Source organism: Drosophila albomicans, chromosome 2R, assembly GCF_009650485.2.
Source record: "Drosophila albomicans strain 15112-1751.03 chromosome 2R, ASM965048v2, whole genome shotgun sequence".
NCBI lineage: Eukaryota > Metazoa > Arthropoda > Insecta > Diptera > Drosophilidae > Drosophila > Drosophila albomicans.
This window is the reverse complement of record NC_047631.2, coordinates 18314535-18426432: the sequence shown is the minus strand read 5'-3', so window position 1 is coordinate 18426432 and position 111898 is coordinate 18314535. Positions and strand designations below refer to the sequence as shown.

The 111898-nt window shown below is 40.7% G+C and overlaps 3 protein-coding genes and 3 long non-coding RNA genes across 10 annotated transcripts; 2 read left to right on the top strand and 4 right to left on the bottom strand.

Moving 5' to 3' along the window:
- Window positions 1-8311: 8311 nt before the first annotated feature.
- Window positions 8312-66500, bottom strand: LOC117574787 (uncharacterized). Of its 3 annotated transcripts, XM_034258743.2 has the most exons (7): window positions 65796-66500; window positions 40200-40247; window positions 19517-19701; window positions 18272-18363; window positions 17918-18028; window positions 8837-9106; window positions 8312-8768 (listed from the first exon to the last, which is right to left on the bottom strand). In XM_034258743.2, the coding sequence occupies exons 3-7, from the start codon at window positions 19668-19670 to the stop codon at window positions 8391-8393; spliced, it is 1005 nt and encodes a 334-aa protein (XP_034114634.2). In that variant the 5' UTR covers window positions 19671-19701; window positions 40200-40247; window positions 65796-66500; the 3' UTR covers window positions 8312-8390. The 3 variants fall into 3 exon arrangements, with proteins under 3 accessions (XP_034114634.2, XP_051862650.1, XP_051862651.1); XM_052006690.1 differs by lacking the exon at window positions 40200-40247; XM_052006691.1 differs by lacking the exon at window positions 40200-40247 and having other exon boundaries at window positions 66415-66429.
- A 5773-nt stretch (window positions 66501-72273) lies between these two features.
- On the bottom strand, window positions 72274-73784 carry LOC127565878 (uncharacterized). The gene is made up of 3 exons (XR_007955274.1): window positions 73694-73784; window positions 73527-73615; window positions 72274-73457 (listed from the first exon to the last, which is right to left on the bottom strand). It is a non-coding gene; the product is annotated as an uncharacterized LOC127565878 (long non-coding RNA).
- A 4612-nt stretch (window positions 73785-78396) lies between these two features.
- On the bottom strand, window positions 78397-79895 carry LOC117575332 (uncharacterized). The gene is made up of 3 exons (XR_004572859.2): window positions 79817-79895; window positions 79650-79738; window positions 78397-79580 (listed from the first exon to the last, which is right to left on the bottom strand). It is a non-coding gene; the product is annotated as an uncharacterized LOC117575332 (long non-coding RNA).
- Window positions 79896-98087: 18192 nt separating this feature from the next.
- Window positions 98088-100119, bottom strand: LOC117575543 (probable cytochrome P450 6d5). The gene is made up of 5 exons (XM_034259797.2): window positions 99542-100119; window positions 99328-99480; window positions 98837-99267; window positions 98524-98772; window positions 98088-98452 (listed from the first exon to the last, which is right to left on the bottom strand). Exons 1-5 carry the CDS (start codon window positions 100069-100071, stop codon window positions 98274-98276), a joined length of 1542 nt encoding a protein of 513 aa, XP_034115688.2. The 5' UTR covers window positions 100072-100119; the 3' UTR covers window positions 98088-98273.
- A 3721-nt stretch (window positions 100120-103840) lies between these two features.
- LOC127565830 (uncharacterized) lies at window positions 103841-106342 on the top strand. The gene is made up of 2 exons (XR_007955225.1): window positions 103841-105853; window positions 105907-106342. It is a non-coding gene; the product is annotated as an uncharacterized LOC127565830 (long non-coding RNA).
- A 665-nt stretch (window positions 106343-107007) lies between these two features.
- Window positions 107008-111236, top strand: LOC117574106 (protein argonaute-3-like). 3 transcript variants are annotated; one of them, XM_052006463.1, is made up of 10 exons: window positions 107008-107206; window positions 107417-107501; window positions 107567-108011; window positions 108165-108407; window positions 108585-109996; window positions 110054-110237; window positions 110297-110462; window positions 110570-110702; window positions 110766-111014; window positions 111079-111236. In XM_052006463.1, the coding sequence occupies exons 3-10, from the start codon at window positions 107570-107572 to the stop codon at window positions 111163-111165; spliced, it is 2916 nt and encodes a 971-aa protein (XP_051862423.1). In that variant the 5' UTR covers window positions 107008-107206; window positions 107417-107501; window positions 107567-107569; the 3' UTR covers window positions 111166-111236. The 3 variants fall into 3 exon arrangements, with proteins under 3 accessions (XP_051862423.1, XP_051862424.1, XP_051862425.1); XM_052006464.1 differs by lacking the exon at window positions 107417-107501; XM_052006465.1 differs by lacking the exon at window positions 108165-108407.
- The last annotated feature ends 662 nt before the right edge of the window (window positions 111237-111898 follow it).

Genomic DNA, 111898 nt, shown 5'->3' with positions numbered 1-111898 from the left:
GCGATGGCCACGCCCACTCTGCAAATGTCCGTCAACGCCCACACACACAGACACACTCACATGACTTTCAGGCGAATTTTTCATAATTTGCAACGTTTGGAAGAGTGAAATATTTTGCAATATTTAACAGGGCAAAGCGAGAGCCGCATTGACTGGCACTTGGCTGCATTGCCCAGTTGCTGCTGCAGCTGTCAGTCGTGGCCAGGATCGAGGAATAAACAGACAACGACAACAGACAGTCGGACACCGAACACATTGAGAGCGCATTTATTTGTCACTTATCACACGGCGAAGCCTCTGGCATTGCAGTTGCTGTTGCCGTTGCCGCTGGCTATGCCCGAGGGTAACTTTATAATTTCCATACGCACATACAACAAGCAACAGCAACAGCAGGCTGAAAGGCTCCAAAAAGCCGTTGAAGAATTCAGCTTGATTGTCGGTGGCTCAGCACAGTCGCATATTCGCATATACAAATATCCGACCGTTGTTGCTGCGGTTTTTGGCAACGACAACAGCAATGAACAACGGGCAAGGACAACTTTTTATTAATTACCTGAATGCGGCGCTTGTCGGTCATACGTATATGCGGCGTATGAGTAATATGCACAAGACACTTGCGTCCAACGATGTTTTCATTTAATTTTATATTTCAATTTTCAAGCAATTAACGCATAAAACTCTTTTTGCAAATGATAAAGATGCCCGTCGGCTTCAGTTGTTTTAAAATTATCAACAAAATTCGTTGTGTAATTCTCTGAGGCATCCAAGGGCAAACAATTTAAAGTGTAATGCATTTACGAGTTGAAGAAAGTTGCGCTTGAGTTTTTTTCTTGTTGAGATGGAGGAGGAGAAGAGCCTTTCGCCTTTTGTTTCTAATAAATGAAGTGAAAATGTTTTTAGCAAACAAATTTATGAGGCGTGCTATGCTCAAATTATGATAAAAGATTGAAGCGCACGTAAGTGTGTGTGTATGTGTATGTGAATGTATGTGAAGTGTGTGTGGGTAAAGCAAATATGCGCAATTTCGTGTTTTGGCAGTTGAATAAAACGAAGCGCCGATCCAAAAGTGGCGCGTACTCAAATGTAAAATGTTTGTTTGCGGTTGGCGGCAGCAGCGGAAAGCAATAGCTGGGCTTTACTGGTCCGCCCCCCTCATTACCCTTTGGATGGCTTTGCTTGCGTGCAAACATCAATCACAGAGCGTCGGGTATGAACATGGGAATGGGCCAGAGAGACAGACCGGGTAACAAGTCAGTTTATACAAAGCATGAAATAAGTATGTACATTCCAACAATTTTCAAACTCAAAAGATGCGCAATGAATGTAGGCATGTGCCAATATGTGTGAGTTCTTCTCTCTCTCTTACTCTTCTTCCTCTCTTTCATTGTGTGTGTACAATCATAACTGCAGCACTGTGGAAAAATAAATATGGCGCCAAGTCAGACACACACACACACACAGTCGAACACTGAGTCACAGTCACATCACATACCACGCTAATTTCCGTCACGTTGAGCACACAAAGGAGCGGCAGGGCACGTGAGGCAGGCAAAGCCAACCAAAAATGTATGACTATATGTATGTATGTGTGGAAACATAAAACTTGCCACATTCCGCATTGCAAGACGAAGCAGCAGCAGGAGCAGAAAATATAAGTGAGGCGCAAAAGGCAACAACGGATTCGAATGTTCCTCAAACTGTGTTGCATGCGATTGGTTGCTACTCTCTTCTCTCTCCCTTCCTTCAGTCAGCTTTGCTCCTTAACGATTTTTCTTTTTTCTGAAAATTATTTCCAGTGTTCGCTTCTCAAAATGTTGCTCTTCAATAATTATTTTATTTTCTCTGCTAGTATAAATAGTCTTGTCTATACAAATTCTGATACATAAAACTACAATCAAAGGACTTAAAGCGTAGCAACTTGCAAGTAGTCAACAATTTAAATACGTATTTTACAACTTCGAATTCGGCTTAAATTTTTAATAATAGAAAAGTTTGATTGAAAAGAGATTTCCAGTTGCAATTATAGCTTAAAATAATTATAAAGTAAAGACTTGAATATTAATTCCAGTACTTAAGCTGACCACAAAATAACTGTGTCAAGTGCCAATTGACTCTCTGAATATTTGATGTTGTTTGTTTCAATTTACTTAAAGTAGTTATTAAATATGTACAAGGATTTTGGAGCATTTCATTATATTTGGGCACTCATCGTGATGATGCCTCGAAGGCTAAACTAAAGTTGAATTTCAATTTCAAACAAGAAAACCGCAAGACAAATGAAGTTAAGCGACCCCAAATAGAATTCAACACAAAATTTCCAAAATCATTGCTCAAAGCTGCCACAGACGTTGCGTCTGTGTGTGAGGCATGTTAAACAATAAGTGGGTGGCAGTTTCACCAAGGTGGAGAGGGGGTAAAAGCGAAGTGAACCGAACGCACTTGTAGTTGTTGAAGCGTATCAAACGGGCGTGTAAGAGGGGTAAGTTCCAGTGACTTTTAGCCGCGATTTTCAACTTAATTAATTAAAAGCAAATTAAAAGTTTTAATCTATGCTCTGCAAATTGTTGCTACAAAAGGATTTTCAGTTAGCCCAAAACAACAGCTGAAGAGCCAAACGAGGTAGCTGGGGGAATAATGTGTCTACAACATTCTATGGGCATGAAGAAGAAGGCTCAGACTCAGCTGATGAACAAAAATAATAAACTGTAGCAAAACATTGAAAACTGGGTTTTGCTGTTGGCTGTGTTGCCTGATTTGAAAACAATCTTGGCGATGCCCTTGGCAACAACAGCAAGAGAGAGAGAGAAAACAACAGCAATTTGTAAAAGAGTTGTGTAAAAGGGTTGGCTGATTTCTGAGCTTGGCTGCTTAGTTTTTATAAGCCCGTGTAAGCAGATTTGATCTTAATACAATGCAAAATTAACAACAATTTTCAAAGCTAAACAGCGGCTGACACAACAAGCAAAGTCAATTTGTTAAGAGTACGATAATTGACACTGTGAAGTGGAAAGCTTCGTTTACCTGGAGTAGACAATACCTTTGATTTTCAGAATATGCACGAGGCAGTTGCGATTAAAATGATTAGCACAAAGTTTGCTTTTATTTGATACAAATTGCATTAAAAAGTTTGCTTAAAAACGTTTTCTTTATTTCAGACAGATTAAATTAGTTTAAGAATATATTTTTTGTTACAAGTGAATTAAGCTTGAGAATGTTTTATTTTTTAGACGGGCTATTTGAACAAAAAACTTTAGCCTTTGTAATCAGAGAATTCCAGCTTAAGAATATATTTTTTAATTGAGATAGATTACTTAAAATATTTAATTAGATTCAGTTTCAAAATGTGTTTTTTATTATAAAATTTATTTAGGACTCATTAAATAATAGTTTTAACAGTTTATTTGTTCTATGAGATTTTCAACTTTAAGATTTTGCTATAGTTCCATGCCACATTACCAAGTGCTGCCTTCAAAGCGCATATTGATATGCAGCACACCCGATCTCCGGCATCGAAATCAAAGTCTGCAGTGTGTGCACGTAGAGTCATCATCACATCTTCGAGCCAATCCTTGTTCCCGTCCTGCTTAACATCGTATTCGGAATTTATGGTCTGCTGTCATCGCTGTCGCTATGCGTTGCATTCATCACGTGGCCGTCAGTTGCATGTCCAAGGCGTCGTGCTGCTGCTGGGGTGTCATAAAGCACGCTCATCAACAGTTTTGGCGCATCTCCGACAGCTAAAGGGGCTGTAAAGCGTTTACGCGAGTTGGCTTCGCAGAGCCATCTTAGTTGCATACATAGTATATTTTTAGAAATGGTTTCTCTTACTAATTGCATAGCTTAGTGGAGAGAAATTTGTAAAATTTATAGGCTGTCTTGGCTGTTGTGGGCGTGGCCAGCAGCGTCTTGTTTTGCATTTACAAATTGAAAATATGCTAGCCAAAAGCCGCCGCAGCCTGCCAAGTGACGACGACGACGACAATGGCGCCGCATTTAGTTGCAACATTTTATTGGTGACTTTTTGGCAAAGTTTGCCTCGATGTTGTTGTTGCTTTCGATGTTGTCGTTGTCGTTGTCGTTGCCTGTTGTGCTGCGCTGCTGTACTGTCAGTGACTGCTGTACTCGTAAATGTCAGGCCATGCATTTGCATTTCAATTTCCATTACAATTTACAATTTGGAACGGCATTCGCAACGACTGCCGCCCACCTAAAATGTCACGCCCCTCCTCAGCCCCCATTTGGTGTTGTTGGCCGCGATTAGCGCGCTATAAATCTACAAATGTTGCTGCATTTTAACAATGTTTTTAGATTCGCGAGTCCTGCCAGCCAATATACTGCTCAACTCCAGCAACAACAATCGTACTACATATACTGCTGTTGTTGTTAAATGCATGCAACGACCATAAACCAAATCATTCAACGCAGCCACGCCCCATTGAGAGCCGTAAAACAAACATAAACATTCCTAGTCCCAGATCAAAATACTCCCAAAAATATGCAACTCATTTTGCTTTTGCTCTCTCTCTCTCTCACTCTGTGGCGTATTTGCATTATTTGTAGCCCGATACGCATTTAATTATAAGCGCTACATTTTTGAATTCATCCAGGGATTGATATTAGGATTTGTGGCCCCCCAATTCCCCGAAGCGGATGGTGTTGTGTTGTAATCAATAATAGCAAAGCACCGCCAGCGCAGCATTAAAAACAACAACTCGACAGCTTAAACATACGCGCATGCATACATATTAAATTATGCTGCTTTTGGGCAAAAATATATATTTGCAGTTTTTTTTCGGTTGTTGTAAATTATAAAATTAATCGTTTATTTAAGAAATTTAGTCTTTTTATCCCTTTTTCGAGCACCCTTGAAAATCATCAAAACTTCACGCTTAACAAAAAACAGGAGACCAAGAGTGCGAAAAAAAGGGACAAATTTAAATGGTCAAGTAAAAGCACTTGAAATTTTTTCTCTGTTGCTGTTATCAAGGATTTTTCACTCGTTTGCTTAGTCCTTGCTCAAGAGCCTATTGCGTATACGCTCAGTTAGCCGTTGTTGTCAGCAGCGACCCGGGATAAGAATTTTTTCGCTGTGTCAGCAAAGTTCACAGACTTCACAGCGTGCCGTTTAGATGTGGCACATGTTCTTTAATCCCAGAGTGTGTGAGTGTCTGTATGTGTGAGGCAACATTTTGCCTTTTCATTTCACGCACACGCGTACATCGAATGTGTGTGTGACTGTATGTGTGTTGTTGCTGTGTCGCTCTCATCGAAATATGCGTACGTGGAAAACTTTAAGTAGCGCTGTGAGAATGACTGCACAATTATGGACCAGCGCATGGGATGTGGGAAATGGTTGGAAAAGTTGCCGCCGCTTTTTGCCTGCAACCAATGGATCGTAAATATAAGGTGCAGGTAAGCCATATGGGGTTGTGTGTTAGTGTGTCTATAACTGATGGCTGCGCTCCACCAGGACTCTCTGTGGCTGTGTGCAACTGCAGCGACTGTTTCGAATCTGGAGCACGGGCTGCGGCAACGGCAATGGCAGCTAATTAAGACAAACTAACATGCTGTGCTCTGCTCTCCTCTGTGCTGCGCTGTGCTCTGATCTGGTTCGTTCATTGGGGTCCCCTCGGCAACAGTGTCCTTGGGCGCTGTGGGAGGCAAAGCTTCTCAAGGGCGACCCTCTTGTTGTGAGTGAGTGTGAGAGCGTTTTGATATACGGCTTTGTTACAATCACAATGTGTTTACACGGAGCGCAACAGCAAGAGTCCCGTGTATGAGACCCGTGCGCCAAGTGCACTTAATTTGTTTGCTTAATTTACAAAACATGAGACGACGACGAAGGCGACGTTAGCATGGAGTTGGAGGTGGCCACAGGAGGTGGCAAATACTCTGACTGAGAGCAGATGCCTTAGCAACGACTTGCTGTGCGTTCGTTCCTTCTGTTCTGTTCTGTGCTGTTTCGCTCGTGTTAAGACTGCTTCCTGCATGTTTGTTTAGCACTTGCTGCCGCCTGCGTCAGCAGATGCCACTGCATGTTGAAGCACGTGTTGGCCCATGCCGACACTGGGCTATCTTTACTTTCAGTTGCTTGAGCTTCAGGCCCGGCTTATTGCCCAAATTATACCATGTACATAAATGGCCATAATACTCCTCGGCTGTGTGATATGACAGCTTGTTTGGTCTCCTGCACTGCTAGCTCTTGGCCAAGATATTATTCTGTGCTAATTGAGCGACTCGAGTGGATTGTGGTTGACCCAAGCTTTAAATATTGCAAAACACATTTTCTATATTTAATTTTATTTTATTTCTTTATTTCATCATATAATTTTTGCCATTATCGTTATAATTTTGAGCTAAGTTCCTTACGCTGTTGGCGTGTTTTTTTTGTTTGTTTGTTTGATGGCGTGCTTTGATTTTCTGAAATCTTTTGTTTTGGCATTTCTTACATGTCGTAAATTTATTTATAATTATGCATATTTTTTCTTTTTTATTTGTTATTAATATATATTCTTGTTTTGTTTTATTTTGTATTCATGTTCTCGTTCAAGTTTAAGTTTCCATTTTAAATCTTTATTTATTACGTTTGTTTACCTGTAGTTAAGTTTGATTTTACATTTTTCTATTAGTTTTCATTTTCCATTTTAATGTGGCCTTGCAAGACTGCATTTTGTAATTTGATTTTATGTTTTGATTTACAACTGGGTTTTGCCTGCTTTTGATTCGATTCCTTCTCTGTAACGCTAAGTATGTAAAGACATATATCTATTTGAGGTTTATGCGTAGTGCAGAGTTTAAAGCTTTCAAAACTCTGAAAATGTTTTGTATAAATGCTTTATTTATCTTCTCATACTGTAGAAGAAGTTTCCACTGCGCATAAACCTCTGTATATTTAATCCTATTTATAGTTTATCCTGCTTTTGAATTATCTTTTGTAATGCCCGTATTATTATTCAACTAACATTTACTCACTAAATTCATTAGCTTTGAGTTATTTTAAACATTTGTGTTATCGTTTTATTCTTATAGCTTAATCGTACATTAAGTTTTAGTCTAAAAACAGAGGTCTTCTTATGCAGCTAACAAAGAGATTTCACAATTTCACAACAAACCAAAAAAAAGGCAAAACGACGTACCGCAAATAAACCACAATGCGAACAGCTTCAATTCAATTAAAATAACTTTACTCACATCAAAAATTATTCATTGGCTTTTATTGTTTGTGTACTATAAGTGTTACGAGTATGTCATAAGTGGGGCTCTCATTCCAACATTAATTAATTGTTGTTTAATTTATTTAATGTGCGACATATTATAGCACGTAATTATTGTTGTTGTTGCCTTCGTCTTGTTTATGCTTTTGGGGTTTTTGTTTTGATTTTGTTTTTGTTTTGTGTTGTGTGTGTATGTTTTTTTTTACAATTATTATTTACATAGCTTATGTTTCTAGGCTGCGGTCGTTGGAGGGTAGGGTGTACTTAGTATATAATTATTTTTTGACTTACGATAATTAATTGTTGTTATGTAAATTAGTTTGCAATTCGTTTTTTTTTACTTTGCAAGTGCATGAGTTTGTTGATTTTAGTTTATTGATTTTCTCCATTTTTTTTTTGTTTTTTTTTGTGTTTTCAATTTGTATTTTCCTTGCGGTTTTGACATCACACCACGCCCAAAACAACCCTCTCGTTACGTCTGCAACTACGCATTGAGTATTTTTTTTAATATTTATTTAAACACATTTATTTTTTTTGTATAGTTTCGACCTGATTTCTGTGTTCTGAGCGCAATTTATTTATCGTCGGGCTTACATAATCATTTTTTGCATTCTGCATATAGCATTTTTTGTTTGTTGCAATTTGTAATAGGTTATTTAAAATAATTTTATTTTAATCATAATCTGAACAATTTTTCGTTTGTGTGTGTGTGGCAAATATTAATTTGAAATACTCGACCATGGCCTCCTTGTTTGTTAAGCATACAATAACAACAGAAATGAAAAGGGTTACCCACAAGGACATGCCTTTTTTCCGCGTTCACAACGCAAACCACGCCAACGTTTTGAAAACATTTTTTTTTATGTATGTGTGTGTGCTTTTTTTAATTTTTATTTGTAGTTTTCTCTTTTTTTTGCGTTCTTTTTGTTTTGCAATTTGCGTTTTTTATTATAATTTTGCTTGCCGCACATTTGTTCATTATTTGCATTTGTTATTTTTTAATTACACTTTAAGGGCAGACCGCTTCGAGCTGATGTTGTTATTGTTGTTGTTGTTGTTGCCTTTCACCCTGGCAATGACAGTAGCAATGGCTGTGTATGTGTGAATGTGTGTGTGTGTTTTCCCGACAACTCGACCATTGGCTTATGTGGCGCCTCCTGCTGTGTGTTGTCCTGGTCACAGCTGAGCTGCTGCCAGAGTGGCCACCGCCAGGACGAGCACTCCGACAGCACTACAACTGCACTGGGCGGCACCTGTAAGCGCTGAATTATCCGGATCGCCATTAGCATATCGCTTCGAGCCTTCCAGGCCCAGCAGATTGGGTGAAATTGTCGTCGGCGGCGCACTGCTCAGCCCGATGCGCTGTTGCACGTTCTTGTGGAACACATGCAGTATGGAGACCTCGCAGAGCAACAGTATACTGGTCTGATACTTGGGCATGGCCTGGAAGAAGCCCTGCAACACCTGGCTATGTGGATAGATTTCCAGCGAGGAGTATGTGGTCGAACCCTCAAATGCGTCCTGTGTAATGCGTTGCAGCGGCGTTTTGTATACCTGTCAGGGCGTGGCAAGGCGTAATGAGCACCTGGTGACCACACAAAATTTGCAACACTTTTACTTACCTTTCGTCCGTTGATGTACCATGTGATGTTCGCTGGCGGATACGATGGACCCACTGTGCACACTGCTTTGAAGTTGTCATTGACGCCAATTACTTTCTTGTCCACTTGCATCGCTGGATCGTCTTTGGGCAGCTCAATCACTTGCATGTGCGAAGACCGAATGTCCGTGTGGAAGAGTGGCGCATCTTCTGACACCTCACACTGATAGCTGCCAGTTAGTTCCCGGGTGACTCCTTTCAGAGTCACAGACGTCGCATCCGAGTTGGCGAGCTGCAAAATGCAATCAGAAATTGCTTCAATTAAAAAACAAAACTCCGACTCAAGTCTCTGTTGTTTAATAGTGAATAAAAATTCACTTTGCGGTGGTTGAATGTTAGAGTGTGCTCGACTTAAGCATTTTATTTAACTTTTTGTTGTTAAGCAATTTATATTCTCGTGGAATAAAAGGAATTTTCGGTTTTATGTATTTTAAGAGACTGAATTTTGTGGCTCATAAATGGAGTATTTTTATACTAGCTAGCCATGGGATAGAAGGGTATTTTAACTTTGTGCTTCCAGCAAATTTGTGTAATAGGCAAACAACATGACCGAAACTATAAAGTATAAGGTATTCTTTATCAACGTCAACAGCCGATACGATGTATGAACCTCTGAGGCTATATAAATTGTAGAAGTAATTTCAAAAATTTTTTTTTTGAGGGCTAACGGTTGTTTGACAATATTTTTTACTCTAAACGTAAAAATATATTCAAATACCAAAAATAGTATTTGGTATTCTTTAGAATTGTTTTCAAAATATTAATTTATGAATTCGGTATATTGTAATAGTATATTCATATACCAACAACATCAAGTATACTTTAGTATTTTTCAGCATAACAGTGAGTTATTTTCTAAGAATAATATCCCATTGATTTGGACTTCTTAAAAATAGGTAGCGAGTATCTTAAAGTCTACCACACTCGACTGTTCCCTTCTCACTTGTTTCGTTAAATCTAATTGTATAGAGCATGCAATATTCGCTGAAGCGTTCTGATTTGTTCAACCTCAATTTCTTTTCATTTTTTTTTTTTTTTTTTTTGGTTGTAGCTGTTTTGCATTTGTGCTGATAATTGGCAGCAAACGTTGGGCCACTCGAGCCAAACTCGAGCGCCGTATGCTGCTCAAAATCCACTTGAATACACCCCCACAACGAGAAAGGGGAGAAGAGAGAGAGTTGCGGCTGCAGTAGCCACGATTAACATGTGTGTTGTTTCGCTGTGTTGCGGATCTGAGGGCCTTGCATTTAAGTGCAGACAACCCTTTTATGCTTTGCATATGCCGCCCGACGCTGCAGTTGCTTTGTTCATTTGCATCCATACTAATCCGCTGTGCTGTGCTCTTGGCTCTTCTGTGCTCTGTTATTGGCACTGCCAGTTGCCAGTTTGCCGGGTTGCCAATTGCCAGCTGCCAGCTGCCAGTTGCCAGTTACCAGTTGTGCCTGCCGAGTGCGAAGCCAGTCAGCAAGCCTTGCTTTGCCATTGTATTGTGGCCCCGGGCACCCAACTGCTTTTTACGATTGTTTCAACACTTTAGCGAATGCTCTTCTAGCTTTCTATTTAGTTGCCGCGCTGCTGCTGCTGCTGCTGCTCATGGCCGCGGCTCCGGCCATGTGTTGTGTTGTGCTTTTTTTCTTCTTTCTTTACAGTTTTTGTTAGTTCATTCGTAGATAATACTGTCGATAAGGGTGCAACACCCACCCCCCCCACACAGCTGCAATCACCTACGACTCGACTCTGGCATTGCCATTGAAAGAGCCACAGCTGATTTGGCGCTCGCGGCCCCTATTTGGCATATTGGTATTGGCTCTTGGGTCTGGGGCTATCGGTTCTGGATTCAGATTCTGCTCTGGCCTGAGCTCTCGCTTTTGCTCTCTCTTTCTCCCTTGCGGGCTGTGGTTTTAGTGGCTTTTGGATTTGTCGACGTTGATCTCGTTACGCAATCGTAAAATGAAAACAAATGTGAAGCGTATTGATAACGTTTTCTATATGCATGTGCGTGTATGCGTATGTATATGTATACGTATGCGTGTTGTGGTCTGTGAATGTGTGAGTATTTGTTTGCCACAATGTATGCGAAATGCCACAGAATGCAGCTTAGTATTGCAGCAGTTGAGCACAAGTTATGACTGCAACAAATTCGTTGAATACCAAACAGGGGGCGAAACTTCGAAGTGACTGCATGGCCAGAGATTGTATCTACCGTAAAGAGGATTATGCTATCTGATAAGTAAAAAAATAGATGAATAAGGTATTTGGCACAAGCTTATCGGAAATAAAATTGTTTACTATTGATTATTCACAATAGATAAAATTGCCAAAGAGTGAAGCTCGTTCTACATGCGATTAGTTTGCAAAGCTCTGCAACATTTCATTGTAATAAAATGCTTTTCCTCAGAGGATTAAAAGTTTGATTATTGCCACAGTTGCTGCGGGGGACTCGCAACGCATTCAACGAATTATATGACGTTAATTGTGTAATCAAACATACTTCAATAAATACATTTATTTATTTTATTCATTCAACCGTCTGTTGTTCTCCTCCCACACACACACACACACTCTCTAGTGATCTCGCTATTCGCTGCTTTGTCTATTTGTCTGTTGTTGTCATATTTATTTAATTGCATGCGACTTTGTTGTTCCGTGCTCCGTGGCTGGCGGAAACGGAAGTGGCAGCGCCAGGAAGCGCGCCAAACAAACGCAAATGTCTGCCATTTTGAGGAATTATATGGGCGGTCGAATCACAGTCATCCTCACACACATGCGTTTTAGTTACACATATGAAGCGACTGCCGCCAGGCCGTAGGCAACAACAATAACTAACTATATTTTATACTCCATATATATATATATGCCCAACTCGTCTCAACTCAACTCAACTCGACTCGACTCAAGTTGCTTTTGTCGTGAAAAAGTTTTTGTCGTTTCGCCTTTTTTCCTGTTTTCATTTATTTGCTGGCTTTTAATTTCTATTTATATTTTATATTGCTTTAGTTGCCGCAGCTGCAACAATGTGGCATAAAAAATTATGCTACTAAAGCGCAATTTTGCATGACAAGCGCACATACACTGACACACACACACACATGTGCAAGCGTGTGTAAGTGAGTGCGAGAGTAAAGTATTGTTTCAATAATTCTGGCTTTATGAAATAATAACTTTACTGCAAAACCGCTTTGTCGGCTGAGCAGCCAGCGTCGAGTTGTAAGAATACAATGAATTTCATTGCTCTTGCCTCTCCTCTCACCCCTCTTCCCATTCCCCTTTATTTCCTCTTCCTCCTTACTCCGCCACTTTTGCAGCTGCACTTCGCATTTGCTGTTGCTGTTGTCGGCTCCTCGCTGAGTTTCCGCTGTTTGTTGTGCAGCAATTTTAATTTTGCCAACGCTCTGTCGCATGTTACGCACACACACACACATGCACAGCATATAATTGTGGCTGCATGTGTGAGAGTGTGTGTGGCTCAGCTGCAGCCTCGTTTGCATGCAACACTTTATGAATTATTGCTGTATCAACTCAAGTCGCGGTAGCCAGCCAGCCACACACTCTGTATACACACACATACACATACATACACACACATACATACATTTATGCACACATGCACATGGGCACGTATTATGTCATTCCGAATTTCCGTTGCCTCGAGCTTTGCTGGAACTAACAACGCTCGCGTTGGCGGCTTCAATTCCCTCTCCACTCTCTCCCACCCCACAAACATTCACAGTTACCATTCCCCATTTCACGTTCCCTGTTGCCTGTTCCCATTGCCATTCCCCGTTCCCTGTTCCCTGTTCCCGTTTCCCTTTCCTAGCTGCCCGCTGGCATTTCACAACTTCGACTGCCTAACGCGGAGAGCGCTTGGCAAAAACCGACCACAAATTTAGTGAATGAGATGTTTCCGGTGCGGTTGTTCTTCTTTCAGTTGTTGTTGCTGTTGCTCTGGCTGTTGCTGTTTGGTTGAGCTGTTACCCATTGGCATTTGTTGTTGTTGTCGCCGCTGTGAACAATTTTTGGTGTTTGGAAAATGCATGGCTTTTTATTGTGCTCATTGTTGGCGACTACGACGATGGCGGCGGCACACGCCGCATGTGAATGCATTGCCATTCGCCATTCTGCATTCTCCATTTTCCGAAAAGAAGTATTGTGCTGGGATATGGACAGATGGGCAGATGGACAGACTCCCAGCTAGTTACGAACTCGTGTTGTTGTGTGTATGTATGTTTTGTGCTGCTCTCGAATGCATTTCGTATTTTTTATTTATTATGTTTATTTGCTGCCATTTGTCAAAAATATTTGCCAAGGCCGCCAGACAACAGCAGCAACAAATGAACAAATGCAACATGAAGTATGTGGCATGCAACTGTGAGCAACATCTCTCTCTCTCTCTCTCTCTTGCTCTCTGTCTCTGTCTTTGCATCTCTGCATAATGGTAATTGCACTCGACAGTCGGCAAATAAATATAACAGACAGTTTGCCAGCCATAATTTAATGAAGAGCACTGTGGGCTAGCAACAAGATTATCTGAATGCCTACGCTATCATAATATATGATGTTCTTTGGCTCTCCGCAAAATTTAAATTAATAGTTTATTAACCTAATGGATTTCCTTGAGTGCAAACCAACTTTGTGTACATATGTAGGCATGTGGTATCTTTAATTATGCGCCATAAAAGTGAGTTGAAATGGTAATCACGCACATACAAATTGGAATTTGTTTCACCCTTTTTGCATGAATCAGTGTTATAAAGCTGCTTGGCCACATTAAAGGCTTCAATTAATTTACATTTTAGTATAATCTGCAGCGCACACAGAAATGTATCATAGTCCGTCCAGTGCTCAATTAAACTTTCGCGACTTACAAGGCCAACGATGACGACAAAGCCGCCGTGGCGCGCAGTGTGCATCTAATTAACAACAGTCAAAACTGTGGGCCTTCCCTTTGCCCACAAGGACCTCTGCTTTTTCACCCCCACCCCCCCCGGGAGCAGCAGCAGGACAAACTGGCACTCGCAGGTCCGAAAGTTTTTTGGCCACTTCTGTTGCCGGGTTCGAGTTCGAGTTGGAGTTGGAGTCCGTCTTCTTCCTGCAAGCAGCAGCGGCAAGTGCATTAATTTTAAGGGCACATTGCTCTGCATAAATGTGAGGTGGAGGCGTGTCGGGTTATTAACAATGTTAAAAGCAAATGCCAACAATACCAACAACAACAGGAATAACTACGCTGCCAGACAGGACACTATAGCAAAGGACACTTGGTGTGTGACTGCCGCCGCCATTACCACAAACTTAATGCGGAATAATTCCTTCCGTGTTGACAGTGTGCAAAAACTTTTTGGGGCACAAATTTCTGGGCAGGCCGACGACAAGGACACTGAAGGAGCACTAGAAGCAGCAGGATGAGACCCTTCGTTTGTTGGTTGCTCGCTTCAGCATTTTACAGTTCGTTTTTTTTTATTATGTTTTTTGTAAATGGCTGCGGACAATGAATAAGCCGCAAAACTTTTGGAGCACTTGGCATATCCTATTCCTGTAACTGTCCCAGCTTCTCTGCTCATCTTCCCCTCATTACTGCGCTCTTCTCCATCATTCACATCCCGCCTGGTTGGGGTTCAACGCAGCGGGCGGCCCTGGTAATTGTGTGTTTTAATTGAAGATTGTCAACGTGGCTGGCGCTAGCTCTAAATTAAAAATTTAATTACATTTAACATGATGATTATTATTTTTATTACTGCCACCGAGCTGTTTGACTTGTCGTTGTTGTTTTTTTTTTTTTTTTTTTTGTAGCAATTGACATGTGACATACAAAAAAGGGAAGGGAAGTGGAGAAGGAGAAGGAGAGCTCGACTCGTATGTGAATAACTTTTGAAGTTTGTTGACGCGTCGCGGGGGCTGCAAACGCGTCGTGCAGCCGTCCCACACCTTAATATGCATACATTTACATTCCAATAACGCTCAAGTGGACGACAGGAGTGCACTTGGTCGGTCGGCCGGTGCTGCCACGCCTCCCACGCCCCACAAGTGCATCGCATGTCAGCCACAGAGAAGCTGCAGCAGTAGCAGCAGCAAGCAGCTGCCATTCAAGTGCTGTCCCGAGAGCGAGTATGAGTGCGAGCATGAATGCCCGCTCATCCCTTTATGTGGTCCGCCTACATTCACACACACACAAGCACACACACACACACACACACACACATGCATTTATATAAATATTATATACATGTATATAATCATAATGGCGGCCACGGTCTGAACTTTTCTCATTAGGCGTGTTTAGCTGCTTGAAATGATTTAGCAAAAGTAAAACAAGTCAAGTTATAATGTTTTAATCTCAATTACGGCACTTGCCACAGTTTCGCCCACATTACTCTCTTTCCCTCTCTCTCTCTCTCTCTCGCTCACTCGCACACTCACTCTTGGTCTCTTAGAGTGTAGTCTCTCTAGGCTGATGAGTTGTTCCTCTTTATAGTGCACTGTATTTGCCTTGGCATAACTTAAAAATTCCATTTCAATTTGCATTTGTGGTCTGACTGGCCTTTGAATGCTGCCATCGTTAGCAGCAGCAACAGCAGCAGCAACAGCATCAGCAACAGCCACAGCAGCAGCAACAGCAGCTATCAATGTAAATTAGAAAAACGTGGTGCTTCATTTCGATTCGTTGCCTTGGGGCAAGCGTGCGATGATATTTGTTTTTTTTTTTTTGCTTCTTTTCGCAAAAGCAACTTGCCTTTGCCTTTCAATACAACCAGCATTTTGCTGTTTGAAGCGGCGAGTAACCTTCAAACTTAATTGCATAGTGCACGGTTGCTAAATCATTTGCATTATCCAATGGAATGAACCACCTTTTGCCACACTCTTCTCTTCTCTCGCTTTTCTCCATGCCTCTTGTTGTTCCTCTGATCCGTCACTTTTCACCTTTTGCGGTTCATAGCTCATTGCATCTCAAGTAGTTCGCTTCAGTTTCAGAACAGAACAGAACAAAATATATGCACTTGAATAAAGCGCAGAGAGAAGGAGACGGAGAGAGAGCAGAGAATGTCGGCAAGTGAATTTGCTTAAATTAAAATTTAGCATTTCCACTTCTGCCGCCAGGCCCCAATAAGTAGGCAACACAATTTACGCCTTGACTCCAATGCCATTGCAAATGAAGGCATTCTGAATAGTTTCCAATTCGCTGGCCATATGAACCACGATATAAAAATCAACTATACAAGCGAGTGTATATACAACTTACAATACTTGAATATATATAATTAACATGCACCGACAACTCCCCAAAAATGTTCATCCCATAGCCTCATCGTATCGCGCTCTTGTCCTCTCTTTCTGCGCGTAACTGTAATCGAAATATTTAATTAGTGCGAAAATGCTTTTGAATGCCAATTAGTGGGAAATTAACATTTGAGCAGAGCTTCTCGTATTCGCCAATTCGCTACGGTCTTCTTCCTTTTTTAATTCTCTTCCTTTTTCTTTTCTTCTCTGCTCTGCTCTTCTCTTTTTTCGCTACCACATAGAGTGCAAATTAAAGACACAATCAGAGCAAATTAATCAAGTCCGATTGCTACTCTCGTTGATTGATGTGACCAGTTCCCCTTTGTCGAGGCAGTTGGGTTCCATGAGACAAAGAGACTGAGGGAGATAGATGGACTGAGAATGAGACGGAAACTCAGAGAAAATATGGATGTTGGATGGCAAATTATTTTTATAAGCGTGCGTTTTGCTTTTGTTTTCATTCTCATTGCTGCGCTTTGGTATATAAAACAAACATTGCTTCAACATTCGCCAATGACCCCTCTTTATGCGATTATTTATTATTATTTAAGATCGCCCTCTTGTGAATTTGAAAAATGCTGCTCGGAGTGTTGGTAAATGAGTTTGGAAATTTTATGTGCGGACGAATGAGTTTTCAATTTATATTTCGTTTTCAACAACAAAAAATTGTTCATGGCAAATTCAATTTTATTTATTTATGATTATACGACAAGAGATTTTTTTGCGCGCCTGCATCGTTTTATAGGGTACTCGGAGGTATATTTATTCTTATAGCCGAATGATGATAGGTACTAAAGCAATAAATTAATGTTGAACTCTGGCTATGGAGAGGGAAGTAAACATAGTAATTTAACTATATCTCACTAGTAACAAATGCAACACAAATAGTGTTGAACACTTTCATGTTACACTCGGGGCTGAGAAAATATCTGAATGCTGTCCGAAAAATGTTGTCGTTATGCGCTTTGTACACTCAGCCACAAATTTATTGCATACTTTGCGGCTGTTATTTTTATTAATGAGTATCGCACAGAGCAGAACACTCTTGGTGAATTAAAGTAAGCTCGGCTAAAAGTTTCCTAGTATGTGATAATTCTATTTACGGGCAAACAAAATGTAGCTGTTAGTTTGTTTGGATATACCCTGCAGGAATGTAATTTATTGCAGGGTAGAAATGCAAACATGAATGCGCAACGTATTCAACGAGAGGTGGCGTCCTTTCAGTTGCTTCCCAACCGCGCCATAAACTATTTTGCACATTGCGCAATATTTCAGTTAGTTGTAGTCGCACTTTACCAATTGTGCCGGCACACAATACTCAAACAGACGCGCATACAAACGCGACACTTCCCGAAAATTGTAAATAAAAATTGTACATAAATGCTTGTAACAGATAGACAGAGATGAAAAGAAGCAAGAGAGAGAGAGAGAAAGAGCTAGTTGTATATGCTTCTAGTTATTATAGTTATTGTTGTCCGCGTGTTGTTACTGCTCTGGGCAGTATTTGGCGCCGCAGCAGTCGCCATTGTCCATATTTAAATAAATATTTACACAATATTTGAATGTTTTCGCCTTTACATTTTGTAAAAATGCAAACTGGTTCAGAACAATGCTCGTGTGCTCGTGTTTTATACAATCTACGAAATTGCTTTCCTCCGATTTGTTCATTTAATTGCGAAAACGAATGTAAAACGTTGTTGTGTATCGTCGTCAGTCTGACGAATATTTGGACTGGACCCGGCTTAAGGGGCGAATACTTAATTTCACTTACATCAACATTAATGCCCGAGACGAGGAAGACTAATGTGGGCTTCGCCTCGCGTGGCACGTAGCGATAGAACTCCTCCTGGTTGAAATACCAGCGCACCGAATATAACGCCGCCTACAAAGAAGAAGTCGCGTTAATGAAAAGTGTGAATGGATAGCAGCCGCAACGCGCCAAGACGAAGCGAGAAAGAGCAAGACGACAACACTACAACGATGTCAACGACAAGGACAACGAAGACAAAGTGCTAGTAATTATAATAATTAAGCAAGCCATTGACGTTGACAATGTCGTCTCGCTACCATCTCGATCCTTCTTTAGGAATTCCCTCGATTCCTCCGCTAAGGAAGTCTCACTTACCTGCTCCAAATCATATTGACAAGACAATGTCGCTGCATTGCCCATGATGACAGCTTCCGGTACGAATATCTTCAGATCCTTCAGTCCATGGGCTGTACACAATTGCAAATGAAATACACATTAAAGTATGTTGGCAAAGTAAGCAGCTTACGCCATTCTTATTCTCAATTCCATTTCCATTCGCATACGCAATGGCATTGCCAATTCCATTCTCATTCCCCATTTTATATAATGGGCCACTTAATGAACTGCAATACGTTTAAGAGGCTCTGGCTGCTGGCCTACATTGGAGCCGTTGAGCGCTGCAGTTCAAGGAGCAGATGATGCTGCAGCCAACAGTTTGAATTCGATTATGCACGAGTGTAAAAACTTAATTACATACGTTCGGGGATCGGGAATTGTGGGTGTCTGGGCAAAGATCCGTTTGCATGTTAATTTATGACAATGCAACGGCAACGACAATGCCAACGATGCCGACCGTCGACTATCGACTGTGCGCCGTCAATTGTTGTGTATGTATCGAATTTGGCTTGAATTTAATGTAATTTATTTCTTTTTATTTCATATTCATCTGTATTTTTTCTTCGCACCTTTAATTGAAAAATGTGGCGCTGTATTTTAAATATTTAACGAGTCGAATGCGCAACTGAAATGGCGAGTGAGCAATTGAATTGATAGAAATTTAAATTGATTTGTCACTTAGATATTATATTAAAAGTAAAGCAATCAACGACTGTCTTTCGACTTGTAGTTCATTTTATATAATCCTTTATATGTTGCAACAGTGGTCTCAATAATAAACTGCTGCTCGTAGAGTTGAGATACGAGTTCAATTGCTCGGTCGCCATGTGGTAGGCCGAACTATGGCAACTTTAATTGAACAAACCAACATTAATCAAATGTGTTGGTTTGCAGATCAACTGCGTAATATGCAAGGGCTTTTGCATTTTATGTAATATTTTATAAATTGACTGCTTAACGAATGTTCACACACACTCATATGCATGCATAAATTAATGTAATCATTCGTGTGCGGGTGTGGAGCGCAATGCATAATATTAACGCTCATTTGGCAAATTAAATAATCAATTTTAACCACATTTGCGTACGCAGTTGGCATAATAAATTCAATCGGACAATCAAAAGGGGATGAATAGAAATGGAATCGGAAATAGGCAAAGCCCAGTCTGACTGACCATCATGCACACAATACGTTTACGTATATTACGTATACGTAATACTTACCGCTGAGTAATAAATCGGAGATTATAATGCAGCTCAGAGTCAACACATTGAAAAGCGCATGCAAACTAGGTAAGCCCTGTCTCGATCTCAGTATGCAGGCTCGTTTCCGTTTTGCTCCTCCTCCATCGCTTACTTCTCCTTCCAGTTTAGCCATTTTTATTGTGTTGGCTGCTGCTTCAGTTGTGCTGCAAAGAGTTGAAGCAAGTGGAACGCATGTTTAACTAAAAGTTGCAAGTCATATTTGAGTTGATGATATCATGCTTTATTGATAACTGGCCATGCCACTTGTTAAAGTTGCCGCTGCAGCATATTGAATTGCCTCGACTCGCCTTATTCTCTCATTCTTCCACTCGTCCATCCGTTTGGGCTTTTGTGCAACTATGACAACTTTGTAAGGCTTTCAAGTCACACGACTGCTGTGCAAGTTTTTTGCCATTCGACGTGCTTAAAAACTTTGCAGTAAGACAAAAACCTTTAACTAAGCAATACACGAGGAGAGACAGTAATAAGTTCTGTATGTGCGCAAAATGACATTACACATACGCAGCGTGAGCACAAGTTTCAATGCAATGGCAGCTCAATTGACAACGAGTAACAAACGGTGTGTGACATTTGAAATAGATTGAACACACACACACACACATATCTGTATGTGTGTGAGCGTGTGACAGACGAACAGACAGGCAGACAAATGGACAAACACACATATGGCAGAGAGAGAGAAAGCTGACCACAGAACTGGAAAACAATTGTCAAGCTGCTGGTTGCAATTGTAAGTTTGCTGACGACTTTTGCTGATGTTGCTCTGATGTTTTCTTGTATCAATTAGACCTCAAATAACAACAGCAAAGGCAACAGCATACTCTTGTAGCTGCACAGTGCGATCATGGCCACAAAAACAAAAGCTAATGGTCAAAAGTTACAAATGTGGCACATGGCCAACAAGGGAATTTAATAATGATATCAACGCATTAACTCAAAGGGACTTAAGGGCCCAAGCCAATGCCCAGGGCTTACTGTAGTTATTTAGCTCATGCAATTCCAATTTTCCATTTTCTAAGCACAGCATAAACATGTGGCTGGCGAGCGTAGCTTAAATAGCATTTCAGAAAAACACAGCATCATACACACACACGCGCACACACACACCGATACAATACGTAAAGTGCCATTAGACTGGCATCGGCTTGGGTCTCGTTGGCTAAGAAACTCTCCAATCATTTTGTGCTTTTAAGCGAAAGACTTAAAATTATTGTCCCTTTGCCGCAAAAACCGAAAGGCATGAGCAACAGCAACAACAACAATACCAATACCATTAACCCAACTAACATAGAACTTGCTGAGCTTCGAGCTGTGCATTTTGCAAGCCCATCGAGGGAGACCTTTCAGCTTCAAACAGGAAGCAAACACCAACACCGACTACAACCATATCGTTTCGCAAATTGTCCTGCAGATTGAGATACACCACACATCCTTCGATTTGTTTGCTCGCACGCTTGCCTGCTCTCATGTGAGCATTTAAATTAAATTTAAATATTATTGTAGGCAAGTCGATTAAGTTCGGGTCATCATTTCGACTTTAATGTCTCTGCTTTATTGTTAGCCGCCTCACAGTCTCCCATGCATCCATCCAGCATTCATGGAGTCATCTCTACATTATGATGGACCAGCTTTTGTGGTCGGTAACCCGCTTCAGCTTCAGCTTCACGTTTCCAGTTAGTGCCCCCATCTCTAACTTTCAGTTCGGTTGCCGGCATGATTGTTATTGTTGGCTGGCTGCTATTGTTATTGCTCATGCCATGGGAATTTCCGAAATTTCTATTACGCATAAATTTTATAACAACAAAATTCTCAATTATTTCATTATGATTTTAATTAAAATTTTCGATCACAAACATAAACTTCGCCATTGACTGACTGCCGTCCCCGAGCCTTTTGTGGAACTTATAACTCGCTTTCGCTAATTTTGTTCGAATTTTTCAGTGCACTCTCTTTCATATTAAATTCTTTGAGACTGATTTCATAGAGAAAACAATTTGGAACATGGAAAATTTATGAAATTACTAGTTTCAAGAAATTTGGTTCAATCAATTTTTGTACCGTTAAAATATTCATGAAGAATATTAGTGGCAATGTAAAAAGCTGCATAAACTCATTATTTCTCTGGACTTAGCTGGTCACGTATTTGAACCCATTTTATGGCCAACGAAATGGGAACAATATTCGGTGTTTAACAATTCAATAAATCTCGATTTAATTCAATTTGAATATAATTCTATTTTGCCCTCTTTTTAGGCCGAACTCAATGTGAAAATGCGGAAAGTGTAATTAAAAAAAAGTTACAGCTAAGCTCTATAAAAGCAGCTCTCGCAAAGTGTATGTATGTGTATGACTCGGAGTGTGTCTCTGTGTTTGTGTCTGTGTGTGAGCTTAACTTTTTTTAAAGCGTAATAAAACAGTTGATTATGGCGTCATTAACGCAAATCCAAGCACGCTAGGAAAACGACCCAAAAAAAAAAAAATCAAATTAATTTTTTATGTCGAAAGTTTGCATTTTACCAATAAGCGAAGCGAGAACTCATCATAAGCGTTAAGCCAGGCGGCGGAAGTTGTGGAAAGCTTAACGGTGCTGTAGATATGCCCAGGATTTTGAATGCCAGTGACAAGGACAACGATAACGTGGGATATTCAAATGAGAAATTCAATTGAAAGTCAAATCAAAACAAAACAAACGAAATCCCGTGATTGACAACATTTCAACTGATAATGAGGACATTGCTAGTGTGACAGTGTAAGAAGGAGAGAAAAGATTTGAGACAGAGAGAGAGCGAAATGAAGCAACGTGTCAGCATTGGAGTGGGCGATGAATGTACACCCGATATGTGAATGTACAAACTTCTCCAATGTCTAAGAGCATGAAAGTAGCAGCCAAGTCATTTGATAAAGTGAAATGATGCTCTACCCTGTAAAAACCAAAATTCATGAAGAGAGTATATTAAACTATTCATTGTAATCGAAACTATTTTTAAATTACTACAATATATGAAGTAAAGAATCTAGCAATTACGTCTTAATTTAAGTATTTTCTAGTCGAGCACAATAACCTTAAATCTGTTTCACTTGTTGTCCGCTTCAACTGACTGACAGAGAGACAGTGCCAAGTCAGTTGTCAGAGCCGAGCCGAAGCTGAGTAGAGTGGACATTGAACGGTGTCCATTGCGGAAGCCATGACGTGCAACAATGCTGAGCCAGCAGAGTGACAGAAGTGCTTCCCTAGTTGTTGGCTATTGGCTTCACTATTGATTTCGGTCTACGCTCGTTTCGTGCCAATCTCTGGCATTCAAGTCTGCCACGTAGCCAATTTGCAGATAGGTATCGCCTCTATGAGTTGAAATTGGCTTGCTTAGAGATGCCTGGCTTTAGTTAAGACTTAAAGCTGTTGCGTTAGTTAAGAATCTTTTGAGGGGCAGTTGGCAGTGACTGTATGAAATGATAGGGAGGGAGGCGAGGGCAATCATTCACTTATAAGTATGATTCATTTGTTAATCGCCAGCTGTCAGCCAAGCACACACCTACTCGAAAAACAATAATCGCAAGTCAAGAGAAATCGTTTTGCTGACATGTAGTAGTATGTGCATTCTACTCGGTATGTACATTTGTACATACAAATAAATACTTATTTATATAAAGCGCTAAATGCGCGTTTGATTGATGCGACACTCGCTCAAGGGCCTCTCATTAGGTTTAGTGGCACAAACACACACACGCATACACTCAGACTCTCAGTCAGTGTGTGGCTGCCACACACGATATCAGTCCTTTAGTCCCTGAGACTATAGAAGCTTGAGCCTCTAATCAATCAATCAGTGTTTATGCCCCAGCTCCAGTCTCAGCGCACAATGGTTGAATGAAAGAAAAGAGAAAGAGAACGAAAGCGAGAGATGCGCATAATGAATAAAAGCGAATACCAAAAGGAAACTTTGGCGAAACAATTGCTCCAGTTGCTGCGTCGTTTGACGAATGCCCCCAGGCAAATCTCAATCCAAATACGGAATACTATAATCGGTTCCGTGCCACTGGTTAGCCGATCCAAGCAGCAAGCTAGAGCTAAAAAAGAATAAAGCAAAGCAGCCACCAGCAACCAGCAGCCGACAGACGCCAGGCACCAAATATTCCCTCTATGTTTGCTTTGTGCGGCGTTGGCGTTTTTACAACTTCCGTTCTAGGGACACAGTTCATCACAGGTTCTCGTTCTCAAAGGCAAAGGCAAGTACAAGGGCAAGGACGCTTGATTGCCAATGAAGGATTAATGCGCTGGTTGCTGCTGCTGCTCCAGTTTCGACTTCAGCTTCTGCTGTTGCTGTTGCTGCTGCTGCTTCTGGTGATTCGAATCGCTTTGATTGCAGCAGCGTGTCGCTGCAGGCAACAGCTTCGGGATACTGCGGAAGCTTTGTGTAATGACACAAAGGATTGCAAATTGCCAAGGCACTTCCTGTAAGGACATTGATTTCTTTTATGAGTGAGCAGTGTCACTTTTGTTACATTTTGCGTGCGTGTGCTATGCATGCCTGCCCAGCCCATCCACCACAAATCCCATCAGAGTTTCTGGCCCGCTGTTGACTTTCTGGTCACCGCAGCATAAAGCCAAACAAGCATGACCACAAACGGATCTCGTGATGTGCCTTCAATTATCTCCGGTTCACTTCAATTCGACCATAAATATTTGCCATCCATCACAGTTAGACCAAAATGCCGTCTGATCAATATTTAATCAAGTACCAAACGCGGTTTACCATTTCGACCTCGACTTTGTCTGCTAATTGCATTTCTCAAGGCAAAACATTATTGCTGAAAGACCGCAGGCAGAAAGTGTCAAATTATGGGCATTTTATAGTATTCAACGATTATAATTTGATTTTGCAAATGAAGACCTCGAAATTTTATTGGAAAAGTTATTTTGCAACAATTAAGTACTTTTACTCTCAACTTTGTGTCGATGCAATTGTAGATTTACCTTTTCGATTCAGTTACATTTTTATACCCGCTACCAATTGGGTAAAAGGGTATTATAACTTTGTTCGTAGTATGTAATAGGCAGAAGGAGGCATCTCCGAGCACATTAAGTATATATTCCTAATCAGCATCAACAGTCGAGTCAATATAGATGTGCCCTTCTGTTCGTCTTTCTGATTGTTACCTCTCCGTATGAATACCTAGCTCTGAGACTATAAGAGATCAGGTTTATTTCAAATTTTTAAGAAATAATTTTGCATGAGAAAATACGTTGACTTACTATGTGTTGCTCAGGCTGACAATCTGGTATATTTTGCACCCTATGAAATATTTAGAGCGTAGTATATACCAAATCTTGCCTTTGGCGTGTCTTATTCTTTTTGCAGTATATTAGTTTGGTATATTTTCAGAAAAATACCGTACGGTTTTATTACTATTCAAAATGGGTAGCGGGTATCTCAGAGTTGAGCACACTTGAGTTTCCTTTTTGTTTAATTTGTACTCTGTTCATTTAAATATTGTTTGAGCAATTTGTACAATTTTGTATGTTTAGTTAACTACTCGAAATATGCTGCTGAGAATTGCTGAATGCTGAAATTAATCCTGAAATGCTTTCAACAATAATTTTATGTCATTCCCGTTCTTCGCTTAGTATTTCTTGTTAAAAGTGCAGATAGTAAGAAGAGGAATGATTGTTAATGCAATGAATGTGAAAGTACGTAATAGGAGCATTGTTGCATACTCGAATGGACAAAGGATGTTGCTCATTGTGTAGCAAACTGTATCACAAAGTTATTATAACAACGAAGGGTACCACAAAAAAAGAGCTCAAATGAGTTGACATTTTGAAAGCCAAAAAGTTTGCACTCACCCACTCACAGATACGCTGTTGAAGGGACGAAAGCTATTTGAAGTTTGTATTAGTTAGTTGTTGGAATGGCAATATAACCCACGACCCACTCACTGGCTTGCGGCCTGGCTTGGGCTTTGGACTTTTGAGTTCTCCATTCGACTGGGCTGTACTGGACTGGACTGGGGAATGGGGCAAACACGGAAAATGCATTTGCAACTCGAACTGTGAACCTCGAAACCGATAAATCACACAGTGAAAAACGGGCATTAGTACATTGTGAACAAAAGAAACTTAAAGGATTCAAGCTGACTGTCCAATGGCTGCCAGGAGTTTTAGCCAGAAAGACAGAGAGAGAGAGAGCTAGAGAGAAGGCAATGACGAAGTCCAGACGTCGCCGGGCCTGGCCGACTGTGTTTGCATTTGGCGCTGTCCGCTGCTATTTATGAAAATAGTTTTTGGGGCAAGTCTTCCCTTCACTCTCTGACTGTTGGTTCTTCTTTCCCCTTGTCTCCATTAGTCACACTCTTTTTACTCGACTCTTTCTATCTTTTACTGTGTGAAAGTTTTCTAACCACTGAAAAGTTGTGCAAATTGTGGCTCAACAATGGACGGGGCATTGTTGTGATTTCTCGGTTCCAATTTCAATGATTTAAGCAACGTGTTCACTAAAAATGTCTGCCAGATTGTGCGTCGAGCTAATCACGCTTGTTCGCAGATTATCAGCAGGAAATTTAAGCACTCTCTGCTACACGAGCTGGCAGCTTCAAAAGAAAATTCTGTATAAGGAAATGATAGCAAACGCGTGCCGTGCTCCATAATTAACGCTTCTGGCGCAATTTGTACGTGTAGTTTACAGTTTACAGTATTGAGTTTACAGTTTGGCATTGTTATGTGTTGTGCGAGTTCGTTTCATGTGTGTAAATTAAATTCAAATAACTTTTTTGTTGCTGTTGATTTGCTTTTACCAAGTTGTGAGGCCCGCCTGTAAAATTTACAGCACCATCCTTAAAAATCTTAATGTATAAAAAGCAGCCAAAGCAGCAACAGCAGCAGCAGCAGTTGGCAGGTTTTCCACTTTTGTGGATATTTATTTACATCACCGGCAGGGAGGAAACTTTGTGAGTGTGTCGTGACTGGCTCAGCTCAATTTAGTTTAACTTAAATAATTAATTACTTGCCGTTGCCTGAGTTATGAAATGCGCAATTAGGCGTATTTAATATTTAATTAAGGGCTTACAGCAATCCAACAACAGCAACAGCAACAGCTACACCAAACACGGCAACGACGCCAGTGGCAGCATCGAAAAAACGCGTGCCCCGGTGCGCACGCAAACACTCAGGGGATGTGTGGCAAAGTGGCAATGTAGGGGGAGGGGAGGACGAGAGGCGACTGGATTAAGTGGCAGCTTAAGCAAAAACAACGAGTGGGCAGATGGCAACCAAAGTTCGCTAGGGAATAAGTGGATGAAATATTGCTGGACAGTTGGCGTTCGACGGTGCGTATACTTGATTTACGAAGATTCACTCGAAACGAAACGCACGAGACATCTATATTAAAGAAATTTTGTGTCGCTAGACAATAAAAAGGGACACCAGATCGGAAAAACTGTCCGCATTGATAATGCAGTGTATATGCAATGCGAAAGAAAAAGGATGTCCAATTAGATGAATAAATGATAGTGGAAAGACGAAACAAGGAAAATCGCTCTCCTTCTCTCTCTTTACTTTAAGAGTGGTTTGAAACACACTTGAGTGTTGCATAAACATTGGGCGAATGACATCAGAAGTTTAATGAAATCAACTTGAAGTTTGCTGCTCAGTCGAGCTTATTGAATCGGATAAATTTTGTAGTCAAACGTCAAATTCGATTATGATAGAATCTAATGACAGCACTTGACAGTACTTTCTGCTAGTTAAACTCTTGTCATAGATCCCATGTTTGGATATAATATGCGTGTAAGAGACTGTCTAAGAGCCTTGATAATTTGCTGGTGCTTTGAAAGCCTCTTTAGGATGTTTCCCTCTCCTCCCCCACTCCATACTTCAGCGATTTTTATTTTACGCTCATTAAAAGATAAACGAGACAAGCTAATGACATTCAGGCTTAATAGTAAAGGCGCATCTCTATGGTGTAAGTTCGCTTGGACTGGGAAGTGGCAAGCGGCACGCGGCAAGCGGCAAGTGATGAAAGCGATGGCAGCAATGAACTGAAAAGAAAATGGCGGCAGCGTCGCCAAGACAAGCCATAAAATGAAAGAAGCCTTGCCGCAGCAACGAAACGCAGAACGCAAAAACGCAGAAAGCAGCTCAACAAAAAAGCAAAAAAAAAAGTATAGAAACTGAACGAAATGAAACGAAACGAAAAGAAATGAAAGGAGTGTATGCGAAAGAACAGACGACAGACAGGAGATGGGCGGTTTTTGTCGTTGGGGCGTGGCCAAATGATATGAGCATTGCCTAGAAAAGGACGCAGTAGATAAGAGACGTTTATGATGCCAACGTGCCACAAGAAGCATTCGAAAGCATCGTACATCTTTAGCACACACACACACACACACACACACAAGCTTGCATGACTGCTATATGTCTGTGTTTGTGTGTGTGTGTGTGTGTGCATGCCACAAGACAAATGCAAATCCCTGGGTAATTAGGAGTTGTGTTCATGTCGTCGTGGTAATAGTTTTATGTTGCCACATTGTTGGCGACACGATGCGTGGTAACAACAACACCAACAACAACAACAACAACAACAACAACCCACAACAACAATGTCAGCTGAGATTGAAGCGTGCCTCTGCCGTTCCGGGGTTAATGTTTGTCTTTGCCGACGCTTGCGTGACATGCAAAGCTTCAAAGTAGTTAGCAGCAACTGCAATGACATCCTCAAACCGAGGCCCCAACACCAACACCAAAACCCGTAACCGAAACCCATAAGCCCCCAAACTAAAGCTAAAGCTGAAGCTTGAAGCCAACGCCAACCAAACTCTTGTCTATTCATTTTCTTTGTGTTTGCGTTTTGCTTTTGGCTCTCATCAAGTGGCTGCATTTAATTTGATTTGCCAACGATATTCGCACTAATTAGAGCGTTTCTTAATTTAATTTTAGCTAATTTATTGTCGAGTTCTCTCTAGCCCCTACACCCAAGTACATAAAAAGTTTTGTATACTTTTCGGATACATGTGGGAAAAGTCTTTGCCCGTCTTCTTCGTTGTCTGGCTTTGTTTTGCCAAGCTTAAACTGAAGTTATGTTTCTGCATTTGGCATATTTATTGAGCGAAAGTTTTGCGGCGGCTATGTAAGCCAAGGATAAAAGTATTCATATTTATTTTATTAGGAATTTATGATTTTGTTTTTCCACATTACGCTGCCAGTGCTGGTGTGTAGACGCCATAATAGAAAACGGAAGCGGAAGCGTGAAATGAGCTTTTTACATAAACAGCATGGCAAACACACACACACACACACACACACACACAGACATATTATGTATGTATGTACACACTCATACAATCATACATATGCGCTTTTGCAGGTGGCACCGCAGTTGTTGTGGCATTTTATGACACGAAACTCATAACTTTCGGGTGCTGCTTATTTTGCTCACAGTTCGCCACATAAATTCACTGACAAGTCGCTGGCGTCGTTGCCGTCATTGCAATTCATATTCTACGAACCACTCTTTGTTTCTTTTGTTGTTGTTGCGGTGGTTGTTGCCACCCGCTTCTTCTCTCGTTGCACAAAATAAAGTGTAGCAGCATCGCAGGCTGAAACTGAGGCAGCAACAGCGCCCGCAAGATAAAGTGCCATTTGAAACTTCTGCCAGCTATTTTCGTGCGTTTCTATATTTTCCTCCATTTTCTACTTCTTCATTTTTGTTTGCAACTGTTGTACAAGATCAGGCTATGCCCATTTTTTTTAGAGCTTGCTGCGAGTGAGTCATCTCATCTGCACAAAAAAAAAGGCCTAAGTAAAGCGCTTTATGCATTGCATTGCATTTGTTTCAGGTGATTAAAATTGTCAAGCGATGCGAGTCGAGTCGACTTCGTCTTGAATTGGCTAAATGTTAACAGTTCTTAACGGCGGCGGCAGCAACGGCGACGCCTTTGTTATAATTTATAGCATGAAATAATGCGCCATTAAAAGTTTTCGGAGCTAAGCGGAAAGATGCTACGCAGATCCAACGAAGTGGCGCCACAGCGAAAGCTGAGAGCAGACGCAGCTGCCTCTCTCTTAACTTTGCATGCACGTGTTGAAAATGCCAGCGATACACATCTAAGTCAAACTTGTGGCAGGGCGAAGGCAAGGCAAAGCGGCATGCGGCATGCGGCATGTAGGGCAGCTCAAAATGAAATCAACGCTGGCAGATAAAAATCGTTTGCGTTGCAAGCTCGTTAATACATTTTTGATGAGACACAACAAGTGGCAGGCACTTGGGCAGCCAGAGGGCAGCAGCAGGGGGCAGCGGGGCAGTGTGGCAAGTTATGAGCAAACTTCTGACACAGACAAACACACACACACAGACTGACACACTTTTGGTCGCTTGCTTGTTGTTTGCCATTGCTGTTTGCCCGTTGCCCGTTGCCCGTTGCTTTTGAAATGTTTTTGCCGTTGCCTACATAAATCAAAGCAAAAACTAAAAGGCAGCCACAGGCTGCGGAGCGGCAGGTGCAGGTGCTCTCTCTGTGTAAGCGAGCAACTACAGTTAAATATGTTGTAACAAATAAAGTACAGCAGTTGGCCAAAAGGGATCGGTTTAGGGGAAAGGCTACTTCTGCTACTCGTCAGCTCATATTTATGGCATTTTTGCATTCAGCCGCCATCATTTCGTAATGTAATGTGAAGACCAGTTACACAGCTTCCCTTCACCCTCCTTCCTCCTCACCCCGTTTCCATTTCCATTTCATATCCTATCTAATTTTGTGCTTCCCTCTCTCTTTATTTTTTTTGGGCCTCAAGCAGAAGCGAAATCAAGGCAATTGGCACGTTGCTCATACGCAGCATTGGCCCATGTTTGGCCTGCTTATGTGCTACGTACTGTGCAGAGTTGTGCTGGCTTTATGTTTTGGTCATTTATGAAGCTCATAAATTTCACAAAAATTTTGCTCGTTGCCTTCTTTGGCGAAAATTACTCGCAAAAAAGGAATTGTCTAATAAACTTTGCAATAAATTCGAACATAAATTTTGTACACAGCGTCGTCGCAGTCGAACTTCAAGCGTTAAAACTATGCCAACAAAAGCCATTAATTCCAGTCAACAGAAATGAAGTAAAGTGTCAGTTCGGTGGGTTGCTCTTTACTGGCTGGACATGAAGATGGAGAACGAAATGGAGATGGAGAAAGAGGCATGGCAATAGGGTTGTAGCAGCGGAAATTAAATGCTGCTCGCTGTTTTCCTGTTGTTCTTGTTGTTCGCACTTTTGCTCGCTGCTCTCTCTCTCTCTCTCTTTGCTCGCTTGTCCAATGGTTGACTCATAATTAGATGATTTAAAGTTATCGCAAAAGTTGCAGGAGTCTTGCACCTGGCAGTTGGCAGGCAGAGAGCGAAAGAGATGGCACCTTGCTTTTGGCTGCTCACCTTGCCAAATGTCTCCCAGAGCTTAATTGCAAAGTTTGCACTGACTGTGGCCAAATTGATTTTGTTCAACTTTGGCGCATAAATTATGCCATTTTTAAACAGCTTTTGGGTTAGCGGTTCGAGTGGGCCACTCAAACCAGGGCAGGATAACACTGGCTGGCAAAGCGATAGCAGAAGCTTCAAGAAAATAAATACATATAATTTTGCATTAATGAAATTCACTTTGCAGCGCCAGAACTTTGAACAAGCCGCCGGCTCAAAGTACCTCACATCCACCCAAACACATAGCCGTGGACGTGGTGAAGTCAGTCCAGGAGCAACGCCAGGCAGGATAATGAGCACACACGAGCGAGGCTGATGATCCCCTTTTGCGCATCGTGTGTTGGATGTGTTTGGTCTATGTTTGCCTGTATGCAGAATGGATTAAAAAACTTTTGATTAACCTTATCAAAAGCAAAAGCAGTGTAAACATCACACAGGCTCAGCAATCAGGACAGGCGAGACAAGACAAGAAGTTCGTAGATGGTTGATGGGAGCGCAAGGACGCGTTCTGCGTGGAGAGCAAGAGCAAAAAGTCTCATGCAAGTTGTTAAAAGAAAATAAGTAACTTTTTGACAGGCTCTGGTACTCGGCACACACACACAAACTTACACGAGCTAAACTGGTTGCCTAAATGTTTTTGTTGTTATTTTTCGTTGTTGCTGCCGTTTTGCCGTTTGCTGTTGTTGATGTTTTTGCTCTTTGCACAAAGCAAAGCATAGCAAAAAGTTTGCTTTTTGAAAAAGGCAACTCTCTTAGCCTTTTACTTGAATACAGAGAAAAAAAGCAAATAAATTAAAATAAATGCAAGAGGGTCGCTCAATAAGTCGCTTTCAAGCATCTCTGCTCGAAAGTGCGAAGTTGTTTACAAAAGATTTTTCAAGAATTTACGCTTTTGTGCCTTAATATTGATTGATCCAAGCAGAGAAAGATTCGCATAACTATCAGCAGAAGTATCAAATCCAACTGATTAATTGCTACCAAATACGTAGTATATTGTCTATCCAACTATGCAATCGTTAGATTTATTTATTTGTGTTGCCCACAAAAATGAATTTATTCTACAGTATTTTCTCAGCAATTACCTGAGGCAATAAAATATTCATTTTGTGTATTGAATTGCGCATTCAAATTTTAAATTTGCCAGTTTGAATTGCCGAGAATGCTCTGCGGTTTGCCTTTGTTTAATTTGCAGAGCAATAAGACCATAATTTGGCAGCACACATACAAAGACATACACATATACAGGCACACTCACTCACATGTGGATGAGTCTCAAGTGTCGCACCTCTTACGAATTTGTAGGCAGCTACGTTTTTTAATAGGATTTGCGGAAACGAAAAATAAAAGGCAATGTTCGCTGTGTCACGTTTGCACAGTTAAATGTGCTTATCACTGAGGCGTCGCACTTCAATCAGTCGACAGGGGGCGTGGCACTGTTTGCTGTTTGCTCTGCTGGAATTAACATGTCACATTTGACGTTTCTTTCTCTGCCTCTCCCTCTCTCTTCCACGACTTTATCATCTTTGCTCGTATGTTTCCCTTCACTTTGTAGCCTTGATTGCAAAATGAGCATTACTTGATTACCCGCAATGGTTTTTCTTGTTGCTGTTGTCGTCGTTTTGCGGCACTCACACACATATGCAGCGACTGGGCTGAAAGCGGCGGCAAGAACGCCTAATTGCCGCATATGCGGCATAAAATCCCTGATTCTCAGCTCGACGCCGACAGCGCTGCTCACAGCAAGCGAGCACTTGACATTACAGCGACAGCGACTGCAAAAGTTTTAGGTCAAAATGCTACAAAAAAAAATACTTTAAAAATCTGTGCTCTGTGTATGTGGGCACTACACACACACACACACACAAACATAAATGTTGCTACAGCTAGCAGTAGTTATGCCCTGCATTTAATTACAGTCGCCAAGTGTGCGGGCCGCAATCGTGTGGTAACTGGGCTAAAGCATTTGGAAAACTTTTCACTTGTCCTCGACTGCTGCCAGTTGCAAGTCGCAAGACTGCAAGGCGAGTTTCAGCTTTGTATCAGCAGCTAAAAAACCCCGAACGCATTTCATTAACACAGCACAACTTCGGCACAACAATTGCAAGACAAATACACCAAAAATACTCTCACACACACACAACCATATTGTCGAGCATTTAGCGCTGCAAGCAGCAGGCAAACACTTCAGCCCTAAGCCCAGACTTACACACATGCACAGAAGCGTAAATATATAAATATATATTTTTATATATGTACAAATACATACATACTTTTACATATACTTTCGCTCACATACGACGACCTCAATTTCCAGTACAAAAAACATTGGTGCACAAACAAACCAAAAACACTAAAAGAAAAAATTCAGTTTTCATTGTGCGGCGCATTGACCGAAATTTGTTTAAAATATGTCCACAATATATGAAAATTTAAAAATAATAAAAATAGAAACGCAGAACTGTTTGTGAGAAATTGCGGCGACAAACCGAATATAATTTGGAATGATTGCAATTTGAAAATAATTTAATATTCCTTAATTGCCAATCGGCGCTCAAAAGCAGGCAAATGTTCTGTTTTTCATTCATTTATTTTGTATAAAAACACCGCATAAGAATTGTTAGTTTAAAAAATTCGACAAGCACATACACTACTAAAAAAAAAGAGTCGAGAATCTGCAAATAATTCGTCTATAATCTGCTCGCACTTTATGGACAATTTTAATGCCATGAATTTAAGTATTTATATGAATCTACTTAAAGCTACGCCCTCGCCAATCCATATGCTGGCTATATATAGAGTATAAATACTTTTAAGTCGCCCACTCGAACAGTTGCCTCGGGGTGGCAAGAGAGAACAGCAATAACAACATAATCAACAATCTGAATAAACAAGGCTTTTAACTGTTTTTTAAATTTCTGTCTTTCTTTTCAAGTAATCCGAACTGATTATACTCTGAAGAAATGAGAAAAACATTCATTTAAATCTTAATCCTTAACGCAAGGTTTGAATCTTTTATTTGTTAAATATTTATTAAGTATACGTTTCTGACATTCTCTGAGGAAATAAAGAAATAGTGCTATTAAATCAAAGCAAGTTCATTAAGTAATATTGAATCTTTGAATCAAAGCTAGTTTTTTTGTACTTATTTTTATCAAGTATACGCCCCGAATAATTAGCTAAGTAAGTAGTTGTCTACGATAAACGAGAAAGCGCAATGACGTCGTCAGAGCTGTTCACATTATTGTCGTTGTCAAGATAAGAGACAAAATTCGTTGTGAAGCTTGATGTTTTCTGTTTACACAGACACAGAGAAGCAAAAGTACTCGATACACGCACACACACACGCACACAGAACAGAAGCAGCAGCTGACAAGCCAATACGCTGCGTCGCTGTCGCTGTCGTTGGCTTAATTGCCTACAAGTTGTTTTTGTACTTGTCGCCGAGTATGTTTATCGTTTAAAGCGGAAAACTGACCCCAACTGACCCAACAACAACGACAAACAACAACAAGAAATGGCCGAGTGACCAGACTCCGTTCATTCGTTTTTCGGCCCCAGTCTGTCGGCATTGATTTTTATGGAGAACATATACTTGCACATACTTTCGTATATGTGTATAGTAAATAACAGAAAATCAACTCATACTGGCTATTTTATGATTTTTTTAATTACTTATTTTGCTTAAAATTGTGTAGAGTAGGCGAATAAACAAATTTTTGTTACAATCTGAGAATGAGTGGGAGTGTGCCCATAGATTTATAGATACATTTCTCTCTCTTCCTCCTAGGAGTGAAGAATATGGCTTCGTTTATAGGCAAATAAAATAATGAAAATTGCGATACGAAAATGCTCCCCAGCAGCAGTAGTAGCATCGCCCAGAGTCCTTTGTTTGTCTTTTATTAGGACAGTAAAAGTCTTTATTGTTGTTGCTGTTGTGCCTGCTGTTGCTGCTGCCGTTGTTGCTGCTACTCGTGTTCCTATTGTTGTTGTGGTTGCGAATTGTTGTACGGTCAGCAGAAGCGTCTGGCAGTCTGTCGGTTTGCCAGTTCGCCAGTTTTGCCAGGCAGCAGAGCAGAGCAGCCACTTGACCAGACCCAGCACAATGACGACAATGACGATGACGTTGTGTCGACCTTTTGTCCATCAGCCCCAGCCTCAGCCTCGCTCGGGCCGAGGGCCGTTGCCCTAGCAAAATTTTTATATAGTTTACCATATTGCTTTGCTGTTGTTGCTGCCGTTGCTTTTGCTGTTGCTGTTGCCTTTTGCTGCAAATATTTTTAGAGAGAATGAGGCCAAAAGGCAAACTCCATGGCATGGCATCATTTGGAGCACAGTCACGAGGACATTGACTAGCCTGACGATGACGGGGAATGCAGAGGATGGCGGCGAGTACAAACAAGTTCTACTAGCTGGTATAACTCAATTCTCAAGAGTCTGCCTGTTATACTCGTAATGCCAGTGTGTCTAAATAGACATATGCAATTCAGGGTTTGGTCACTTTTTGATTGTCTTCATTTAGTTAAGTTTTATGCTGATTTACTTAGGCCACAGACAGGCTAACACATATAGACAGAGAGCAGCCAAAGGCGAACATTTACGACATTTTAACGCCTCTGTGATAAAATCTGAATCGCGTAATACATAAAGCCATGGTCAGGCCATAAACCAGGCACACAATGAACCACAATATGGCCAAAAATCTTTGAGGATTGCCGATTGATACATGCCACATGCTTCGCAACTTTGAAGTTCTTCCTCTGACAGTAAAAGGAAAAGAAGAAAAAAAAAACAGTTGCAAAGCCTTTTCAATTTACAAAACCCAATCCATTGGCAGAACGTTGTGGCTCACATTTCGGTGATTGAAATTAATTTCAAATGTCGTTTCTCACTCGTCGCAAAAAGCCAGAATGGGCTGCCATGGTGACCCTGACCTGTGTGCTCAAAGGGTTTGTCAGATTGTCTTTTGCCTCTGACTATGTCTGCCTTTCTGCCTGCCAGCCTGTTTGCCACGTTATCCAGCTGGCGCTGCCGTGTGTCTAATGAATATTTAAAATCCTGCACGCCCCACATATATATACACACACACACACACACATAGTCACCCACAGATATTCACAGGCACAGAGAGCACGAACGTTGGGTTAGAGATTCTTATGCTGGTTGCCGGGGAACCGCATTAAATAAAATTTACAAGTATATTGAATGTGAAATTTATTTAAATAACCCAAAATCGTTGGTGCTTAAATAAATCCAGTTCAAATGCGGATGGCTCTCAACATATAAACTGCATATTCAACGTAAGCACGAAGCCTTGAGATAAGAGGACAGACGCACACACAATGCCAATGCTTATACTTAGATCTCAATCAAAATCTCATTTGAATGCTATTTCTGCTTACAGCTAGCGTCCCCATTGTACAATATTCTTTTGCGCTTTAAGATTGTTGAAGACATAACATAACATAATTCTTTGAGGAGTGACCCTGTCTGCTTTTCTTTTTCCTTTAAAGTAATTATGTTTCAATATCACACATACGCCACATGGTATCCCAAAAAGTGTTTAAGGCTAGATCAAGGGCAGAATGGCGTCGCGACAAGTCGCGTCATCTCATCTCCTTTCATTACGCTACGTTTCGTATCAACTTTGTTGCAAAAGTTCCCGGGCACCAGCGAGGCCAACCACAGCGGTTTCAGCATTGAAATAGCAGAAATTTTGATTTTACGACCTTGTTGCCGTCATTAACGTTATTTTATGATGACGCTGATACGACCTCAAAATATTGCGGAATCGCTTCGCTTCCTTTAGCCAAAAGGACTTGCACTGGCTTAGTGGCAGCCCCCAAAGAGCCACCTCCCGTCGTCATCAGCTCTCACTCTCCGCTCCGCACTCATCATGTTATTATGCTTGGAAGTATAAGTAAAAAACCAATAAATGTTAATGAAAATACAAAAGACAAAGTTTAGTTTTGGGCTGCCACCAAAAGCGTCACAGCATGTGTGAGCCTATGTGTGTGTGTGTGTGTGTGTGTGAGTGATAAGCTGATAATATTATTGCGCTATTAATGGTCCACGGTTTTTATGGGACTTTTAATCGCTTTTGTTACAGTTGCCAACGTCGCAACAATAACTTGACAATACTATTTCGTGCAACCCAATAAAAAGAATGTTGCGTGTGACTATCTGCCACCTTCTCTTTCCCGCTCACTCACATACGCTATCTCACTCTATGTCACTTTGAATCGTGCACAAACTATTTTGTGCTCTTTTTCTAAGCAGTCAATGCAACATTTAGTTGCGACCGAAAGCAAAAACTAATTGCAAAGCCAAACGCACAGCCAACTGGTTTTGGCATTTGGTATTTATGTGTGTGTTTTCACGGTATATCAGCATATGTGTTTGCGCGTGCCTGTGTGTGTGTGTGTGTGTGTGCGTGTGCGGCAAGCAGAAAAGCAATTTAGCAAATTCTTTGTCGTTTGGCAAATAGGAAAGCTAACTGCGAGTGGCTGTTGCGTTTCTGCCGCGCTCTTCGCCGCTCTTTGCTGGCGCCCAATTGCCTGCTGCAAAATCAATTTTAATGACACGATTGAGAAGAAGCAGAGCGCCGCTAAATATATAGAAAACCGCTTGAAAAGCCAAAGAAGTAAAGCGACTGAGACGGTGACGGCGACGGCGACGGCGACAAAGCGCAATGGCACGTCTATAAAATGCTTGCTCTCCTGTATCTTTCAGTACTTCTCTCGCCCATGCAGACCAAAAAGCATTTGCAGCTGGCAGTTTGTTGGGAAGCGGTGTGGCGACACATGCAAGCAGCCATTCCCGCTGTTGTGGCTTTATCCAACAACAAATGTCGAAACTAAATCGCATGCATACGCAAGCATTCTAAATACTCTTACCACATATAACAAATTGAAAGAAAGCAAAACCTAATTTAAGGACCACTTTGCTTTACTTAATTTTCGCTTGAAGGCCACATTTTTTATGAATTTAGTGTCATATTTTCATTGCGTAATATTCATAAACATAAAACAATAAAATTATAGAAAGCTGAAAATATTTGGAAGCCATACTTAACTACTATTCACTTAACGGCATATTTTTGCTATTCAATATGATGCCGCTCGGCGAGTTTAAATTATAATTTGCAGCATTTAATATGTGTGAGAGTTTTTGGTCATATTTTATTTGTTTAACTGATTTAAACAAAATAAAAGGGAATATCAGTTTAGCCTTAATAAACTTTTTTCACTTTACAGCTATTTTTTACTATTCCAGTAGAGGCCATTAATCAACTTAAAGTGATCTGCAACATTTAATATTTTTGCGAGTTATGCCAACCGATGGACTCCGTATCCCGTCAGAGTATTGCACAAAAGGTGTAATGAAGGAGCAGTGAGAAGGTATTTCTTTGTCGCTTTGGCTCACTACCGAGTGTTGGCTTGTCGCAATTAACGTTCGCGGAAATTCCTGACAGTCAAGCAGCGGCACAGGCAACAGCAGGCAGGCAAGCCGGCAAAGGCAAGAGTAGTCAGAGTATGCTCAGCATTCTGAGGCAGAGCAGTGAGCCAAGCAACGCGCTGGTGCGTAAATAGCACGGAAGTCGTTGGGCCCACGCGGCGTATACGTGCTTTAAAGTGTGACTTGAGCTGGCAAAGTGACCTTCTTTGTATTTGTGTTGCGTATATATTGCATGCTGCATGCTGCATGTTGCATGTTCCATGAGCAGCTTAGGGCGCCTCAGTCTGAGTTCGTGTTGCATTTAGTTTAGCTTTTTTTTCTGCTGTGACAATTTGGCGGCCTACTTGTCGTTAGCGTGCCATATGCTAGCTGTACACAAAACAATTGCTGTCATTACAGTTTGTAATTTGGTAATCAGCCATACAAATCTGCATAATGGCAATTGGAGCAGCAGAAACAGAAGCATAAGAAGCAGTTGGAAGAGTAAAATCGCTCTAAGCAGGAATGGCAGGCAACAGTCGCTGCCGTTTAGGTAAACCAGGCAAGAAAAGTTGCCAACTTTTAATTGAAGTGAAAACGACGATAACGACAGCATTGTTGGCATTGCTGTAGCTTTGTTACCAGCCAGCCCAAGGGGATCTGAATGAGGACTCCACATGGGGCCTTAACATACATATACACACACTCATACACTCACACAGAGAGTAAGAGAGAACGACACACATGTCGTGATGGCGTACGCCATTGCAAAAACAGTTGCGGAATTGCTTTTTAAGCCCACAGCGCGTCGCATAAAAAAAGCAGTAGAGCCTCACTCTAGGGGCCTGGGATTGAGTTGGGTTGGACTCCGACTCAGCCGAGCTGAGCCAGCCAGGCCGGATGCCTGGTCGGGTTAGGGTTAAGCCTTTAAAACGCAAAACTTTTGAGCTGCTGCGAAGTTGAAGCTATGCGTATTTGCCTTTGTGGTCGTCGTTGATTTTACCATACTACCATACCACATTATATATGGCATAGCGCAGTGGCCAATGTGCAACGTTTAATATTGCATAGCATGGGCGATGGATGTTCGCTGTCGCCCTGGGATCTTGCTTACCTGTTGCCAACTGGGTGGGTGGGCGTAGGTTAACGGCTCAGCTGGCTAACATTGGTATTGGAATGGTTATCAAATTACTCGGCGATAGCGCAACATGCTCGTAAACATGCGGCCTTCCAGCGGTACACTCTGTGTGGCAGTTGGGGCAGCATTGTTTGCATTGCCAAACGCAAATGTGTCGCCTGCCCCAGCTGCGGTCGTGGCACGCGCCATTCGTGCGACATTCGAGACGTCGCCTTCAAGACCCCTATACACATTCCCTCACTCTCTCTCTCGCTTCTCCTGTGTCTGGCAGACTGTCCGCCCAGCTACCGCCAAGCAAGCCGACAGCCAAGCTTTGATTTATTGATTTTGGTCTTGGCACACAGCATACAAAATGAGACAATATTTGCCGGCCTTAGTGCGGGCCACATGTGTCAGACATTGGCCAGAGATGCGAGGAGCAGAGAGATGCCGACGACTTCCATTAGCCGCCTCTAGCCTCTGACTCTGGCATTGCCGGCTGCTGTTTAATAAGCCGCCGCATTTTAAATATATGCCATAGACAAGAAGAGTGCAGCTGCAGGCACGAGAGAGAGGGAAACAGAGACAGCTGCCTGGGAGCAAATGGCGCAAGTTCAATTAAATCACAGCTTCAGCATATTTCTTCTTACCCGTTAGACAGTTCCGGCGCCAGACGCCGTCTGCAACGGCGGCAACGTCTGCAAGTATAAATGGAATGACAAATTAAATTACGTTTAAAGCACAAATAGACCATGAAAAAAACTAGTACATAGCATTATGCTTCACTTTGTAATGGAAAGCTTAAGTAATGAACCAAATAAAATGAAAGTCGCTGAATTGATATGCGGAAACTGACAGAAAAACAAGTTTGAGCAACGTTATGGTAGAGGAAAAAAGTTATAAAAGTTGCTCAGTTTAACAAGAATAGCTAAATTGATGTTCAGATATTCAAGAAGACAATTAAGTAACATTAAATTTGTAAAGTTTGTTTTAAGGAAATTAACTTATAATAGCATATTTTAAAAGATTTAAGTAAAGATTTAATAACGAAAATTCATTTGTCAATTATTATATTATAGGTTTAATATTTCAAATAAGTTTTACTTTCTTTGAAATAAATTTGCTTTTGTTTGAGTTACATTATTGTAAAAATAGTTGAAGGTTTTATTTATAAAAGAACTGAATCTAAGATATTATGAAACAGAACTCATTGCGATTTTCTCGATGTAATTTATTTAAAGGAAATAGATTCGTCAGATTTTTGAAACTCGTAAGGATATACAAAGAATATTGAATAAAGAATATTGTCATAAATAATAGTCTGCTCTTTCTAATTTATAGTTTTTAGAAATAAATTTGTCATCTTATAAAGCTGATGCGTAATCGAAAAATGAATTGTGACTGCAGAATGAATTAGCACGAGTTGATTCAGATCTTAAACTCATAATGGGCATTGGGTTAGCCAATTGTTCGGGCCATCTACTCGAATTGCCTGTCAACATTAGCTGGCACAAATATGCCCATTTTCAGCCATATCATGATTACGAAGCATTCGAATAGAAGAAGCTGCCAAAGTGTGAGAAATGCTGGAGACTAGCGTCTCGTGCAATGAAACGGAATAGAATCAAGGCACCCAAAAGTACAAAAATAAGCATTAGAAAGAATAAGAGGGAAAACGAGCGAGAACGAGAACGAAAACAGCAATATGCACATAAAAGAAATGAAATCCTCCATGTGGGAGGTGGCAAAATTCGGAGGGCGGCTTTGCGCCGTCAGTGGCTGCTCTTGCTGCCCAAAGCCGAGCAAAGAGATAAGTAAAAGAACAAAATTAAATTGGACATTTATCAAGAGATTTTTATTGATGCCCCAAGTGCCAGGCAGAACACACAAACAAGAGGCAGACTCACACACACATACACATACGCGATGGGGCGTCGCGTCGGTCTGGAGACTGGAGACAAAGTCAAGTGGCAAGTGGCAAAGCGGCAAGGACGACAAATGCGGGCAATTATCGTTTTGAGTGAAAAGTTTTATTGGCCCCAAAAAGGAAAGTCGATTTTATTTAAATGTTGCCACTGGCGATGCCAACAAACTGTGGCAAGGCACGCGAGCATAAATTAGATGAAACACTTCATGTCCCGCGGCAAGAGGCATTTCTCCGTGATAGGCAACTAATTACGGCCATTAGTAAAGCAACAGCAACAGCAACAGCAACAAAAACATCGCTGGGGAAAAACAACAAAAACAATTATAGCGCATTTAATCACCTGGTGAAATTGTAATTGCGTTGCATACTTTTTGGCGCTGGCAGCCAAGCGAACTCCTGTCTACAACTAATTACACGGCCAACAAACAACAGACTCATAAAACAAAACTCACTCGAGTGGGCGAGAATGGAGAGCGGTGAGCGGAGAGTGCAAAGTATGCGAGGGGAGAGTTTGAAGTGGCATCAGCATCAGGCGAAGCATGAATTGCTGGCCAAACGCGATTTTGAATTTATTGCACGAAATTAACTTTTACAAAATAATTCACATAACTCGAGGTGTGCCGAAGGGCCAGCCAAAGTGGCTTAATAAAATAATTTATGGTTCGGCAAAATGCCCATTTACCCAGCCCACGATTTCGTTATCCTTCCAGCTGGCTATATCTCTGACTGTCGCACTCTGTGTCCGTCTGTCTGTCTGCCTGACTGTCGACTCTTATGTCCGTCCGGACGCAGTCAAGTGTAAAAAACAAAGCAAATTAATTGCAAGTCAAAGCGAACCTTTGACTCTACTAATACAACGCACCTTTGCACACACACACACACGCACACGCGCACACTTAAATAGCTACTGCGACTGCAGAGACAAACGGACTGACAGACTGACAAAAGCTATGGCAATGCCTTTATCAATATCCTTTAAAGCCCAGGCAAAGCCTAATCAAATGGGACAGCAGCTGTTTTCCGGCCCGCTCTCAAGGCTGCCCAGTGATGCGTGGCTAATACGCCTTTGGCCATAGACACGCCCCCTTTGACCGGATAACTGCGTGACAGAATGGGGCTGGTTTCATGCTTAAAGGGCGTCTCCATTCCTATCCGCACAGTTTCTCTCGATTCTCGAGTCTTTGCTGGTCAGTGAAGCATTGGACGCCTGAATCAACAGCTGCCAAATGTTTGCCATGCAAATTCCTATTTATATATAAAGTATAGTATACAGTATATATATAGCATTCTCTCATCACAATTTTCACGCGTTTTTTGTCAACAAATTTCACATTCCATTAGCCAGAGCGAAGATTGAGAGTATTTTCTTGCCGCATTAATTGTAGGAATGAGATTGCTTTTGCTTTTCCATCCAGTAAATCATAACTGTTGTGTCTGAGTCTCTGATTTGATGTTTGCCGCACAGTAAACGACTCGATGTTTGATGGTGTTTGCGCATTTCGAAGGTTGCTACAATTCTTCATGTCAATGTTCTTGACACGTTTTGACAACTTGGCGGCTGGTTCAGAATGAAAAACTCTCTTGGATGATCAACAACAACCAGCGGGGCTTTGAGACCCATTTGAGAAATTGACAAAGGACCTAGGGCAAAAAGGGCACCAAGCACAGGTGACAAAGACAGTAAGTAGCAGGGGGAGACGGCGACGTCTTCAAGGCTGAAGTTGCAGGCACACATCCAACACTTGAGGTGACAGTGCAACATGTGCGAGTGTCAGCAGCGAACATGCCACAGACAATTCCAGTAAAAGCTTTATGCCGCGGACAGTTCTAGTTGCGGGGGTTGTCTCAAAATTAAACGCCATCTCTCACCTCACTTCCTTAGCTCACCATTAGTCTACACACTTGCCACACTTGGAACTTGAGGAGCTGCACATTTTATCTTTGCAGTTGCAGCGAACCGGCTAAGCATCATAAGTCAAGGCAGTCCGGGTCTTCGGGTCTCGTGGCGAGTTGCGCTGTCACTCGAGAAGCGTGAAAAACCTGCCACAAGATGCTGTTGCGAGAAGTCATCTTTGCCAGCATTATGCAGTTGTCCCCAAGTTGCAGCAGCGGCAGTGGCAGTGGCAGCGGTAAGCAACAGCAACATCTGCCGTTGCATGCACTTAACATGTTGTACCACAAAATCGTCAGCCATATGCGACGCATATTAATTTGATGGCACTCATATTTATGCCAAAGCAAAGCGTTGTCTCTCAGTCTCTCTCTATCTCTTTTTCTATGCTGCTGTAACTTTTGTGGTTGTTGCTGTTGCTGTTGCTCTTGATGCTCTCTGCCTGCGACATTTTTTGACAAGTTGCACTCAGAGCCAGAGTCAGAGCCACAGCCGCAGTTGCAGTCGCAGTTGCAGTCACACTCGCATTTGCAATGCGAACAGGAGTCGCATCAGGCAGATGGACCGACGGACGGTCGGGGAGACAAAGAGCGAGCAGCTGCTGCAGCTGCTTTGCATATGGACAGACAAGTGGGGACGAAGCAGCATCAGCAGCCGCAAAAAGCTGCCAAGCTGGCAATACACAAGCATGACAAGCCAAAGCGCAGCAGAGCACAGAACAGAACAGAACAGACCTCGACCATAACAGCACATCTGAGCACAGGACACCGAAGCGAGGCAAACTGCAACTTCAACTGCTCTCCTCCCGCTGCGATTTTTCATCTTTTTCTCCACTTTAGCACCCCCTTGTCTTTTTTTTTTGCGCTGTTTTTCCTCTTTGCTTTTTGGCCTGGCGCATTCCACTTTAATTATTTCAGCAATGCTGCCGACGCCGCTGGTAACGACATCAAATTTACATACGCAATTTCATTGTTGCCGCAGGATCTGGCCATTGTCGTTCTGCTCGTTGTCGTTGTCTGTCCAAGGCGGCGTCACCGTTGCCATTGCTGTTGTCGTTCCCGTTGCCGTTGCCACTTCCCATCATCCTGGTTAACGCAGTTTGCGTCTTTTACCACATAACGCATTTTATATTCAAATTTTTTCACTGCAGTCTGGCAGCTATTCTGGTAGTAGTTTGCCTTTCTTTCTACATTTTTTTTCTGCACTTGACTTTTGCCACTGTGCTGCCTGCTTATGTGCTCATAATAATCAGTTGCAGTTTGCCACTCCCCCGCTTAAATTTAGTGTCGATTTTACAGGCACTTACACACACTCACACTTATACTAACCCACACCCACACCCACACCCACACTGACAAGCGCAGCCAACTATAACAAGTTTCTATATGACAAAGGGCATATAAGATTTGTGCAAAGCAGTTTCCATTTGCATATTATTATAAAGTCTGCTTCCTCAAGAAACAGCAGTCAACGTTGCATCACATTTAGCGTTATGAATCTTACACTGGGCATAAGGATTCTTGCAAGGCTCAAAAACATATTTTGTAATTCGTGTAGTCATAAAGATTTGTCTAAACATTAAGAACTTGTAGAATAATCAGCATAAAATTTGTATTTCAATTTGATAATTATTTCACAATGTGATTAGTTGCAGCGCATTGAGCAGTCGGCTTTTTCTTTTCCGGCTTTATTTGCATATTAGACTCTGGTAAATTTGTTTATCAGGTTTGAGTTTAGTTTCGTTTTTTTAATGTCCCAACTGTCAACAGCTTTTAGGCCTCTTGCCGATGTTAAATATAGCGCGATGACGAAAGAAAGAATTTGCATTTGCTTTGGAGAGGCAAATGCAATAAACTGGCAAATAAAAGCGAATAAAAAGTAATCAGAATTTTAGATTTGGCCATAAAGAAAAATAAACACACGGGCTAACAGAGCCAAAAGGAATTAAAAAGTGTGCTAAATAATTCATTTTTGAATTAAAATATAAATCACTTTCACACCATTTTGTCGACAGCCGACCAGTCTTCATCCCCCCCCCCCCGCCCCATCCGCTTTGGCGACCGTCTTCTTGTCCTTTTCTTTCCTTTTTTCAGGACACTTGTTTATTTTATTACTTTTCAACGCCGCGCAATGCAAATGAGCGTGCCTGGGTACGCGAAATCTTTTTAATATAAAACTGAATTACTTTTAGCAGCGATTTCCGAGTATGTCCCGAGTGGCCCAGACATTAAAATTGACGAACTGTAAAGGTGGCACGCCCAGCAGTCTCTGCCTAGCTGCCTGCCATATTTGCCGCAGCAGGTCGCCTTGGGTTATTAGCTGGCTTATTAACGTGGCCAACAGCAATAGGATGGCACAGTCGGGGCATCATTATCGAGTGCTTTGCGGGTCCTCGGTCCACTCGGTCCAACGTCCACCCGCTAGCAAAAAAGCAATTTCAACGCGTAGCGATCTTTTTTAATAGGATTGCGTTTTGGGGAATTACTTAGACCTCGTACCTGGGACTTAGGGCAGAGTGTGAAAGTGGAACCTTTAAGCGCGACCACAGGAAGCGGAAAAGGGCAGCGGAAATGAAAACGGCAACGGACACTTTTAATTTCTCAAAATGGCAACTTACTGACATCCGCCTGGCTCCGCATTCGATTCATTGATTTAATGCAGAGTAACAGACCAACAACGACGTTGTGCTCGAGGCCAGGTAGAATGCGGAAAACTGGCTGCTTTTCTTTCATTACCCAGCTTGGCAGCTGGAGAATTATTGAGACTTGTTGCAAAAGTTCATATCGTGCGAAATAATTCAGAAAACGCCACAGACTGCTGGCTGGCTGGCTGGTTGCATGGCCGTAACCAAACCAAAGGAGGGCAACCAACAAAGTTCCAACCATGCCATGCCACCATTCAACCTGGCCAGCTGGGTTACCTGGCTGGTTCGTTGGTTGGCTGACTGGTTGACTGCAAGGGTAACTCTTGCTTGCGAGTGAGTGCAGCTCCTGTGTGGCAACTCCCTTACTTGTCATTTGTGTTTGTGAAATATGCGTTCAATTTTTTACGCTGCATTTTTCGCTTATCTGCCAACTGCCAACTGGCAGCACTTTGCTCTTCTCATCCTCCGCCTTCACCACTGCCTTGCTCGCCGCCAGCAAAAGCAAGAAGCGCAGAGTAGTAGCAACAAAGGGGAGCTCTCGAAAATCAGACAAGCAGCGCAGAGTAATGCTCATATCACGTATACGCAATGTTGTGGCTTCTTGCTTGTTTTCTTTCTTTCGGGAGCATGCGAGCACACTGCAAATTAGCCCGCCAGCTGCAGAGATAAAGAGAGGGAGGGGCGGGACAGCTTCAAGAGTTGCTCTGGTATGTGATAATTTACTCATTTCATGTGCCATTAGCTGTCAAGAGGCACCGTTGCCATTAATAGTGATGCCATTCCCCACAAGCACGCTCTCGCCTTTTCTTTTTCTTAAACATATACCAACTTCCATATCTACCACATATACTATGTATACATATGAGCTTGTGTGGGTTGTGTGTCATTTACTCAGGTCTCAGGTCGTAGTTTTTAGTTTTCATGTCGCTTCATATTTATGTTTTCATCTTAGATTTTCATGTGCTCTCGCTCTCTTCTGTGCCATATTTATCATGGCTCACTTTTGTGGCGGCTTCAGTTGCTCAGTCTTCCAGCCTGTGTCCCGTTTTGGACATTGCATATCTGAGCTATCTAAAAGTTGCTCACTCCTTGACAACAACAACAACAACAGCCAGAGAAAGAGCAAGAGCGAAAAGGATGAAAGGAGAGCAGGACAATAGCTTTAGCACTTGCTGCTGTTGCCGCTTGTCCGTTGTTGCACTTGAGCTCTTCCTGTGGCCTCATACACAGGCTTACTCACACACATACACACACTCACACACAGACAATGCATTGTAATGGCAGCTGCGCTTTTGCAGACGTTTTTGGTGGCGCTTCCAGGCGCTACAGAGTCCCCGGCTGTGACCTAAATTTTTACCAAATTGGATAAATTTTTCGCATTTTCGCTTTACTATATTTTTTTGCGTTCCTTTCTTTTTGCATCGCTACGATGGCGACTTGATGTTGTTGGTGATGCTGTAGCTGCTTCTATGCTGGCGTCGCTCATAGCCATTCAGCTGGTTGTTGTTGCAATTTCTCGCCACATTTGATTTATCTCGCCTTATATACAAGCCAAACAACATATACGATATAAGTAGAAGTATGTACGATATTGTGTCGTATCAAGTATTTTTTTGTATGTGCTGCTGCTGCCTTTGCACGTATCTCAGGCGAATGCTTTTTTGTCTCTCTTTCTACGCTGCGAAATGAGTCACCGCAGTTGTTGGCTATGACTGCTCGACTTTCGCGGCCACGTCTGCGACTGTTTTTGCTTCAGCTCCAGCTCCAGCTTTAGCTTCTGCTTTTGCTTGTTTGCCACTTGTATCTCTAGAATTGAATCTCGCCCAGTCGGCGTCCTCGTCAGTCAACAGCAGCAACAGCAGCAGCAACTGCTAAAACAACAACGAGAAGATTGAGAACTCTGTGCTCGGTTTTGTCGTCTCGCTGGCCACAGCGAGTTTTTGTTTAAAGTTTCGCCTCCAATTCCGTGACTACGTGTTAGGCATAGCAGCAGTTGCTGTAGTTGTTTGTTCCTGGACCAATCCAGTTTCCAGTTATACTGTGTGTCGCCCCGAAGCTTTTAATCATGATTTACGAGCTCTTTTCTCTTGGTGTCTGTCCGTCAGCCAGATAGACGAGAGGTAAATATAAATGGAATTTTAAAATGTGATCTGATTTAATTATGCACGACATCCCCCCAAACAAATATATAGGCCGGCTTGGACGGTTCTTGTCGCTCACTTTCCTTGGTTCAAAGAAGATGCCATTGGCTGATTATTTGTTGACGTAAGTAAAATGTAGATGCTTGACAAACATACAAACAAAGTTATATTTAAAGTTGCTGCCAAGGCATATCGAAATCACTTGCAGTAAATTCTCCATTTATCTACCAAACAATTTCAACGTTTCGTTTTTATATATATGTGTATATAAATGTAAAAGCACATCGCAATTTACTCCCTTTTGATGTCGATGTTTGTTGCTGTTGTCGCTGTTTGTTATTATTGTTCTTTTTTATGCCTGCATGCTTTTTACACCCACGCCCACGTCCACGTCCTTGTCGTACGGGTCGAATCCCTGGGTCTCTGGTCTGGTCTGGTCTAGTCAGCTAGTCTCTCGCCCTCTTGTCCGCCACAAGTTGGTTTTTTTTTGTTTTGTTTTGCTCTCGGCATTCGCTCCGTTGCACTTTGTTATATTGCAGGCAATTGGCCGTGGCATAGGCAGCCAGAACAACGAATTTATGCGCCATGTTGTCTATTAGCCATTGAGGTCAATGTTTTTCCTGTCCTCGCATACCGATTCCGATTCCAATTCCAATGCTCGAATTCACATTGCATGTGTGTGTGTGTGTGTGTGTGTGTGTATGACATCTTTTAGGCGCCTCTTTAAAAATCAAATTCCGAATGCGCGCAGGCGTTTGGCATGCGAAAGCACAATGTTGATGCGGCTGTTGATGTTGATGGTGATGGTGATGTTGATGTGTCCCCATTGTGTTGTGTGCTTAACAAAAAAAAAAAAATGCCATGCAAATTGCAAAGGAACAATTTCAAATGAGACATATTCAAAAAACCGCACAAGTACCCAAACTCGAACCCAAAACGATGGCAAACAAACTCAAATACCAGACGAAAGCGTAGCTACATCCGTATAAGTTTTTCTTGCTCACTGTATCAATGTGTGCGTGTGTGGGTGTGTTGTGTGTGTATGTGGGCAAATATACATGTATTTACAGTACTAACAGTACTAGTCCCGCTACGTCAACGACGTTGTTTTCTTTCGTTGACATCGTCATCGTCATCGCCGTCGCCATCGCCATTGCCAAAGCCATCGACATCGTCATCGTCATCGCATAGTCAATATGTTTTCATTCAATTTGCAAAGCATTTTCATAAAATTTCCCACAAGAAAAACATTGCGAACATATAAATGTGGAATATACACATACACATACACACACTAACTTTTATACATATATTTAGATACTTATTTCGAGGAACAAGTTGATATGCAAGAAGAAAACTTGAGAATGCCAAGCACACAGCTCGGCTCGAGCTTTGGCAATAGGAAATTATGCGAAATGTGCTCGATTTGCGTAAACAAACCGGAAATGATGGCCTGCCTGCTGTCCATTTTCAAAATGAATAGTATAAAGGGACACGCAGGGTTGTCGACTCCCTCCCCATCCCGTTTCCCATTTTATGATTTTTATTTTTCTTCTTTTGACTGCTATTCCCTTTCCACAAGCAGCAAAAGTATTTATGTATTTATTTATTTGCCAAAAGGATCAGTCGCGTCTCCGCGCTCTGACTCATTGTGTGCCTATTATGCTAATTGAACAGTAAAAGAGAAAAAAACCCGAAACGAAAGAGGAACTGAAAAAGTCGAGCAAGTTTATAGGCGCTGCGCGTGCTCTGAGCCCCTAAATAGGCCTAGAAAACGGGCTCATAAAAATTTTACTCGTCGCCGCGCGGACAAAACTGAAAACTGAGAGAGCACAAAAAAAAAAAAACAAAAACAACACCGAAGTATGTAAATGTGCCGAACACTCGGCGAATGAGCAAATATTTTTAATAAAGTTCATGTCCTAAGCTGCTTTGCTGACCAAACGGTCTACGCAACATAATTAGAGCACTTTCAAATTGTTGTTGTCCGTGTTCCTGTCCCCATTCGAGTGCTGTTGTTGTTGTTGTTAGGTCTATGGCTATTCTTGTGGTTATTGCAAATTGAATTAGTAGAGGCAGCAGCAGCAGCTAGTCGACTGCCAGCAAAAATCCTTTTTGTCCATTTGCCTTTGTGCTACGTGCCAGTCAAATCAAAGTCAAGACCCACAGCCAACCATTCAACCATTCCCGGCTAAAACCGGACCAAACCGCAAAATGGAAAATGCAAATTTTTGCCATGGCCCACGCGACCACATTCAAGGAGTCAGGAGTAGTCAGGAGTCAGTAGTCAGTTGGTTGGGCACATCCGTGACCCTAGTTGTACGCTTTTCTGCTAACAGGCCGCGAACCCAATGCAGCAATTTAATTTCTTAAGCAATTTTCATAATCTGCTGCAAATTGTTTCTGAATGCTGGCGGGCCTCGCTTCGGGTCTAACTAACGTTGACTGGCCCGTTACATTTTATGCAGTCGGTTTGTGGCTGCATTTCAGCCACAAGGCAGCTGCCAGCCCAACATTTTCCCCGCTCTTCACCGTAATGTTGCATGCACTAGGCAAAAGTTTTTGCTATTTTATATTAATTTTCACTCGTTGCATGCTGCTGCTGCTGCTGCTGCGCGCAAACCGATGACCAACGACCGACGACCTCGTCGCGCCCTTGAGCCAAGACTCGCTCGCCCATTGACTTCAGCCGCCTGCTGCATAATTAAAATTGTAGTTCAATTCTAAGCACAGTCAGGCAAAGTGAGTTGACGCAGCAGCTGCAGCTGCTGTTGATGTTAGTGTTAGTGTTGCTGCTCCAGTTCCTTAACCGAAACTGCAGCTGCATTAAAGTCGAGTTGAAGTAACTATTAATTGAATTAATATGCTCAAAACTGAATACTAATTACATTTATTACATCAATTTCACAATTTTCTGCTGCTATGCAAATGCTTTTAAATGCCATCAGCTCGTTTGGCAGCAGTGTGTGTGTGTGTGTGTGTGTGGCAGCTTTTGGGACAGCTTTGCCAATGTTTTTTGGCGTTATGCAATTGCCGCACAATCTGGCAGTTAGCTATTTGGCGTGCGGTGTTGCTTGTGGGCACTTAACAGCTTCCCACATCATCTCCTCCAGCTCTCATCCCTCTCTGTCCGAGTGACTGCAGCTAATTGTCGCCCCTTGGGGGTTTGCGCCAGAAATGCGCACACAAAAACCAATTAAGACGCCCGCGGCATGTTATGTTGCCCCTCAAGGGACGTGGAGGAGCGCGCATCGGGTACGGCGCGTGATAAATCAAATTTGGTTGCCTTAACAATATTTGCACATACGGCGCGCTGTACAACACAAATCAAATCAAATTAAAACATAAAGCGTGCCTGTCTTTTCGTGTGTATGTGTGTGTGGCATGTGGCATATGTATTTGTATTCAAGGGGGGTATGGGGGGGTAGAATTGGATATAGTCGTTTATTATTCCGGGCGCATGCAGCCGCCATGTTGAGCCTGGCGACGCGTTTATGACGCTGACAGAATTATGAGGCCTACATGCGTTGATTTCTGATGCCACCGCGCGCGCGAGTCCTTTTAAATATTTTCACGCAAATAAACTAAACTGTAAGCTGGCTGCTATATACGCTGTGTATGCTGTGTAAGCCAAAGGCTCGCCAAATGGATTTTGCAGCGAAAAATCAGAAAATCACAAAACGTGCTTCACATATTTGCAAAATATTCACATTCACTCCCGCTCTCCTGCTCTCCCAAACTCATGTTCATCCGCATCCGCTCATCCCAAATCTCATTCCCATCCTCATCATAAATACATCAGTTTGGAGCGCAGGCCTGCCAGAAACACTTGAAGGCTGCATCACCATCGCAGACGCCGCCTGTCGCTGGCAGCGTGTCACGCGACCTGTCAGCAGGCATAAGCTGACATTTTTATTAAAATGTTTGCGCTGCGAACATTAACTGCGACAACTTAGAGAGCACCAGAGGACCCAGAGGACCACACCACACCCGAGCATGTTCCATTGTCTCCTGCTCTGAGTGCGTGTCTCTGTCTGTCTGCTTTTCTGTCTGTCAGCTTCTTTTGCTCTTGCAGTTTTCTTTGCTCACTTGACAATCATGTTATTTGTCATTTGCCCAGCTCATCATTGATGGTCCTGCTTCCAGACCAGCATGATGAGCTCCGCTACTAAAGCAGCTGAGTAAGTGCTCTTTTGTGCGCATTTTGCAGTTGTCCTTTGTTACCTTTGCTAGCTCACCTTGTCACAATATTCTCTCAATCAGCTTGTTGCTCTCTGTCTCTTAGTTGCAATTTTGCAACACAATTGACCAGCTATTTTTAGATTGTATTGATTTTTCAATTGAGTGAAAAGTGCAATGAAACAATAAAATTGTGTATTAATAATAAAACATTACTTATTATTCACCAAACTAATTTTAGTAAAATAAAAACACAAATTAATGTTACATGTTTTTTATATTTACCACTCAAACTTCACATTTCCTATATTGAGTAAAATCAATTAATAAACCCCTTAAAATATTTGCCTTTATTTATTTCGTTTGCCTAAAATTTCGTATGTGTTACACACGAGTTAACACGACAGCCGGCAAAATATTGAGAGGCTTTCAGTTGAAAGTGCCTAAAAGTAGGCAACATAAAGTGAGCTCACCACACGCACACACTCACACAGCATCGTTTGCAGCCTACGCACACCCATGTGACATATTTGGTTAGCCGGTTTGATGCATAAATAAAAAATCAAGCATGATGTACAAATTCATGCAAAGTACATTTTCATGTAACTGACAGAGCCGCTAAATAAAAAACTGAACCGAAGTAGATTCAAGCACCTAAGCCTATGATATAGTATATATATATTTGTGTACGTAACATCTAGACTCGTATATGGATATGTGTGTGTGAAAATCATCAATTTGAAATGGTAACCGAAATACCCTTTGAAAAGAAAAAGTACTTTACCATAGAAATTTAATTCAATTAATTAAAGCAATTTATTTTGCTAATGAGTGAAATCCGGTTTCTTTACTGTCACATCAATTATTTCAAATTCAAAATAAACATAATATGTATCTTGCTTAGAATTCAAATGACAATTGATGAACAATTTGATTGGCAAACGAAATTGCAGATCATGCTCCGATTCCGTGACGTGAAAAATAATATATATTTGTCATAACTATCTAAAAATAAATTTGGCAATTTAATTTTATGCTTCACAAACCATAAAATTTATGCTCCCAATTAGAGCATTCGCCGGGTCGACCTCAGAATACGCAACACACATACAATTTTTGTTACGTTTTCTCATTTTGTGTGTGTGGGGTTCTACTTTTTTTTAAATTTCAAACAATTTGGCGGTGTACATATTCTTGTTTGTTTTGGCGCCAGTCACTCTCATTTTTTCCCATTTTTCCTATCCACACTCGCGCGCCGCAGCTGACGCGGCTCGAATCAATCAAATCAATGTGGAGCCTGTTTGCCCCAACCAATGTTAGAGGGAGTGGAAAAGGAGGTTGGGTTGGGTTGGTTTCGGTTTTTGTTCTTCTAGTGGCTGCTGTGTGTGGTATTGAAGCAGGCGGTGGCACGAAAATCACAAGAAATGCAATACAATAAAGAGCAAACATGGTCGCAGACAAAAAGCATACTCACATACCCACACACACAGTTGTCTTTGTAGACGCACACAACACTACTACTTTTACACACACACTATAATACAAAGTGGCGTAAACTAACTAAATAACAGTAACAATAACTTAAGTGTGCTTTGTGTATTATCAATGGGATGGGAACTGCTGCTCCGATATATCTGGCTCCAAAAAACTGAAGCTTCATCTCGAGCATGGCATCTATAGCTCCGGGCGTTTGTTGCTAAGTTTTTATTTATACACACGTTTCGTGTGCAACAGCAGCGACAAAGAAGTGAGTTAGAGAGAGAGAGAGGGCGAGGGCGAGAAGCATTGGCTACGTTTCGTTTGTTACGTTACGTTTCGTTCGTTTGTTTGTTTATTTGTCGTTTGCTTTGTTTCGTGTGTTGGCAATCTATGCCATGCTCCTAAATTGACTAGCCAGGCAACTGGAACACACACCACACCACAGCAAAACACACACACTCACACCCGTAGGAAAGAAAGAATCCCTTACGATTGTTAAAGCTCACGTACCGCACACAGCAGCCACAGCAGGAGCAGCAGCAGCCAACGCGTCGGCCACATGTCGTATACGTAACGTCGCATATCTTTACGCCAGGCATTTGCACTGTCCACTAGGCCAATCCTCTAGCTCCTGCTCTCTCTCTCTCTCTCATTCGACATCTTTGTATTTGCAATCAGCCACATAGAGTGGCTGGCCGCGCGCCCATGCGACAAGTGCTCACATTCTCACACACACACACACACACACGCTCGCCACACTCACCACACACACGCACACATTGTGAACTTTCGATACTTTTAATTATTGCGTACATGACCGTAACGCTGTTGCCGGACTTTGGAGGCGACATCAGCAGTAGCATCAGCAGCAACCTGGACAGCTAGAAGCCCCAGTTTAGTGCACGTATGTATTAATCAGAGAGCTGTGAAGTTTTCATTGTGTGCTGTCCTCTCTATGTCCCACTCTATCTCTTTCTTTCGCTTGTACACTTTATCTCTCTCTCTCTCTGGGGTAAAATGACACAACGTTCTGTTGTGTATAGTATATGTATGTGAGCCAGTTTTGTGACTTTATACCTTTGGCCAAAAAAGTTTGCTTCATTAAAAACCAGTAGACGTTTCATATTTTGAAGAACGTGACACAACGTGAGCAAAATCTCAAGATTATTGAACGAAAACTGTGGGGAACAATTACGGAAACCGCATGCTCTGCTCGTATACTATAGTTTGATCGACTGGGCCGGTGGCTACTAACCTGATTGACGCATAAACAGCCAATTAAATGTAAAAAAGCAGTTCCAATTGTTGCAATCACCTAAGGCTTGAAGCGTGTTAAATGAATTTCCACGCACGCGTTTCAAATCAAATTTACGAAAATTTAATTTCAGGCTCGCTTTCATGGTTCGGCAAATGTGCGTGCGTGTTCCGTGTGATACACACACACACACTCAGACACTGTTAGTGAAATGTGTGGGTAGAGGATTTTGGGCTGTGGGTGCGATGTGTCTGTGTCTGTGTTTGAGTTTCAGTTTGAGCCTGGCCGTGCTGCGCTACTTCTGTGACCAGGCCATGGGCACGTTTCTAGATTTGTTTACTTTGTAGCCAGAGCGACGAACAAATAAATTTCTATAAATTCTTGCGCGGCATTTCATTTGCCAAACTCGTTGTCCAAAAATGCCAGCACAGTCAGTCACAGTCACAGACTATGTTTCAAGTACTACAGCATCCCCCCCCGCACACCACTTTCATGTTCCCTCTAAAGTATCTGCAGGACAATATCCAAGGGGGAGCAACATCAGCAGCAGCTGAAACTGAAGCTGAAGCTGAAGAGCAACGGGCTCTGGCTTATTTATTTATTCATTCGCTGCGCTCTCGCAACTCGTGTGTGTTTGTTTGCAATTTTCTGTTTGAAAGGATATTGCAGAGTCTGAAAGCAGACACAAAAGCAACAAAAGCAACCACAGCAGCGGCAGCAGCAGTTGCTTGCCCTCAAACCCAGCTACAGACAACACGCACTCTCAACCAAGCCCATCCTTCTTCTCCAACTCCATCTCCATCTCCAAAGCATATTTAGAAGCATAGCTGGCCATAATGTTGACCCGAATTTTTGCCAAACTGTGTACAAATAAATAAAGCAACAAGAAAATCAAATACACAATCGCAAGTCGCACTTTTAATACCTTATCCTAAGCTTCAATGCGCTCTAATAAAGTTGACAAGGACTTTGAAAAGGATTAATTAAAATAGCATTGAAATTAAAATCGAATTCATTTGCAAACAAAACTAGAAAATTGGATAAGTATCTGTTTATTTGAGAATTTCCAATTAAATGTAGGGTATAGTATTTTGGGGGGAAACTGGCGATTGAAAGAACCGCAAATGATGTGCGGGAGCTCGGGGCTTTTGGGTCAGCAGACGGGTTAAGACCTTCAATATATTTTATCTTTCGCAAGGCAACACTCAGTGTGGAAAAATTGCAAAACCAAAATAAATAAGATTCGATTTATGTCGCAAGCCCCGAAAACGGTTTCCGTGTTTATTTATAGACGCTCAAATAGTTCGTTTAGCATGCTCGGCAATCGGCTACCGAGCACGGCACTTTGCACTCATTGGCATTGGGGACTTCTATCACACACACACACAAACACACACAGATAGCATAGCTAAAGTTTTCAAGTTTCTGTTTCCCTTTGAAAGCCGCAAACATTTTTTTATTTGCTTTGCGGATTTGTGTATTGTGCAGCATGTTTCGCTCTTGTGGCAGCAAATTTTTAATGAATTTACACGTTGTGTGGGGTCCTTTTGAGGGGTCTTTTGGTTCACCCATTTTACGAAATATAAACATAGTAGTAAAGTTGGGAACTGGAAACTGGGAGATGGGAGTTGGGCTCATTTCATATTCAAAACACATTCGGCAAATATTGATACGGCCGCAAATTGTTTAAAATGCGCAATACCCGACGACCAAACTGACGACAGTGCAAGACAAATTGTTAACTAAAAGCGAAAACCCAAAAACCGAATAACGAAAAACGCAAATCACGCGACGCAATCGTCTCTCTCTCTTGCTGTTGGAAAACTTTCGCTTTGGCATCCATGCGGCGTATACTTGATTATTAGCAATCAGCCGCATTTGCTGATTCCCTTTCGTGCGTTGTGCAAAAAGCGAGCTAATTGTATCATTAAGGCTGTCGACAGCCGCCTCTTTCCCCAAAAACTCACTCGATCACACGACGAGCACGACGAGTGTTGCAGGCAAAAGTAAATTAAAATTGATGCTGATGCTGATGCCAATTTTTAGTTAAAACTTTTGCCAGCCAACCACTCCCCCGACCACAAGATGATTAATTATGCGTTCAAAGCCGCACGTCAAAGGAGTGAATTTTGATTTTAATCCACCACCTCCTCCCCATGTAAAGGATATAGAAGTAGTAATAGTCCAATAAAACAGGGGAGGGGGCGGAATAAGTATAATGCATAACCGGATATCGTTGCTGCCACATAAAATTTGTGGCTTTTTGTTGAAAATCATTGCCCCATTGGCGCTTCATTGTGTAAGTGTAAAAGTTTTTCGATTATGCCAAAGTTGATGCTAAGCGCACTATTCAGAGTCAAACAAACACACACACACGCGCTCAAGTGAGAGACAGAGAGAGAGCGATAGAGAGAGCCTTAAGCTAATTTAGCAATTTGAGCTTTGTATGGAAGATAACAAAAGGAGGCAAAAAGGGAATTTTTAATTGGAAATCTTTGACTGCGCACAACATTTCGATTTCGCACATGTGTACGAAGAATACTCTCGTGGCTATCAAAACTTCTACTCAGAATATGGGACGTTGAATATGTAGAATGCAATAAGAAAACAACAAAAAAAAAACTTTGATTGATTTATCTGTCAGTGGATACCAAAGCAGTAAAAAGTTCACAATGCACAAAGCTGCAAAGCTGCACAAGAGAAGAAAACGTGAATTTTAAAATTGCAATTGTTAACTCGACTGACAGTACATGTTGTTTGTTGCTCCCCTTCCTCTCCCCTCCTCTGATTTCTTCCTTACGCAGCACATAGTATTTTTTTTCTTTGTCGATTCTGCACTGTCTATTTTCTGCTTATTTGATGCTGCTGCCTTCATGTCCTTCACTGTCACTTAGTTAGCTTTGTGAGGCCCAGTCAGTGAGTGGACGAGCAAATTTATGCAATATTTTCGTTGGCCCATCTTTTTTGGGCCTGGCCTTTAAGTTGAAAAGAGCGAGAGAGAGAGAGACAGAGACAGGGAGAGCTAGCGTGTAATAATGGTCAAAAGTTCACTTAAAACTCGTAAGGCAGACACAAAACGCAAACGCATACGCAGCGTATAGTACACACAACACAAATACATAACCATAAACTTGCCACATTTGCATAATATGCTGCCCTATGATGCCACAAAAAGCCAAGCAACAACAACAACAACAAAGCCTCTTGGCACGAAACGTATTTCACCAATAAATTGAGGAAATGTTTAGCTGCAAACTCGAGTCGAGTCGTTCTCAGTTCTTCAGTCCACAGTTCGAGTTGCCGTCCCATGTTTGCAATAGTTCAAACCAATGACTTGATTTTTGATTCTGATTTTGATTTTGCCTAACAATCGCTGCTTATATTTGCCTTTTGCTTTTCTATGCACACACACACAACTTGCAACGTATGCGTAATGTTTGTTGGATGCACATTTTGTTCTTCATATTGAAAGCATGTTACATTCCTCTCCCGTTCATTCGCATTCTTATTGCAATTGATGTTGCCTTTGCCTTTGCATTTGCCTTTACCATGTTCAGTTAATATCGACAAAAATGTGTGTGGTCTAGTATCAACATGAATATTTAACAATTTTACCAAAAATGCCTAGCAATGAACTGCAAATGAAAGATAGAAACAAGCTGCTAAAAATTGCACTAAACAAATAGAAAATCAAAGCATTTTGACTTTCATTTACATATTACTCAAGTAAAGTAACACCTGTTTTAGTTAGTATTTCAAAAATGCGTTAAAATAGAGTTCGACTGTATTATGAATGTACCTTTTCAGCATTTTCCAGACACGTGCCATGCCAACGTTAAGGTCTTTAAGAAAAGCCTTTAAATACTTTTTCTTAGTGGCGAAATAAAAACCGGAGATTTGCTGCGAATAGTTAAGTGACACTTCGAGCCGTGCCCCAAATGTAAATGCGTTGCAAGTTGTCGATTAATTCATTATGACTGGCCAGCAGCTTGGACAAGACCGGGCCGGGCCGACAGCTGGGCAAACTGTCAACGTGCGCCAGTTGTCAATGTTGTAGTTAAGGGATTAGTTGTGGCATTAGGCGTCGATTTAACATCACCCTCGGCGCACTTCAAATACACCGAAAACTGGAAGTTTTGTGCGTTAAGAGCGCTTAAAAGCGCTTCGGGCCAGGCTTAGGCCAACTTATGAATGCGCGTGATCACACCCACACTTCAACACACACACGCACACTTACACACATTGAGCAGCAGTGTCAGAACGCTGATAAAATGTGAAGCGGATTAAGAGGCTGATGCTCTGATGCTGCTGCTGCTGCCACTTCTTGCCTACTTTGTGTCGGAGTCTGAGTTTGTCCTTTCGTTGTACAATCAGTAAATGGCACTTGATTCACGGCGCAAGTGGAATTTTTGATAACTTTTTTGGGAGGCAAGAGAGTGAGCCAAAGTTGGTCAAAATGTTGACTTTCTCTCTCTTTAAGGCGCACATGAATACATGGCTCGTTGACTAAAAGAGAGCTGAGGAGCTAAGGAGCGAGTACGCATACTATACTCGACTTCTTCTATATAGATTGTATGTCTAAGTAGGTATGAATCTATGGCGATGGCTCTCAAGCCAAGTTAAATCCAGTGCTGACTTTGGCTTTGCTTTACGTGCCATCTTCTGGCTTTCCTGCCTCTGTCGTCCTCTCAACGTCTTCCTTTTTTCGTATGTTTCATCTTTTCTTTTCTTTTCTTTGGCGCTGTTACCCAAAGTTGACAAAGTTTCCAGCTTGAACATTTGCGCCTCAACGCACACGCAAGCACACTTGCTCACACACACACACACACACACACAGAAACGCACACGCAACGACTTACAGTCGCACACATACATAATTCAACAAGACGATGGCGACACGTCACACAAATGTCACCAAAAGCAACTCTCAATGCGCGCCATCAATCTTGGCGAGCTGCTCTCTTCTCCCCTTCTCTCTCCTTGGTTGCGCGCAATTGAATTATTACTTCGGGTCGAACAGCATTTTGGCCATTGGTCACTTAACCAGCAACAAGAAACAACAACAACAATAACAACATCGCCAACAAGAGCAACAAACAACATGACTTAACAGCAGCAATGTCGGCGACAACAGCGAGAACAGCAACACTCATTTGCAGTCATGTTTGTTTATGTACGCGTAAGTTGCTCCCCCTCTGGGCAGAGATGTCTCAACTGTGAAACATGGCTAAATTTGTAGCAAAGAATGACATACATACATGTTACTGGGAACATAAACAGACATAATTTAGATTATCAGCTAATCAAATAAAACTATATTTGTTCTTATTTGTTGAATTCTAATGTTATGAAGCTTTAATTGGTTTATTTTTATTTTAAGTTTTGAAGCTATTCTTAAAAAATAAAAATAATAGAATGAATAGAGACTATACTGAATGTATTCCTTTGAGTACTTTTTAAATTAATTGTGATGTTAATCCTTTTTTTTTTAGAATATAAATTTTATCAATAGACTGTAAAAAACTCATTTATTGTTATATTTCTCAGTAGTATTTTTCATCTGAAATTGTCTAAATAAGTCTAATTTTGAACAAAAAGTTGAATAACAAAAAACAAAAGAAAATATATACCGAATATATGGATTATACTTCTTTAATTACTATATCGAATAATAGCAATCGGTTTAAATTTTGAAAATGTTTTGTTTTAATCTATTTTATCTGAAAACTTATATGTTGTTAATATTCTATCCATTTATTAGTTTTATTTCCTGTATTTGGCCATAAAAAGGCTGATTGCTCCACACTGTTTATCAGCCGTCTAACCTACGACCTGACTACTGTCAGAGTTGCTTGTTTATTTTCTTGTTGTACGCACAGAAAATTAAAACAATTTTAACAGCTACTCTCGATGTCGTTTGTCGTCTACGTTTGCTCCATAAATAAAACATGTCAACTTGTTATTGCTGTCCCCAGACAGAGTTTGAGCCTGACCCCGAGCCTGCGGAGAGTGTTTGCCCTCCAGCTCCTGATCCTGGCCCTAGCTTTGGCTTTGGCAATGTTATTGTTATTGCCGATTGCTATTGCCATTTGCTGTGCTGGTGTTAGTGTAGGTATTGATGTAGGCATTGGTGTGTGTATTGCTTTTGTTATTGAACTATTTACATTTGTTGCTGCTAGCCGCTAATTTACGACTTCTTCGTCGCATACTCCTGATGCGTAGTTTTCTTCGGAGTCCGCCTTAAAGTAGACGGCAAATTGTTGTTCATAAATAAATATGCGACGCATAAATCGCGTGGCCATAAACAAGCTCGAGACAAGCGTCAAGGCGTCAAGCGATTTATAGGCATTGATTTTCTCAAACACCCAGAATAAAACGTGATACAAACGACTTGAACCTTGTCGAAACTGATGCGGCCGAAAGTGAAACTTTTTTGGTCCAACAATTTGCCAGGTCAGCCACAGCACGTTGTTGCTGTTGAGCCTGGCTGTGGAAGTATTGGCCGTGTTGCGCGTCTTCGCTGTCACGGATGCTGACACTTATTAGATAAGTTTTTAGGCCGCCTCAAGGCTGATGAAGCTGATGATGTTCGAGCTCATCATTTAGCCATTCGCTTGGCCTGAGACTGAGTTTGAGTCTGAGTCTGAGTACGATTTTAATTACATGCTTAGCTAAAAATATGCGAGCAGCAAAGGACTGCTGCACTACTTCAAATCCAGGGGCTTAGGCGTTCTTTCGTTGTCTTAGCCCCAGCATTTAAATTGATCAAAAAATGTGGATGCCAAAGCAATGTGGATGCCCGTTGGCTGATTCGAATGCGAATGCGGATGTGGATGCTGCTGCTGCTACTTGTCTTTCGGCCAGGCCCAGACAATTTCATTCAATCTATAAGTAATTTCGTTGCCGTTTTTATCACTGTGCTGAGTGGAGTGCCGCCTGGGCTCGATGTGCTGAGACCACCCACGTGATTTGAATATTTTTCCAATAAACTTCAACAGCTTTTCACAAGTTTCAGTTTCAGTTGTTTCAGTGTGTGTGTGTGTATGTGTGTTTGGCTGCCCTATGCCCGGCTAGGCCAGGCCGTCTGTCTTTATCTATTGGATTTAAATTCCCAGCCTCACTTTCATGTCCGGCTGAGTGTTTTTCCGTTTTTTTTTTTTTTTTTTTTTTTTTTTGCTTCTCTGGTTGGCATCAATTTGATTTGCTTTGCTTTCGCTTTTGCAATCGTTTGCCTTTGTGCTCGCGAACTTAAGCTTAATCGAATTTGCCGCAAATTGGCAATAAATTTTAATTCTGAATAGAATAGATATCCCACTGCTGATTGAAGTTAATCAAACACAGAGACTTCGTTCTTTAATTCCTGCCTCAACTTCATTTAGTCCATGCCCACAAAATGCTGCACACTGAGTTCATGCCGCTCTATTGTAGGCAGTTGTTCTTGCTCTTGTTGTTCGGCCAATGCACTCTGGCCAAAAGCCCATTCAATTTCCAGGCAAAACCATCGCGGTGGCAACGAAAAACTAAACCAACAACGCAAAAAAAGTGGAGGGAAGAATGCAAACTCAACGTTAAACAAGTTGCAGAAAGGGCGAAAGGCAAAAACAACGCCACAGTTCACCTTAGCCAATGAATAAAAATGTTTTTTTTTTTTGCCTTCGCTGCTGCAGCCACTTCATCAAATTCATTCAGCACTGTGGCACCGTCTTTTATGCCCTGCACTCGCGAAATTCGAGTGGCAACTCTTCGCAACAAGTGCGAAAGAGAGTGAAGAACAGATTCGAGGATATCTGAGCGTCGAGCAAGTCACGGCGGCTAATAAAGCCGTAATCAGCTAAAATTGCTATGGCAACCTAAAGACAACAAATACAACAGCAACAACTATATAGTATTGCGCAGGACTAACGATGGGGACATGGAAAATTGTTGCTGCTGGAAATGCCGACGGCAGTCAGCATAACGAGCTGGGCGATTACGCCCACTCCTAGGTCATTGCTTGGTTGCTTGGCCATCAGTCGGTGTCACCATCATCGTCACAAATATTCAAGAGTTGCGCGTAGCAACGCTGAGAGTGGCAAGTGCTGGGGATTCGAGTGGAAGTGGATTTGATGAGCAGGTCTAGCCAGACAGTTGCAGCGTTGAAGCTGCAACGTTTTGACACTAATTTCATTTTGTTGAAGCATTTTTTGTGGCTGCGCCAAAGTGCAGTAAAGTGCGGCCAAAAACAACGAACCCAAAAAACCAGAGAGAGAGACAGAGAGAATTGACTGACACGCATCTGTTGTAGGCAATGGCACACAGCGCTTGCAATAAGTTGTAATGAAGTTGCACTACATTTAATTTCAATTTGTTCGCTCTTTAGAAAAGAGTTAACAGCTGCCACAGCAGGAACAGAAGCAGAAGCAGATGAGCTGACGAGTGCCTGAAAAGTTGCATCAAGTACGAGTATTTATTTAGTTTGTGCTACGTAATTTTGTTTGCATCTCGAGTTAACTGCGAAACTGTAAACTGTAAACGGTTTTGCGGCACAAAAGCAAATAGACAAATGCAGCAGAAACTCAAGATAGAAATGCAGATAGAGATGGAAGAATGAGATACACATTATTGGCAGCAGCCACTTGTTTCAGTTCGTTTAACCAAGTTCTCAAGTGCGTCAGGGCAAAAGGATTTGCGCGTCAGCCGCAAAGTATGCAATGCGAAAAACCAACTTAATTTACGTCGTTGCCACAGTATGCCAAGTGCCACAACGTTGCACGCTCTACGTGCTTCACTCGACTCTAACGCAACAAAAAAAAAACAGAAAAGAAAAACAAGGAGAAAAAAATCGAAAAATATGTGTACAAGTTAACAATTTATTTTGGAATTGTTTCGGTGAATATTTCATATTGAATTCGAGCTGAATTTTGTTGAATATTCATTTGGTTTTTGCCACATGCGAATGAGAATGTAAATGTGATTGTGAGTGACTCATGACTGTCAGAGTTCTAGATACCAATCGAAGGTATTTAGTGAGTGCTGTGTGTTGCGGTGTTTGTGGCAATCAGCCTACCATTCATTTGTCCCTGACTTTATGCCAGTTGCCCACACAGCAGGATGTCACACACACACACACACACACATACACTCGCACCTACATACGCAAGCACCTTGCCTGTCCCCGACATTGGCAACATTTCGACTCTGTCCCAGCCATGACTGTAATGCGTTTCCTATATCCTTATGTGTTGTTCTGTCATCAATTCGAAATGCCAATGCGTATGTGCTACGCTTTAATGCGAAACTCTGATTGCGCTCAAATGGCTTCATTTATTTTCACCAACGAAAGAACCCAAAAATAAAAGTAAAGAAAAATAAAAAGAAAGTACGCCAGAAAAGCGCACAAAAAAAAAAAAAAAAGAGGCAAGAGAAAACAAACTCGACAGTTGTACATAATATTTCACTTATGCATGTGCGCCCCAAGTGTATGTGCGAGCGTGTGTGTATGTGTGGGTGCACATGTGTAGATAGGAGGTGTGCATGTGTATGAGTAAGTGCAAAGTGAAATGAATGAATGAATGAATGGCATGCGTAACGTTAGAAAATTTGTTATACCAATTTGAACTGTCAACGCGAAACCGAAAAAGTAAATTAAGAAACATTTGAAATTTAATTCACTTGCCAAGCGCTCGAGCTGCCATCTGGGAGTCCTGTGTGTGCACTGTGACTATAAAGTGAGTCTGTGTGTGTGTGTGTGCGTGCGAGTCACAACTGTAACTACGACTCTGCCAGTCTGCCACACTCTGTCTGTGTGTCTGTCTGTCTGGCAGGTGTCAGCTGATGACTGCCATGCGACTGCCATGACACAGAGCCCTTGAGCATAGCAGCAGCAGCAACAGCAACAGAAACAGACATGCAAAATTAGGCGAGTGTCACGAATTTAAAATAACTTTTAATTCATTCTTGATGAGGATGCGGCTGCTGCTGTTTCCATTTCTATGAGTAAGTACCACACGGCGTATGAGTGCGGCTGGCAAATGTGCCCTTGTTGGTTGCTGGTTGCTGCTGCTACTGCTGTTGCCACGCCTCTTAAGTGCCACATAACTCGAGCTTAGCATAAACAACCGCACACGCATAAATGTTCGTTAAACTCAAACCCAACAGAGCAGCGAGTAAGTACCAAGAGATGTGCAGCTGCTAGCCGGGAATGGAACTGGGACTAACATAACATTACAGCACAGTATACAGTATACAGTATACAGTATACTCGTATGTATGGCCTGAGCCATATAATTATTTAGTTTCCAGTTGGTCGGAAATTGCAAGCAGCCACTTGGGTATGTAAATAGCAGGTGGCCAAGCAAACAGCGAACGATGTGAGTGTGTGAGAGTGTGCGAGTGTTTGTTACTCGAGCCTCCTTTCGATTGTCATAAATCAAGATGTTTGGGTCAGGACATGGCAACTGTGGTGTCAACTGATTGTTGCTACTTGTGTGTAGGATTAGTGGTCAGAGATGCTGTGCTACGCTATGCTGCGACCCATTTAACTAGCAAATACTCAATGTAAATACGTTCTATAACTCAGTTTGTGTCTCTCTCTCTGGCCTTATCTCTTTGCTATGCTTCTTCACCTGTCCAGACAAAGCGAAATGCAAAAGTTTTGCTTAAATTATGCGCCAACATTGAATACCGAGGGCAAGGAGGAAAAACTTATAAGTATAAAAAGGCAATATCGAAGTTGCAACCACAAAACCAACCTGATTTGAAGCTGTTGTTCCTGCCGCTGTTGCTGTTGCTGCTGCTGCTGCTTTCCACTGTTGTTATTGTTATTACTGCAATGTTGTTGCTGCCGTTGGCTGGTTATGCTTTCTAATCCATGCACGTTTCGCTTTTAATATTTATTTTGCGCTTTTTCACACTTTTCTCACACACACACAAGCACTGAGAGCACAGCACAAAACACACACACGCACAGCGAGACTACGAGACTACGACTTCAAAGGTCGAACGAGATCTGTCTGGGTCTGTAGTCGTCTATATAGGCTGGCTGTTGTGGTTGGTTACTTTGCTTTGGTTTGGTTTTGGGAAAGGTTTTGAATATCGATGATGCTTATGCTTTCGGATTGGTTTTTATTATGCACGTCGCGCATCGTCCACAGTTCATCAATGCAAATTGCCACTGGGAGATGAGCTGAATCTGCGAGCTGCGAGCTGATTATCAATCGTCGACTTAAACATGGAAGCCGGTAAGCCGGACTCTTAATTCAGTATCACGTGTTTGATTATCAACTTTTGGCATGAATATGTGTTTTCTATATATGTGACTTGAAATGTTATTCAATTATTGCGCACTCTCTCGATTTTGTTGTTGTTTACTTTTTGAACAAAGACGGTTCCCAATGGAACGAACGCGATAAAGGCGCGCATAGACCGTTAGAATAGCCAACCGAACCGCACGAGGAACATTTTCAAACTGATTGCAGACGAACGAGCGCACAAACGAACTCCAAGCCGAAAGCCCAAGACCCAAACAAGTATACGAAACGTGTCGAGCCGAACGAAACCAAAGCGAAATGGAACGAAACGAAACAGCATCAAGAGCCGAAGTGGAATATGATGGTTGTACTCGTTGTGTGGATGCTGAGTGGATGCTGTGTTTCAATGCCAAAACGTAGCAAGCGAGCTGCTGATAAGCGGATAGTGTTGTCCTTTGACTTGCAATTGGTATTGGCCTCTCAGCTTGACAACAATTTATACTTTGCACGTTGCGCGCATTTAAATGTTTTCACTTATTGTCATTCTCTCTAACTTTCCTCCCTCCCCACTCCATACTCTTTCTTGCTCGCTCTCTCTCTCTCTCTCCCTCACTCTATCTCTCGCTCGCTCGCGCTGTCGGTGTGTGTCAGTTTTTTAATCACTTAAAAATGTATGCGAGTTTTTTGTCGACACGTGCGTGTCAAAATGTTAACGCTTGGCCAAAAGGATTAACATCAAGTAATGCACACGGCGCCCGGCAATTTGTTGCCAACTTTATTACAGTGACAAACAGGTCCAAGTCCAAGTCAAAGCAGCATGTGTATATGTGCTCATGTGTATGCAATGCTTAAGTTAATGGAAATAATTCAGACAGCAGCGTCTGCCAGGTGTTGGTAGAGGAGTGCAAAACCGGGGGACAACAGCAGGGATCAAGCAGCAGTTTCTTTTTACGAGCGCGTAATAAGAAAGAGTGAAACGTGCAACCAGCCATGAGCTGGACGTGATGCGTGGCCAATGCCAGACTTAAAGTCAAACTTGAGCTCACCTTAACTAAACACATGTACACACACACACACACACACACACACGGACACACATTGAATGTTTGTCGCTTGTCGGACTTGAAGTTGAGAAAATTAAAAGCTAGCCATAATCCTGGCAAAATTAAAAATACCGACAGCTGCAGCAAAAGAGCAAAAGCTGAAGAGAGCACTTCAACAACATTGAGAGAGAGAGTGAGAGAGAGAGAGTGAGTTGAAGAGAGTGTCAGTTGAGAGTTCATAGTGATAAGTTTCTATGCCGGGCTCAGTTCACTTTTTTTTGTAGGTTAGTGGGACAGTGTAATAGTCAGTTGCCGGCTCTCTCTTTCTCTCGCTCTCGGTCTCATCTGCTGCTGGCGCTGCTGCTTAAGCCAGCAATTAAAATCGAGTCGGGGTTTATTGACTCGGGATATAACGGTTCTGCGTGTGGCAAGGCGTTGCCATGGCATACGTGTGCATTTCACACCTTACTGGCGGGCGGCGTGTCCAAAGTGCACTCAAGCGGCTGCCTCGAACTCGGGGCTGAAGTGTTTGCCATTTGACACTCTCTTGAACTTGAGAAGCAAATTCCAAACTAAAACTCCCAGCAACCAGCAACCTAGCTATAGCTAAAGCGAGCTGACTTTGACTCTCATTCGCAGTCTGACTCTGTGCGACTATGACTGTGACTGTGACTATGACAACGACAACGGCAACGACAAGGACAACTACAAGAGTGCGAACAAGAGTTTGCTAAGTATTTTTCAATTAAAACGTCGGCGAAACTTGCACGCATGATAAGCACAAAAGTTGCTCATTGTCGGCGCCTAAAAGCATGCTACACAATGCCGAGCAGTACTTTAGCCTGGCAAATTGCACACACACATACGCACAGAGTTACAGACTCGACAGACACTCGACGGGCGCCAATCAATCTCCCTTCGCTTTAGCATAACAAAATGTTGCCATTGTGGATTTAGCTTCTTATCCCACTCTTTGTGCTCTCTCTCTCTCTTTTTATTTTTTTTTGCGCACGCGACATATTTAAATCAGTGTGGGGAGTGACTTCCGGCCGTTTAGGCAGTTGAAAAATTAACTTGTCTGACGATGACGAGATGACTATAATGACAACTGGCGCCAGTACTTAAATAAGCCGAGCTATAACTAGCCATAGCTATAGGCAGCTTTTGGTTTGCCCTCAAAAACTCATGCTGGTTAAGTGCTTGCTCGTACCTCTTGCCTTCACTCATGTCACTGACATTTGGTGCCAGTCAAAAGGCGTACGGAAATGACAGTTGTGGGTGGTCCCAAAAACATTTCACTGCCATAAGCACAGTGGACACGGTGCCTGTTGCTCGTGTGTGGATCTGTGTGGATCTCTCTGCCCGGATCTGTTGTGCTGTCGCTTTTGACATGAGCTGCAAAGTGAAGCACGTGTTGGCGTAGCAATTTGCCAGAGGACAACAGCCAAACACTTTTATGTGCCGTAATGAAAAACTGTTATCTGTGTGCGCAATTTGAACGCAATTTGGTAACGCGTTTCGCCACATAAAACTTAAGTGACCCGAAACACACACACACATCCAACTCTCTCTCCGACCACAGGCAAAAGAGCCTTTTTCTTCTTTTGCTGCTCTCATGCGTTTATGGCTCTGCGTGCAGCCTGCAAAACTGTTGACATTTGCACAAAAGTCAACAGCAAACGGCAAACTGAAAACAACAAACACCAAACGGCAAACGGCAACGACAAAAAGACAAAAGACACTGACAATGATGATGCTGGGAGTGTGAGAAATGAAATTGTTTGGTGATTATGCCGCATTAAAGCCAAATGTGCTGTGCATAAAGTGAAAACATCCGTTACCCGTCACAGTTACCGTAACCATCCTCGATCCCATTCCCATCGCTGCTGACAGCAACGTGCAGTCAACGCACTTTAATTTTATTGACATGCCACGTCACGCCCTAGACACTGGCCGAGGGGCTGAATTGCTTGCAACAGATTTGCTGCAGCTGCGTTGGCCTTAGCTACCATTAACATGCTGTTGCAATGTTACCTGTAGCAACAGCAACAGTACACAACAAAAAAAACTTAGATGGAGTCAAGCAAGCTTTGGCTGTATTTTTTTTTACGAGTCAAGGTTTTCCCGCTGCTTGTTTACTACTAAAATTTATTAAATATTTTTGTGGCTCTTGTGCACATTTTTATTTTTATTTTGTTATTTTTCATTTTTTCGTTTGTTGTTGCAGCACCGCCGCAAAATTGCTGGCATGCTTAATCCATAAGCAGCTCTTGGCTCACATTTTTACGGCGTACAGCTCGCTCTCTCTTTTAGCAGCTTTTCGTTCGCTTTTTTTTAATATGCATTTTGCATAATTTTCTTATAAACATCACTCATACGCCATGTGCACGCTGCACAGCAAAATAATAAGCAACACAATTTTGCAAGCTTAACACAAATGAACACTTGTGTTCTGTTGTGTTGGAACCACACACGCCCATCCGCCATCCTTCATCAACATTATTATCATTTCGGTGGGCTTTACAGCAGGTCGTACGTAACTTGTGTTGGCAAACAAAATGAGACGCGCGCTCTCCACTCAAATAAACAAATTTTGTAGCCCACAATAAAGTTTTAATTAGTAAAGCCATGCCCACAATTGTTGAACCTGTATGATCATTCCATTGTAATAAGTGCTAACAGATTTTAGCACATCCATCTACAATGTTTGGTGACTACCCCAATGAATGATTGAAGGAATGAATGGCAGCATCAACATTCTGCCCGCAGCTATTAAAATTTAATTAAAATATAGCAAATAATGAATGCTCATCCAAAGCGAAAATCGCTCAAAATATCTGACATAATAAACTTGCATATTTGCAGCAGCAAAAAACAAAAATAACACAAAATAAAACTATGCAAAGCGACTGAATGAAATTTTTCGTCATATTACGTATACGCAGTGCATGTTTTCATATACACTGTGGATACTGCTCACCAACATACGAGTACAAAGTGCTGAATTTCCATGTATATATACTCGTAAAACAATTAAAGTTCACTTTTACCATATTTTTCTTTTCTTTCGAATATTTTATATTTAACAAATATGCTAAAAAGTGCACTGTGATTTAACTTGAATTTCGTTCTTTATTCACCTTTTAGTCGATCAATCCCTTCGCTTTAATTGCTGTCTTACGAATATTAAACATTATTATTTTTAGTAAATTGCGCCTTTTACAATAACAAAGGGAGAACAATTATAGCGTTTACATATATCGTAAAAGTAGAAAAGGCAGAACCAATAAATTTAATTTAATTTGATTTCATATTATTTTACGTGTTTGTATTATGTTTATTTAAACAGCAAAGATGTAGAGTGGGTAAATAGAAGGTATTAAAAATGCTGCGAAATGGTCTCTAAATTGAAATATAAATACAAAAAAAAATCGAATTTGTTCGACCATCATTATTAGATTATTTAGTTAATTATGTGTGTGAAACACAATACCGAAATAGTTAAATATATAATCCTTGAAATGGTATTGCACACATTTATTAATTGGTTCATTTGGAGCTTTAGATAATTTCTTCTCTGGCGTTTTGCCGAACTATTCGTTTAACTCTTTTTACCTGTACGTACTCGTGTGCTTTGTCGTATTGCTATTCAGGAAAAACTTTCTCTGGCAGATTGCTTGCAGCCAGTTCAAGGAACTTGCCTTTGGTTGCTAGGTAATTAAACGCAGGGAAAGAGAGAGAAAGATAGATGGAAAGATGGAAAAAAAGGAAAATATTTTCCACTCGCTTGGCTTGCAAACCTATTGTTATTGTTATTATTGTTGCTGCTTGTTTGGCTTATAGTTCAGCATAGTTGTGCCTTGTTGCCAAAGCAGAACCAAAGCCAAACCCAAACCCAAAGCCAAGCCACAGCCACAGCCACCAACGGTAGACTGTTGTTGCTGCTTCTGTTCTGTTGTATTGTTTATGTATCTTGAGGATAATGACGCGCTCTTCATTATGCGATTGTGAAAGACTATGGCGTGGCTGCTCCTGCCATTGCCTCAGGCACTTTTGCTTTATTTTCTCTGTTTTTGTGGCGTTCCTATATTTATTTTGGTGTTTTTTTTCGCTTTTGGTTTTTTGTTTTTTTTTTTTTTTTTTAAGTTCCCCCGACCATTGCGTGAAAACTTTTCGACTCCTAGACGTCGCGACGTTTTGCAGAGATAATAGAAACTCGATACGCTGTGCACATTGTAACGAATCACTAGTGTAGTATTCGTCGGGTGCTGGTGTTAGGTTTACTAGTGTGGCGTACGCGCTGGCTTCTCCGGGCTTTGCTCAGATAGCATGGGGTTCAAGGAAAGGGCCAACTAATAGGACGCACCACTTATAACAATAATACATTTAAATTTCGCGTACATATGGGAAAACAGAAAAGAAGGAGTGTAAAGGGGAAGGTTACATTAAACAATAGTGAAAGAGAAGAGAAAGGGAAGGAGAGGAAGGTAGGTTAACAAAGAAGACGGAGCCACTCTCTCACGCAACACAGCTGTTATTGTGTGCAGACGCCCACCCTACCGTGATCCTGCATTCATTGCCAAAAACTAAAAGTTGGCAGGATCCCTAAAAGACAGTGGTTCGGCTAACCTACTCCTGCTTGGTTAGGCATGGTTCCAAATAAAAGTGAACAATTAAGCGGACATACTTAATTTATTAACAGATAACAAAAATACTTGGAATATTAACAACATTATGAAATGACAAGAAAAAAAAATGACAAGAAAAATAAATAAATAAATAATTTAACGGACAAACATATTAAGTGTGTATGAGGCGGGAATTTATAAATAAAGCAAAAAGAAAAAAAATAAATAAAGAAAAACTAAAAATAATTAACCTATAAATATAAAATATGATCTAGCATAATTATAATATAAATAATTATTTTTGCATTTAAATGTTGAATAAATTAAGAGAAGGAAAAAATTAGCTAAAATGAACTAGTTTTGGTTCATTTAGAAATGCAATGTTAGACCATCACACCGAATATAGGCAAACACTAGATGCAAGTAAAAATGAGGATCAGCTGATGGCTGTCACTCAATGAAATGTTTTGCTATTGCCAGTCTCGCAAGGTCACTGACCGCTGGGACTGCAGACAGCTGTAGCAGCGCTATGGTCAGATGGACCACCAGCAAAAGGGAAGCTTTAGCTGTAGCTCATGTATTATTAATTAGTTAGAGTGAAACAGACTTACATACATTAGAGACTCCCACGCAGAAAGATCTTTCCTTGTGTTGGTGCCTGTCTGTGGTGTATCTGTGGGGAATAATAATAATTGCGAGCTTTTGCGCCTGCATGGAAGCTGCTTGCTACGACCGGTAACGTCGATCAAAACAAACATGCATACATACAAATGTATGCAAGTATGGTTTTACATGCTTTCCAGGCAATACAAAAACATTAATTTTTATAACTAAATTCAATTTTACAAAGATATTTTGCCTAGAGGTGTTGCCTTACATGCCTTCTTAAATGATTGCCATTTCTATTTTATACAATAGTACAGTGGTACTTGTATTATGAAGGACCCAGAAAAGTTGTTGGTTCAACTTTCTCGCCACATCATATTACACTTACAACATTGATGGACTATCACTTATTAATGCATACTTAAACAACATAACGTAAATTAACAATAATAAACAAACAAACAAAAAAAAATAAGCTGCCGTTCGCCTTCCTCCTGGGTGACGCAGATACTCGGCCTCGATGCCACCACAAGTGCGGAGCAAATAGCCAATGGAGATCGCAAGGCTGCCGGACGCAGGTGTTTTGCAGTAGAAACACAACCTGCTGGGAAGCAATTCTCCTGTGCTCAATGAGCGTCTGCAGCTAGCAACAGCTCATCTGTTTGCGTTGCCCAGACAGCTGATGTGTCCAGCACAGCTGCGACTTGGAGCTTTTGGTGGTTGGCCGTTAATCAAGCAGTTGTGTGTTTTGACGTTTCATTTTAAATTAATTTAAAATTCTACCACTGGGTTATTATAATTTACACACTGGGTTATTATATAAATTATGGCTGGGTTATTATATAAATTAGGATTGAGTTATTATAATTTATGACGAAGTGCCGAATCTAAAAATAAATAGACAAAACTAAACTTAGAACAACAAAAAACTAAATATACGTATAACAAATATTTACCCTAATCTGGAAAACGGCACTTGGTTTATTTACGCCAGTTGGCAAATTCCTATAGTGGACAAACAGCTACAAGTGGACGGCAAGGTGCACTTTTGTAAAAGAAAAGAAGATGACAAGATTACGACTCAGTATAACAATTATACAATGAAGTATCTTTGTATACTCACAAGTACGTTTTATGCATCTGACTACACCAACCACTTCACTGATGTACTTTTTTTTTTTCTATTAAAGCACATGCACTTTTCCACTATTTTTTTTTTTTTTTCAGGTTCTGCGCATAACCTGCTAACCATTTCTTCCAACCAAAACCAACAACAAAAAACCTTTTTTTTTCGGAAATTTGACAATTAATCCTACTCAAAAAGGTAATCGCTTGTCTATTTTGGTCTGGACTTAACACAATCAGCTGATCTAGCAATTCATGCTTGCATGTATCGTGGTCCACCAATAGATGGCGCTATTTTTGGAGCTTTCAGTCTCATTGCTAAATAAAGCTCCGCTTTTCAGAACAAAACATGACAAGACATTGAGTACCATTTTCTCAGACTACAAATAATTTTATACAACTAAACAAATTAAATAATACAAATTAACTAGGACAATAAACATATAAATAAATAATATAATAAATAATAGATAGAAATATGTAGGTGTAGAGAAAAAGAAGAAAAAAAAATGTTGCATACTTTTAGGCTTAGGGAATTTCAACTTCGACAAGCGGCCTATTACACATCCCCCTGGCAAAATCACACTTAGTCGTTGTAACGACAAAGTGGGATACCCGCTTGGAGGTAGCTTAATTGCAATGATGCGAAGATAAGCGATTATTGCTTAAGGTTCTTCGCATGAAATTTGCCAGTTCTGTTTGTTGCTCCGATGTCAACTCGAGTTGCTGAGAATTATCAAAGGTAATTGATGCAATGCTGTCAGTGTCAGCCGGGTGCATTAAACATATTGGCAATAGCTTGAAATCTCTCCAAAACTCAATACCCAAATATACGTCTTGTGACAAAGTTGGTACGATATAAAATCGTTGTGGTTGTATCTTGCCCTTAAATTGGACAGGAACACTCAACTTCCCACAAATTCGCTGCCTATTTCCATCAGCAGTTTTCACAGATGACAATATTTGCGTATATTCGGTGTTGTTTGCTAGTATTTCCTCAGCTAACTTCCCACCAATGCAGTTAATAGTAGCGCCAGTGTCCATTAACCCAGTTATCGTTTTGCCTAGCATCTGGACTTGGGCATAAGGACGAAGATCACCAGAGATGTCTACTACTGACGCTAATACAGCTGTTTTTTCCTCTTTACTACTTTTTATGTAGTTCCCCTTCCGCTGCTTATTGCGAAGACCTGAACTACAAACATTCTCTACATTCGAACTAATAGATCTGGCCGGGTTTATTTGAATTTCAGAAACTATGTTGGATAAACTATTATCTTCATTTACTCGGGGTTGGTATCCTTTGAGACTTGTTTGCGTGCACTTGTTAACGGTGCACGCACCTACAGGTCTAGTTGGAATTGCACACTTCGTGCAACTGGGTCGATAAGTGTCACGCTTACCACAACCATAACAAAATACTTTACGTACGGTTACACAATCTTGGTATCTATGACCACTTTTCCCACAATTCCAACAAGAAAGTGTTAGAGCATCTACCTCCAGATTCTCTGATTCTTCAACATCATCCTCTTCGTCCATTGTGGCTTGAACCGTGACTTCACTTACATGCCGTCTCGGTAAACCCCTGGGAACGGTTGATGGCATTGAAATAGTTTTCAAAAACCTCTCTCGCGTACGAACAGTGTGACGCAACTGCTCAACGCTGAATATTGGCACATATAATAATTCGTGCTGAATATCCGAGAGCAAATTGGCTCGCAAGACTTCCAGCATGGACTGCTCACTCATTGGGCTGTTCAAACGATCTACTAATGCCACAATGGCTTCGTAGAACTGATCGAACGATTCGTTGGCTCTCTGCTTTCGTTGCGAAATAGCTGCTCGAATCTCCAAATCAGTTCTGCCATCTGTAAACTGATTTTTCAATGCCTTGCATAAGTCTGCCCAACGAACTTCTGTCACACTTTTGTGGTACCTCCAGAAAAATTCACTCCCTCTACCCTCAAACAAGTTACTCGCATATTTGGCTAGCAACTCAAAGTCTCCGTCAAGGGTTTGCCGAGTCAATGCTTCTACGCGATAAAGAAAATCTTCTATCGACATAGACGAATGACCAGAGTAACGCAGCTTCCAATTAGCAATAATCTGGCTAATTCTGTCGGGTCGCAAACTATTACTAAGTTGTGAACCCTGTGGCGAAGAGTTGACACCAACTTGCGGCGCTCTCGGATTTACCAACGGATTCGTATCTAGCCGATTTGGTAATCCAAACAACTCCTCAAAGCTTTGATGCTGTGGACTTGTTGGAGAAGGTCTAGGAATAGATTGGATTGGTTCAGAGTTGACAGCTAGCTGTTGCTGAACTAATCTCTGAAAACCATTTTCCAGCACCTGCGATAGTATCTGCGTCTGCTGCACTAAGGCTGCTGATATCGCAGCCGCAATGGTCTGTTGTATTTCTTGGCCAACAGCACTTGCTGCTGGCTGAGCTATTGGACTCTGAACTACAACTGGTTGCGGGGCTTGTGGAATTGGAGTCGGCTGCCTTGGCTGCGAGCTGGACCTACTACCAATACCAGTAGAATTTCCTACATTGGCATTTGCCGCTGCGACCGTCGCCGTGGCTTTCGCTTGTCCTCTAGTTCTCATAGTGGCACTTGAACTGGCTGCTTCTAATTCTTCAGCAAGATTCGCAGAAGATCTTGTTAACACCGTTCGGCACACTGGACACAAATTCCTATTGTCAGTGCGAGTATTAAAGCAGGCGTGGTGAAAATAATGATTGCACCTTGTAGCTAACAATTGAGCAGGATGTTCGACCTCCTGAGTGCAAACGCAACAAATGGTTTCACCTTGAATTATGGGACCTGGCATGATATGTAAGACCTAATATTCAGAATTTCTGCTAATGAAGGAAAAATTTTTCTACAAACAACTGTATAAATAAATAATAATAATGGGAAAAAAAATAATATATAAATAAATAAATAAGAGAAAAATGAAATAAATAAATAAATAAACAAATACCAAATAATAATTAACACACAAAAATAACTGAACAACTAAATAGATAAATAAATAATAATACAAATGCAAATTTCAACAAAACTGATAATCAAACACGATTCATAAGATATTTGGAAACCATGCAAAACTTCACAGAGTGTAAGTTAGCCTCCATATTTTCTAATTAACCCACCTGAATGGATAGGACTAGATGCTAGATAAGCATACCTTCAATTAGTATGACGAGAAAGCAGCTCTGAGCCACGATCCGTTTCAAACACTAATTGAAATGTGAATGCCTTAACAGCCACTAAAAGGGAAGAACAGAAATTGGGGAAAATATAAGTATTCATAAAGCTCCTTCATGTTAATAATACCAACTTTAAGAGCAATTATTTCAAAACCCAGTATAGCGTAATAGCGCATGCAAACCATACTCGGTCGATAATAGATCGCCTAATTAGTAATATTACATTTTTAAACTTTTATGATTGATGAAGACGGACAATAAACAATACTAAACACATTAAGCTGACTTGCGCCACCACGGGACTATGCAACCCCAGTCAATGAGTTTAGTTGTCCATTGCTGAATTAATTTTGCTGTACTAATTTATTTCCACCGTTTTCATTAGGTGTTTTGCTTACCGCAAGAGGCAGATCTGGTCCACGAACTTTTTCAAAGTAAGCTCTACACCTAAAGAAATACGACAGCATATAAATGACAGTAGACAGTTTGATCGTTTGAGTATAAAGCCATGTTAAAGCTATTATTTTCGAAAACGTCAACCACTACCGTCTTGATTAAGTTCTTTTGCCCTGGTCTTATGAGGTATTACTTTCTCGATAACAACACAGACACAAAGAGACTAACCTAGTACACAAATATGGATAAGGACAACAAAAAGACTTGAATCACTAGATGTTATTGATTCTAGAGCATATATAATATTTTTAAAGGCCATGTTTAGATTCAAAAACAGGCCACACGATTGGGCGCCAAAATATATTATTAAATTATAATTATATCTGTAACGAATCACTAGTGTAGTATTCGTCGGGTGCTGGTGTTAGGTTTACTAGTGTGGCGTACGCGCTGGCTTCTCCGGGCTTTGCTCAGATAGCATGGGGTTCAAGGAAAGGGCCAACTAATAGGACGCACCACTTATAACAATAATACATTTAAATTTCGCGTACATATGGGAAAACAGAAAAGAAGGAGTGTAAAGGGGAAGGTTACATTAAACAATAGTGAAAGAGAAGAGAAAGGGAAGGAGAGGAAGGTAGGTTAACAAAGAAGACGGAGCCACTCTCTCACGCAACACAGCTGTTATTGTGTGCAGACGCCCACCCTACCGTGATCCTGCATTCATTGCCAAAAACTAAAAGTTGGCAGGATCCCTAAAAGACAGTGGTTCGGCTAACCTACTCCTGCTTGGTTAGGCATGGTTCCAAATAAAAGTGAACAATTAAGCGGACATACTTAATTTATTAACAGATAACAAAAATACTTGGAATATTAACAACATTATGAAATGACAAGAAAAAAAATGACAAGAAAAATAAATAAATAAATAATTTAACGGACAAACATATTAAGTGTGTATGAGGCGGAATTTATAAATAAAGCAAAAAGAAAAAAAATAAATAAAGAAAAACTAAAAATAATTAACCTATAAATATAAAATATGATCTAGCATAATTATAATATAAATAATTATTTTTGCATTTAAATGTTGAATAAATTAAGAGAAGGAAAAAATTAGCTAAAATGAACTAGTTTTGGTTCATTTAGAAATGCAATGTTAGACCATCACACCGAATATAGGCAAACACTAGATGCAAGTAAAAATGAGGATCAGCTGATGGCTGTCACTCAATGAAATGTTTTGCTATTGCCAGTCTCGCAAGGTCACTGACCGCTGGGACTGCAGACAGCTGTAGCAGCGCTATGGTCAGATGGACCACCAGCAAAAGGGAAGCTTTAGCTGTAGCTCATGTATTATTAATTAGTTAGAGTGAAACAGACTTACATACATTAGAGACTCCCACGCAGAAAGATCTTTCCTTGTGTTGGTGCCTGTCTGTGGTGTATCTGTGGGGAATAATAATAATTGCGAGCTTTTGCGCCTGCATGGAAGCTGCTTGCTACGACCGGTAACGTCGATCAAAACAAACATGCATACATACAAATGTATGCAAGTATGGTTTTACATGCTTTCCAGGCAATACAAAAACATTAATTTTTATAACTAAATTCAATTTTACAAAGATATTTTGCCTAGAGGTGTTGCCTTACATGCCTTCTTAAATGATTGCCATTTCTATTTTATACAATAGTACAGTGGTACTTGTATTATGAAGGACCCAGAAAAGTTGTTGGTTCAACTTTCTCGCCACATCATATTACACTTACAACATTGATGGACTATCACTTATTAATGCATACTTAAACAACATAACGTAAATTAACAATAATAAACAAACAAACAAAAAAAAATAAGCTGCCGTTCGCCTTCCTCCTGGGTGACGCAGATACTCGGCCTCGATGCCACCACAAGTGCGGAGCAAATAGCCAATGGAGATCGCAAGGCTGCCGGACGCAGGTGTTTTGCAGTAGAAACACAACCTGCTGGGAAGCAATTCTCCTGTGCTCAATGAGCGTCTGCAGCTAGCAACAGCTCATCTGTTTGCGTTGCCCAGACAGCTGATGTGTCCAGCACAGCTGCGACTTGGAGCTTTTGGTGGTTGGCCGTTAATCAAGCAGTTGTGTGTTTTGACGTTTCATTTTAAATTAATTTAAAATTCTACCACTGGGTTATTATAATTTACACACTGGGTTATTATATAAATTATGGCTGGGTTATTATATAAATTAGGATTGAGTTATTATAATTTATGACGAAGTGCCGAATCTAAAAATAAATAGACAAAACTAAACTTAGAACAACAAAAAACTAAATATACGTATAACAAATATTTACCCTAATCTGGAAAACGGCACTTGGTTTATTTACGCCAGTTGGCAAATTCCTATAGTGGACAAACAGCTACAAGTGGACGGCAAGGTGCACTTTTGTAAAAGAAAAGAAGATGACAAGATTACGACTCAGTATAACAATTATACAATGAAGTATCTTTGTATACTCACAAGTACGTTTTATGCATCTGACTACACCAACCACTTCACTGATGTACTTTTTTTTTTTCTATTAAAGCACATGCACTTTTCCACTATTTTTTTTTTTTTTCCAGGTTCTGCACATAACCTGCTAACCATTTCTTCCAACCAAAACCAACAACAAAAACCTTTTTTTTTCGGAAATTTGACAATTAATCCTACTCAAAAAGGTAATCGCTTGTCTATTTTGGTCTGGACTTAACACAATCAGCTGATCTAGCAATTCATGCTTGCATGTATCGTGGTCCACCAATAGATGGCGCTATTTTTGGAGCTTTCAGTCTCATTGCTAAATAAAGCTCCGCTTTTCAGAACAAAACATGACAAGACATTGAGTACCATTTTCTCAGACTACAAATAATTTTATACAACTAAACAAATTAAATAATACAAATTAACTAGGACAATAAACATATAAATAAATAATATAATAAATAATAGATAGAAATATGTAGGTGTAGAGAAAAAGAAGAAAAAAAAATGTTGCATACTTTTAGGCTTAGGGAATTTCAACTTCGACAAGCGGCCTATTACAACATCTAAGCTTTATCTATGGCTGCCTTCTTCTTTCTTTTACATTTTCCGCTGTTTTGGCATTGTGTTCCCCTCTCCATTCTCCCTCCTGTGGTTTTTCTTTTGTTTTTATTTACCCACACCGGCATCTGCACGGGAGCAGCGGCTTTAGCTAGCAGTAAATTTAAGTTGCTGCTGGCCCTCTCTGCACTGCGGTCGAAATAAAAATGTTGAATCGTCATAAATGGCTCCATAAACTACGTCAATAGTGCTCCTGCTACTCCTGCTGCTGCTGCTTCTCCTGGATGCCACGACATCTCAACCAGAGCTTGGCAACTTGTAAGGCAACCTTAAGAATGAGGACTGGGAATGGGAACGAGCATAAAAATGAAAATAAAAATAGTTGGCCAGCATAAACGCCTCCGTGATTTTTACATAAGACCAACACTCACCAATCTCTCTTTCGCTCTAAGTTCATGTCCATGTCCGCATCTGTGTCCGACTGGATTCGAGTCCAGGCAGCCACTTGTCGTTGTCGTTGTCGCTGCCGTTGCCTCGCCTTTGTGAGCATTTTTTTCTTTATTGTTTGCATTGCGACGTCATTGCCATGGGCGCAGAATGCGAGCAGGAATTAATTAAAATGAATGAGGGGACATGTCATAAACAAAAGCAGAGTCAACTGTTGACTAAGCGAACCAGTCAAGTATCGCGAAGTATGAGTGTGTGCGTGTATGTGTGAGTGGGGGGCGTGGTCGTGGTTGTGGCGTAGCGCGTAGATAAAACCACATCAGAGTGTAACCCACAAAAATGTAACCAAAAGAAACTCCATAAATATTTCAACTCGCTTGCTCGCGAGTGGCGCCATCTATCGATGGAGTGTTGCTATATCTCTGTCTCTATGTGTGTGTGTGTGACTATATGGGGGTGTTGTAAAACAAGTCATAAATTACAAGCCAGCACTGTCAAAGTTCAGCTGACTGCGTTGGCCATCCGGCAACAGCGAAGCCAAGCCAGCCAAGTGCCAAAGAAATGCTGCACAACCAGCAAATATTGCGCATACGCCGCGTAGATGCTGCATGCCGCCGGCTGGTTTGGCTAGTTGGCTGGCTGACTGCCTGCCTGCTTGCCTGACAAGTGCAATGAACTCAATTTACAGACCAGAAAAAAATACATAAAAAAAAGGAAAGTTATGAGCTCAACATTTATATTGCGATAAAAATTGAGCAAAGCTGCCCGTCCAAAAATGGCCAGTCAGCTGACGTTTAATTAGCAGGAAATAAAAACTCTAAAAACAAAACAGCAAAAAATCTAGAAAAACTGCCTTGGAGGAAAAAGGGTCTCTCGCACACACACTTTGATGTGGTCGTTTTGAATGCGAGAATCCAGGCATGACCTAAAACCAATTCAATGACCATTCTCTACATTTTCAGCTATAATTAACCCGGCTTTAAGGGGCCGAAAGCACGAAGTCATCAAACGTGCTGCCGAAAAATCTGCTACATTCACACACTACCTCCACAACACAGATGTGGAAAAGCTTTCTGGTACACTCACAGAGAAAGATGACGATAACAAGATGGAGTCCAATACACGTTGAGAATGAGATACAAGATATAGAAGGCAGGAGACAGCCATAGAATTAACTGAACTAAAATGAACTCGACACTCAACACCCGACTCGACTCGACTCGTCTCGACTCACGCACTCAGCAAGCTAATTATGCTGCAAATACCAAAAAGATGACGCAGCATAAGGCACTTAACGCCACCAAATTGTAAGTACAAGACAGTGAATATATTTTTTGAATATGTGCGGTGTGTATGTGTGTCTGTGAAATAGAGTCTGTGTATTATTTCATAAAATATTTTCTTAGCTGCTGGCACAAAAGATCATGTCAAGACATAAATCTCGACATTTCAGTTACGCAAAGCGAGCAAACAAATGATGGAAACTACGAAGCCGGCTTAAGGCAGTCAACAACACAAGACGAGCTGGAATTACAGTTTCGCAAGCCTTCATTTGGCTGTTTGCTACCACACACACACACACACACACACACACACACACACACACACACACACACACACACCCAAGTAGACATAGACGTAAATACAAATAATAAAAATACTCGTGGCATATTTTCGTTGTCATTACTTTTGTGGCGCTGACACAGCTAATAACGCGGCGCATGATTGTTGCAAACGCTGCGTATGAGTAATCATAATGATGCCCCAAGCTTTCTCAAAGGCGCGCACACACACACACATACATCCTCGCACAGACAAGAATGTTTGTCGAATATTTTTGGGCAATGCGTAAATTATTTTCGCTTGCTGTGCTGAGTAAACTTTGCCATACGCGCCGAACGAAACGAGAACAATAGAAAAGCAATGGCGAAGAAAAGAAAAGCGTTGCGAGCATAATGAAAAATCGCCTAAATTTTGTAGCTGCAGCAAGCAGCGATCCTTTTTGGCCTCCCCCGTTTTGATTAATACTTCCATATGGCAACTGGCAACAAACTCAACGCGTTCAAATCGCATTAATAAAATATAAGAATTTATGGTTTGCTTATTATAAGTGCAGACGACAACAGGCTCATACAAATACAGGGTGCTACTCTTGAACAACATTGCGTATACGTTTTTTTTAAATAAATTTTTGAACGTGTAATTAAAATGATGGATTACAGCATGATCAAAGCTAAAAGTATGGAGAGAGAAAGGTGGTAAATTCTATTCATTATATTTATCCCTCTACTCAATCCTTCCCGCAAACAGGAAGTTGATATTCAACGTAAGTGAGTGCTTCAATTTCAAAGAAAATCATATGAAAAATTTACGTAAACGCAGTTTTCCGTTTACATTGACAAAGTTTGCCCAGTAAAGTGCTCGAAATGCCAACAAAAGACCAACAACAGGCCACACAAAATGACTGCCACTGTATATTGGGTATATAAGTACATATTTCTATATGAGGGAGGGGACATACCAGCTGAGTACGAGTACACAACAATTCTTCGGCAGCCTGCTAACTGTGCGCATTTGTTAGACTTCTTCAATGTGTAAGGGGGCCCACGGATTTTATGCCGCATTTAATAATGCCAACCCACAAAAATCACATCCGGCAATTTACAACGCAACGCAACCAAATCGAAGCCAAGCAAAGTCCTTCTTTTCGAGATTCTCAATGTCACTGCTCGAGATTCTCAAAATGGTAAAGCTGAAGGCTGTGGAAACTGAGTCTGAGTCTGAGTTTGTAGCTAAAGCTGAAGTCGAGCGAATGACGTCTACTCATAAGAAAAATCAGCGAGGACAAACTTTGGCAACAAAGTTGTCCTCTACTTATTTGTTGCCTTTTTCACAATTCATTAAATTTGATTAGAGAACTTTTGCCATAAAAATTACGAAATTGTGCCGTTGAAGGCTCACTTCGTCTCCGGATCAGGCTCAACTGAGCCCGTGTGTGCTGGTGTGTGTGTGTGTGGGAGAGTGTGGAAGATTTGTGTTTGTTGTGCGTGAATATGATTTCGTGCATGCTTGTGTGTGAGTATGTGCTTGTGCCCTCCAAAAAGTTTGAACTGTCAGGTGGCAAAAGCCAATTGGCCAGCCGTTGGAATCTTTCACAATCGATAGCTGACTCGCTATCCTCTTCCTAGACGATTGGATATTATTTATACCCAAACACACTTGATATTATACGGGATTATTGTGGAGTGTTCTGCTGGACGTTGCCTTAAATTTTGGATTGCTAAACTTATAATTAAATGCAAGCGTTTGTTGCGATTAAAAAAAGGAGTATAAATAAAGAAAAAGTAAATGGCATTGGCATTGCTTTTAAGACTGATTAATAATTGAAGCATCTTAATGGACTTGGCCGAAACAAGCAGCAACTCGTTTTGTCTCTCTGTCTCTGTCTCAGTAGCTGACTCCATGTTTCTGTTTCTATATCTGTATTTGTAGCTGCGTCTTTTCAACTCTGTTGGCAACAAAACTCTGAAAAAAAAAACAGAAGTTCCTTTTGAGTGCAGCAGCGTCAATTAAATTAAGATGCTGCTCAAAGTGAAAAGTGTTTTTTATTAATGTTTAACAACAAATTAATAATACAACCCGTCTCGGGCTGTTTTGCAATTTGCGCTTAGGACACATTTCATTAGTGTGCCTGGACTTTTGCTTATTAGATTTGGGCCATTGCTTGACCGGCATACAACACATTCTTTCATTCTGAAAAAGCACTCGCTGAGCTCCCAAAACATAACAAGCGAGTGAACAACAAACACACACGCACACTTGTATATGAATGCCTGCATATTTCAGTGGCATTTTAGGTAGGAAAATGAAAATGAATGCTTTTAAGCTTGACCCAAACATAAACTCCAACTGACCCGTTCCGCCAACTGCATCCCGTTGGTCCCCACTTCAAACTCGCCAGCTTTAAACTATGCGCTTGCTGGATCGCCATTATAAAGCAGCAGCACTGGCAGAGCACATTGAAGATTCTGGTATTCGACATAATGTTGTGGTTGAGCTAAACGACTGCATAGAACAAGCTTTTTATGCCAGCCAACGTCCCTTAGTAATGTCCACCCAATGCCCACACACTGAATGGAAAGGGGAAGAGAGAGAGAGCAACCCACCCACACACACATACACTCGGGTTGCCTTGCGGTGGAGCATATGCGATTATGGTCTGGCCATAGTTCTCTTCACTCACACACATACAAATATTCAAATGCTATCAGCTCTAATACTACGTTGCAAATGCCTTCTTAGCTCAATTTCTAGTCACTAATATTTTCATCTCTTTGCTAAACAAACTTGAATATTAATGCACAAAACATAAACACAACAATAACAATAAAATTGTAAAACGAACAAGTGCATTTGCAGTTCGGTTTGCTGGATGCTCGAGTTAGTTTCCAGTTGCGTATTCAAATGTGAATTCACAGAAAATCCATTTAAGCTTCCGACCATGGCGGCGCGTTGACGACTGTTGTTCGGCCGAATACTTATTTCCGAATATTCTCTACACATTTATTGCTAAACACAGTTCCTTTGCAGAACTCCCAGCCATAAAAACGGAAATGATTGCGGTGGCATCCCGTTGTGCAACTGTCTAGCTCAGCATCAAAATCGAAGTTTGCACTTTTTCAAACAAAAACAAACAATTTTGTTAAAGCACACTGCAAAAATCTCTCAATTTAAATCCAGAAATTAATTCAAAACAAACTAAATTGCATAAATTAGATATGCATTATGCAACCGCAATGAAAGTAGGCCATGATGTCAAAAGTCTCTATCCATGAACGCAAAAATTAGAATTCAACTGTCACTTCAACGAATGGATTATTTCCATTAGTTGCCTTTATCAAACACAATTAACTTTTCGATTGAATGCATAGCAGGAATTTGTTATTCCTTCTTTAATTATATCATTTTTTCAGCTTAGTGAGAAGCCAATGACATCCCAAGGAGAACTGCGTATACGAATAATTCTAAGTTATTGTTTTCTAATAAAAATCGAAATACAAATTTAAGCTGATTGCGTTTAATTCGTGTGAGCTTTGAAACTTATTAACGAGACAGTTGAGAACTTGGAGGTTGTTTGCTTTAACCACGAACAAAATGTGAATGTACCCGCGGGTATGTGAAGAGACTCCTCCTCGTCGTAGTTGTTGTCGTTGAACTGCTTGAGCTGGATGCTTTTACCCTCTGCATTGCAAAGTTCACGTTGAAGTCATCAGTGCTGGGATATCAATTTAACCTTAGGTTTGTTTGCGTTTGCCACGCACACAAGTCTGATTGATTTTGCAGGGTTCAATTACATGGCACATCTTATTATATGCAGACGGCGTTGCCCCTCTCTCTCTGTCTGTCTCCCTCTCTGCACTGTTCTTCTCTGACAATTGGGTGGGTGGCTCTTGGTGGATGGGTCTACGATTTTGCAATGGATTTGACATGATATTAGCTTAGCGAGTGCTAATGGTGTATGCCATTTGCCAATGGCAAATGAGATTCGCATACGAAAATCGAATGTAATCGCTAATGGGCGTTGTTATTGAGTGGGCAGAGCCAGAAGCCAGCAGACAGCCGCCAGAACCGAAAGCCAAAGCATTTGACAAAGAATTGCTGATAATTGACAATGCGAGAGCTCTGCTGATTTTCTGCTTATGAAGTAATAATCCAGCCACGTCAACAAATTTGATTGTCAGCATGAAACACTGGCACTGCCAACACTTAGACATCAACAAACCAAGAGCAGCAGCTGTGGTCGCAGTCCGCAGCCCGCCCCTTTCATCACCCTTAGTTGAGGAAGCTAGAGGATTTAGATGTCAGACAGAGGGGAATATACATTCATAGTAGTACGAACAAAATCACAGTCAGCAATACCGCCAGTTGAGTGGAGTGTATAACAAAATCAGTTAGCAAATCCACTCAAAATACACGCCGTACATTTCCATAGACACATTGACAGCACAGCTGCCCGCAGATCCCGCTTCTTTCTTCACCCTCCTCCTGCCCAATCCCGCATCTCAGTCATCTTCCATGCCACCGAAAGTCGCGCCAAAGGCCGCAGTGTATTTCTGGCCGGCAGCTTCTCATATGAATAGAGTCGCATCGATTTCACTTCATTTGATTGCGACCAGCCAATGGAGTATCGAGTACTACGCTGACTAACTGACTAACTGACTGTCTGACTGACTGATAGATAGATAGATAGATAGACAACTCAATAACAAGTCGAATATCGCACAAGCCGCGGGATAAAGGACGGTAAACGACACATGTTTGTTGTTGCCTTTCCTACTGCTGTTGCTGCTGTGACATGAGATTTTCAATTTTGCGTAGAAACTTAGGCAATTTCGTAGCCAAAAAAGGCAGCAAACATTTCAATAACGTTGCTTTTCACACAGCCATCTTTCATCAGTTGTTGTTGTTGCTGTTGTTCCTGCTATTGTTGTTGGCGGTGGTGGCCATCCGACAGCCACGCAACCATCCTTCTGCTGCATATTGCTGTCAATATCAAGCGGCAATGTCGTCGAGTGCTTAATTATTTTTTGTGGTTTTGTCCCCCATCTGTGTGGAAGAGCGCAAAGTGAAATTGCTTGAGCCAACCAAAACCGTAGCCGTACTCAAAGCTTGGTGCCACCGAAAAGCCACAGTGGACGAAGCCAAGGCCGAGCTGCTAATGAAACCAACGCGAAATTGGATTTTCATGTACATGACACACAGAGAGAGACATTTAGACATTCAGACGAGAGCAGACAGACAGCTGGACGCAGTCAGAGCGTCGCCTCTGACTGATGGACAGGGCGTTCCCACACGTGCTTGACTAATCATGGCTAATTGAGCGGATATGCGTAATGCGAGCATATTAATTGTCCAGTATGACTAAGCAATGTGCGTATAAATAGATGAATTTCTCTCTCGAAATCGTTCTTAAGAAGCACAGCTAACAAGCTACGACAAAAACCATTTCTCACTTTTTAAAATGCATATATAAATAGTATCGAAAGAAAGAAATAAAGCAATTATCTGTAAGCCAAGTAGAAAGAAACCAAAAAAAAATGGATAACAACTGGTTGGTTTTACAAGTAATTGGCTTAAGGGTATTTAATAGCGAAGGCAAAGTCTTAGCGATAACCTTCAAACTGGTTCATTAAGATGGTCAAGTTGGAGTGCAATGGCAACTGTAAAATCTTTAGGATTAGATGCAATCAACAATAACACAAGCGAGAGCAAGAGCACGAGCAGCTGTGTAGGAAAGTTTTCGTCGGAGCAACGCAGAGTTGTATGTCAATTCTAATTGTCATTACGTATACGTAAAGTGCAGAGAGAAAGACAAACGAGTTAGCCACTGATACCCAATGACAGACAGCAAACGAGAAAACGAATGGGAGTCGAAATGAGATGAGCGTGTGGGTTGCAAGGAGTCAAAAGTTTTTTGGCCAACAAGAAAAATGAAAGAGCCAACAACTTGGCTGTCGATGAAGACAAATGCAAGCATCAAAATAAACACAAAAACAAAATCAGCACGAGTGATGGGAAGAGTAGGGAGAAACTGCTAAATGGCAATGGCAACTTGCGCATTTTGTTAACTTCAACATGCTGCTGCACCCACATCAAAAACATGGCTAACCCATTGCAATTGGCATTGCGGAGATGTTGCTGCTAGTTGCTGCTGCTGCTGCCCCCATGGTTAGTCAGAACCGGAGCCAAACAAAACACTAATGAAGGTAGTCAGCGGTGCAGCAACCACTTGGTCACCGCCAAGCCACTCAGTTTTGTGCAGTTGCAAGAATGTCTTGAGCTTTGTCTTTCTTTGCTCTCCTCCATCCACAAAATTTCTTTTATTTTTGCTTTTTGTTTTTCACAGCGGGAAGGGCAGAGAAAGAGAAAGAGATGAAGACGAGAACGACATACGGCATCGATAAATTACAAAGTTAAACTAAAATTAAATTCTACGCCAAACAATGCATCTTACTAGGGCCACAGCCAGTCAGCCAGTTGCAGCTTCTAGTTGCTGTCGGTCGTTGCTGCTGCCACTGCTGCTGCTCGTTTTCGGCTGGATTTAAGCTGCCTGTCAGCCAAAGGCTCCTGTCCGGGTTTTATATATAGCATTTCCATGTTGGCGACTAATGCAGCTCGGACCATAGCGATGGCGATGGCAATGACGATGGCGATGGCGCCCAGTCTCTTTGCCAATGCCATTCATTATGCTGGACATTTTTGCTGGCCATCGGCGACGTTGCCGCTCAGTTGCCAACAGAAACCAATCATTGTGATACTTTCATTAAAATGTAGCTGCTGCTGCCAGAGATGCCAGTGCTCAGTAGCTTGCAAGGAACTTGGCGTCTTGTCTTCTCGCTGCTCCTTTTTGTTTATTGATTTTAAATGTAATAAACGGCATTTGCAATGCCGGAGCAATTTGACGGCACTTCCATAATTCGCACGCCTTCGGAATGCAATTTAATTGGACAATGTTGTTTGGCTTTGTCGTTTGTTATCTTTGAGAGTTGCATGGCTCGGGTTTTGTATTGCATTGCTTTAGCTTGACGCTGATGCCGATGCTGATGCTGAATGTGTCCCCTCAAGGCAGCTGCACGTTCCATTGTATATGCACAGTGGGTGCCGTAAATTTGATACACTTGTGGGCGTCGATAATTTAAGCGAGATATGGCCACAAGCGACCAAACACACACACACACACACACACACACTGATAGAAACATGCGTGACTTTTGGCATGAATACAGAGAGATGCAGATACATTCGAAGTTGTACATACAAACTAATATGTAGATACAGATACAGTCCGGGCGGAACATAAGGACAAATTTACGCCGGAGGCCTTTGTTTGTGGCAAATGATGCCATAACGATATCTATTAGCAGAAACACCACAGGCAACGCGCAACACGACGCAACACGCAACGCCGCAACGCTGCGACGCTTGAAGGCTGCATGCAACACAGTGCCATGGCAGTAATTGTGATTCAGCCCAGAACGTATTTGCCCGCTTTAATTGCATTTCGATTTCTTGTTTAATTAAATGCACTTGATCGAAATGCGAGCTGCCAGCAGCGTGCACACAGAAGACATCTTAATTGAAATTCATGGTGCAAATGACCCTGTCAAATTGCGAAATTAACAATGCGGCAATTAAGCAATTAAAATTTATTTTTCAATTATGTAAAGACACTGACCAGAGCCAAGATGAACCTCTTCCATAGTTGAAAATATCTGAGAAATTAAAAGCAATTACAAATCTATTTCATTATTAGTTCACCCCAAGATTTATGGCGTACTAAGTAAGCTATTAAAATTGTGTTTTCTAAAAAATATTTAACGTAAATTTGTTGTTATTAAATTTCAACGTAGTTCCACAGTGAGTCTGTGTTTTGCTATCAGTAACAGTTGACCTCAAGATTAAAAATATAATAAATAACATTAAATATTTTTGTAATCACTAACGTTTGACGTTGTTTAATCCTAAATTGCGTTAACCTCATCAAAGTGTTAAATAAATAAAATGAAAATAAATCATAATCTTCTACTTGGATGATCATTAAAACAACATTAAAATTTAATACTTCATCGAATTAATTTAAGCTAATTTGCATGTTCTTAATTATAATACGATTTTGCATTATTAATTTTGTCATATAGAAACGTTTTTCATGATTTTGCAATGTTTTAGATGAGATATTTGCCACCTGCCCAGTCACCTTCAAGCATGGTTAATATGGCAACATCGTCATTTAACAAATTTATGGTCGTTCAACGCACAAGAGTCTGTTTCACTTATGAGAAGGTAGTAGAAGCGAAGCCGTCTAAGTAGCGGTGGCCCTCATAACACCAGTGCAACCAGTGCAAGCCAGAAAAATCCTTCATGCCGCAGTGCTTTATATTAATGCAACGCTTTCCTGCCACACGCTGTGCTTTTGCCTTGGGCGGCAACTGCAAATTGCAGCTGTTATAAAGGGTACATAAAAAAAGGGAAGAATAATAATAATAAAACACAGCACGCATTGAAAGTGAATGACTTTTAAATACCCTGTGACTGGTGGGTAAATTTACAATAACAATTCCAGCTGATCGATAAACAGACAATGAAATTTATAGAAATTAAGTAAACTATTGATAGCACATATCGTAGATACCCAAGCTTGTTCCTTAAATTATGAGTCAAGGGTATCAAGAGAGCAGTTCGCGTAAAATATATGTACATGCTGCAAGTGACACTACAAGGCCGCACTCACACTCGCACTTGCCACTCGCTGTGGCAGTCACACTCAGAGTCGGAGTCGCGGACGCGCTTTCCACTTGCCACTTGACACTCGACGGCTAACCTTTTGCAGGCAGAGCGTTTTGCAGAGTCCTTGAGTGGCTTTTTTCGGCTGTCGACTCTTGGTGTGAGCATGGAAGATGCCATGGGAGATTACAGGAAAGACACAGAGAGAGACAAAGAAAGAGGGGAGAGTGTGCTTTCAACTTTGCACCACAATTTGTGTTGACATCATCAGATTAAAAATTGGGCGCAAAAACAAGCAAAAATGATTTCTTAGATGCGCATGTTGTATATTTGCTTCTCGTTATTGTAGTTGTTGTTGTTTGCCACGCTACAGACTGCTTGTGGCCTGGCATTTAACTCGTTTCACTTCATAAATTCACTTTTACGTAATAAGTTGATTCAGCCAAAGCCTTTCTTTCCCCTCACCCTCTGCTTTCCATTCTTTTCCGTTTGCCATGTGTGTCGCTTCCGCAGAGTCGCTCACTTTGCATTTCGCGGCTGGCTGACTGACTCCAGCTCAGCTCAGTCTCTGCCTCCGCTTCCTTCTATATCTTGGCGTCCATTCCTTGCTCAGGCCCAGAACTCGACTGGCTTTCTATTCTTTATTTGAGTTATCATGACACATTTCGCTGAATTCAGTCATTTCTTCTACTGTGCTCGCTGGCATCTTCGCCTCACGGCTGTCACTGCGACATGGCGCCAACTGACTGCGTGTGTGTGCTATACGTTAGTCTATAGTATAGTATGTGTTATCTTTGTGTGACTGTGTTTGTGCCCACCTTAACAACCCAAAGAACGCTGCTTACCAGAGAAAGAGGCCGAAGTGTGTTTTTGCGCTGCTTGGTTGCCTTGCCATTTTAAAGCAATTTTCAAACAAATTTACTGTCATTAACTTAGACAGTTGATGAAATTTATGTCAGACATATCAGCATCATGACGTTCCGCAACCTCCCTCTCAATCAGCCTTTCCCCCCTCCGTGTCCTTCTCGCTTGTCCTTTGTCTACCATCGTATAGCTCTGTGTGTGGCATGCGCACGAGTTGAAGCTGGAGTTGGAGTTGGAGTCGGAGTCGAGTTGAGTTGAGTTTGAGTGAATGACTTCAAAAGCAAAAAGACATTAAAATTTTGTTTACACAAACTCAACGAATCCAATTTAATTCAATTCGTTTGTGCATATGTGTGTGAGCTTGTGTATGGGGTTTTTATGTACAGATTGTGTGTGTGTCTGCGTTGACTGCATGCAACACCAGAAACAACAACAAAAACAATGACAACAACAAATCGTTTACCACAGTTCACTGCCTTACATCATAAAACGTCTCGCTCTGAGAGCAACTTTACCCAACACTGCCAACACTTCGGCATATCGCCAGACTCAGTTTTGCCAATCCTCCTATTACTTTCTCTCTTTCTCTTCGTCTTTCTCGCTCTGCCACGTGTGCTGTCCCTTTCACTCCCTACAGACAATCGATCAATTGGGCCGCAGTAATTTGTGGGCAAGGACTGAAAGTGTTCGCCAACTGTCGTGCATATGCCATCAACAGCATCAGCAACAGCAACAACTCTGACATTCTATTAGGAATAAGGACTAACGATAAAGACAAGAACGCAATCTCGTCTCGACTTTAATGTGCTCTAACCAACACCAATATTAATCATATTTTACTTTCCACAAATTTACATATTTTACAGGTTTTTGTCTGACAGTAATAATAATTAAAACCCTGAACGCCTTAGTCGCTCTGGCTCATCTCACTGCAATATGGAATTGTATTCGTTATGGAGGAAACCAATATTAAGCCGACAGAAAGTAATAAGTACTAATACTAACTATAATTTTAAGTATTAATTAGAATTTGGTTGAAATACTAAAATTAACTAGAGTAAAAAAATATAAAATTTATGTATATAAATAAATATTACTTCCTTTTACTACAACTTTTGGTCAAGTTGAGTTATTAAGAGAAAATAGAGTTAAAAATATTAAATTTATATAAATAAATATTTATATTTAATTTACTAACATATAAAACATAACATATACAATTATAAATGTAATATGAAGTTAACAGATATTGAGATGATGGAAAACAATAAAAAAAATGTATTCAAAAAGTGCAACAACAACAAAAATGAAATTGTTTTACATTTAATTGAAATTTGAATAAAAATAATTTATAAATAATAATACAATTTATTTATTTAACATTATTTAATTATTTTATTTATGTAATGATAATAATTTCAATTATTAAAGTAAGCAAGTATTAACATTTTAAGCATTAAATAAATTTATTAAACTTAAACTTTAATAAAAGCGCTATATCTTACACTTCAAGGAGAGGCATGTGAAATCACGACAGTCTGCATATCAAATGGCATCATATAGTTTATGGACTCGCCAGGAGAGTCAACAAAAGATGCGGTGTGCTGTGTGGGGGGGGGGGGCGGGGCGTAAATCGTGTGCAAATTTTAATTTTACGAGTGCTTCGGTCACGAATCAAGTTCGACTTTGTTGCGCCGTCTGTCATAAACAGCAGCTTATACAGCAGTTCGGTGCTGCGAGCATATTTATCTTCTCGTTATGTCAGTTATTGCGAGTCATGGCAGGAACTGTGCCTCGATGCCACCATGCCACCATGCTACCACGATGCCACAATGCCAGTGCAAATTAAGTGGCAGTTATTTCTCACGCAACTCGTCCGCATCTCGTGTGAGTATAAACAAAAATGGCCTATAAATGGCTATAGTTCGATGCTGTTCGACGTGACGCTCACTCTGCGTGTGTGTGTGTGTGTGTGTGTGTGTGTACTGCTTGTATTCTTCGTGTTACCAACATTGCCGTTGTCAGCGAGTCCTTGTCATCATAGTCATCGCTGTTGCTCCCGCTGTTCCCACTTCTCCCACCGCTGTTGTTTGGTGTTGTTGTTTGTTGGCTGTTTGTTAATCCGGCATTGTTTGCCTTATAAATGCGTTAATTTTATGACAAGTTCATTTTATTGGTTTTTCTTGTTTGCCATCGTTGTGTTTTCGCATTGGTTTTTCACAAGCCAAACATAAAACGACAGACATCAGCCAACCAAAGAGCAAAGAGACGATAAGAGCCAACTGCAAAGTGGAAACTGGCAACAGACAAGGAACAAACAACAAGGCAAAACACTCAATTTGATCGTCTGTTAATTGCTTGTTTTAATTGTTGTCTTTGTTTCGTAGTCCATGTGCGTGTGTGGCTATAAACCATTCCAAACGAGTATGGTTAAAGCAAATTCATATATAATTATAGCCACACGCATACATACAAAACCAATGCAATAATAATAAAGCTGGAGTCGCATGTCTTTAGTTTGCTGGCAAGTCTATTGTATTCATTGGTCTATGGCCAGTTCAATCAATTTTAATTGAGATCAACTCTTGGATTAAATTATGTATACTACACAGCATATTTGTAACGGAGCAGTCAATTATTAAGGGCTGCGGCTTACACAAAAATAGCAACACAACATATTTATTTAAACCAGTTCTACGAGTATCTATTTACTGGACATTCAACCATGTGATTGTTTGTGTTCCGATACCAATCAATTATTTTTAATCAAACTAAGGCTATTATTATTTGAGTTGATAACTTAAGCTGTATCCCTGGCAGCATACTTGGCGGATTAGCAACCAGGGAACAATAAACTTTTAATTAGAAACTATAATATTTTCGCTCGTTTCCTTTGCAACGTTCTACTCTTGACTTTCAGCGAACACACTTGACTTTTTAATACAATTTTATTAACAGAAACTGCTGCAGTCTGTTACACAGCTCTCTTAATTATCTGATGCAGCCCGACGCGCTTCCGCACTGCCGCGCTTCAACGCCTTGTTATACCTGGCGGCTGCGTTGCGTATACGCCATGTTTGCCACACTGACCATAATTAACAGAAATTCGCTTAATTGGTTTAACTTGAAGTGTCCCACGTTTGCTGTTGCTGTTGTTGTTGCTGCTGCTGCTGCTGCTGTTAGTGCTCTTGCCTAGCTGCAATGGAGCTCATCAAACTTACAAATGAAGTCGCTGGCAACTGAAGACATGTGGCACAAGTTTATGACAATCGATTGTAGCACCTGTGAACAGTCTCTCCCCTGCAAAAGTACCAACACACACACACATACACACCATTGCTATTGTGAAGTACTCTCTCTGGGCGCTACACTGCACAACTGCGCAGTCAATCATGCATGTGATGTCGCCGCCAGGCTTCAGCTTCAGCTTCAGTACCAACCAAGAGTTCCGACTGCGTTGCCTGCTGTTTGGAAATAAGCTCGTTAGTTCCTTGTATTGGCTTTCCCTTCATCGTTGTCGTCGTCGTCTAGTGTGCCTGCTCCATCACCATTTCCCGCTCTAGCATCCAACTCCTTCCCCTGCTCACGTTGTTGCTGAAACAGCAAAATATGTGCGATGTGAGTGTACTGATGTGCTTGAGCAGTTGCCTGCAGGCTCGTTGAGCAAACTGCATAAATGTCAGCTTGTTTCCAGTTATCGCACTCTTTTTTTCTGGTCTTCTTTTTTTTTAAAGCCAGCGAGAAGGCACTCAGGCGTATTGACATAGACCACGCAACTAAAAGCGCTTTCCCTCGTCTCGTTTAGCGTATGATATTTTTTAAAGTAGAAGCTTTAAGACTGTCCCTCAGTCACAGTCTCAATGTCAACTTAACTAGGTAGAAAATGTATGTCAATTCAATCTTAACACTGAATTTTCTCTAAGGAGAAATTGGGCTTGGTCTCTCTAGGCGGTGGCCAGGGCATCTGCTTGGATTATTTTTCATTTGCTCGAGTTTATTTGATATGCGACTCGGCAGCACAATAAAAACTGAACACGAGTTCAGCCAGTCCTCAATCTACAGCATTGACATCCACATACATACGAGTACACCTCGAAACAGCGTGAAGTCGTCAAAAGGAAGCACTGATGATGGGGCCACTTGATGCAGTTGCTCCCTTGCCGACGACTGCCCGCTTATTCATTTATTGTGCGAGTATTTTATTTTATTCTGCTTTTGCCTGTCCCCAGCACACAGTACACACATACGAACAAACAAGCTGAACATGAATACTGACTGACCTGACGAGAGCAGTAAAGTGACCGAGGCAACTCGCAGTCTCTGGTCCTCTCTGTCCGCCAGTTGTCATCAATCTTCCTTAATAGATGTTCACACAATTGAATTATTACATGTGTCCAAGTGGCTGGCAACTGACTGCTTGCTGTCACTGTGCCAGCCAACTGTGCGCTCTTGACACTCTTCATATGCGCCTTCCTTTTGCTGCCCTTCTCCCCTGCTCTACGAGCTTCTGTTTGCATGTGTCGGACATTAATGTTGTTTGCATTGGATGGGAACGAAAACAGTTTTTGGACTTTTTGTGGTTCAGTTAACAGCAGAAGCAGCTGGGGATGTTTCATCAGACTTTTCTTTCATATTTTCTAACGAGTTCCCAAATTAACTAATAGCTTCATTTTCCTTTTCATTGAAGACTATTAATTTGCGAATATTGCAACTTGCCATATCATAAATTAAGACTCATTTTGGGAAGTACAAAGTCGACTTTTTGGCAACGCCCAATTAAATGTGATGTAAGTACAAGACATTTCAGCAGACTCTTGTGAAATAGTTGCGAAACTGAGTAGACGAAAATAAAGAATATTGTGTGTGCCCAACGTTTTGTATGGAAATTTTTTGAGTTGAGTTAAGTTCAGTAAGTTTTTAATAAGAGTGTGCCGTGTTGGCAACAACTTCATTGCACTCGACGTCGACCGTGGCAGCTGGGCGTTGCAGCCGCCATCAACTTTTAAGTGAGCTGCATTAAAAGTTAGAGAGAACTTGTCAACGGGCTGGGCAGTTTTCTTACCCCATACGATTACCCTTAAAGCTCATTTGCTTACCAAATGCAGTTAACAAGTCTGTACTGATCGTTAAAGATATGCTCGTAAGACGTCTAGACTTTTCTGCGGAAGCAATGATGAACTTTGCACTCGATAGGCAAATAGTTGAAACTACACTTCAATATGTGAAATATCTGAAAATTGATACTTTGGCTTATAATTAATCAACTTAATGTGGCCATAAATAATAATCTAATTATGAAATTAGCACGAAGCTACAGGCGAATCTGCCGATTGTGAAATACCCGCTACTCACCACAAGTACAGTGTGACCAGCAAATAAAAAAAATGAGATTCGGAAGATTATAAAGTTAGTGAGACAACTTAATAACGAGTTGGCCAGCATTCGTACTCCACAAGATAAGGTTCAAGACACATTTGTCTTTCCTAAAGCGGTAATCAAGTGAAAACTAATCGTAACGCAAAGAACTCAGTTCTTCTAGAATTTGCTTCATTAACATGTGACGAACTTTGCAATCGGTAAATAAATAGTTGAAATTAAATTGTCATTTGTGGAAAATGTCACTAATAAATCTATAAATAAGGTTATGGACCTACAGATACAGATTATAGATAATACGGCAAAACGATAATGAAATGTGACCAAAGCAACATTTAAAAAAAATACTCAGTGGTTGTTCAGTTGTAATATTTACAGAAGCATGTGGCTTATGAAATTGCTAGATTCATAATTGAAACAAAATTATTTTATTATTTGTCTTTGCGGTCACCTTTGCATAATCGACTAACGTAATTGTTGCCTCATACATTCACTTTGTTGTAATGTAAATACACAGTAAAGTTGTGAAATAAGTAAAAACCACAGCAGGCTGTGCTTCGTACTTTTAGGGACCACCAAATTGTAATCAACGCAACAATTAAAAAATTTTTAAGGAAACGTGGCAAATGCCAATTTGCTTGCAATGCATAGAAATAAATACTACTAATCAATTTTTTGTCTATATCTGTTATAGTCTCAGAGATCTATTTATAAAATAAGTTATAAAAGATAATTCTTTATGATTTTTTACATACATTTATTTTTTTGGTTGGCATAATCTTCTGATACCCTTCTACTCAGCGGGTAGCGTATCATTTTAGTGTAAGTAGATATACATATCTTTGTTAACTTTAACTATAATTTGCCATTTTCACTTACTTCGGCTTAACCACAAAACCGAATGAATGCTTTTCCAAATATTTTAAGCAGTGCCGCACTTTGCCTTCTTTGTAAGCTTTACAGGAACACCACCCTTGGGTAGCAAAGGAACTCCGTTGACGGTAAACTCAATCTCTCGCTTCTCCAGGCGGGCTTCAAGGTTAAAGTTGGTCAAGATTTTGGCCACAGCAAGCTTAACGTTCATCTTGCCCATACGAGCAGCTAAATATTATTTAAATAAAGAAATATTAGACTTGAAATAAATTAAACCTATATTCAAATGAGATAATTACCGATGCAATGACGTGGTCCTTCGCCGAATGGCATATAGGCAGCAGGTGTGTAGTTGCGGGTTTCTTCAGCGAATCGTTCTGGCTGATAGGTGAGTGGTTGCGGGAAATATTCTTTATCGCGATGAATGCCCAGCAGGGATATGATAATAGGTGTCCCCTTTTTAACGACAAGTTTACTGTCCGGTAGTGGATAGTCCTTGGTGCAAATACGATTGAGCAGGGGCAAACCAGGATATTTACGAGTGGTTTCTGTAAGACATTGGATCAAAATGTCAGCTAATTGAAAATACTTGAAACCAGTTTGTCGACTTACCCATAACACAGAGTTCCAAATACTTCATGTCTTGTATGCAATCGTAGGTCAGCTGTCCGTTGTGCCTTTCGAGCGCTTGGTTGATGTCTTCACGCAGTTTGACCAATACATCGGGATTCTGCGCTAGTTCATATAGAGTGAATGATGCTGTTGCTGCAGATGTTTCATATCCTGCCACAAAGAAGAGAAACAGCTGTGCTGCGATGTTGTCCTTAGACATGCTCTTGAGGGACTCCGCAGTTGTTTCCGCCGACCAGACGGAATCGTCATTGTTCACCTTGCCCGTATTGCGAAGTTGCAACAAAAGTTGCAGCAAGTCACGACGAACAATATTGTTTTCCTCTCTGTAGGCGATCGTACGATGCACAAGTTTACGCATACGTTCCGTTCCATCAATTGGTGAACCCAAACGGTTGAAAATCTTCTCCAAACTAATGAAAATTACGTTTAAATTTCAGAAGAACTGTTTTTTTCACTGCTATTGTACTTACCCAGGATATAGGAAAGAGGTTGCACCTCTTATAATATTCTTAATTGTGGGTGCATTGACCTCCTTGCTTATTTGACGGAATTCATTGTTAGGATCAGTAAAACTATCGACATCCAAGCCAAATATAGTCGATGCAACAATATCTATAGCATAGCTATTAATAGAGAAGAATTTAGTATAAAACAATAATCACTTTTTAGATTATTTGTTGTTACCTTGCCATAACGCTCTTCATGTCAACTTCACCAGCGCTGGCGTCGGGCAATTTCTTATTCAAATAAGCCAATAATTTTTCTGAGCAATCTTCGGCAGTGGGAAACATTCCCTTGAGTTTGCCAGAGGTGAACGAAGGAGTGAGCTTAGTACGAGTTGCTCTCCACTTGCTGCCCTCCATGGCAAAGATGCTCGCCGACATGGGATCGTGCACCTCATCGATGTAAATGCCACGATCGTGGAAGCTGGCAAAGTCCTTAACAAGCATATCATGTGCCAGCTGAGCATCGCGAACCAGGAGCGCAGGTCTCAATGTCAAATATATTCCCACAAATCGCTCAGTCGTGGCATTATATGCATCATAGATGGCCAGACCGAAGGATCGTTTATTCCTGCGAACCGAATCCAAGACACCAAATGGAATAGCCGCTTGAATGGAAATAAATCCTTTGCGATCCCAGAAACTGAAATTCCATTTCAGATAGACGTAAAGCAGCGCGACGGCCGTTAACAAAAATAGTACGAAAAACATTGTGAAATTTGAAGTGAACACTACGCGTTTCGATTTCAAACTGACCCTTCCAAAGCTTGAGGCGATTTTATAGACGTATGTGCAATTCCATTTTATCGCTAACCGTTACCGAGTACGCTCTCGGCGTTCCGAACACATTCAAATGCAATTGAGCTGGATTCTTATCACGTCGAGTAGTATAGCCGAACATATTAAATATAATATAACACAACAAAAACGCAACTGATAATTATAAGGGACCTGCGCAGTTGGCTGTTTTCCTATGGGGTCTACACCTTGATTTTACAAACACTCACTGTGAATCAGCAATTTTATATTGTGTATTCATGCCAAAGTGTGGCAAGTGGGTATGACAGAAATAGATGCCTTAAAAGTGCCTTACGAATACTCTACTGAAGATTGTCATTGATCTTTAAGCTGACAAATTAGCAGAAAGAAATTAATGTATATTTGTCCCATGACACATAGAAGCAATGAAAATTATAATATTCCTTATGAAAATAATATGATTACTTTAATAAAATATCTTCTTAATGAAAAAATGAAGTTTTCCCCATAGGATGTATTCTTATTTTAAACAATACTGACTGACAAAAAAAGTCGATAACAATGTCTTTAATATTTTTGGTTAGCTCTATTTATAATTGACATAGGTTAGTGATCCCTCTTATACACTTTCTTTTGAAATGATTATCAACAAAAAGTGTTTAGTGTTAAGCATGACGGACTAAAAAATGTAAACGAACAAAAACTGCCGCGTGTTAGCACAATTCTGTGATGATAGCTAAGTCACAATGAGTAACGAATATGGAATTGATAAGCGGCATTTGTATTTCGAGAGAGTCTCCGTCGATCGAACAAGTTGGATCGAGCAGGTTTGAGAAACTCAAGTATGAAAGATACTCGTAAGTCTCTCTGTTTATAAATGACTATGCAAATTAAATACTGTGTTGATATGGCTCTCTGTTTATAAGTGACCATGCAAATTGTAAAATCAAGTGTTTTAATGAAATACGAAGCTTGAGATAGGTCAATAACAAATCTTATCTAATCTATTGTTAGAATGCTGAATAGAATATTAAACGATTACCATCAAAACGGGCTTATCGAACTATTTTTTGTGACGACCTTCAGACAAATTGCTGTGAACAAGTTGACATATTGTTATGCCTTGTGTAATATAAACAAATGCGGAATAAGTTAGCAAAGTGCATTCTATATTATGTTGATAAACACTTTTTTCTTATCAATAAACTTTGCGTAATAAGTCACTTAGTTCTTATCAATGAATTTTACGTATACTTAACTTTCTTATCTAGAGTTTGTTTTAACTTAAAATTAGAAATTGTATTAATTGAAAATGCAAACAAAAATATTTATTTATAGACATAAGTTGTTAATTTCTAAGAAATCTTGTTAAATATATTTTGGAAAGGATAATCTGGCGGATATACATATATGACGATTTCAAATATTCAGCCTCATATCACTTTCTGTTTGTTAAAATTTATTATTATTATTATTATTGGTAAGTCAATGAGAACAAACCACTTTCAATATATACATACATACATTTGATGTGATAATTTAACTTAAATCAGGTTATAAGAACTTTGTATATATATTTTAACTGTGGTCATTTAACTAAAATCAGGTTATCAGTATAAAATAAAATCATGAATTCATTTGTTCTCTTTCATAGCAAATAGCATTCATACAAACACTTATTGCAGCGAATGCACTGCGAATGCTGTTTTTAACTTATTTATTGATTGAAGATGCTGCGTTATCGCAATTAAGCGCGGAAATGCATTTATTATGCGTGAAAATCAATTTCGTTGCCGAATGGGCGTTAAACAATGCCAACAGGCACTCTGGAATATCCTGTTAAACATTCGAATTTAAATTTAAATTTAAATGCAGACCCGGCTCGATGGCATTTAATATCAATAATGTAATAAATTGCGCTGAAAATGACGTGAACGACGCGTCGATGGAACCGCTGCCAACTAGAGGTGCTAGCATAGAACTAGACAGAGAGAGAGAGAGAAAGAGAAAGAGTATGTAATAGGAGACCGCAGAAAAAAAGAAAACGAAAGCGTGTAACAGGTTCAGGTGCCATACATCAATTTGTGTGCTCAGTCATGGCATGTTCGAAATGCAAATGGTTATGCAATACTCTTCAAAATTTATGTGTGAATGCGCACAAATATAGTATGTGGCAATGTGTGTGTGTGTGTGCTAGCCAATAAATCAAAATATGAAACTCTAAAAGCATTTTCAGGTATTAGCCACAAGCTGCGCAGAGCTAAACAAATTTTGACGCTTTGAAACCTTTTGAAGACGTCTTTGAAGCAAAATCCAGCGACAAATGCGCTTAGTGCTTAGCAGACCAGGAGAAAAATGCCGTTGGCAGCCACGCAGCGTTGAACCCGTGGCTCATTATAAATTTGCCAGTTTTGCACGTTTCCGCTGTGCGCGCCAAAAAATGTCACAAAGTTTCAACCGGCTGCACACAAACACACGCACACTCACACACACACATCCAAGCATAATATACAGAGTTTTTGCCTTGGCATGATGGCGCGGTGTCTCTTTGGCCTGTGTGTGTTTCTCCTTGGGCTAAATGTCAGCTTTTGTCTTGGCTCGCACGCCAAAAAGTATGCTGAAACAATGTCAAGCATAATTTGCATACAATTTTTGCGTTTGCGTTCGCCTCAGTCAGTGTCCTCGTGCCTCTTTCCTGTTGTTGTTGCTGCTTGCTGTTGCCTCCTTTGCTGGTTGGTGGTCATTATGTTTGCTGGCCGTGTCAGGCATGCACAGACACTCACTCACGCTCGCTCACAATGCTCTTTTGACACTAATTTAATATACGTCACATCATCCCGCTCGCTATCTCGCTCTCAGAAATCTTTCTATGTCTCTCGCTCTAGTCTAAATGCCATGAAATTGTGTTGAGCTTTTTTACAGATTGCACTTGGTAGAAAACAATTCAAAATCAAATGTTGTCTTCGACTTGCCAATAAAGATTTGATGGCACTAAGTATTTTATTAAAAACATTCCTTTTAAATGAATTTTTAGTATTATACTTAGTACACCAAAAGAATAGGCTCTGTTGTCGAAGCTGCCAAGTAATCTTTATGTTTGTACAACGAATTGATAAACACAAATTAATCGCAAACATTCCGTGTGATATTTACAAGTGGCGCGTTCTAATTAGAATGAATTCATGCAAATGGCAAGTGTTCTATTTCGTGTTCCTCCATTGTATTGGGTTAGACTGATAAAAATAGATCACGATTTCATATATTGAACAACAAGCAGATTTCCAGTGAAACCTACTATTAAATATAACTTCTTGTTTACTTAAAATTTACCTTTCAGGGATATCAAGAATGTAAAATCTTTTAAGTCTTCTAACAGTTGAGCTATTGTCTAAAAGACCTAGGGCTAAATTATTTTCATGATTGTGAAGTCTGTCTGTATATTTCTTACTATATTTCTTTATCTCTTCTTTTATAGTTGGAATATTTAAATCTCTGTGAATATTTGCATTGGTTACATAAAATGGAGCATTAACAATTTGTCGCAATGTTTTTGATTGGTAGCGCTGAAGTATTTCAATATTTGAATTGCTAGTTGTTCCCCAGAGCTGAATAGCGTATGTCCAAACAGGCTTCAAAATGGCTTTGTAGAGGAGAATTTTGTTTTCCAAAGTAACCGCTGATTTTCTACTTAGTAACCAGGACATTTTCAGTGTTTTTATTTTGAGCTGTTGACATTTCGCTTTTAAGTTCGGTTTCCATGTTAGTCTGCGGTCGAGGTGCATGCCAAGATACTTCACACAGGTATCTTCTGGAATTGCTGAGCCGTAAAGTGTTACATTTGGGCATCTTCCTGGTCTTAGTGCAAAAGTTATTTGGACAGACTCCAGGGAATTCATTTTAATTTTCCAGTGAAGAAACCAGGCTTCAATCAGACTGAGCTCACTTTGCAACAGTTGAGATGCTTCGTCTCGAGAAGAGCTTGTTGCCAGAATGGCTGTATCGTCAGCATATGTTGCAATGGTGCAGTTGTTTGTTGTTGGCATATCTGCCGTGTATAGAGTGTAGAGGACTGGTCCCAGTTAGAGGTGGGCGCGGGCCTGTATTTTGAGGCCCGGGCACGCACGAAAACAAACTCTTTTTTGAGAGGCCCGGCCCGGCCGAACACGAAACATTTTCATCAAGGCCCGGGCCCGGCCCGGGCCTGCACGAAACTTATTTACACATATAAGAAAACATTATTGCCATTATAATTAACGCAATCGAAAAGCTTGCACACTTCACTCCTGCCCTTTTCACTTTGTATAAATTTTACACATTCACTTTTTTTATTTACAGCGTCCTGAATTGTTTGTCGCGACATTTTTATTTTTCACAGATTTGCTAATTTCACAATAAGCCGCCAATTTTGAATTAGTGGTGTGCAAACAAATAAAATATTGTATAAGCAAATTAATAGTAGCATCGATAAGCAATTAAAATGCGACAAATGGCGGTTCTAATTCGATCAAATCAAAATTTTTTTCGGGCCTATTTCGGGTTTTTACGGGCCGGGCCTTTTTGCTAAGGCCCGGGCCCGCACAAAGCCCGTACGAATCTTAATTTTAAGGCCCGGGCCCGCCCGAACCCGCTCCGGGCCTGTGTAAGCCCGCGGGCCACGAAAAAAAGCCCGGCCCGTGCCCACCTCTAGTCCCAGTACACTCCTTTGAGGAACGCCTGCGTTTATGAGAAATAGTGTTGACGTATCATTTCTCTGCTGAACGTAGAAGCATCTCTTCGACAAGTAGGATCTCAGTAATAGATAGTATGGGACAGGTAGCCAATTCTTTATCGTGATGAGCAACCCATTGTGCCAAACACGATCAAACGCTTGTTGAACATCAAGAAACGTACCAGTACAGAATTTTTTCTTCTCAAGTGCATATACAATTTCATTAATAACCCTGTGACATTGTTCAGTGATGCCGTGGCCTCTTCTAAATCCGAATTGATATTTAGGAATGATGGCAAGTTCGTCCAAAATTGGCAACATCCTCTTAAGTAGTATTTTTTCAAATACTTTCGAGAATATTGTCAACAGACTAATGGGACGGTAGGATGATAGTTCAGCTTCTGGCTTGTTTGGCTTAAGGATCATAATGATTTCTGCACATTTCCATTGACTTGGGTTGTATCAAAATAAATAATGTTGCTTGAGATTTTCTACATTTTAACGGAGATTCTGTGGGACTTGTACTGGAATAGTGTGAAAAAATGTTGTTGACAAACACACAACATGTTTCCTTTTTGGAAATAATGTTTCTGTGTTTTGGTATATATAATGTGAGGTAGTTGTCTAAATTAAAGTTGCAAAAAAAAAAATAAACATCTGATTGTCACAAATCAAAGCATCAGGTGATGCGCCAAAGCCTTAATAAAGTTGGCAACTCCACTTAGCATAGCTCAACGGTTGAGTCTATCGAACGGGGAGTAGTGCATTGATCCACACAGAGATGCTTTGAGCACTCACTAAGGGCAGCCATCTTCACTTTTGCACTTTTTTTCACTGAGAACATACGTATTACCTCAGACCAAAATTTGCAAAGAAAAATTGCAAAAATAAATATAAAATAATACTGCAACCAAGAAAGGAATGCCAACACTTTTGGGCATTCAAGATTTTGTTTTGTCCCAACCTGGAGTGGCCGTCTCTATTGGAGAATTTAGAATTGCTAAATTTTCTCTTTGCCACTGATTGGTAAGTAGTGTCAATCTGATTAGACCTTGCGGTAAAAATGTTATTTTATGCAGCTTATTGGTCATACCGCTGGCAATTGCACACGCTAGACCCTCCATAGAGTGTAATAGGTGTTGCACATTGCAGTCCTCGCCTTCCCCCCCTGTTGAACAGGTGCCACATGCGAAGCGCAGGCGGATCTTCACCCCAACCTGCAAGCCTAAGGGAGTATTGGTGAAGGCGGCGAACAGCCAGCTAGAGCGAGAATAAGGCAATAATCTTGCGGCAGCGAATCTTCGCTGCAGATTATCAAACGGTATTCGATAGCGGCTCAGCGAAGGCGATACTAGAGACGTTCAAAGGAGCGTAGATCTTCCGGCGAGAGATCTACGGCTCCCCACAAAACACGCCAGTACCATCTGCATTGGATTGTTTTCGTTCATAAAATGCACTAAGAGTGCCAACATGGTTTGGAAAAACTGAAAAATTAAATTGAATTTGTATTTAGTACTTGTCAAAATCGACTAACTCATTTTTTTCGACTTTTTATACAGCCAACATGGGGTACATAGGGATTGATAGCCTGATAACCATAACCCTTTATCATCTTTAACAGCTATCATCAACATTCATATATGCTACGACGGATTCATCAGTTATCAGGCCTGCTAACATCGATGGAAAGTGCGTAAGTACGGCATAGCCGTGTCTGTATACATAGTTGATTGGGGTTGTGATTGTGAGGTTCTCAATTCCGTGTGTTCCGTGTTGGTTTTCTATCTTTCGTATTATTAAGTCATGAAGACAACCGTTTAAGTAAAACAAATTAACGTAACGATAAATAAAAGTTCAATAAATCAAGCACTATTGTTAACTAGAGATAATTTTTATAAACAAAATGAAGTATGTTTATTAAAATACTGTATAACATGGAGAAGAAAACAATGATGTGTTAAACTTTTAATTTTGATTGGGCACTGGATATGCGAACGTTAAGGTTGATGCGAAATGAGTACTGTCCCTCTCCCCTAGTATTACACTCTGTCTACACTTTAATTTATGATGACTTACTACCCAGTCGAAGCCAAAGACCCACCCCAGCCCTGAACTGAGCCAGCTAGACAGAGTAGGCTTAGAGGAGTAGAACCTCGTGGTGTTCGTCACAATAATCGGTGTAAAAATGTATGTTTCAAAAATATTGATAGTGGTCACACTGTAACAAATAAAACAGTTTGAAGCTTTCATTTCAGAAAACAATCAGTTCCGATTTGTTGTTCGAGAATAACATACGAGAATAATTTTTATTACGATTTGTAAAAAAAAAATAAAGCAAAAGTACTATTAAAGCAGATTACATCACACTTATTTCGTACGGTAAGAAAAATTTTGTATAGTAATATTTACATGTAGCAAAATATGTAGGTAAATCTAAGTTTATTATTCAATTACCAGTTTGTTCATGAAAACACGCACATGTGCTTTTGGTAAACATTGTAATTGCATTTTGTCATTCTCACTACGCAAAAATATCGTGGCTTGCCGCCATTTTGTAAATCGAAGGAAAACTAACTATATAATTTGTAGAGGAATTTCTACATGTGTACATAAAAGCAAAAGCAGAAAAGCAAAATAGAGTGAGAAAATACAAAAGTGAAGATAGTGTGTGTCCGTAAGTTATTCTTATTGACAATTGTCGAAGTAATTCATATTTTTGTTTTTGTTTTGCATGTATAGAACATGTCTGGTCGTGGCAGCTTATTGTCTTTGTTCAAAAAAAAAGATGAGCCTTCCGAAATTTCGGCTAGTATTGGCGATCAAATTAAGGATAGCGGCTTGGATGCTAATCAATCGCTATCAAGCGGCGAGTATCGGCGTGTTGCCAGGGACAATGTCGCCAGCGAATTAGCAACATCTTTTCAAAATGTCAACATCTCAGTTGGACGTGGGCGCGGTCGTGGCCATTTTTTGCAAACAATTATGGCCGGAGGAATTCAGCCTGTGGAGAGCATAAATACCATAGGATCCTCTGAGGGAATTGACATGGGTGCGACTTCAAGCAAATTCGAAGTGTCTGTGGAAAAATCAGGTTCAGATCACAATCAAAACTTAGTGGCCGATGCTAAGACTTGCATTACCAAGCCGGGATTATTTTTGCCAAATCAAATTTATGGCGTAAAAGGTATAACTTTTTATTTGCAATTTTTTAGCAATGTTATTACAAAAATTATATTCAATTCATAATTCATTTTATTATATAATAATGCCCACACAAAAGTATTTATTTAATACCTCCCACAATTTTTATCTGATCGCAATCAAATCAACATCTCAGTTGGACGTGGGCGCGGTCGTGGCCATTTTATGCAAACAATTATGGCCGGAGGAATTCAGCCTGTGGAGAGTATAAATACCACAGGATCCTATGAGGGAATTGACATGGGTGCGACTTCAAGCAAATTCGAAGTGTCTGTGGAAAAATCAGGTTCAGATCACAATCAAAACTTAGTGGCCGATGCTAAGACTTGCATTACCAAGCCAGGATTATTTTTACCAAATCAAATTTATGGCGTAAAAGGTATAACTTTTTATTTGGTATAAAAAATACATTTAAATCAATTTTAGTTTTTATATTTATGCGTACTCTTAGCAAACTAATTATTAATTAATTAACAATTTTTCTTTACCGTTAAGATGACCTTTTTATTTTAATCTTTATTCGCGTTAGTTAACATTATACTTCTGCTTTTCACAGGCAACCAGATTAATGTGTCAACCAATTACATTTGCCTTAACTCTGATCCCAGCAAGGGAGTCTATTTGTACGAAGTCCGCTTTAATCCCAATGTCGATTCAATCCACTTAAGGATCAAATACTTAAACGAGCATAAGGATAAATTTGGCGGCACAAAGACCTTTGATGGTTGCTTATTATATTTACCAATTTTGCTCAAAGAAGAATTGACAACTTTTGTTACCAAAACTGCGGAAAATGGTGAAATCGAAATACGTTTGCTATTCAAGAAGAAAGAGTCCCTCAAGGACTGCATTCAACTCTACAACATTCTTTTTGATCGCATTATGCGTACGCTCAAGTATGTGAAATTCGATCGCAAAAACTTTGATCCCACACAACCAAAAATAATACCTATTGCAAAATTGGAAGTATGGCCTGGATATGTGACAGCTGTCGACGAATACGATGGCGGTTTGATGCTTTGCTGTGATGTATCGCACCGATTGCTATGCCAAAGGACCGTGTTGGAAGAGCTCGTTGACATCTATCTGCAAAATAAGAGTTGCTTTCAAGAGCAGGCGAAAATGTATTTATTGGGTAGCATTATTATTACCAGATATAATAATCGTACATATAGAATTGATGATATTTGCTTTACTGAAAATCCACAATCGATGTTTGAAACACGCAACGGATCTTGCAGTTATATCGAATATTACAAGACACATCACAATATTAATATCAAAGACATCAAACAGCCGTTATTGATAAGCAAAAAACAACAGAAATATGAAAAAAATGAAGATGAAATACGTTATTCTTTAATACCCGAACTATGCTATTTCACTGGCATCCATGATGATATTCGTGCTGATAAAAAACTTTTGCGCGACATTGCAGCAGTTACGCGAGTTACGCCAAATCAACGGATCTTGGCTTTAGAGAAGTACGTGAAAAATGTGAATACAAATGTCGAGGCAAAGCAAATTCTTGCCAATTGGGGATTGACACTAGCCAATAACAACGTCAGCGTCGTTGGCCGCAAACTTCTTGACGAACAAATATATTTTGCAAATAAAACCGTATCCGCCGGTCCAAATGCTGATTTTTCGCGAGATGCAACCAACAGTGAATTACTCGATGTTGTTCACATAGATAATTGGCTTTTGATATATCACAAAAACGATTTCAGGGCTTGCAATTCATTCATGAAACATATGGAGACATGTTGTGCCGCATTTGGTATGCGCATAAATAAACCAAAGACATTGACATTGGATCAGGATCGCATAGACTCTTATGTGGATGCTCTACGTCGCAACATCGTCAGTGAAACTCAAATAGTTGTTTGTATTTGTCCCACCAGCAGAGACGACAGATACTCGGCGATTAAAAAGATTTGTTGTGCTGAATTACCTGTCGCCTCACAGGTAAAATAGCACACATCCTGTGTGCTTCTTATTAGTAATTACAATGTTTAATTATAGATAATCAACGCCAGAACATTGTTGAATGATGGCAAGAATCGCTCGATAGTCCAAAAGATTATATTACAAATGAACTGCAAATTGGGCGGTTCCTTGTGGTCTGTGAAAATTCCATTCAAAAAAGTAATGATTTGTGGCATCGATTCGTATCATGATCCCAGCCAAAAGAGCAGCTCTGTAGCGGGTAAGTATAGTTAAATAATTAGTTTATACACATTTATTAATATTCTACAAATATATTAGCATTTGTCGCTTCGTTAAACGCAACCTATACGCAGTGGTATAGCAAGGCGGTTGTGCAAACCAAACGAGAAGAGTTGGTTAATGGTCTAACTTCGGCTTTTGAGTGTGCTCTGAAGAGCTATAAGCGGCGCAATGGTTACCTTCCGGACAGTGTTATAATTTACAGGTATTAGGGTAGAAGCATCAAAATATCTTATTCTCCAAAGTCTTCTACACGAAATATGAGATAAAATTCAGAAGTTACTTATTATTATTATCCTTCACATCTTTCAGAGATGGCGTTGGGGATGGTCAATTAAATCTATGCTCCATGTTTGAGATTCCCCAATTCGAGGCTATTAGTGGCAAAAATATAAAAATAACGTTTATAGTTGTCCAGAAGCGTATAAATACGCGATTCTTTACGGTAATAATTGAATAACGTAAGTTAGCATAAAATTTCGAAGCCTTTCATTCTGACTATTTTCAGGGAAGTAACAACAATTATACAAATCCATCGCCGGGAACCGTAGTTGACAAGGGCATAACACGAGCTCAAATGTATGATTTCTTCTTGGTTTCCCAATCGGTCCGACAAGGAACTGTAAGCCCAACTCATTTCGTTGTGCTACGAGACGATTCGAATTACGGACCAGATATAATACAAAAATTAAGCTACAAGCTATGCTTTTTATATTATAATTGGCCTGGAACTGTTTGCATTCCAGCGTGCTGCATGGCAAGTCATGAAAGCTTCCGATATTTCATTGTTAAACTTATTAATTTGTTTTTTCGTTTTTCAGTACGCTCATAAGATGGCTTACTTGATTGGTCAAAGCGTTCAGCGTAATACATCGGCTACTCTTGCAGAGAAATTATTTTATTTATAAGATCTAATCAATAAACGTTTATCATAACCATATAATATATCTATTAAAGCACAAAGCGCACATGAATTACATATGTAATTTTTCATTTTCATTTTAATTTTTCTAATCTATTTTCTTAAACAAACAAAAATTGTGTTTACTGCGCAAACCGCTAATTAGAACAGAAATCAAATTTTTATTCACACACCAAGATAAAATATTAAGTATTTTAATAAATTTTTAAATTATCTACATACATAGGATTTGATAAATAAAACTCTTTAGATTGAACAACTTATACATTAATGTCCACCAACGCATTTTACATTTACATCACAATCTCTTTCAATTAATAAGCAATTCATACGAAGCATACACATGTATGTACGCTGAACATAGCGTACATAGCATATTATTACTGTGAACCGAGAGTAAATGTATCAAACAAACATTTTACATGGTCATCTGTTCAAATTAATGAGTAATTAATACAAAACTTGTGTACGTTTTGTATTTTATTTAAATTTTCTTTCTCAATCTGTTAGCTATGATTAATTTTTCAGGTAAAATCGACTTTTGTATTTAAAATTTCTTTTTTATACCCGCTACTCATAGCGTAAAAGTACATAACATATATTATAACTTTGTGCCGGCAGGAAATGTAAGTAACATGCATAATGAGGCATCTCTGAGCCTATATATTATATAATATATTATTGATCAGCGTCAACAGCCGAGACGATATAACTGTGTC

What these genes read in the sequence shown, in the direction of transcription:
- LOC117574787 (XM_034258743.2), bottom strand. Translation starts at nt 19,670, where the DNA reads ATGGCTAAACTGGAAGGAGAAGTAAGCGATGGAGGAGGAGCAAAACGG. An exon ending in TCTCGGGCATTAATGTTGAT is followed by an intron (nt 9,107 to 17,917) that starts GTAAGTGAAATT and finishes TGCATTTTGCAG; the next exon opens with CTCGCCAACTCGGATGCGAC. An exon ending in GGTACATCAACGGACGAAAG is followed by an intron (nt 8,769 to 8,836) that starts GTAAGTAAAAGT and finishes ACGCCCTGACAG; the next exon opens with GTATACAAAACGCCGCTGCA.
- LOC117575543 (XM_034259797.2), bottom strand. Translation starts at nt 100,071, where the DNA reads ATGTTTTTCGTACTATTTTTGTTAACGGCCGTCGCGCTGCTTTACGTC. An exon ending in ATGAAGAGCGTTATGGCAAG is followed by an intron (nt 99,481 to 99,541) that starts GTAACAACAAAT and finishes CTCTATTAATAG; the next exon opens with CTATGCTATAGATATTGTTG. An exon ending in AGGACCACGTCATTGCATCG is followed by an intron (nt 98,453 to 98,523) that starts GTAATTATCTCA and finishes AATAATATTTAG; the next exon opens with CTGCTCGTATGGGCAAGATG.
- LOC117574106 (XM_052006464.1), top strand. Translation starts at nt 107,570, where the DNA reads ATGTCTGGTCGTGGCAGCTTATTGTCTTTGTTCAAAAAAAAAGATGAG. An exon ending in GACAGTGTTATAATTTACAG is followed by an intron (nt 110,463 to 110,569) that starts GTATTAGGGTAG and finishes CACATCTTTCAG; the next exon opens with AGATGGCGTTGGGGATGGTC. An exon ending in TAAATACGCGATTCTTTACG is followed by an intron (nt 110,703 to 110,765) that starts GTAATAATTGAA and finishes GACTATTTTCAG; the next exon opens with GGAAGTAACAACAATTATAC.